Genomic DNA, 144,179 nt, shown 5'->3' on the forward strand with positions numbered 1-144,179 from the left:
TTTATTTCCTATGAATTAATATAAATAAGACACATGATTGCATTTTTGTGGGATTTTTTTCTTTTGCATTGAAATAGTAATTCTATTCGTACATATTACCTTTTTAAGGGTTAAAGATTTATCATTTGTTCGGATATAAAAGTATGACACTACTTCTTGTACTATCATATATATATATATATATTATTTTTTGTTTGTCAGATGATCCATTTCTTTAGAAAGGGCACATAGACAATGAATACCCACCATTTTTCTCAAAAAGTAAATAACTTATTTCTCAAAAGCTTTCATTTTTCTTTCTCTGTCATGTTTCTTCTTTGTACTTGTTTATGTTTGATTGGGAAAAAGGATTAAAAAAGGACAAGTGAAAATATCCCTATCAACCTGAGCACCGAAAGTTGATCCGTGGGTGATGGCTACTTTCCTCAACTTTTATCTAAACTTTCATTTTCATTTTCCTTTTCTCATGAAAAGAAGTAAGAAAAACTGTAGCATGAATGAGCCCTTACCAAAATCTTCTGCCTTCTTCTTGTTTTGTTTTGTTTTTCATATTCACACAGCTTCATGCATTTCAAACTCTTACTTCATCAGCAAAAACCTTCAAACACATGCCAAGAAAATGACACTTCCCATTTTCTTTCTTCTCCAGATTATGAGAGCTTCTAATCTTATATTGTCGCCATAGCAATCTGGTACTGCATCTACTCGCAGTACCTTCCTTGTGATTGATTTTTTTTTTATAGTAACAGTAACATCATTCCTTTTTGGATAGGTCATGAACTCAATTTGTGAAAACAGCCTTTTTATAAAAATAATTATAGAAATGTAAATAAGCACAACCCTAAACCTCTTCTGAACCTGGCAGAATAGAAAATTTCATACACAAAAAATGTTTTAGAGAAGGTGAGGGGTATCATCAAGCGGGGAATATCCCTGTTTGATTAATTAAAAGGCCCTGCCATCGTCTTTTAAGAGTAGATGCACAACTCCAACCCCACGAACAATAAAGATTTTTCACCTTTGCATCTATCTCCATAAAGATTGGTAGAATCCACATTAAAAAATAGAGCACATTCCCCACAACCCAAATTCCAACTTTTGGTGGAGTGGGAGCCCCCCCACAGCACAGGTTCCAATTCCTTCTCCTCAACCCACTAAGCAGCATCACTCCCAATGCAAGTAGAGATTTAACAACATGAAGCAGAGAAGAATGATGAAAATGAGAGAAAGAATCAAGCAAATCATCTGCAGAATATATGAATATAAGTATATGAACGTTACATCAATTCCCATAATCTCTTTCCATCTTCCTTACCCTCTACTTTTTTTGTGAGTATTAAAATACAAAGGAACAAGCCAGAACAGAACCAAATCCTGTAAGATAAGAGCTTTCGTGGCTTATTCTAATAGACCCATCAGCGTCACTTTCATGCAAGTTTAGTAATGTTGAAGATGGGGAAAAACTTAGTCCTAAATTTTAAAATACTTACTGATAGAAATTGGGATTCCTTTGTTGGGGAGGGGAAACCCATTGATTTTTTATCCTTTCTAACTTAAGCTGTAATGATAAATTACAATATTAAAAATACTATTTTTCCTCTGAATACTTGAGCTCCTGTTCTTCCTTGCTTTCCTCCTGCTTACTGTCAAATTCCTCCAAATCGTAACCAACAAAATCCATAAATCAAAAATAGGTGATTTTCCAGGAAAAATGTGAAAGAAGATTGCTTCTCATGCCCAAGATTTTACTGAGCCATCAGCTGATCAAGCTGCATTTGTTCCAGCCATGCACCCAAAACAGACTGATCAGTCGGTTCAATCAGGGAATTCAAATTTGAGTGTTCACTTGAGGATCCGGCGGCAACTGCAACGCCACCTAATGCGGGTGAAGCAGGCCTTTCCCTCATTTCTTGTGGAGATTCTTTGACGATGGATTGAACCCATGATAGATCAGGCTCTTCCCCACTGTTTACATGCTCAAACGACGATGATCTGCGAAGTCTACCAATACAAAATTCGTCAGCATTGATAGCCCAGTCTGGGTTTCCATTGGAGGATCCCCACTGTGACCACGAATCACCGGGGGAGCCAACAATGGCAGGAGAATTGGAGCCAAGATCACGAGAACTAAGACTGCGAAACTGTTGTGATCGATTATCACGTTGAGCATGCATGTGAATCCGAGAGCTCGCAGGTGAGATGGGCTCCACGCTACGCGGAGACATCCTCCCCGAAGATGAAACTCCAAAAGAGGCTTGCAAAAAAGGGTGATCAACAGTTTTTGGTGAGAAATTGGTATTGACTGGAAGCAACATGCTCTGCTGCTGCTGAAACTGATTGAGAACAGCTGACTTGTGCGTAGGGGAGAAACAAGCCGAAGCCGAAGCCAATGCCTGGTCGTTGGAGTACCGTGGAGAAGAGCTCTCTGCAGAAAAGAGATCTTCGAGGTTTGAATGGGTTAGGGTTTTTGAACGAGCAGATCGGTTCAAAGAATTACAACTAATGCTTGGTTGAGAGAGACGGGAGAGTTCATTTAGGAGCTGCTGTTGGTGCAAATCACAATCTGGAAACGAATCGAAGTCCCCTGCTACAATGTCTCTTGCATTAAGAGATGATCGCAAGCGACTGGACTGAAAATTACTTCCCGGTAGATGCAACGCTGGGACATTCGGTTGGGGCCAACCCATGTTTGAAATGCCATTGGCAGATAGAGACATGGGTGAAGTCAAAGGCGAGGGGGACATCACCGAGACAGAAGATGGCGAGACCGGTAGAAGGTTCATGGCTGCAGCAAAATCCATGGCATTAGCAGCACCAGCACCAGCACCATTACCTGATGAGAATGGGGATGGCATAGCAGAACCAGTCGAGACATACAAGGGACGAAGTTCGTCTTGAGTGTGGGCAAAGAAGCATACTCTTCTATTGCAATTTGTGCCGTCCTTGCAGAGCCGGGTTCTGTATTGAGCCGGATGGAGCCAGCACTCAAAGACCCCGTGAGCATATTCACACATATCTCCTCTTCGACAAGCCCCTTTACGAAACTCAGGACAAGGAACACAGCTGTAGTGATATTTCCTAGGGTCCCTTCTTCGAGCATTTTCACCCGGATGAACAAATGGGCACTCGGTCCAATCGTGAGAGTAGGCGCGAGAACAAGGCCTGACCTTAAATGAGAACATCCGGAACTCATCAGTTGAATAGATGCTATTCTTGATGTCCGGCAACGAGGGGTCAACAGGGTATTCTTTCTTCTCTGAAGCAGAAGAAACAGCAACAACATCAACCAACTTTGAACTTTTGGGAGAGGAAGCTGAGTGCCAAGATGGCGATGGGGATGGAGAATTCGAATTGCGCTCGCCAACAGAGCCATTGGCTGCTAAAAGTTCCCGAAGAGTGAATTTCAGATCTTGGAACGTTGGGGGCACTACAATAACATCAACAGGACGGCGATCATTGGCATCGACTATATCAGGATCAGCACCTGCTTCTAAGAGAAGTTTCACAACATCAACTGCGTGCTTAGAACCACCCGATGCAGCACAGTGAAGGGCAGTGCTCTTATCAAGGCCACATGCCCGATTGACATCGATACCAAGATCAGAGAATGAAAGAATCAGCCTAACGACATCGACACTACCATAGGTAGCAGAAAGCATTAGAGGAGTTCTATGCTCAAGAACCATCTGTTTCGAGCCCTTCTGCCGCCCGTACCATAACCCTACCTCATCGATAAGAGAAAGATTATGCTGAGCACACTCTTTGAACCCCTCAACGTCATTGTTAGCGGCCAGTTCAAGCAAACTGGGGAAAGTACCTTCTGTTTCAACAGTCAGATTATTCATCACTACGATGATAAATTCAGAACCAAACCGGGTTTCAATCGCGCTTTCATTTGTCAAAACTCCAGCTGGACACAATAATGAAAGACTCAACCATTAGAAATAAAGCTTCAAGCAGATGTCAATCACAATCTCAAGATATACAGATGATCAAACAATAAATAACAAAGAACAAACATGAAATGAAGATAACAAAAAACCGATGAGTTTCATCAACATCGGGGAAGCTAAAATAAATGATACAGATATGTAATACCATAAATGGGCACCAATATTCCTAAAATGGTTGGAGAGTTGGAGGTTATTAATGGAGAATATGGAAGGAAGTTAAACTCTTAAATAGATTTGGACAAAGGGCCGAGCTAAAACAGTGCCCAAATTGGACAAAGGAAATAAGCATATCTAAATCGAATCTATACAAAATCTAAGGTTTCAAGAGATCTGTATAGGATTCGAATATAAAACATAGGATAAGATTTTTTTTTTCTTTTTAATGCTAAATCAGCAACAAAGTCTAGCTGCACGGAAAAGCAAGAAAAAATGATGGAATTCTAAACTGTTTGCGGAGAAACAAAATGGGAAAGTGCTACATTTAAACCCAGAAAACATTGAACCCAACTAAGGGCTTGAGCAAAAAGCTTTGCCTTTTTCATTTTCCAGGAAATGGGAACAACATGAGGCAATCTTCAAGTTTCCCCACAATTTTTCTCGACAACCAAACAAAGGGTAGAGAAAATCTGATTTTAAAGGCAGAAAAGGAAAGCTGCCAACCCAAGGAGGAAGTAAATTTAAGTCATTAGTAGATATGCCTCTATATAGTGGAGAGAAAATCAAATTTATCAAAAACAAATAATTGTTTTACAGGGTAAGAAACAATCAAAGACCAGATTCGAAAGAGAAAAACAAAAGGATAAAAGAAGTAATCAAAATCACAGTACACTATCATAAGTAAAATGATCGTACACATAGATGAGATACAAGAGATTCATATTCATAAAAGAACATATAGCTACAATGCGAGAAAAAGTAAGAGAAAAAACAGAAGAAGTCAGAGATCAGGATCAAAGCGGGGGGGGGGGGGGGGGGGGGGGGAATGGAAGCAGAAGAGTTTTTTACTTTCTGGGTGTGAGGGACGAGAACCATACCAGACGTTTCTTTTCATAGCAAAGCAAGAAAGGCTACATCTTGAAGCAGAGAGAGAGAGAGAGAGATCTATGTAGAGCGAGGAGAGGAAGAGAAAGAGAGAAAAAGAAAGGGAAGGAAAGAAGGGAAGAAAATGATTGAGATGAATGAATGAGAGCTAGAAAGTTGAGAGCTGACGGCAAAGCATATAGCTTCTTCTTCGTTCGCCATTTCCTATGCAATCTCTCTCTCCCTCTACAAAAATAATAATATTTAGAATATGGGTTGTGGGTTGTGGTGTAATAAATATATTTTATTTTTATCATCGTCAATAATAAAGGTGTCTTGTTTTTAAATAATTTATATTTATTATATTATATTTTTAATTTTTAAATAAGCTTAGTAATTAATTAAATATCTAAAAAATAAATACAATTTATCTATAAGTGTGAAATATTTTAAGATTTTTATCAAATTATTTGTTAAATTTTTTAGAATATATTAAAAGACATACGAATTATTTTTTTTATTTATAAGATTTAAGATAAATTTATTTTAATGAAAGAGAGATAAATTTATTTAAAAAAATTTAAATAAAAATCATGTGATTTATTTTTTAGAAGTAAGATAAATTTAATAAATAGAATGAAAAATATTTTTGTGTGAAATATTTTTTATATTTTATTTTTTTTATCTATATATTAATTAATAAGTATATTTTATTTTTTAATATTATTATCATAAAATTATTTTATAATTAAAAATAAGATTCAACAAATATATAAAATAAATTAGAACCATTGCACCAATACTCCAAACAATCAAAAACTCACTCTTTTATATTTTATTTTAATTGAAAAAAAAAAGCCTATCCAATCGCAGTTAGATGAGTGAATAACTTTTTTCAAAAATTCAGAAAAGGACATTGTGAAATAAATCATAAGTTCATAAATATATAAATCTATATATATAACAACAAATTTAGTGCGAATCCACGTGGCATTCACTTTTTAGTCATAACCGCCGATTGTTTAAAGTAATCGGACGGTCTGGTGAAGGATTCCCTGCGGTGTATAGACTTTGAATCCTCTGCAACTGGTGACATGGCAAGAAACTAGTGGGGTCTCGGGTTGGTATGCATTAATAATGTATTTTATTATAGAATTATTCTACATTGCCCGACGAGCTTACTGAATGAGGTCAAAAAGACTTAAATGCCCTCGCACAGCCTTCGCCTCTCTCCCTTCTCCTATGATCGTGCGTCCAGCCCTCTCATCTCTCATCTCTCCCTTCTCCCATGACAGCGCAACCACCGATCATTGATCGTCGCGCCTCACCGCCAACATTGTCGGTGAGGCGACGAGGCGAGGCATGGCAGTCGGCAGTCACGGGACCATGGAAGAAGGGAGAGAGGAAGGAGGCGAGGGCTGGGCACACGTCCATGGGAAAAGGAAGAGAGGAGAGGCAAGGGTTGGACTGTGCAGTGACATTCTTTGCAAATTTATATTTTAGGCAATGGTATTTTGATTTTTTCAACCCTATTCTATAAGCCTCTCGGTGAGGCTTTCTGACCTTGTAGTAGAACTCTTTATTATATGAGTTTTGCTGAGTGCGATTTTGTTCAACTTTACCCCCATTTAAACGAGGTTAAAATAACTCTCGTGAAAAGTTAACGGCCTCTCCTCTCTCCTTTCTGCTTCCTTCTTCTTCTCCAAGTCTCCCTCTCTTTTCTCTTTTCTCCCCCTTTTCCTCTTCTTCCCCAGCCAGTCTCGTGTCGTCGCCTCCTCTTGAGCGTTGACCACCTCACCTTGCCAACGACGAGGCAGCGGTGCAATGGCTAAGCGAGGTGAGGCGACGAGGCAGGGCGATGCAACAATAGTGAGAGGGTCGACGATGACTAGAGCAAGGGAATGAGAGAGAGAAATGGGGTGGGTAAAAACTCCCTATAATGACCTTTTTACCTCCCAAACTAACAGGGGATAAATTTACCCCATTAAAAGGGGTGAACAAAATTGTTCCCAGTTTCACTAACCTCGCACAAAACACTTGAATGCACTTTTATTTTTAATATTTAAATATTTTTATTAATTATTAAAATATTTTAAAATATAATATATTTATTAATAATTAATAAAAATATTTAATATTAAAAATAAAGTACCATTAAATGTACTTTAACGAGTGTTAATAAAACCCTTCTATTATTTAAGATATTGGATGAATTGCAAGGAATATCCCCTAAAATTTAACAAAATTATAAAAAATTCATGTAGAAAACACTTTTCATGTTTTGATAGTAAAAACTTCTTATTCGTTAGTTTGACGTTAGGTTAGAATGCAAAATGACTGTATTTTGAAAAGTGATTTTTGATATTTTTTTACTTTAGTCATGTAATGTGTTAATAGAACAAAAAATTAAAGTAATATTACATACTAGTTTTATAAAATATACAAGATCGAGTTACCCTTTTAGTTTCATAAAATGTCCATAAGAGTATTCTTTTGATTTTAGTATTTTCATATTTGCAAAACTTAACCCATTTTCACTATTTTTCTAGATTTCTCCCACTAATTTTCATTAAGTGTTCATATAAATATTTCAAAATACAATTGTATTATGTCCTTTGCCTTTTGTCCTTAATTTTCAACAAAAATAACGATTTGAATTTTCACCACACTATAGCTCAATCCTACGTTATTTGAAATCCCAAGTTCGTCTTTCTACTTCACTAAACTTATAATCTCTTTTTATCTATTAAGATCCTACTCAAATCAACTTATAGCACTCTCATTGTTAATGGTAAGAGTTTATTAAACAACACTATCATTTTGTTAATTAAGATTTAACTTTAATCTTTGTATAGAAATATCAACACTATCATTTTTTTTGTGCCATTTATCACGAAAGTAGAATGGACAATACAAACTTGCATAGACATTTTATAAAATTTGTACATTATTGTGTTGATATCATCAGCGACTGTTAGGATTTTTTGAGGACTACTTAATGAAAAGGGGGTAATCGCAATTGCCTTATTAAAGTTGGTTCTCAAGCATAAGAGGTAGCTTCCTCAAGAATACTAGGTGTAATTTTCATTTTTTGGTATTTGATTTTGTTTTAAAATTTCTCAACATTCATTTTATATATTGTTTTGTTTAAAAAATATAACAACCAAATGAATTGAACTTATAACTTGTAAGTTAAAATAAAATAAGAACAATTTTACTATTACATCAAGACTCATTTTCATTTAAAAATTTTTAGAAAAACAAAAATTAAATCTTAATTATTGAATGACAAACCTTTAAGATAAAACCTTTACTTACTTTTCACTTACATGCCATAAGAGGAGCAATTGTTATTTAAGAAATGGTAAAACACACCAAACACTAAAGGTTATAACTTAATACTTTTGACGTTAAAATATTAAAATAATTTAGCTTTTGTTATTAAACAATAATCGTTAAAGCTTTTGAATCACACATACCTAAATTTACTCTTCTTTCTTTTCTTTTTTCTTGCAGCGACCAAACTTCTCTACCTTCTCTACCTTTTTCTGATCTTATTCTCTAGTGATAATTTTCTCCTTTTCTTCTTATTTCTCTCTCTTCTCTCTACTAAAACAACATAAAATATAAAAACACTTATTAGTGCTCCATTGCCATCCCATCACCAATATTATCTTATTATTACTTTCTTTATGATTAGGTAGAGAGATTTGAAAAAATATAAAAAAATAAGGATAAAATGATCATTTTCTCTCATTTTTAACGATAGAAGGTACTTGCTATAAATTCTAAAAACAGATCGGTAATTTCTATAGTTAGAATTATCACAAGAGTATCGAGTGTAATTTACTCAAAAATAATAAAAAAATACTTTAAAAGACAAACTCACATAGGGTGGTAGTTTAGAAGTTTAATGGTAGGAGATTTTGAAAACATTTCTTGATTTTGAGGTTGTGGATTTGATTCCTAGACTTTGAACATGATTATGTCCAAATTAAATAGTGATGGAATAACTTTAAGCATGCCAATATATCTTTCTTGGGAACTGGCAATGCAAAATCATACAAGGGCAATTTCTCTAATTAACCCTTTCTTCGTGAGCTATTTAACTTGATATATAGCAAATTCTACACTATATCTTGTGAACTCGTTAGATTGGCAAGCTTGTTTGGAATCATAGAACTTAGAATAAAGTCAATTACATATAGGATATCTTGCATAGTTGGTAGTTTAGGATAGATCTCATTATGTGGATTCATTAGATATTGGCAAGGGTGGATGATTCTCTTCAACAACAAAAATCAATCACATTATACTTAAGTCTCGATTAGTCTTATTGAAGTTGAATTTTGATCAATGTGTCATCGTTTGATGGATTTATATGACAAATTTTCAACATCATAGTAGCCAATGCAATTTTAGCCCTACATTTGTTGAAGGAATAAGTGTTCATGTAGCCATCACGGAAAGCCAATTAGTCATATTGCCAATGGTGACTTAGTAGCAAGTGGTATGCTTTTATAGGAATTGGACTGTATTGATCCATTGGGCCCGCCCGTTTCTTGGCACTTAGCTCGGTTCCCATGTTAGATCTTGGCCAAATAACTCAGATAATGTTTCCATTTAAGCTGAGATCCTTGCTCTAGTAACGGATTTTATCAACCTTGAATAACTCGCATGTTGATCCTTATCAGTTCATAATGTTCATCAAATCCAAGATCCTCAAGTATGATCCCTATCACTATCGTGCATCTTGACCCTTTATCCTCTCACGACAGCCGACAACACACAACATACCTTCATCTCTATATAAACCAGTCTGATCACAGGCCAAGATATGTTCTTTCCAAGCTTTACCAATACTCTGACATTTTGAATCGCCATTGACTTGAGTTTCAGAGTGCTTGCAAGTGCCAGCCACCCCACGACGAAGATTGTCGAATCATGACATTCCACCGTTATTGCAGCTAGTCCTACCAATCTCGTTGGGCTAGAAGGAACATGAATGATATCACACCAAACGTCACCTTGGTACCTCTTACTAATTGAGAATTGGATAAGATAATTATTGTTGACCTTCACTTTATTATTTTTCCTCAATCATTACAGTTTATAAAAATAAGGATGGTATTTAGTTCGAAGCTTCAACTTTTCTACCATATAATTAGCGAGTATGTTTTGCAACTTCTACTCTTAATGGTAACATTACAAAGCTTTCCCGTTGTTATGCATCATGCGAGAAAGATATTGTGTCAAAGCCATTTTCATCTTTAGTGAGCATGGCACTAGGGTTGTTCAATATTTACTTCCCTTTTGACAAGTGAGATGATATATCAATTTTGAAAAACAATAGTAATGTGCCCAAATCCATGATATTTGATGCACTTTTTGGCAATAATACACAGGGATGATTTGATCCCACTTTATTGTCATCTTTGAGAGTTGTCTTTGATGATTCTACTTTTGAGAACAAAACTTTGAGATTTAATTCCCTTGGTTGGTAGCATTCTCCCTACACCTCGAGGATGTAGTTAGGGTTGTAATCGAGTCGAGCCTAATTTGACCTTAGGCTAGAGCTCAAGTCGAGTCTGGAAGTTGAGCTCAAGCTCGAGCTTGGTTAACATAGTCCGAGCTCGAGGTCAGGCTCACCACCATGCTCGAGCTCGGTCGGCGGTGAGAATGGAGGATGCGATAGTTGGCAGTGAAAGGCGAGGTGGAGGCTAGAGCGGCGAGAGAGACGAAGTGACGACGAGAGATGCGAGGCGATGGGCTTTAGTGAAGGGTTTTTTTTGTCTTTGAAGCCGGCGGGAGAGGCTTCAGCATCAAGAGGCTATGGCGATGTGCTTTAGCCGTGAGGGGTGGCGATGACAGGTAGCGGCACTGTGAAAGGAATGAATTCGAACAAAGTTAGACTTAAGTTCGAATCGAGAGCTAACTCGTGAGCTAACGAGTCGAGATTTATTGAGATCAATCTCAGCTTATTTATAAATCAAGATTCAAAATTAGACTTAAGTTCGAGTCATTTACCTTAATGAATGAATTTGAACAAAAATTTTTCGAGCTGAGTCCGAACGGCTCATTTGCAACCCTAGATGTATTAAAGTTTTTTTTTTCAATTGCTTTTCAAGCTTTTAAGGCTAGATGAATGACTTCGGTTAATGTCTCGTAGGTTGAAGTTGCACGATGTTTGCAATATCAATGTGTAGCCCATCAAAGTTCCCAAATACCTTTATGAGATAGGGCATTCTCGTGAGCTTAAACTATCCTTTTCAGGAAAAGAAGGCTCTCTAAAGAAAATCTTGGGGAAGGTATGTTCAACACTTGGAAATAATTAAAATGTGAGTTTTCAACCCATCTTATGCCAACTTTTGATCTTAGTTTAATCTTTCTTTTTTTTTTTTCTCTTTATTTCTTGAGATTCTCCTACCAAATTGAAACATGCCTCTTCAATTTAATGGCCAGGATTTGTTAACTTAGCTTTGTCACCTTGAATATCTTTGAGCTCAGCACAAATGTTTTGACAATTTCGAGCCAATCAATCAAAATATCAAGTTGTAGTAATCATCTCTCGAAAATTGGGAATATCAACCTTGAACTTGATCACCAATTTCGGAGGACGACGGTTAATGGGGTGGTTGATGTTCCCAAGGTGCATCTTCATTAGTTGAATGGTCAACAAAGAGATTATCAACTTCTGTCTTACTAATTGAACTATTGTCATTAGAATTTTTATTCTAATTCGAATTCGCGACCCTTGATGCTTGCAATTGCAATTCTTCCACCTCAATTTTAAGGATTTCTTTAGCCAGCATTTTTTTTTTTTTTGGCATCTTGGAGATTTTGTGGTAAGAGTATACAATAGCTTAAAACACCACAAAAAGTACAGTGTGAGAGAAACAAAGCTCAATAATGGACTTTCCAGACCCAAAATTAATGGTACGGCATGATGTTGACTAAGCACTAATGCCATAGATGGTACAATAATTCCTTTCTTCTTGTAAAACTTTAGCCAATCTAATTCTAATATTAAGATTAAAAACATAGGCAGCATACCCAGATCATTAAAAGAATATATATATATGGGCAACATATCTAGTTAGGCCATTAAACAAAAAAAATCTAGGTGGTTGAGCTAGACCAATTATAAATAAATAATAAGAAAAATATAAAAGGTAGCTTAATCAAATCAAATAATAGTACAAAAAAGAAATAAATAAACAACTGAAAAAATAATGATAAAGATTTCAGAGTTACTCTTTGAGCATGTCAATAAAAGTTAATAACACTAATATTAATTAAATTATCGCTTTAAAATATTAGATAATGTTTGTTAAAATAAGTAAAATAAAACTCCATTGAGATAATTTATTTATAAAGTTTAAGATAAGTTATTCGAAAAGAGATAAGAGATAAATTTATCTAAAAAATTTAAGATAAAAAATCATGTGACTTTTTTTATTATAAAATTTAACAAATATAATTGAAAGTACTTTTGTCCGAAATATTTTTTATATTATACCTAAGAATACAAAACACCCGAATTCTTAGAATTCTCAATTAAAGATTAAAAGGAAGAACTTGTATTTGTATTATTAAAATGGATGGATATTACATAAGCACAAATGCCTTCTATAGATATTTTCTGAGTGACAATTTAGTATATTTTTTATACAGAATTTCTTTAGAACTACTTAATTAGTGGACTATATCATATTCATTTTCACACTTTGTTCTTACCTTTAAATAATTTATTTTTCAATGTGTCAGAGCTTTTTGCTGATCGAGTAGGGATGCAATGTGTTGTCTTCTTATGGCATATTTTCATTTTTTTTTCAAAACTAAGTAAAATGTTTCCAAAAAGAAAAAAACAAAAAACTTCTGCCAAAATCCAATTCCATAGTAAGAAATCCTAAACATATTAAATATAAAAAAAGTAACAAACGTAAAAAAAAAAAAAAAAATGACATTTCATTTTTCAAAATTTATTGTCCATTAGTTCTTTAATTATAAATTACTATACATTATTTCTCTAACACTGTCAAAGTTTAGTCCATTCGATTTCTAAACATTAATCTCAACATACTCTCTATTTTTAAATGTTAGATATACTAATATTATCTTCCACTCTACGAAACACACATGAATTAGTATTACAATTATACTTAATTTGTGTGTTGTTACCCCTATTCAAAAATTTATTTAATTACGTTTAGAAAATAATGATTACGAGTTTTTATTAATACCTCAAAAGAAGAAGAAAAAAAAAGTCAAAGAGACATGGACATAAAGGGGGCATAATTTTCCAAATTGATAAATGCATGCACCTAGCTCCTCATAGATAAGGACATTGGGAGCTCTAATTTGAGTTCCTTGGCCTTATATATGAATAGAATGTGGAAAATGGGCATAACTTGGAAGCACAAGTACTTCAAAAATGAAGCCTTCTTTGATTTGGTGGTAGGGCACTCTTATTGCGAATGTGACATTAAGATAGATAGGGGGGGGTGGTTGGGCCGCCCTCAAATGAATTGCATGATTCCTCCCTTTCATGGGATGGGTTGGCACCATGCAAAGTCAGTCTCCCATCCCCCTCATGGCCACACACACACATATCATGGAAGATGCCTTCCATTTCAATATTGGTTTTTTCATTTTTTTATTTAAAAATTTGCGAAAGGACTCTTTCTTTAAAAAAATCAATATCTAGAAAACAATTTATAAATTTCACATCATCTTTCAACTCAACTCTGAGTCGAGCATTCCTTTCATCTTTCTAGATGTATGCCTTGTTAATATTTCGAATTGTATCCCCAACCTTAGCTATGTAGCAATCAGTTCTGTTATTGGTATAATTTGCACAAACAACCATATTTTACGTTACATAGCTTAGAAAATTCTAAGTTGACACCTTATGGAGTCTTAAATTAATTAACTAGATAAATGGTTACCCCTTAAAAAGTTATTTGTGACTATTTAAGTAGTAAATGATCGTAATATATTTGATGTTAACTGAATAAATTCCAATTTTTAAAGTTATCCATCCCCAAATGAATATAAATTACTGTGAGATACTTTATGTAGAAGGATTACACCTTTTTAGTTTTTAATTTTTTTTACTATTAATTATATAGAAAACATTGGTCCAACCATGTAACATGAGGAAGCCTCGCCGAAAGGGTCTAAGTGGAACTAACATTTTAGGATGACAGTTATGAATAATGATATATTTAGAAATTTATTATTTAATGTTTACATAAAATATTAAATAATGTTTGAAAACATAAATAATTTTGAGACTAAATACAAATTTTTGAAGTAAATATTTAGCAGTTGAATCACACAGAAAAAATCAACCATCATTCTTATTATGCCACATGGCACCTTAACAACGTTGTTTTAAATACAAATTAATTTATTATTGTAAATGACTTCATTCTCAAAAAATAAAGATCATTTCACATGTTATAATAACTAACCCCAACATAATGTTTTACTTAAGAATTGCATTTTTTTTATTTCTTCACTCCCATGGCAGAACGAACAACCACCCCCCCAACACACATGTTGCATAGGTAGGTGAATACCTGATGGGCCTAAATCAGTCCGAGGGCAGAAGAGCATTGCCATATTCACAACAAGAACCAGACAAAGCTTGGAAGACCACAGTAGCATGATCTTCTGCACAAACCGAAAAAAGAACCGAGGAAAATGAAACAGGAGAAGACACGAAGCGCGAAAAGGGGCAAGTCTTGACCAATTTAACTAGCAAGAGGTTTAAGAACGCTTGAAACAACAACAACAACAACAAATACAATATAAAAATCTTAGGAAACAAACCAACCAAAACATCTATATATATATTATAACAAAACAGCCGTCAAAATTTTTCCCGCCCATTTTCAGTTACTATTTTAATATTTTATTATATTTTTTAATTTTTTTTGTTTACCCGAAATAGAATTTTTATAGGTCATTAATTAAGTCTAGATTGGTGAAAAACATGTAGTTCTTGGAACACGTAAATAATTTTTTTATGATTGAATAGAGTTTGGAAAATGTGTAAGCATGCTGGTAGATGAAGAGACAAGATCTAATCTATATTATTAATTTTTAAATATTAATATAAAATATTAATTGAAATAAATTACAAAAAAATGAAACTTTCTTAAATCGGGAGAAATCTTGAGATATCAGGTAATACCGTCGAATACCAACTGCCAAGTAAATTTTTTATTTTATTTTTATTTTATATATAGTTTAATTAATTTAAATTTATTTTTTTATAATTTTAAATGTTATAATTTTATATATAACTTAAATGTTATAATTTTATTTTTTAACTTTATTTTTTTTATTACTTCCTTAAAAATGTGACATGTCTTAAATGTGATAATTAATTGCTAGAGGGAATATGTAAAATCATGTATGGATAATCAATTTTAAAATTTTGATTATTATTATTTATATAATTAATTGATTATTTAAATTATCTTTATTTTATATATAGTTTAACTATTTTAAATTTATTTTTTTATAATTTTAAATGTTATAATTTTATATATAACTTAAATGTTATAATTTTACTTTTTAATTTTATTTTTTTATAGTTTAATTTGTTGTTTTCTTAAAAATGTGACATGTCTTAAATGTGGTAATTGATTGCTAGGAAAAATATGTAAAGTCATGTATGTATAATTAATTTTGAAAATTTGATTATTATCATTTATATAATTAATTAATTATTTAAATTATATTTATTTTATGTAGTTTAATTAATTTAAATTTATTTTCTTATAATTTTAAATGTTATAATTTTATATATAACTTAAATATTATAATTTTATTTTTTAACTTTATTTTTTTGTTGCTTTCTTAAAAATTTGATTTGTCTTAAATGTGGTAATTGATTGTCAGGAGAAATATGTAAAGTCATATATGGATAATTAATTTTGAAAATTTGATTATTATCATTTATATAATTAATTGATTATTTAAATTATTCTTATTTTATATATAGTTTAATTATTTTAAATTTATTTTTTTATATTTTTAAATGTTATAATTTTATATATAACTTAAATGTTATAATTTTATTTTTTAACTTTATTTTTATTTGTTGTTTTCTTAAAAATGTGACATGTCTTAAATGTGGTAATTAATTGCTAGGAAAAATATGTAAAGTCATGTATGTATATTTAATTTTGAAAATTTGATTACTATCATTTATATAATTAATTATTTATTTAAATTATCTTTATTTTATGTAGTTTAATTAATTTAAATTTATTTTCTTATAATTTTAAATGTTATATTTTATATATAACTTAAATATTATAATTTTATTTTTTAACTTTATTTTTTTGTTACTTTCTTAAAAATTTGATCTGTCTTAAATGTGATAATTGATTGTCAGGAAAAATATGTAAAGTCATATATGGATAATCAATTTTAAAAATTTAATTATTATTATTTTTATAATTAATTGATTATTTAAATTTATTTTTTATATTTTAAAATATTATAATTTTATATATAATTTAAATATTATAATTTTACTTTTTAACTTTTTTTTATTATTTTCTTAAAATTTGACCTGTCTTAAATGTGGTAATTGATTGTTAAACATGTAAAATCATGGATAATCAATTTTGAAAATTTGATTATTACCGTTTATATAATTAATTGATTATTTAAATTATCTTTATTTTATATATAGCTTAATTAATTTAAATTTATTTTCGTATAATTTTAAATATAACTTAAATGTTATAATCTTATTTTTTAACTTTCTTTTTACTTCTTTAATAATTTGACCTATCTTCAATGTGGTAATTAATTATTAGGAGAAATATATAAAGTTGAATAATCAATTTTGAAAATTTGATTATTATTATTTATATAATTAATTGATTATTTAAATTATCTTTATTTTACATACAATTTAATTAATTTAAATTTATTTTTTATAATTTTAAATGTCATAATTTTATTTTTCAACTTAATTGATTATTGTCATTTATTTAATTCTCATTTTTTTCATTGGTCTACTCCGAAGATGTGCTATATGTTGGACTTGGAGAAATTAAATACAAATTAAATTTGTGTTTTGAAAATTATGTTAAGTAAGATTTAGATTGTGTGGCAAAGCGTGGGAAAAAAAGAGAAACTTAATGGTGATATGTGATTTGATAAATTGAGAGAAATTGAAGAATTTGAAGAAAGAAAAATTAATAGAATAAAACAAATATCTCTCTCTCTTCTTCCTCTTCATTCCCGTTCAACACTTTCATTTCCTCTCTTCTCCTTTCTCAATTCTTCTTCTTAAATTTTCTCTTCTTCTTTACTTTTATTTAGTAAATTTTAATCGTATTTTTTTATCCAATTTGGTCTTCTGGTGTAACATAGCACCACTATTCTATGAAGTGAGTGATATGAATACAACTAGAAAAAATTAAGCATTGAGGGTTCGTGTGGCACGCACATATGAGACAAATACATGTGAAAATAAAAAAAAAAATATGTCTACCATTGAATGCATATTTTAGAATAAAGAGGTTGGTTATCTTTTATTTTTTTTTCCTGTTATCGTGTAATTTTTGTATTTTTTTACGCATTGCTTATTGTATTACATGTTAATTTAGGTTTATTTTCTATATGATTTCGAGATAAAGTTATGTACTTTTTATTATTTGTCTACCCTTGAATGTATATAAGGAAATCTTTCAAAATTTATAATCATTTTGTTGTATTCTCATGATTGTAACACGATTATTTTGTTTATTTTTTACTTATTTATTGTGGTTTTCATTTATTGTAATTACTAAATTATACAACTTTCGCTTTAACGATTTGTTTTTTTTTTTTTACAATATCCATGCATCGCATGGGTAATCCACTAGTTGAAATCATATGCCCAAAAAACTGGTGGAAGCTCCGGCGAGCAATTGGATCATTGAAGACATGGGTTGGGTGGTAAGTAAACATTCCGTTTCCAGTAACCTGCACACTAACATGGTATTGTTGGGGCATAAGCAAAATACCAAGCTGCCAATGTTCTCAATCAAAATCATCACCAAACATGTTAGCAGAGCCTAAGCAAAGAAAAATTAAATTCCTGCTGTGCTCACAGATGTCAAGTATCTCCTGTTACTGAATCTTCTTAGAGTTGAGGAGCTTTCTGGCAGCATCAGATTTTAAATTGCATCCAAATGAGGAAAGTTTGGAGGCCAGATTATCTATCTCTTCTTCCTTTTTCTCGTAAACCAAGAAAGCAACAAATGCAATCGGAAGTCCTACGATAAGGAGAATACCATATTCAGGTCAAAGTTGCAAAAAAACCTGATGTCTATTTTCAAATATCATCATAGATTTCATGTGGACAAGATAAAATATACTAGATAATGTACGTGCATTTTCCCCCCAAGCAACAATACATTGCCGGGATTCTGCAAGTGCCGTGGAGAAGAAACGAAATGTCAAAATGATTCTTAATTTATAAAGGTAACCAGGACTGCTCAAAACAGTCCCTGAAAGAAGAGCAAGAGAGAACAAACCTATGATAAACAAATTCTGCAGTGATATGGCACCAAGGAAGCTGATAATCAATAGAGAGAAACCCACCTGTCCATCAGCACAGAACATAAATACACAAAAGAATTCAGTGCAATAGCTTCTAGGATTAAACCATCAGCACATTACAGAATGTATAAAAGAATTCAGTACAATAGCCTACACGACTAAAAGCAGCTACCTAGTTGTGCATATCTTACAAACCCTTGGTCAAAGGGCATTCACCTGACTGTTTGCAAAAACTTTTTCTTTTTTCTATTTTTGTTTTCACCCAGAAGAGTACAGGAAAAATTGGGAGAGGGATCTGATTCTAGAATGATTCAGTTCTTTTGCCTGTTAATGTAAGAAGCATTTGAACTTCTAAGAGGTTGTGTTCCATTCTCAACCCCAAGACTTATCCTGATTCCTCAGAACATTCTTCAGCTTGTCATAACCAATCTGTAGATATTTATTTTTTAATAACTTAAGAAATTACATTCATAAACGGCTACCATCTAAGAGAATGAGCCTTCGTAGCAATGGTAAAGGTTGCTTCTTTGCGACTAAAGATAACAAGTTTGAGTTGTGAAAATAGCTAAAAAAAAATAAGGGTAAGACCACGCACAACAAATGACTCTTCCCCAACCCTTGCAAAGTGTGGAACCTCATGCACTAGACATACCCTTTTTATCTTACAAAGTTACATTCATTTGCCAAAGGCATATCAGCTAGTCGGCAGAAAAAGCACCTAAATCATGCATTTAGTGGGATTTCTAATTTGATTTGGAAATTATATCCTTGTTTGTTTGGGCTGACAATGCATCAGTTTGATTATGAATCTTTTAATTGCTGTAAGAGATGGAGGTAACATCACGAGTAATGGTGATAATTTACACCATATGCCCCCTTATTAAATGTTCCCCAAAGTGGACTTTATACAAACCATGTCCTAGCATTTACCAAGTTCCCAATTCAATTGGTTATTCCAGCCTAGTGAGCATCTGTACGTGGATCTATCCATTGTTATCCCCAACCTGAAGTCAAGACAAACAACCATTAGATGAACACAGCTCTCTCTCTCATCGCAGCCATATCTGTGTATGTGTGTGTGTGTACATAACAGTTTGTTGAATGTAATAGATACATACATGTCAAATAACATTTCAAAGGGGCAGTCACCAGGGTGCCCAAAATTTATATCTACCAAGTGAATTGTAATATGTATACATCTAGAGTAGAAGTGGAAGATGATGAAGGGGCAATGCCAGAGTCCAAGCTAGGAGAAGACGAATGAGGCAGAGATTCTAATGAGGCAGAAATTGTATTGGGTGGAGCACATCCAATGGAAAAATGCTACACTCTAATCTTGCCCGATCAGAAAAATGGGTGCTATACCCCTGTTGTGGGGAAGATGTCATCCAAACTGGATTACGTCTCTGGTATGCTTTTTTGAACTCAAACATGGATATGCAGGCCTGACAAAATGGTGGTAGGATCCTATCCCTACACTCTCTAAACAAATATAGCTTTTGGACAAGTGTCCATACTCCATACATATGTAGTCATCATCATTCGATTCTTCATTCTTGTCGATTTGTGCAACTTCTTCAGCCAGATGCCATTTCCACAAGCAGTTGGGCAAGGTTTATAAAGCACATGCACCAACTTCAATTTTTCAAGAATAATTCCATCTCGGATAAGTCTTTCCATCAAAAGCCTTTAGGTTAGAAAGAAGAGAAGAAATACTGCAGCCACTTACAGACAAAGTCAAAGAGGAAACCATTTTCAAATTGTTAGAAAATAATGAAAATAACTCTCAAGACTTAGATGCACATAAATGCTTCTTGAAGAGGAGGAAACTATTTTCAAACTGTTGGCACTTAGGAGATAGAAAATAATGAAATTAACTCTCAAGACTTATATGCGCATAAACGCTTCTCAAAGATAATTGAAAGTTCTTCTTTAAGTGAACAAAAAAACAAAGGCAGCACTATCTCTGGGATTCAACTAGGCCATGTTGGATGTGTCCATTCAAGGGAGTTGCTCATCGCTACTTGAATAAATGTAATTGTCATGTACCGCCTAACATTTGAAATTATAATTTGGAAAGTAAGGGGGGAAAAGGGTGTAACCACGCGCACATGCTTGATGCAAGTGGCGTGAGTTAGTTAGGCTTCTCTTTGTTGGCAAGAACTCTCCCATTTGACTGTGGGGAGATCAATACAAATAAGGACTAATCTCACCAGATGAAAGGCATGAATGAAAATCATTTCCAGTTGGAATTCTCTCCCTCCAATTCTCTGCTATCTCTCCCTCAATTCTCTCGTTCCCTCTCATTTCTTCTTATCTCCCTCTCATTTATCTTCTCTAATTTTAAGAATTCTTAAGGAATTCTTGAGAATTCCATTGTCAGACCTCTAAGCTCTGACAATTTGGTATCAGAGCCAATCCTGGCCAACTCCGATCGCGGTGAATTTAGACAGATGGGGAGGGCGGATGAAGAACATGGAAATGCAGCTGCAATAATTTGGATCCACAATGACGGATCTGCAGGCAAGAGTGGATCAATTGGAGCTCGGATCCAATCGTACTCGCGAGGCAATCATCTCCATCGATCGTAAGCTGGATGGAGCCGTCACTCAGATCCAAGAGGAGGTCACTCACATTCGTGAAGAGGCAGGAGTTCAAATCAAAGAGCAACTCCAAGGATTCATAGTTATGTTTGCTTAACAACACTTGGTAAGACTATCCCTTGATTTCCCTCCTAGAGAAAGATCTGATTCGATTCTCCTAGGGCAAGGGGTGAATCATAGGAGACCGGAACCCTCTGAAATTGGGGATGATCCGATGGAAGGAGGAGAAAATGTGGTAGGGCGAAGGCAGGATGTAGTAGGAGGGCATAACCACACGGGGATTCCTATGCCAATGCTGGATATCCCCATGCTTGATGGAAACACCCCTAGATTGTGGATTAGGAGGTGTGAAAAAATGTTTGATTGGTGTGGCCTACCTCAATGATGCAGGGGATGATTGGTACCAAGGATGGTCCAAAGTGAAGGAGGAATGTTAGTGGTCTGAATTTGCTGAAGAATTGTGTGAAAGATTCAGAGATAAGGGAATGACTGATGTGGTGGAGTTATTCAACAAGATCCAACAAGGGTGATCAATGTTGGAATATCAACGTAGGTTTGAAGAGTTAAAAGGCGTTGATGCTCAACCATAACCCCTATCTAGTGGAGGTTTACTTTGTCTCTAGTTTTATAAGTGGATTGAATGAGGAATTAAGACCTATGGTGAAAGTTTTGCAGCCTAAAACTCTCGAGCATGTCGCGGAGAGTGCGATGTTACATGAGCTGACAGTGGAAGCATTAATGAAGAAGCAAAGGTCAATGAACAAGAGTGGGACACACAATGTGTTAACTCCTGTGGGGAACCAAGGAAGGGGAGCTATCAAAGGGATGCAGGGAGTGAGGAGCTTACCTCCACCGACTCCTAAAACACATGGGGACTGGTTAATGGAGCAGAGGAAGGAAGCTGGACTCTACTTCAAGTTTGGGGATAGATATTTCCTTGGGCACCAGTGCAAGAAGCAATTGCTTCTATTAGAAGGGGAGGAAGAAAACGTAGAAGAAGAGGAAATGTTTGATGTGCTTGAAGAATGAGAGAAAGACAATGGTGAAATTTCTTTGCATGCGGGTTGGCCAACAATAAAATCATAAAAGTGGAAGAGAGTAAACTGATGATCCTCATAGACGAAGGGACTGTACAATTGTTGAAGTGTTCCCTGATCAACACTCAGCCCCTCACAGTAACCGTGGCCAATGGGAACAAAGTGGTGAGCAGATCAACCTGTGTAGGCTTCTGTTGGGAGATGCAGGGGGAGACCTTTGAGACAGATCTCAGGTTGTTGAAATTGGGGGGGTTGTGATGTGGCTTTGAGGGTAGATTGGAAGAAGCATGTGAGTCCTATATGCTTCGATTTTAATAGGATGGAGGTGACATTTGAGAAGGAAGGGAAGAGGATGACACTTGTAGGGAGCAAGGAAGTGGGAATGTGTAAGATGATTACTGGGAAACGACTGCAAAAGATCCTCAAGCAAAAGATGACTCGGGTGCCCAGCTCTTTTCAATCCGAGCATTGGAAGAAGAAGAGTAGAAGGAAAGGAGTGAATTGATGCTGGTTGTTAGCAGTCCACCTCAGAATAAGTTGGAGGTAAATCAACTTGACCTACTCAATATACTCTTACTTGAATATGAGGATCTCTTTAAGGAGCCCACAGCCTTACCCCTCCCAGAACTCACAATCACTCTTATCACCCTTAAACCTCTGTATGAACCCTTCAATGCTCGAGCCTACACATACCCTCCAACCCAAAAAACAGAGATAGAGAGTGTTATATATTTGCATCAAGTAAGCCTAAAGGGATTAGTGAAGTCAAGTCATAAGACTCCAAGCGGCAGTTAGTTAGTTAGGTTTTCTAACGGTAACTAATGGCGTGAACTAACGGTAATGTTTGTTATTGTCTTGTAATGTCCGCCCCTATTGTTTATAACTAGAGGCTGGGGTAGTCACTTAGGGGTATGATGAACGAGTGCAATTGTGAGAGAAAAGTCAAGTCTTTGATAGCCTCTGTAATCTTGGTGGTTTTTCGTACTCATGAGAGACTGTTGTTGTATTGATTCATTCAAGATAGTAAAGAAGATTGCTCTCAGGTGTTTTAAGGCTAGATGTAGGATCATCAATCATTTGATGATCTAAACCAAGATAATTCTTTGTGTTATGTGGGTATTGTTTTTTTGTTTTTTGTATTTTAATTCTGTCTTATTACTTTCTTATTCTTTATCAATCATCCACGTGTGTGTGTGTGTGTGTGTTCTATTAAGGCCAATTGAGTGCTTTCCAAGTGCTCCATAAGCCCAAAAAACCCCCTCAATTCCTTTACTGTTGTTGGAGGCCAATCTATCATCGCTTGCACCTTGTTGCTATTAGCTGAAACCCCCAAATAAGAAATAACATAGCCCAAATACTCAATTTCCAGCTACCCAAACACAAACTTCTTGTTGTTGGCCACCAGTTGGTTGTCCGCTAACACCTTAACACACATCTTAGGTGTTGTTCATGCTGTTCCAAACTGCTGCTATACACCAAGATATCATCGAAAAACACCAACACAAAACGCCTCAAATAATCTCTAAAAATTTCATTAATCAATGCTTGGAATGTAGACAGAGCGTTCATCAATCCAAAAGGTATCACTAGGAACTCGTAATGCCCTTCATGAGTCCTGAATGCTATCTTCGGAACATCCTTGGGCCTAGCCCGAATTTGGTGGTAACCATATTTTAATTCAAGTTTGGAAAAGACCCTAGCACCATGCAACTCATCTATTACTAGAATGGAAAATTTGTTTGGAACCGTTACCTTGTTCAAGGCCCTATAATCGACACAAAAACACCACGCCCCATCCTTCTTCTTAACCAATAATACTGGGCTAGAACTGGGTTGAATGATTTTCGCGGCCAACATTTCACCCACTAACTTCTCAATCTCATTCTTTTGCAAATAAGGATAATGATAGGGTCTTACACTCATCGATGAGGATCTCGGAATTAAGTTTATGGCAAGGTCCCTTTCCCTGCTAGGTGACAGCCCCTCCACAACAATAAATTGTTAGATATAAGCCCTTAAAACCAGTTCTAGTGAGACAATAGGGCTTGATCTTGTAATTCTTTAAACCCTAATTAATGACAAGTTTTATGTTTAATTTAAATTGCAATATGGTTTGAATTGAACATACAAAATATCCTTTAGTATAATAAGGAGTGGATACCATTCTTAATTGTTAAGAATAATCAAGACGGATAATCCACAATACGTTATACTATAAATATGTTCTTAGCCATAGAGTTCATAACCTGGATAATTAGTAACTCGCAAAGGCCAGCACATCGTCTTCCTCCTTGTTCGGTATAAGATACCGAAAGACAAGATTGGTGGATCTCGTACCACTCTGTATAAGATACAAAAGGAAGACGAGTGGGTGCTCGTTATAGGAACGAGTTCACTGAACGAGACTGTTAATATTGAATCACATGGATTTTATTTCACGGGTCAATGATTCAATATTAACTATGAATTTGCATTAGTCCTTAGACCTGAGATGACATGGTTATCTGTGTGTTAGTGGATTACGATATCAGCGATATTATATGGTTGTCCTAATCAGGGATAGTCGTACGTATCTATGTGCCTACTTCAGTGACACACGGGATATGTGTGCATCTATCACCTCGAGATATACCAGGAGGATATCCTATGCGATCCAGTGGTCACTTGACAATAAATCCTTGGTCGAGGTAATATGACGACGGAATTTGGATTCCGTAGAGATTGTGTCATATTAATCAAGTGTGATTGTTGGATTTGGTCATATGACGAGATCGAGAGATTTGACCTACTAACCGTGATCTCATATCTCGTCGGGATATAGAATGATAGAGAGACTGTATTGCAGGGCACTGCAGTGTAAGGTTCACATTCCCACTTCACATTAAATTGGGTAATCATGACATATTGCTAGATATCACTCATGATTTACGAGAATTAATAATTGATTAATTCTCGTTGTCAATTTAATTGTGAACCCAAAAAGTCCCACCTAATAGAAATCGTTTTAAAAGAAAAATGGGCAAATTTAGTAATTATGGAATTACTAAAATTATAAGTGCAATTATTTATTAAAGAAATAAGAATAATTAAATAAGTAATATGATTATTTATTTAATTATTAAGTTGGATTGGGCTTTTTGGTAGCACCTAAAGTGCAGTCCAATAGCACTTAGGGTTTTAGGGTTTTTTTTTGTCTATAAATATAACATTAAACCCAGAATCCATATAATCAATTAGTTGAATCAAAACGGAAATTTTAGAGAAAATTTTCGTGTCCCTTTTTCTCTCAAGTCTATTGAAGTCTTGACAGTTTCGGGTGGACTGACTCGGCATCTCACGCGTGGGAGATATCAGGCGGGTTATGGACTACGAAATCAGATTTCGTTTCAAGGTAACTTTTCGTTGTGTCTTCGATTTAAACCGTAAGATTTGAAAAACGTGATACCAATAAAATCAGATTTTATTTTTCCGCTGCGTATGATCAGATCATATTTTCTAACATAAACACCCTTCCAAATTCGGCTAATGCCTCTTTCAACAATTCCGGAACTACGAATCTTCTTCAAATTCAGCTGCCATTGTCCCCAATTCCAGCAACATCCCTTCCCCCTTCTCCTCGAATGCTTTCACCATAGCTTTTAAAGATACCAATGTCTTGCTCAAGCTAGGATCCCCTTGCAGAGTTACAACCATGCCTCCAACTTGAAACTTCATGGTGAGAGTTTTCCAATCCACATTCATCTTGCCCACCGCTGCTAGCCACTTCATTCCCAGAATAACATCCGAGCTTCCCAACTCCAAGGGCAAGAAATCTTCCACAATCTGCAAATTTTGGAGCTAAAGCTTCACTCCCTTGCAAATTCCAGCCCCTTGAACCACCACTCCCGTCCCCATAATCACATCATACCCTGTTGTTTCCTCCCTGATTAGGCCCAACAGCTACACCAACTCAACAGAAATAAAGTTATGGGTTGCTCCTCCATCAATAAGGACCACAACCGGCTGCTGCTCTATCTCCCCTTTTATCTTCATTGTTTGGGGTGCTGTCAATCCTACCACAGAATTTATGGACAGCTCAATGGCCTCACCCCCTTGTGCTGGTTCCCCTACTGCCTCCCTCTTTCAGCTAATGCACTGGTTGTCTTCTTCTGCCTCTACCCATTGTTCCTCCTCCTTTACTTCTTCATCATATATCATCATCACCTGCAACTCTTTATTCTTACACTTGTGACCTATTGTATACTTCTCGTCACACCTAAAACACCCTTATCTCGCTTGGACTTCCATTTGGCCTCGCTAAGCCTTTTCCAAGGATGATTACTCACCCTCTCACTGTTTTGGGGCCGAACTGGATAGGGGGAGTTCGCTGCCAAAGATTTAGAAGTTGGTTGCGCATAGGGCTAAGGACCCCCACGCTGGTAATTTGGAATAGCGAGTGAAACGGACTGACCTTTATTCGAAGTCGATCCAGCTGCATTTCCCCGAAGCACAAGGTTCCTCTCTTCTATTCGTTGCGCTAGGTCCATCATTTGCTCCAAACTCCTTGGCCTCAACACCCTCATCTCGGCCTTGATCTTCGGACTGAGACCGTTGATAAAGTGCCCTTCTAGCACAGCTTCTGGAAAATTTTCCAGAGGCGATGCCAACGCCTCAAAGCTTTGACGGTAATTCGAGATAGACCCTCTCTGCCGAAGAGCTAAAAAACACTCTTCTACTGACCCTTCTTGTGTGGGTCGGAATCAGCTTTGCAACAACAGCTTGAAATCCTCCCAAGTCCTCATTCTTCGCCGCTTTTCTTCCCACTGGAACCACGAGAGGGCAGGTCCCTCCAAACATACAGTTGTTGTATCTACCTTCTCCATATCCGTCAACCCATTTACCGAAAAATACCTCTCGACCCTGAAGATCCAGCCATTTGGATCACCCCCATCGAAAAGTGGCATCTCCAGCCGGCGATCGCGAGGTTCAGGTCACCAACCTCCCTCGAAGCCCTCTGCTTCAGCTCGCCTCACCCCAACCTCCGGTGTCGCTTCAAAATCCTGAGCGAATTCCGGCAGCTAGCCTCCCAGTTTCTCCTTGTTCTTCCTCTCCCTCTCCTGCTCTTCCAATCTTATTCTCATCCAAGCAAACTTTTCCAGCAAGCCCGCTACATTTTTCTCCACCGATTGAACCTCTCCTCTCATAACATCAACACCCCGTTGCATGCCTTCCATCCTCCCTTCCAATTCACCCACTTGGTCGGTCAGGTTCACCATTAGGATCGATGATGCTCTGATACCAAATTGATAGGAACCCAAGAAAATTACACTGAAAACTGAATTCAATTCCCACTTCAATGCGATTACAAGTAAAATCTGGGCATTCGAGAGGCCCTTCACTCTCCCTAAGACTCAATACAAGCATAACCTCTCTCTCTCTACCCCCCCCCCCCCCCCCCCCCCCTTCCTTTACATATTCCCCACTCTACACCTTAACCGAATTCTGTTATGCAATAGCTGGGTTGTTACACCAACAATTCCCCACTCTACCCCTTGTGCACATGGCTGGCTGTTATGCCAACCAGCTTATTTACACCTCTGCCCTTGATCACTGCCCCTTGGACCTTCTTTGATAAGTTAAGTGAACCGGGGGCCTAACAACCTATAGCTTTCCTTAATTAGGCATTGGCTCCTAGATATGCAGGGTTGAGTATGTATGAGAAGGAATTTGTGGTTGTGCTCATGGCAGTGGACAAGTGGAGACATTACATTTAAGGGGGCCAATTTGTAATCAAGACTGATCACCAAAGTTTGAAGTTTCTATTGCAACAAAAACTTCACACCCAACTACAGAAGAAATGTATGGCTAAATTGATGGGCCTTGATTTATACCATACAATATAAGAAGGGGAAGGAAAATATTATGGCAGATGCCTTATCCAGATGTCAAGAACAAGGGGAGACAACAACCATTACCGCATTGATACCGAATCGATACCAAGAGGTGGCTAACAACTATGAATCAGATAAGTAGATCAAGGGACTTTTGGAGCAGTTGGTTTTGGATCCTAACAACAAAAGAGGATATACACTACAGAATGGGGTACTCAAGTACAAGGGGAGGATAGTAATTGGGGATTGCCCCACTGTTAAGGAGAAGATCCTCTAAACACTGCATGGATCTCTATTGGGAGGACATTCAGGGATTCAAAACACATACCACAAGGTGAGACAACTTTTCTTTTGACCTAAGTTGAAAGAAGCAATGGTTAGGTTTATAATGGCTTGTGACACTTGCAAAAGGTGCAAGCATGAGAGAGTGGCCCCTCCTAGGTTGTTGCAACCCCTAGAAATTTCGGGACAAGTATGGTAAAGTGTGTCCATGGATTTTATTAAGGCCCGCCCAAATCAAAAGGAAAGGACTGTATACTTGTGGTGGTCGATAGGTTTACGAAGTTTGCCCACTTCCTAAGCCTATCTCATCCTTACACCACCCAAGAGGTTGCTAGAGTGTTCCTTGATCAAGTCATCAAGTTGCATGGGGTTCCTAGAACTATCATTTCTGATCGGGATAAGGTGTTCACTAGCCTTTTTTGGCAAACACTATTGAAGTCTCTGGGGGCAAGGCTTCGCATGTCCTTCGCTTACCATCCAAATGGATGGGCAAACGGTGAGAGTCAATCAATACTTGGAGAATTACCTAAGGTGCCTGAGTTTCCAATAGCCTAAGGTTGGGCATAAGTGGTTGGCTTTTGCCCAGCGGTGGTACAATTCTAGCCATCACAGCTCCATCTGGATGTCACCTCTTGAAACCTTATTCGGGTACAAGCCCCCTTTACTACCTGTGACCCAGGAGTTCACCAATGTGGAAGCAATAGATGCCCACCTCTAGCAAAGACAGGAGGTTCTCCAGCAGCTCAAACGAGATTTGGCCATGGCCCATAATAGAATGAAGCAACAGGTAGACAAGGGTAGAAGTGAGAATTTGCAATGGGAGAGGTGTTGGTGCATGCAGAAGTATAGTGGTTTTAGAAAATAAAACTTTTGAGAGAGCCATAAATGCTGGATGATATTGGAGAGTTGCAGCCTTTTTTTTTTTAAATCTCATATAGGCTTCTCATTTATTTTCTCTTTATATAGAGCCAAACAACCATAAAGGCTAATCAAAGCATTTACAACAGCTTTGGAATACAAAAAGATTCCTAGAGAATTAATGCTATAAATGCTATATTGGAAAACAAAAAGACTACTATAAAGCCTTTCTTAATACTTTAAATGTTGTTTATTTAAATGCTTCTAAAAACCACTTTAGATGCTCCTTGATATGGTAAAAATCATAAATTATCTCACAAATTCCCCTCTTAATTTGTGACTTTCAATTGAGCATTGAACTTCTCGAACTTTTCTGAACTAATCGCCTTGGTGAGCATGTCTGCTGGTTGCTCATTTGTACTCACAAACTTCAGTTGAATTTCACCCTTCTATACTAAATCTCGAATGTAGTGTCTGAGTTCAATATGCTTAGTCCTGGCATGAAAAACAAGATTTTTTGTCATAGCAATAGCAGACATATTATCACAACAAATTACTGTAGGCACCTCTTGCTTCTGGCCTAGGTCAGCAAGCAACTTTCTCAACCAAACAGCTTCACAAGCTGCTTCTGTAGCTGCAGTATACTCAGCCTCTGCTGATGAAAATGCAACAGTTTGTTGCTTCCTTGAACTCCACGAAATAATGTTACTTCCCAAGAGAAAACAAAAGCTGAAGTGCTCTTTCTATCTTCCAAGGATCCTGCCCAGTCACTGTCTGTGAATTCATTCAAAAAATACTCTAATTCTTTATTATACTTGAATCCAAGTTTCCTGGTTCCATTAAGATATCTTAGCACCCTTTTCGCTGTAGAATAATGCAATGTGCTTGGGCTACTCATGAATCTGGATAGCATACTTACGGCCTGCATAATATCTGGCCTAGTGTGGGTCAAATATAACAAGGAACCAATCAGACTTCTATACAACCCTTCATGTACCTTCTTGGACCCATCATCAACCTTCAGCTTCTCATTCAATGCCATAGGAGCGGATATAGATTTTGAATTCAACTTCTGAAACTTTCTCAGAATATCAAGGGTGTATTTTTCTTGGGAAATGAAAATTTCCCCTTTTTCTTGCTTCACCTGTATGCCAAGAAAATACTTCATAACACCCAAGTCAATCGTTTCGAATTCATGCATCATTGACTGCTTAAAATCAGCAAGTAACTTCAGGTTATTTCCCATGTAGATCAGATCATCTACATATAAACATATCACCATAAAATTTTGTCCACTCCATTTCACATAAAGTGATGGCTCATTTGGACTTCTATGAAAACCACTTTGCTGAAAATAGGAATCTATCCTGCTGTTCCAAGCTCTAGGAGCTTGTTTAAGGCTACATAAAGCCTTCCTCAACCTGTAAACTTTTTCTTCTTTACCCTTCAGCTCATAGCCTGGAGGCTGCTCCACATAGACTTCCTCTTCAAAGCTCTCCATTAAGGAAAGCTGACTTCACATCCAGCTGATAAACCTGCAACTCTAATTGGGCTGCTATGGCCAGTACCATTCTGATAGTTTCAATGCGTGCCACTGGTGCAAAAGTTTCATTAAAATCCACACCAGGCAGCTGGACATACCCTTTTGCAACAAGACTTGCTTTATTTTTCTGCATGCTTCCATCTTCATTATACTTGGTCTTAAAGACCCATTTCAAGCCAATCACTTCCTTACCTTTAGGAAGGTCAACCAGCTCCTATGTTCTATTATTTTCTATTATTGCAATCTCTTCATCCATTGCCTTCAACCACTTGTCTTCTTTTACTGCTTCTTCGAATTTCTGTGGCTCACAAGAAAAAAGAGCAAATTCTGCATTTTCATTGTCTGAATAACTCCTTAAATCACCATACCTTTCAGGAGGTCTTCTAATTCTACCTAATCTTCTTAAATTAGGGGCTGGAGATGAAGATTCTACAGAACTTGTGGCTCCAGAACCTGAAACCTGTCTTCCAGAAGTACTTCCAGCTTCTGTATTTGCTGGATTTTGTGTCTGATCTGCCTCTTCAGCCTCTGTGCTTTCTGCAGGACCAGAGTCAGTCACTTTAATTGAGTTTTGAGAGCTGAAACTCCATTGCCACACTGCCATTTCATCAAATATAACATCTCTTGCAACAGTCAACTTGTTAGTTTGGGGATTTAACAATCTATATCCCTTGGATTCATCAATTATATCCAACAACTTTTTTTCTCCTTTTTCATCAAACTTATCCTTGTTAGGAGATTTATTCAGAGAATAAGCAGGGCAACCAAATACTTTCAAATTACTTACATTTGGTTTTCTCCCACTCCATGCTTCATAGGGAGTTTTATTCCGGACTGATTTTGTAGGGGAATGATTCAAGATATAAGCTGTTGTGTGCACAGCTTCAGCCCATAAGCTGTTAGGCAGTCCTTTCCTTTTAGCATGCTTCTAGCCATCTCCACGATCATTCTATTCCTTCTTTCAGCCACTCCATTCTGTTGTGGGCTTTGACCTACTGTAAGCTGCCTTCGTATCCCCTCTTTCCCGCAATACTCCATGAATGGGAGGTATATGAACTCACCCCTCTGATTAGTCCTCAAAGTCTTTATTTTATATCCACTTTGCCTTTCTACAAGAGCCTTAAACTCAAGAAATACAAAAAGGCATCTGATTTTGACTCAAGAAATACAAAAAGGCATCTGATTTTGCATGGATAAAATAAACCCAAATCATCTGAGTATAATCATCAACAAATAAGAGGAATATACCTTTTCTCTCCCAATTTAGTATGGACAGCAATGACTCATTTGCCCTTAATTCTTTCCGCCTTGCCATCTCCAAGGATGACAGAATTTAAGACGCTCTCATTAATCTCCACAAACAGCTTCTTGTTCCCTGTCATGTGATTACTGCACCAGCTATCTAGGAACCATACTTTGTGCTCCTTGCTTTCTGTACTTAAACAGGTGCAAAAAACCTGTTCTTTATTATTCTCCTTAGAGAAATTGGCCTCAGATTTCTCAACGTTTTGATGCCAGCAATCCCTTTGAGAGTGGTTAGGGATTCAGCACTTTTTGCATTTGTGGTAACAATCAGCAGCTACATGATTGGTCTTCTTGCAAATGATGCAATAAGGGCCTTGGTTATTCTGTTTTTGAGGTTGAAAGCCTCTTCCACGTCCATGGCCTCTACCTCGACTTTCTAGGACTCTTCCCTGCTGAAATAGGGCCTCCCTTCTTCTCTTAATCCTTCCTTTTTAGATTCACCTTGGATTGAAAAGCCTGCTCTAAGGACTGATTTAAAGACTTCTTGATCCTTTCTTCATGTGCTTCCAAAGAACCGCTAAGATCAAACATAGTGATCTTCGATGGCAGCTGCTGCATGATCAAATTTAGGAGGTAAACTCCTAAGAATCTTCTCCACAAACTTCTTTTCGTCTATCTAATCTACATAGCCTCTTATTTGATTCACAATCTCAGAAACCCTTGAAAAGAACTCCTTTATTGGTTCGGAATCCTTCATGGATAAAGTGTCAAAACTTTTCCAAAGTGACTGCAGTCTTATGGAAACAACCTTGTTGTTACCTTGGAACTCCTTCAATGTTTCCCAAGCAACTTTGACCTTTGTGATTCCGTAGATGCGAGCGTAGATGGACTTGCTTATGCCTTGATGTAGATATCTCAAGGCTAGGGCGTTCTTCTTTGTATTCTTCTTGTATTGGGTTTGATTCTCTGTAGTTCACGCTGTATTTGAGCCTGCAGTTGGTGGTTCTTCATAATCCACTTCAATCAATTCCCACAAATCTTGAGAGATGAAGAAGAACAGCATTTGATCACTCCAATATCTATAGTTTTCACCCTCAAAGATGGAAACTTGGCTTTGAGAGTAGGAGAACATAGTGCTTGATGTAAATGGGGGATTTGAGGCCATTTTGAAACTGGAATTGGGATGTTGGCTCTGATACCAAAATTTGTTGGTGCATGCGGAAGTATAGATGTTTTAGAAAATAAAACTTTTGAGAGAGCCACAAATGCTGGATGATATTGGAGAGCTGCAACCTTTTTTTTTTTTTTAAATCTCATATAGGCTTCTCATTTATTTTCTCTTTATATAGAGCCAAACAACCATAAATGCTAATCAAGGCATTTATAGCAGTTTTGGAATACAAAAAGATTCCTAGAGAATTAATGCTATATTGGAAAACAAAAAGACTCTACTTTAAAACCTTTCTTAATACTTTAAATGTTGTATATTTAAATACTTCTAGAAACCACTTTAGATGCTCCTTGATATGCTGAAAATCATAAATTATCTCACAAGAGGAAGTTTACCTAAAGCTAAGACCTTCACAGATTAAGACAATGACAACTGAGCAAGTGACAAAGCTAAGCCCGAGATACCACGGGTCGTTTCCCATCACAGCCAAATTGGGTCAGGTGGCCTATAAGCTTCAATTATTGGAGGATTCTCAAATTCATCCGGTGTTTCACATGTCTCTACTAAAGAAATACGTGGTGGGTCAGCCTGTAAGTGTCCTAGCCTACCTAAGGGTAACCGGAGCATGGAGCTTGAGGCAGAGCTAGCAGCAATTCTGGACAAGAGGGTCATCTACCAACAAGGAGCTCCCATAACCCAGGTGCCAATGAAATGGACCCATCTTAACATAGATGACAACACTTGGGAGTATCTTCCAAATTTGCTCAGACACTTCCCTAGGGCAGCTAGTTTACTTTGTATTTCTTGAGGACAAGAAATTCCTCAAGGGGAGGGTAATTGTCATGTACTGCCTAACAATTGAAATTGTAATTCGAAAAATAAGGGGGGGAAAGGGTGTAACCACACGCACATGCTTGATGCAAGTGGCGTGAATTTGTTAGGCTGCTTTGTTTTGGCGGGAACTCTCCCATTTGATTGTGGAGAGATCAGTATAAATAAGGACTGATCTCACCCGATGAAAGGCATGAATGAAAATCATTTCCAATTGGAATTCTCTCCCTTCAATTCTTTGCTCTCTCTCTCTCCCTCAATTCTCTCATTCCCTCTCATTTCTCTTCTCTAATTCTAAGAATTCTCAAGGAATTCTTGAGAATTCCATTTTCAGACCTCTAAACTCTGACAGTAATCACCTCATATTGATGCCTCAAAGTTGAAAACAAGATATAGTAAAGTAGGAGGCTTACTTCTCTCAGTACAATGTCATTTGAGAGACAACTCAAATACCCTTTTATGGAGATCCAAAAGCAAGCCAAAAGACAAACATTTTCTTGGAATTCATACAAGATAGATGAATTTAAAGTGTGCAAAATATATCTACATAAGTATAGCAAAATACATATACCAAAAAAAAAAAAAAATAGAAAGCAAAGAAAATGAATTCATTTATTGGAAATTGAAAATCCATTTGAAGGAACATTAGAAATGGGTGCTTCACAAATAAAATTTTAGTAAAAAATTAGAGAGATATCTTTAGCTCATCTTTCCAAACTTTTTCACTTAAAGAATTTTAAACCAAAAATTCTTATTTGTTCACTATAATGCTATTGAAATGGAAATTAGTGTCTTTTTTTCACTCTTCTTTTTCAATATGTATGTAGAATGTGGAAATGAATCTCTTTTTTAGTATAAGACTAAGACAAGTGACATAAAAGATGAAGAAGGCCACTTATAAAACCATATGCTTTGTTGTCATATTCCCAATGCGTTTGTATCCGATATTGATATCATAGGTGTGCCACATGTCCATACCCATGCTTCTTAGTTTTCAGTCATCATTTTGGTTTTAGTAGTAGGACTCATTAAAATAAAACAACAGAACAATTGAGGAACCATGGTGTTGATTGCTTGGCCCTATTCATTAAGCTTGGTCCTAGTAATCCTTTTATACTCCATTAATATCAATACCGATATAGATGAAAGAGAAGATTAATCCAGAAAATTCTATTTTCTTCTTATAAAGTCCTCCAATCCATAGGCCTCAAGTTGAAAATAAATGGTCGGGGTAAGGTAATCATTGTCAACTGTTTATATGAAAAGAACAAGCAACCAAAGGTGAAAGAAAAGACCAAGGTTTTCCATCAAAAAAGTATGGGAAGACTGCATACAAAAATGACCCTCGCCTGACCCTTGCAAAGTGAAGACTCACATGCAATGGAGACGTCTTTTGCATGATGTCCTTTAAACTAGTATTGTTGCAATGCCATTAAAACCATTAGCACACATACGCTGGTTGAGAGGAAACTTCAGTCTTCTGGCTAGCTGGTCAACACTATTGATGTTTTCCTCCACTGCTCCACATATATTTAAGGGGGCATCTCTAGTTTCCATCTAAAACCTGACATGTTCAGAATGAGATTGAATTGTAGGGAACAGGGATTATGGCATATGAATCAATAAGATAGAATTTAACAATTCCATGGTTCCAACTCTAACAGCACTTCTCTTGCCTCAATTGCAAGCTGTCTCTACTCTTTTTCAAATTGATGAGAGCTATATGATCCATTTCTTGTCCACCCCATATTCGAAAAAACAGGCATCTGAAATCCCATTTTCATCCCTTAAACATCAGCTACACTCGTCACCCCTGGGTTGCCATGTGATGGCTCATCTGTGTCAACTTTTATCCATTCATGTGGAGTATAAGAAAGTCAATGAATTTGCACCCCTCCTCCCAGATGTTATTTGTACTAAAATCTCATTGATGCACTGCTGCTTACATTAGTCAACAACTGAATTCCCCATGAGGGGGAGAGCTACCACTTCAAAGCATCTCCTTAATTTCCTTCTCCTTTGACCAATTATCCAATAGACTTCTACACATCCATGATAAATTAGTCAAGGCATATTTTCTTCTCCTTCCTCTTTTTCTTGTCTAAAGTTTAAAACTCCACTCACACTCATTTTGCCTAACAGTGGTGATAATTCTTCTGAAACTTTTCTAGCTCTGATCATATGATACAGATGAAGATGGATTTCATGAGAACAAAGCTTCAAAGAAATGTTTTCATTTGAATGGACCCACTAGGTGTATCAACTGACTTGCAGTGCACGGTTTGATATGATGTTTACGAACTTCTATCATGCTTCAACAAAACTACAGTGGCTAAACCAAGGCACAAGACTAAATTGTGTTCTATTCAAAGGTAAATTGGTATTTATCTCACAACAGTAATATTGACTTTGCAAGGTTAGCTCATCTACTCCTTCCTCTTGATCCTGCATTCAACAGCATCAAAGAATTCCAGTTCTTTCATTTGAAAAAGCTTGCCTCTTCAGATGCTTTATTTGAACCCCAAAGTAAGGTAACACTAAGCTTCTTAATGTCAGACATTAGATCAACAAGTAATGAAGTAGTAAAAAGATGGGTGATAAGTAATCAGTCACTATTAACTTGATTGTCAACAGTGACAATTGAATGTGGTTTACCGGTCATATAATTAGCACTTGCAACAGAATTATGCCAACAATCGCTATAAATCACATGTCAACATTGAAAGAAGAAACACAGAGATCAGATATTTTCCAATACTTTGTGATTGTAAATCATATTTTACTAATGAATAAAACATAAAAAGGAAAAGATTAAGATATGCTACAATGATAAATACCTTCATGAATAGCAGCCAGTCATTCCCTTTGCAAAGAGATTTTAAACAATGTACCGAAGAATTCCATGAGGAGGCCACTGACAGAGCAACTTGGTGTGACATCTCTTCTGTCAAGTGGAAATATGATCCTGGAATTTTCTCGATTGTATATCCAAATCTGCAATAGTACAAATTTCATTTATTTATGAAAATTGGCTTTCTCCAAAATTATTCCTTTAAATCTCTACTAAAAAAGTCTCAAGAATTTTCATCTAGGAATTTTCTCAATTTTATATCCAAATACGCAATAGAAAATTCAATTATCTATGACAGTTAGCTTTCTTGTAAATTATTTCTGTAAATCTCTACTGAAAAGTTTTGCACTGTTTTGGTACTGGAAAATCATTTTTTGATTGGATATTCCATTCAATATGATACTTTGTGACCAGATACATCATTGGGGCCATACAAACAAACAAACAATAATATGCCTCCCAATAAAACCTAGAAAAACAATCAGGTGTGATTGCTTAAGGGTTTACTCTATTTAGCTTGAGAAAAATGAGCAGCATTGATACATTAGTTTCAAAAAGAATAGCATGCATACATCTTCTTAGGTAATATTCCATGTATGAACAGAAAAACACAAGCCACCAGGAGGAGCTTGGAAACTGCAGTGATGATGGTGCATCCAGATGCCACAAAGTTGAAGTAAATTGAAATGAGAATGATAATGGTGGCGAGCGTCTGCTTTTTATCCTTCCAGAGAAGTATGTCAGCAACTGCAACATGAAGCAGTAGCAAACAGATTACTAATAGAACATATAGATCGAAAAGTTGTGAGTCAAAGTAATTTCATCACACTATAGACGTTGAAGCAATAATCACATTGTTCATATGGTTATAAGTAATCGTGTTCAAATTAGCATCCAAGTTTGGCATGTATGTGCATGAGATGTCACCAACTGCAATAAGAAGCAGCAGTAAACAAGATGTTAATGGTACACAGATTGAGAAGTATTTTTACTGTACTTTCATACCACTCAAGTTGCACAGTTGGTCACATTATGCAATTCATAAGAATAATAAGTGATCGTTTAAAAAAAAATTAACATCCAAGTTTGATATGCATGCTCACGTGTCAACCAATTTAATCCTTATATCAGTCCAATGCCAAAGAAGTTAAGAAGGACAGAAACAAGGTTCTCAATTCAACTAGTCTGCAACAGCTTTACAGAATATATCATAATCAATCAGGATTCAGTTTATTTCATGGCATGATTTCATATTGATATTTACTCTCTCAATAAAGCTACTTGTACATGGAGTTCATACACTCCTTTGTACACTCAATAACTTAGTAGTACATTTACTAGGAACCAGTGACATTTCTTCGCAAAATTATCACTAATTTTCAAAACCTATAAACACTTCTACCATGTAAAAGTGTATAATTTTCAAAAAATTAGTTGATAATTTTGTGAAAAAGTGTTTATAATTTCTTGAGTGTACAAACTCCGTGTACAAATAGCATTACCGTTATTCTCCATTGCCTGATATCATAAACTTTTAAAGGTCAGATGGAGCCATCATAATCATTGGCCAAGCTCATTTAGGGGGTTAGGAACACCTACTCTAAAGGCCATCCAATTTCAAGATATAAAATTGATTGATGGCCAGTCTTTAAACAAAGGAGATTGATGGAGCTCTAGAATTCATGCAGCTGAGAACCTATCTGGTGGAATTAAAGCTTGTGACTGTTGTTGTAGTCTTTAAACAAAGGAGGCAGAATGACAATTCGTGCAACAACGAACACAAACATTTTCACATATGTGAGGTGCTTGACACGTGTTGGCACCTTGAAGGAAGTGAACTATTAACATTGAGACAGGTACCATTGTTCCATATGCTGCAGAAAGCATATAGAACGACAATGAAAGTCAAAGCTTCCCAATTCGCTTAGTTCAACATCCCTGACATAAGCAGCTGCATGCCCCCCCAACCACCAGTTTTGTTGCACACAACATGGGAAACAGGATGATGACCTGGAGTTATCTGAAGGTTCTGGAACTCTCTAGTTTCTTGTGGAGTATTCTAAGGTTATCCAAGATGATCTGGAGGGCTCTAGGGTTCTTGAACGTTCTAGGGTCTCCGAAGTTCTAGATGTGTCTTGTAATTTATTGAATATTTTACAGCTAGAGAATTTGATGTATCTGAAGAGTGACTCAATCTTAATCATCAGTCTGGAGACCTCTCATTTATACTCATTCATACAATTCCCTACAAGCAATCAGCGAGTGTCAGTTGCACCGTAAATCTCCCTCTATGTGCCTAAATGTGGGTTGAAAGGCTGAGTTAGCCATCACCAAGAGCTAAGAAAGTGACTTTGTGCTAAGTGCCTGCACAGTTGTCTTGGAAGAGCCAAGCCGTGACATGCAACTCTGCACCACTCACCCACAACTATATACTGCAGCCTTTTAACTACATGAACTACTATTTCCAGCCTTAAAACTAGAACAATCAGTGGTAATTGTGCAATAATTTTGGGTTCACTTCTTCCAATAGAGACAGAGAGAGTTTTTTACGCTCATTCATCTATATCTAGTTCTTCAAAATCTGGAAAATTTACAGTTATTTAAGATATTCAAAGTAGAACAGTTCGTCCAAAAGCATTATCAATGCTGTGATTTGCATCACAACCACCATATGGATTGTTAACAACTTATCTAAACTAACGGATACACAGGAGTACAATATGCAATAAATTGGAAAATGCATCTATGTACCAACTTCATTTAACACACAGAAAAGGAACCAGAAATCTGTCAGTGCTGAGAAAGAAAGGAAATAACAATCTACCCATTCCTCCTCCAAGACGCAAGAAAGCTTTTGATGGTCCATCCTTCTTAGGTTGAGATACAGCCCTCAAGTGTGAATTTGAGTCAATTGTCCTCTTGAGACCCTCCTGCAGAATGTGAAACATTTTCACAGACAAGCAACATAAAAACTAGAATGTTCACTAAAGGATCTAAATGTTATTTTCCCCCCTTTTTTGATAAGTAATGCTTTCACATTACTGTTGCCTATTTAAAACTACATCATGGGGAGAGATGTCTAGAATAAGTAATGAACAAATCAAAATTAATATACAACAACAACAACATATCCAGCATTTATTCCACTATGTGGAGTCAGCCACATGAATTCTAGACTTCCATATATTTCTATCTTTTGTCCATAGTTGTTAAAGGCGTGCCTAGGTGCAAGGCGCCTGTTCGGCACCTCGCCTGAGCCAAGGCTAGGCGATTTCAGAGAGGTCCTCGCCTTGCATGGTGAGGCGCCAAGGTGCGCCTAGGCGCGCCTCATGAAACCTAGGTAAATTTAATTAAAACTTGGGCAGCCCAATTCGCTCCTCACTCCATCTTCCTCCAGACTCCAGCTGTGCCTACATCCTCTCTTCCTCTCCTCTCCAACCTCCCATCTTCTCAGTTCTAGCATGTACACATTATAACATATTTAACATATTTATCTTTAGTTTAAATAAATGTCCACATTTTCTTTAATTTATATTTTAACTTCCATTTATTTTAATACATAAATGTAAATAACAAAGTACCCCCATTTGGATTCAATAAAAATATCTAAAAAATCAAAATACATAACATTAAGAAAATAGAATTTTGGTTTTAGTACAAACTCGGGTTTTAACGATTTTAATACCCCCAAAATACATACCTACTATTTTGAAAAATTCATTAAAAATCATTTTAACAACAATGAATATTAGCTATCAAAATACCGAAAGATAGTTTTTCAAATGAAAACATTTTCTTATATGTCTTCTTATAATGCGCTAATCTTTCAGACTTAGAAAAATAGCATTTTTTAAAATGAAAACATTTTCTTGATTGTGCACTTGTAGTGTTTATTGATTGTGGAGAATACTAAAGTTTGTCCAAAATGTCCCCCATCAGTAAAACAAGAGATTGGAGAGTACGTGCAAAAGAAGAAGAATAACAAGGATAAGCGAAATATGGCACCGTTAGATGATGATTTTCAATTTGATAAAGGGTATGATGATGAGGAGGAGGAGTTGCCTCAAAGTAGAAAAAGACTCAATGTATTAAACAAACTCGATCACAATCGGGTTCAACTTCAACTTTGACTTCAAAGCGGCGAGTAACTCAGGTGATTGAAGAGGAGGAGGAAAGTGAGACAGAGACTGAAGATGATGAAGACTTGGAAGAGGGAGAAGAATTGGGACAGGGAGAAGAAGATGAAGGGGTGATTGAAGGGGATGATGAAGATATTGACCTTGATGTTGATGATCTCTTTGATGATGATTGATTGAAACTTCTTTTTTAATTGTGGACTTGTAGTATTTATATGTTTGTTTAGAACTTTGCATGATGATTGGTACTTGTTTGAGTTTGAGACTTTAATTTTGAACTTTGATGATGTTTCTAGTTTAGAATTTGCATGATGAATGAATCAATTTTGATATTGTTAGTTTAGAATTTGAAGATAATGAATCATCAATGATATGCATGTGTTATTATTGATAATTTGATAATTTTTTATGATTTTACAAGATTTTGAGTTTTTTTTCTAAAAGGTGAGTCTCGCTCCAGGACCCTTTGCGCCTCCCGCCTTTCAGAACTATGCTTTTGTCATATCTTCATTTAGGCCCATACACTTTATATCAAACTTTAATGTCTCTCCAAAAGTCTTTTTGGATCTACCTCTACCTCTTTTTTTGACTAATTATTTCATTTCATCAACTCTCCTCACAGGAGCGTCTCTTGATGTTCTTCTCACATGACCAAACCATCTTAGTCTAGTCTCTCTCATCTTCTCCTCGATTGGCATTACTCCTACCTTATTACGAATAATCTCATTTCTAATTTTATCTTTTCTTGTATGACCACACATCCATCTTAACATCCTCATCTTTGCTACGCTCGTCTGTTGCTCATGCTGGTATTTGACTGCCCAACATTCTGAGCCATATAACAAAACTAATCTTATAGCTGTCCTATAGAATTTTCCTTTCAGTTTTGATGGAATTTTATCATCACATAACACCCCTGATACATTTCTCCATTTTAGCCAACTTGCCTTAATTCTATACGTGACATCCTCGTGAATTTCTCCATCTTTTTGAATCATTGATCCCAAATATCGAAAATGGTCTTTTCTTTGTATGATTTGGTCTTCAAATTTTATTATAACATTCTCCACTCTTGCATTCTTACTAAATTTACATTCCATATATTCTGTTTTTCTTCTACTTAATTTAAATCCTTAGATTCTAAATTGTTTCACCACAACTCAAGCTCAGTGTTCACTCCCTCTTTTGTTTCATCCACCAACACTATATTATCTGCAAATAGCATACACCATGACACCTATGTCTGAATGTGTTTAGTGAGTTCATCCATTACTAAAGCAAATAAGTATGGACTTAGTGCAAAACTTTGATGCAGTCCTATTGTAATTTTAAACGGTTCAATATCCCTTTCGCATGTTCTGACAAGTCTCTGCACCGTGATACATGTCTTTAAGGGCTTGTATATAGGCTATTCGGACTCCTTTCTTCTCTAAAGTCCTCCATAATACTTCTCTAGGGACCCTATCATAGGTCTTTTCTAGATATATAAACACCATATGCAGATCCTTCTGATGATCCTGATACCTTTCCATTAGGCGCCTTAGTAGGTATATAGCTTTCATTGTTGATCTACTAGGCATGAAACCAAACTAATTTTCCGAGACGTGTGTTTCTTTTTTGAGCCTTTGCTCTATTACTCTATCTCAGAGTTTCATGGTATGGCTCATTAACTTAATTCCCCATTAACTTAATCAAAGTTAATATACATAAGGGAAAAACTCTTGCATGTACGAATTGAACTAGACAATATTGGCTATCCACCAGTACAATATCTTATGATGTAACAGCTGATCCAAGAGTTCATCATTACTTGGGAATTCTAGGAATCTGAAGCAACTAAGTACTAAAATAGCACACCCTATATGGATAACTATGTATCTGTTGAAGACCCCTAAAAGCAACAATAATAGAGTTAAACCATTCAGTCAACCAATTATATATTCCATTGTTTGATATTAAGAAAATCAAAAGTAAATGTCCTTGTTGATTAGATATGGAGAGACCTGAAGTGGCACAAGAGGAGTGTAGCCGAGTCGGTCATTGGCTTTTGAACAGTTGAATGTTCTGCTGCAAGAGAGAAGTCTGACTCTTGATGGTGTAAACTGTGGAACCTTCATGCCATATGGGGCTAACAGCCTATATGTCCACTCCACCAGACGTGCAATTGGCATTATCAAGAAAACTGGAACCTTAATTCTTGGCCTGCAAACTGAAAGGAATCAGCAACATAAAGAATATGCACCACAAGTTAATATATAATGTCTTCCCTCCCTCTTAAAAAAGAAAGAAATGCGAAGAAATGGAAATAACCAGAATAATACTGATGTATATGTCAAAAAGTCTTTATTGAAAATATGAATTCTTGATTAATTCTCCCTTGTAGGAGTAATATATATATACAAAACTTCCTCTATTGATTAGGATGTTTCTAAATGCTAGCAAGATTCTAATCCTAGAATAAGGAAAGAATACAAATCTGTAAGATACAACAACTATGGAAAGAATGACAATAAAAGATATATAACAGGAATAAGAAATAAATCAAGAAATCATTGATTGATTTAGGAATCAATCATTGGCACCAGATCTGGAACATATCGGTTGACACACCCCTCAAACTTGAGAGTGGATATCATCCATTCCAAATTTGCTGATAGTTCTTTGGCATACGATTGCAAGTAGTCCTTTGGTGAGAATACCTGCTAGCTGATCACAAGAAGATATATACGGAATACAAATTAAGCCGCTATCCAATTTTTCCTTGATGAAGTGTCTGTCTACTTCAACATGTTTAGTTATGTCATGTTGAACTGCATTGTGAGCAATATTTATGGCAGATTTATTGTCACAATAGAGTCTCATATGACCTGTCACTTCAATTCTCAAATCATCTAGAAGAATTTTCAACCAAAGTAGTTCACAAACACCTAGAGCCATTGATCTAAACTCCGCATCTGCACTAGATCGAGCTATAACATGTTTTTTGCTCCTCCAGGTCACAAGGTTGCCTCCTAGGAAAGTACAATAACCTGAAGTAGACCTCCGATCCACTATTGAGCAAGCATAATCTGCATCTGTATAGGCCTCAATACTCATACCCTGACCTCTTTTAAACATAATTCCATTCCCCGATGTTCCTTTCAAATAATGTAATATTCTGTAAACAGCTCTTAGATGGGTCTCTTTAGGCTCATGCATGAATTGGCTTACTACTCCTACTGCATAAGCAATATCTGGCCGGGTATGAGCTAAATAAATCAACTTGCCTACCAACTGTTGGTAGGACCCCTTGTCATCTACCTTCTCCTCTAGGAACTCACCCAACTTGTGATTAGACTCGATTGGAGTTGCAGTTGCCTTGCAAGCTAACAACCATGTCTCCTTTAGAAGATCTACAATATACTTTTGTTGACAAATGAAGATACTTTCCCTAGAATGGGCAACTTCTATACCTAAAAAGTATTTAACCACCCCAACTCTTTGATGTCAAATTCATGAATCAAGCAGTCTCTGAGTTTTCTCCTTCCTTCCTCATCATTGCATGTGACTACAATGTCATCAACAAAAACAATTAGCATCGTCACTCCTCATGTGGCTGAGTGATGGATAAAAAGAGTATGGTCCCCTTGACTTGGTTTATATCCAGAGTTTTAACATAACATGTGCAAATCGGCCAAACCAAGCCCTAGGGAGACTGTTTAAGGCCATACAAAGCTTTGTTTAACTTGCATACCATATTCCCCCAAGTGTTTGGGCTATACCCTGGTGGCAAATCCATGTACACCTTTTCTTCTAGATCCCCATGCAAAAATGCAGTTTTAACATTAAATTGGTGAAGTGACCAGCCTAAATTTGCAGCTAGGGACAGAAGCACTCTTACAGTATTAAGCTTAGCAACAAGAGCAAATGTATTTAAATAATCCACCCCATATACCTGAGTATAGCCCTTGGCCACAAGGCGTGCTTTGTACCGAGACCCATCTGATTTGTACTTTAAGGTGTAAACCCACTTCCATCCAACTGGGTGTTTACCCTTGGGCAATGGAACTAAGTCCCAAGTATTGTTCTTTTCTAGGGCTGCTATCTCAACGTCCATAGCATTTCTCCAATTCTTATCCTTCAAAGCTTCAGAAAAATGTTTAGGAATGGGAATGTTGTGAAGGCCGGTTAAAAAGGCTTTATGTGAAAAAGATAACTTGGAATAGGACAAAAACAAGTGTAAATGGTGTTTGGTACATGCTCTTGTGCCTTTCCTAAGGGCAATGGGCCAATCAAGGTCATTTGGAGGTTCACAAACAGAATCCATAAGCTCAGGAATATAAGAGTTACCTGACGTGGGGTTAGAAGGGCTGGCAATGTCATCATTTGTAATAGATTGAGGGCTAATAGCAAGTGCAGGAGATGGATTAGATGTAGGAACCTGCATTGGGCAAGGAGCTAATGGCTACCGTCTTGAGTAGACCTACAATGGGTGAGGTGTCTTAGGGTCAAGCACCTCCTAAGGCATGTTAGGAACATCTTTAGGATCAATGGGAGAAAAATTAGAAGAATTGGGCTGAAGGTCGAGAAGAAAAAGAAGCTGATCTTCATTTGTAGTGGACTGATTTTGGATACCCTGATCATTGCTGAAATAGGATAAATTTTCAGCAAAAGTCACATCAGCAGAAACAAAGAATCGTTTAGTAGAAGGATGATAACATCTATACCCTTTTTGAGTAGAAGAAGACCCAACAAAGATGCATTTTAGAGCTCGAGGATCTAACTTACTCCGATGTGGACCATGAATATGAACAAATGCAACACAACCAAAGATTTTAGGTTTCCAGCCACTAAGAATAAGAAGATCAAGAAAAAATCTTGTCAAGAGTTGAATTGGACTATGGAAATCAAGAATTTTAGAAGGCAACCGATTTATAAGAAATGTAGCAGTTAGGGTAGCTTCTCCCCAATAATACTTAGGGGGACATTGTGATGGAAGAGAAGTGCTCTTATGACAGCTAGTAAGTGCCCATTTTTCCTTTCCACCACCCCATTTTGTTGGGGGTGTGTAGGGACAAGAGGACTCATGAATGATTCTCTTTTGCTGAAAGAAACTTGTAAATGATTGATTGAAGTAATCTTTAGCATTATCAGACCTTAATCTCTTGATTTCTACTCCAAATTGAGTACTAATCATGTTGTAAAAGGAAGGAAAAATTGTACTCACTTCAGATTTATTTTTCATGAGAAAAAGCCAAACAACTCGAGTACAATCATCCACAAACACAATAAACCACCGTGCCCCAGAAATATTGGGGATGATTGCAGGGCCCCAAACATCACTATGGATTAGAGAAAATGGAAGGCAAGTCCTCTTATTTGATGAAGGATAAGGTACCCTTTTATGTTTGGCTAATTCACAAACAGAACATTGGAAATCTTTAATATCAAGATCCCTAAATAAAGCTGGAAACATGACTCGAATAGTAGAAAAAGAAGGATGACCAAATCGAGAGTGGTATAACAAAATCTGATCTTTATTGGACTGAACTAAACATGACATAGGGTGAACCTCCTCCTTTGTCTCGTGCCCATTTGGTCCATCTAGATAGTATAAACCAGTCTTTGCCCTAGCAAGCCCAATCATCCTCCTCGGCTCCTGTTCCTAAATTTTACAGATATTAGAAGAAAAGTTAATGCTGCAATTGCTATCTAGAATTAACTTTTGGATAGAAATGAGGTTAGTGAACAGTTTTGGAACATGGAGAACATCTTTAAGAATAAGATGTTCATTGAGAATGATATGTCCTTAACCGGCAACAGTGGTCAAGGATCCATTTGCCATGGCTATCTTTTTTGAGCTATATGGGCTATAGGTGATGAACAGATTGGATATGATCAGTTGCCCCGGAATCTAGGATCCATTTATTAGGTTAAGTAATTCCTAAAGCATGTAAGGAGAGAAATTGAGATGAAATACCTGAAAGTGCAAGGGAACAGGTACCTTTTTTAGTCCTTTTGTCAAGAGATTCCAACAAACCTCTTAGCCTTTCAATTTCAGCCTTATTAAGTTCATCTTCTGGTTCTGGTTTCTTTTGCTCACTTTCCTAACAAATGCTGGCCATATAGGCTTGACCATGTCATTGGCCCCTCGGTTGTCCTCCTTTGGTAGTTGGTTTTCCATGCAATCTCCAACACTTGTCTATGGTGTGCCTTGGTTTTTTTGCAAAAGGTACACCATGTCATGATCCTAGGGACTTGTCCCACATCGAAAGTTCAGGCTTCTGGTGTGGGGTTTATAACCTCTTGGGCACCCTCCCCTTAATAACTAGCTTTTGAGGGTGAGTTCTACCCGAGAGTTGTAACAATAGTATCAGAGCCGACCCCATGGCTCCCAGTGCAAGCGAGGGGCAACGAAGGTGATATCGGCATTGCAGTGTTCGCCCGAGACTAGCAGTGGCTAGTGCACAGCCTGCCGTCGTGGGCGTCGGGCTACGGAGCGTGGTGGTATGTTATGGTCCACTATAAAGTATGGGATTCCCCACATTGGAAGTTCAAGCTTCTGGTGTGGGGTTTATAACCTCTTGGGCACCCTCCCCTTAACAACTAGCTTTTGAGGGTGAGTTCTACCCGAGGGTTGGAACACACCATAGAGTATTTATGTCCACCACCTTCCTGTCATCTCTAGGCCTTTTACTGGGAGTCTTTAGATAGATTAGGGCAGAATTTTCAAGTTAAGGAGTGTCTAACATTACTACTCTCCTTCCTTCTTTAGCACGAATTAGAGAAATTACCTCATTAAAGGAAGGTAAATCATCTTTTCCTAGTATTTGAACTCTTACCAGGTCAAATTCCATGTTAAGGCTAGCCAAAAAATCATATATCCTCTCTTTTTTTACAAATCTTCTTTGTAAAGCAATATCTTCGCTGCATTTCATCTTGAGACTTTGATAATGATCTAACTCTTGCCATAAGGTTTGCATGATGTTAGCATACTCAGTAATGGATTTCCCCCCTTGCTTGGTTGTTGCCACCTTGGTCCTTATTTCGTATATCTGGGCAACATCTTTAACCTTCGAATAAGTGAGGTTAACAGCTTCTCAAATATCATTGGTTGTGGGTACAAACATCATGGTATCACTTATTTTGGGTACTATGGAGTTCCACAACCATGACATAACCAAGGAGTCTTCTTCATCCCAAGTTGAGAACATAGAATCTCCCTCCTTCGGACTAATTCCCAGCAAGTGGCTAAGTTTCGCTTTCCCCTTGAGAAACGTGTGGATGAGTTGGGACCATTTTAGGTAATTTTTTCCATTCAACCTATAGGCTGCTTGGAGATTTTGCAATTCTTCTCCTGATCCTATACTTCCATAACCAACTGTTAGGATTAGGAGCTCTTAGAAACTCAATTCAATACTCTTTTGTTTGCCAACCTCTCAATACTCCTCACCCAGAAATCACCCACACCAGATTATATAAATTGTAAATGAAAAATAGCAAAGAAATTAAAGTAAAGAACAATCAAACCAAACAGTAGGCGCTGATTTATCCTGGTTCAGATTGCAATATGCAATCCTACATCCAGCCTTGATCCCGAGAGCAAATTCCACTAGAAAACCATTGAACAAGATTACAAGAACTCTCTTTTCCCTCTCTCACACAAGTTCACTGCCCTCACACGAGAATACAAAGACAAACTTTCTCTCTAAGCCTTTCTCTCTGTCAGCAGTCTCATTTGTATCCAGAGAAACAATTTGAAGAGTGAATGATGTTATATCCAACTGCCTAGGCCTCGCCTCCTATTTATAGAACATAGGGGGCGATAATTACAATCGGTTTATTTAGCCTACACAAAGACTATAATATCCCTCATAATATAACATCTAAGTTAATTAATCTAACTTAGAAAAAATCCAGCCGCACTCATTCTTCAAACAGGTTCTATTATCTTCATCTTCTAGACTCCATGCAAAAACCCAACACCAACAAATGGAGTATCTGTTGTGCTGCTAGTAGCAATCAATTCTGGGGTGGCTGACAGATTAGGAGTGGTTGAGATATCGGAAAGAAAGGTTATGAATGAAACAACAACTTTCCAGAGATAGTGAAAAGGAAAAACTCAGCTACGAAGAGAACAAAAGGTAGCTGGAGATAGCAAGAGGAAAGAACACGTCAATGAAGACAGAAAAATGGAAGGAACGCACAAAAAACTGAAGCACTAGGTCGATGGCTTTGATACCATGTCAAAAAGTCTTTACTGAAAATGTGAATTCCTTGATTAATTCTCCCTTGTGGGAGTAATATATATATAGAACTTCCTCTATTGATTATGAAGTTTCTAAATGCTAGCAAGATTCTAATCCTAAAATAAGGAAAGAATATAAATCTGTAAGATACAACAACTATGGAAAGAATGACAACAAAAGATATACAACAGCAATAGGAAATAAATCAAGAAATCATTGATTGATTTAGGAATCAATCATTGGCACCAGATCTGGATCATATCCGTTGACAGTATATACAAGAGCACATATATAACATAAAAAGTTTAGATTCTTTCTTAGCAGCAACAATTCAATAGATTATGTTTTTATCTTTCACCTGAAGAAATTTCCAGGCTAAACTTATACAAGGAAGCTTATTACTTAAGATCTTCCATGTTGGACCCACCCAAAATCCCAATAAATAGCAATCTAAACAACCTGACCATAGGGACAATTAAAGGGAGTGAAATAACAGAACATAGAGACCTGCTAACTACAGAAAGTTCCTCTGACATGCCAAGAAAACTTTCATTTAAACAAGTTAATCTTGAATTATCAAGTTCATTGCTGTGATATGGCACACACCATCCCTGTCCCCTGGTACAGCATCCCAATGCTTTACCCTGGCATGTGTAACCTCATGCATGCAGATCCTCCATCAAAGTGCATGTTTAATCTCATTTCAGTCCCTGAAAGTCATGTGGTGCTGCAGGTTAACCTGTGGAGATGCTTGTTGAGTGGCCTATGGAATGATCCATGGAACAACCTGACGCAGCGTAGGAAGTGATTTAAACCAGTTTCACGTTGAAATTGAAGATGAAATCGAATTTAAGAGAAGAAATATGATATTATTCTAAAGCTGCTTTCTAAAACTTAGAACAAGAATATTTATAGGCTAATCTTAAACCTTAATTCACCAGGAAAAGGAATTCCTAGTTGAATCAGGATGAGAAAAACAAAAGTCAAATCCTAATTAAAGTAGAAAACTGAAATTCTAATTGAAGTAGAAAACTAAAACTGAAATCCTAAATTGCAATAGGAAATCCTAATTGCAGTAGAAAACTGAAAGGCTCACCTGGCTTCTTTCGGACTCTTCTAGGCTGGATGTTCCATGTCACAACCAAAGTCATGTGTGAAAATCAAATTCAAAGGTGACGATTGATAAGGTGCTCAAAGAAGAACTCACACAAACAAGCGAAGGGTTTTGACAAATATCCTTATGGCAAGGGGCAGAGCTGGTTGGGAAGTTTTGCAACTGAGCCTAGTGCTGCCAGTGATTAAACTTGATCCAATTAGTAAGGCATAACATAATGTATTCAGTCATTCAGCCATGGCACGACCAACCCAATTCCATCATCAACCAGTTATTGGGTTCAAAAGACCAATACATCAAGCACAAACACTTATCAGTCTTGGTCATGTGGACCCTAACACATTGGAATGGCCCCATACAGTTCTCTCTCTCTCTCTCTCTCTCTCTCTCTCTCCCCCCGCTAAAACCCCATTTGTTTTGGCTTTTTCTTTGCACCTCAAAGTCCCTAAAAGGCTTTTTCTTTCCACATGCATTTGTTTCTAGAATTAAAGGCTTGCTAAAGTCAGGTAGCCCTAGATTCGGCACCCTACTCATAGCCCCCTTCAACTTCTCAAAAGCCTCCTCTACTAAAGGCCCCCAATTGAACCCCCTTCTTCAAAAGGTCTGTCAAGGGCTTGCTAATGGCTCTGTAGTCCTTCACAAATCGGCAATAATACTCGGTTAATCCCAAAAATCCTCTTAGGGCCCTCGTCGAAGTAGGTCTTGGCCAAGACACCATAGCCTCTACTTTTCTTGGATCTGTGCTAACCCCCTGCCTGGATATAATATGCCCCAAATACTCAATCTGCCCTTAACCACAGGAGCATTTAGATTTCTTAATAAAGAGCTAGTTAGATCTGAAGATCTCAAAAGTGGTCTTTAGGTGAGATAGGTGTTGATCAAAAGTAAGGCTATAGATGAGTATATCATCAAAGAATACCAATGTAAATTTTCGAAGATAAGGTTCAAAAATTATGTATTGTTCATGAGGGATTTGAGTGGCTGGAGCATTAGTGAGGCCAAAGGGCATCACCAAGAATTAAAAATGCCCATGGTGGGTTCTAAAGGTTGTTTTGCGTATGTCCTCGAGTTTCATTCTAATTTGGTGATAACCCGAGCGTAGGTCAAGCTTAGAAAAGAATTGGGCATTGTGTAGTTCATCCAAAAGGTCCTCAACAAGGGATATAGGAAACTTATCCTTGATGGTCATGGCATTAAGTTGGCAGTAATCCACACAAAATCGCCATGATCCATCTTTCTTCTTAACTAATAAAACTAGGGAAGCAAAAGGGCTTTGGCTAGGGCAGATGATAGATTGTTGAAACATATCCCTAACCATTTTCTCAATCTCATTCTTTTGGATTGGGGGGTATCGATAAGATCTAATGATAACAAGTTCCATATTTGGCTTTAGGTTAATAGTGTGGTCATAAATTCTAGTAAGGGGAAGGGATGTGGGCTCAACAAATAGATCCTCATACTCTTCCAACAATGTATTAAGGAGATCTAAGTGATGTACATGGTCGGACATACCTTGGGGTGTGCTGATTGTCAAGAATATTTCTCCTCGCATCTTCTAATCGACATGGATCTCCTCAATGGCCACAATTGAGAATAGCTGTGCCAACTGATTCCACTTTCCTTTGATCACCTTCTGCAGCCTTCTTCCAAAAATCATTTTACAAGCCCCTGTTTCTTTTCCCCCTATCAATGTCATCTTCCTTCCTTCCTTCTCAAAAGAGACCTCCATCTGGTTGAAATCAGAGCTAATGGGGCTCACCCCCTTCATCCAATCCACGCCAAGGACTACATCACAACCCCCTAGCTACAGTAGCCTTAGGTCTACCTCAAATCTCAACCCTTGCATTTCCCAGCAAAAGCCATTACAGGCTAATTTACTCATCACTCAATTCCCATTAGCCACTGTCACACTCAAAGGTGGGGTACTTGAGTCTTTTAGTCGTGCTGACACTTGAGTCTTTTAGTCGTGCTTCCATCAAGAAAGTTGTGGGTACTCCCACTATCAATTAGGATCATCAAGTTACAACCTTTAGCTTGACCCTCCACCTTGATAATTTTATTATTAGCTACCTCCTTCAGAGCATGAATTGAGATCTCGCCATTATCCTCCTCTGCATCCTCCCCAATGTCCTCTCCCTCTATTTCCCCTTGAACCTCCCCTTCATCTCCTTCCAGTAGAAGAATATGCCTTTTACATTGATGCCCGAGGTGGTACTTGTCACCACATCGAAAACAAAGGCCAGCCAATCTCCTTTGCTCCCTTAATTGCTCTCCATATGGAGCTGAACTCGATCCCACTATATTTTTTACTCCTTGATTTCCCCTCACCATATCCCGGTTATAATTCTTTCCCCTAATAGTGGATGTCCCTAGAACTACTCCTTTCTGTTGTTGCCTTTGCTTTTCATTAATGCCTCTACCAACATTTCTTGTAATCGGACACTCTCAGAGGCTTGCTCCACTTTCCTTAGCCTCATCATTTTCACCATTGGCCGTAACTCTTCACTAAGGCCACTCATGAAGCTTGACACGAAGTAAGCTTCTGAGAGGTGAGGGATGTGACAGATCATGAACGATCTTAACTTCTCAAACCTTTGCAAATAAGCCCCAACACTCCCTGTTTGTTTAAGCTTATAAAATTCTTCTATAGTATCCACCATACTCCATTCCCCAAAACGCTCACATAATTTTTCAGAAAACTCCTCCCACGTATAGTCTTCCCTCACACTAAGGCACCCCTAAAACCAAGCATCAACTGCTTCATTGAAATAAGTTGTAGCTAATGATACCCTCTGCCCCTTTGGTATGTTGTACCAATTGAATAACCTCTCACACTTGCTCAACCACCACCGGGGGTTAGCTCCTTCAAATACTAGCATCTCCATCCGAGGCATAGGGAACCTCAGAGGATGGGTATGAGGCTACTTGTTCCTTCCCCTGCCCATTTCTCCCGCTAATCCTTCCTCGAGATCTACCTCAATCTCTGAGGTTCCTTCCACCCTATTCATTTTATTCCCAGGTAGGATTGGATCATCCTTTTCTCTAGGGGGAAAGTCAAGGGCTACTCTTACCATATTTTGGCGAGTAAACATAATCATAAATTGTTGCATATGAGCTCCCATGTCCTCTCGCAGCCTCGCCATTGACCCTTCCAACCTCTGTTCCATTCCTTCCAAAGAACTCTCCAGCTTGCGATCCATTGCCATGATCGCCTCATGGTTTCGGACACCCTTGATCTCCAGTTGGTCAATCCTATTCTGGAATTTTGACATAGTTGAGCTGACTTGCTACAACTGTGTCTCGAAATTTTTCATGCGAGTTCCTTCCGCCATCACGTCAATCTAGCAACCTCGGCCGAGAACCGATGCTCTAATACCAAATATTGCCACGGTTGTGAAGTGACAATAGGATCGCACCCCTAATTCAAATTGAATTAGGAAGATACAATCGGTTTAGCAGAGAAAACAGAGAGAAAGAGAGAAGAAGAAGAGATTTAGAAAGAGAGAAAGATAGAAGAGAGAAGGAATATTAGAAATTCTGTTGATCTTCGTTGCCCTTCCAAGAGAGACTTGGAAGGTGATATACTCAAGTAGGATGGTCGCTGCCACATATGATCAATTCTCCCCCAATGGCTATAAGAACATCTTTTGTCCTATTCTAGCCCTTTACACGTGGGCAATCATTGGCTAACAAACTATTCTAGAAGTTACAGCAATAAATAAGAAATACAAGCAATAAAAGTAATACTACGAATTACAGCATAATGCAAAAATTAAAATTCATGCTACTAAGAAGTATTGTCGTGACAGCTTTTTAAGAATGTTCAGTGCATTAGTGTAATGGCGCAAGGAGTTACACTGATTTGTACGGTGTGTGTTTGTGTGTCTTCTTTTATTTGATCTTTTTATATGTTCAATTAAATAAAACACCCAATGATTAAACCCTAGGATTTTCTCAAGAAATTTTTTTTATGTGCGCGAGGGAGGGGGGGGGGAGGGCTTGGAAAGAGCATAGGGAAAAGAGAAAGGGATTTTTTATCTCTTCGAGGGGATTGACCTCCAAATGAACCAAAGCATTGAATTGTATTTGATTGCTCAAAAAATGAGACAAAGGCAATTACATATATATATAGAGTTCCCTTAGTCAATTAGGATTTGTATTCCTTAATTAAATAGGATCTCTAATAAAAAAAGGGAAGAAATTAAGTACCTAATTTATTCTAATCCCTAATTTATGGAATCGTAATCAAAGATGATCAAGTAATAAAGATAACTAATCTAATCTAATATCTAAAATTAAGGAACTTTATCATGCTTAGCTTGCAATCTAAACCCTTTTGTTGCATTGAAAGGTGTTTAATTGAATTTCATGTCAAATTCTTTAGCACGCAAGATATTTAGAACTGTATAGCTTATCCCGAAATTGTTATTTTCTTGTATAAAACTAAATATATGTAGATGTACCAGGTTCATCAAATTGCAAGGGAAGCTCAAGGAGTAAGAGGGGCCAGCTACAAGGATGTAAATCAACTTGGATTGAGTTATATTTTTGGTTGAGTGATGATATATTGTTTGTAAATAATGCATATCCAAGTTTTATATGAGAATTGATATATGTAAGTGATGGTTTATGTTGTAATTAGGTTCAATTCTGTTGCGTAGATTCACCCTTAGTTGTCATTGAAGTTAAATACGACTAAATAGGTAACGCTGAAGCCCGCTAGAGGTTAACTACTGACTAATTAAGTAAATGTGATGTCAAGTGACCTCTAGCTGGGAATGTGAGAAAATTAAAATTTTATACCAAGCATTTGGGGTTTTGTGTGGAGTGACTTTCCTCAGCTTCGGTTTTTTTCTAACAGCCCCGGGGGCAGGGCATTACAACAACTATTGAAACAACCAGTTGATTGATGTTAGACCAATGATCCTTATGCTCATGAGATATTCCCAGAAAAGAAATAGAATGCCAATTTGATAAACTGACCAGTCAATTGATCTTCAATTGATGGTTTCCATAAACCAACTTGCACCACCTATTTTATCCAATAGCCAACTGACGATCAGTTGTTAGACACGAGTTTCTCCGATCGTCGACTTTCAATAGGACAGTCAACGATCATCAACTGGTATGTCCAAACTTGTCCTAAAACAGTTCCACTCATTTTAGACTTATGAAAATATATGGGCTTATTCTATTAAAATGTAGGCCTATCAATGGACTGGATCTGCACTAGATCCATTAGATCTAGATCCAATGACTAATGATCTGCCCAGATCCATTTATAATTGGACTGAATCTCATGGATCTGGACCAAATCCATGAGATCCATTTTTTTAACTTTCCTTTGTATTTTTATATGTGAACACTTATATACATACATGTACTTATTTATACATGAATACAAAAACATATATATACACATTTATATGTACACAAATATACATACATATATAAACATAAGTACATATACATATATAATACATACATGTACATACACTGTTACAATTAGAAGCATTAGGATCACTCTAATCAGAGCCAAATACACAACACATCCCCCACCCGATTCAATCACAATCAACAGAAAAAAAAAAAAAAAAAACAGAATTGAAAGCAGTAATGAAATAGGAAAGAAACAACCAAACCACACAAGAAGACAAGAATTTATCCTGGTTCAGATTGCTGTAAGCAATCCTACATCCAACCTCTTCGATCCAAGAGCAATCCACTAGAAATCCAACAAATCAGTACAAGAAACCCTCTTCTCTATAATACAAGTACACTGCTCAAACGAGATTACAAAGAACTCTCTCTATCCAGCCTTTCCTCTCAGTTTTTCTGAACTATACTCATATACGGAATGAATGATCATGCCCCCAAGCGACTGCCCCAGCTCTATATTTATAGACTTTTGGGGTGGAAACATCTAGGAACATACAAGACATAACAAACCTAATATACCCCTAGGTTACAAGATACCGTTAGATTAAACCTAACTAACTCTACTGTCGCTTGAGACTGATCAGGGCTTCACTGATATCTTCTAGATCTTCTATACTCAATGCAAAACTCAACATACACATATATTAATAATATCCAAATTATATATCATTGTGCGTGTGTATATATGTATACAATATATATATACATATATATACACATTTATTCATATGTAAGTATACATTCATATACATATATGCATATAAGTATACAAGCATACGTGTTATATATGCACACACACACACACATACATATATATGTATTGTACGTGTATACATGCATATATACGAATAAGCACATGTATGTATGCGCATGCATATGTATAATACATATATATGTGTGTACACGTATATACATGAATATGTAAATATATGTATGCATCTATATGGACATATATATGTGCGTGTAAATACATGAATATTATACATACGTATATGTATATACACGCATTATCATAGGTATACATGCTGTACATGGGTATATATGTCTGTATATACCTATATGTGTGTATGTATGCCCGCATACATATTTATACATAAGTACATATGTATACAAACGTGCATCTATACATACAATGTGCTTACGCACATGTATTATACATGTATGCATGCTTATGTATAAATAAATGTATATACATATGTATAAATATTTTAACAAATGTACATGCATGTATACATTCATGTTATTAATAAATGTGGAATAAAATATTTTTAACAAATGTATAATTAATTATTAGAATTTAGAAGTATGAAATTTTATTTTGCAGTAAATATTTATGTAATGGATGTGGTCTAGATCCGTCAGGGTCCAGATCTACCAGATCCATGATTAATGGATCTAGAGATCCATGATTAATGGATCTAGATTGATCTGGACTTGATCTTAATGGATCTGGACCAAATCCAGTCCATTTACAGGCCTATTAAAATGTTTGTCATCAACCAAAACCAAAATTAAGGGAGGCCATTGCAAGTAGGCTCAATAGTTTAGGGATGTCTTTGAGAGTATAATTTCAGGACAAAACAAGATATCCATCTCTCATCGTCCTGAAAGGCAAGAATATTTTTGTTGCTATAAAACAACAATAAAAGAATTAAAGGATTCAAGGATCCAATTAGAGTTGTTTTTACCCATATCATGTGCAGTACGCACACATACACATGGACAATAGAAGAGTCGATGTAATCTTAGATATGATGCTTGTTCTTCATCAATACATCCATGTTAAATAGACCGGATAAGTTTACATAAGAAAACCAAATTTTTAGATATGGATCAATAGTTATGATGCATTACTTTATACAGCATCAAGATGGATATGGGTTAAACTATAGCACTTATATGTATGAGAAACTCATCATTTATGGTTTCAGAGCCAAATTATCTTCCACTTTTTCAATGTATGGCAGAACATTTTATGAACCATCATTCTTTTTTCTTGATTTCATCTAGATCTCAAAGTTTGGTTGCACAATAGTGTTAACAATTACTAACTGATTTCCCCTACAAGTTCCTTAGTTAACGCATTAGTCACAGTTGCCAAGTTCCCCAATTAAAAAGGTTTAAGATGTTAACTTCAATCAAAGGTTAAATGCCCAACAAGGTACATAGTAGTCATTGAATTGGTGTGAAATGGTGAAATGTTGAGTTTGGAGATGAAACAACCAAGAGTAAAAGGCCACCTGTAGACAACTGATTCACACAGTGACAATCAAGGGATGAAGGAAAAAAGAACAGGGGTACCTATCATAGCCAAGGCCTTCAAGAACAAGTGACACAAACTCCCAAAACTTGATCGGCTCCCTATTAGTTATAAAAAATGCCTGCAAAACAACATGATACTAAAAATGTCAACAAAAGTACTTTAGAAACAGAAAACCACTGTGTAACTTATAATTGCATAAATAAAGCCTGAATGCCATTTTTCAGGGTAGAATCTGTAGAGCTGCTAGATTCAAATAAACAAAATGTCCAAAGGATGCAAAATAGGGGATAAGTCCATAAAAGTGAGAAATAATGTTATGATAAGAATTGAAAATCAAGTTGTTGCAAGAAAAGATCAATTTAGACATCTCAAATCAATTGATCAAAAAAAATAAAGGAGAAGATTATTGAGAATATTACTCACTGAATTAAGGAATGATAATTAAAGTAGAGAAGTGATTCCAATATTTTATGCTATTGTAACATTCCTTTAAAGCTACAAGAAAAGTTCTATCAGAATATTATAAGACCATATTTGTTGAATGACACTGAATATTACGTAGTTAAATACAAACATATGCAAAATATAAGCGTAAACAGGTAAGAATGTCATAGTGAATGTGTACCATACAAGAAAAGACAGAATTATAAACTAGATTACCTATAATAAAATAAGAATAGCACCTATTGAAAATAAGATCAACGAGATGTGATTAAATAGTTTAAATGTGTGAGAAGAAGACCAATAGACATACCCTTGAGGAAAGTGGATAAAATGAAAAGCATTTGTAGCAAAAGAGCTAGAGGAAGACCAAAAAAACTAATAGAGAACTGTCAGCAGCTGATATGGAATGATTCAATCATTGATTGGTGATTGATTAATTGATGATTGATTGATTGATGATTCAATGATTGATTGGTGATTGATTGATTGATAATTCAATCATTGATTGGTGATTGATTAATTGATGATTGATTGATTGGTGATTGATTATATATGTTTCCTAGATTGATTGACTGTATATATTATTTCCTAAAAGAAAAATTGTATCCTCTAGATTAGATTATGTTTCCTATCTTAGTTGTATCCTAAATTGTATAGATTCTAGGATTCTTTCCTAAAGTTAGTTGTTTCCTATTTTTGTAAAGAAGCTTGTATAAATCAAGCTTTTCTAGTGAATGAAAGGTGAGACAGTAAGGTTATTTTTTTTTTGCAAAACTTAACATGGTATCAGAGCCCTAGGGATTGTTTTTGTTCTACAATTCTCTGGGATCTACAAAGCCTATCCTTACCAGTCTTCCCATCTTTCGTTTTTTCATCTGAATCTTGGCCAAGAGATGTCTTCCATCCAAGAACCTACATCAGATACAGCCAATTCCTGCCATACCTCAGAAGTTCCAATTGCTGGAACTCAAAATGGGACCTTGGGAGGAGAATTGCAGTCTCTCCAGGCAGCCTATCGTTTGAACGGGAAAAACTACCTAAAGTGGTCACAGCTGATCCGGACCTTTCTTAAAGGGAAGGGGAAGCTTAGCCACTTATTAGGAATGGACCCAAAAGAAGGTGATCCAGCGTTCGCAGCATGGGACGAGGAAGATTCCTTGGTAATGTCCTGGCTTTGGAATTCCATGGTTCCAGAGGTTAGTGACACTGTCATGTTTTTTACCACAGCCAAGGATATTTGGGAGGCCATAAACTTGACCTATTCCAAGGTGAAAGATGCAGCCCAAATCTATGAAATACGAGCAAGGGTGGCAGCAACCAAACAAGGCTCGAAGACCATCACGGAGTATGCAAATATGTTGCAAACTCTATGGTAAGAGCTAGATCACTACCAATGTTTGAAGATGAAATGTAGTGAGGATGCTGCACTCCATAAGAGATTTGTTGAAAAGGAGCGGATATATGACTTCTTGGCCAGCCTCAACAGTGAATTTGATGCGGTCAGAGTGCAGATTCTTGGCAAAGAGGATTTACCTTCCTTGAATGAGGTAATCTCCTTAATAAGGGCAGAAGAAGGGAGAAGGGGTGCAATGCTAGAAGCTATCTCCGGTGAGAGTTCTGCCCTAGTGTCTTTAAAAACTCATAATCAAAACAGAGGCCCTAGGGATGAAAGAAACCAGTGGATAGGGATTCTTTATGGTGTACCTTTTGTAAGAAACCTAGGCACACCATAGAGAAGTGCTGGAAGCTCCATGGAAAGCCATCTAGAGGGGGACCAGCAAGGAGTCAAGTACATATAGCAGCAGCCAACAGTTAGCAATTGGAACCGAGAGGATTGGAGCATGGGGGACAGTCTCTTGAACTCAACAAGGCAGAAATTGAAAGACTAAAAAAATTTTTTGGGATCTCTAGACAAAAAGACAGAAAAAGGTAGCTCTCTTGCTCTCACAGGTATTGCTTCCTACACTTTTTCCCTACATGCTTCAGAAACTTTACACCAACATTGTTGGATCCTAGACTCGGGTGCTTCAGACCACATGACATCCCATCCACAATTGTTTACTTCCTATCATCCTTGTCCTAGCTCTAGAAAAATTACAATGGCAGATGGCTCACTCATTACTGTTGCTGGTCAAGGAGATATTCTTCTCAATGATCACCTAACACTCAAGAATGTCCTTCATGTCCCCAAATTATTTGCTAATCTTATATCTGTTCAAAAACTTATTGAGGATACTAATTGCAGTGTATCTTTTTATTCCAATGTCTGTGAGATACAGGAACAGGGCAAGAAGAGGATGATTGGGCTTGCTAGGGCTAAAGAAGGGCTTTATTACCTCGAGGAATCAGTAGGGCCAGACAAGAAGGAGTCTCTTCCTCTTATGTCATGCCTAGCTCAATCCAACGAGGATGAGATGTGGTTACAGCATTATAGAATGGGTCATCCCTCCTTTCTTACTCTCAAATTAATGTTTCCGAATTTAGCTAAAGGTCTGGATTTTAGTCACTTTCATTGTGTTGATTGTGAACTTGCCAAACATAAAAGAGTTTCTTTCCCTCTTTTTAATAAAAGGACTGATTTCCCCTTCTCTTTAATCCATAGTGACATTTGGGGTCCATCAAGTGTTCCCAATATTTCTGAGACAAAATGGTTTGTCTTATTTGTTGATGATTGTACTAGAGTGGTGTGGTTATATTTGTTGAAAGCCAAGTCAGAAGTAAGCCATGTTTTCCCCAATTTTTACAACATGGTTAAGACTCAGTTTGGAGTAAATATAAAGCGGTTTAGATCTGATAATGCTAGAGATTTCTTCAATCACACTCTATCCGCTTTCTTTCAACAAAAAGGTATTATTCACGAGTCTTCTTGTCCTTACACCCCTCAACAAAATGGGGTAGCCGAGAGGAAAAATGGTCATCTTCTAGCTGTTATTCGAGCACTTCTTTTTCACCATAATGTCCCTCAACATTATTGGGGAGAAGCAGCCCTAACTGCCACCACTCTTATCAACAGATTGCCATCTAAAACCCTAGAATCTCAAAGTCTTATTCAACTATTGATGAGTCATTTTCCTGACTTCCATGTGACTGGTAATTGGCAGCCCAAGATATTCGGGTGCACGGCCTATGTTCATATTCCAACAGTCAATAGAGGGAAACTAGATCCTCGTGCCTTAAAATGTGTATTTATTGGATATTCATCTACATAAAAAGGCTATCGTTGCTATCATCCTCCCTCAAAGAAATATTTTGTATCTGCTGATGTTACCTTTGCTGAAAATGAGTCGTACTTCAGATCATCAACTATTTTAGAACAAAATCAAACCTTGATTAATAGGGATTCCTCCTTTCTTCCTGACCCTAATCTGCTATCCTTGAACCCATCTCCTAAACAGAAAGACTCAAAAAACATGACACCTAAGAAAGCTTCACCTTCTACTCCTCAGCCTATGCAAGTATACTCAAGGAGGAATAAAACCGAATCTAGTCCTATGCAAGCTCCTACATCCTCTACAAGTCCTAGTCCTACGGTCTCTACAAGCAGGGATAACACTAACAATCCTGCCATTTCAGAGTCATCACCAGGTATTCCTGCAACCAATTCTCTTGATATGACTCATATGAGCTCTACAAAATCTGCTGAAGCTATTGTCCAACCAGATACCTATGACCTTGATTGGCCCATTGCTCTAAGAAAAGGGAAAAGAACTTGTACCAAGCATCCATTACACCTATTTCTTTCCTTTTCTAAGTTGTCTCCTACCCATAAAGCCTTTCTTACCAGCCTACATACCATCCCTATTCCAAAAAGTTTTTCTGAAGTTATAGGGAATAAGAATTGGAAGGATGCCATGGAAGCTGAGATGACAGCCTTGGAAAAAAATCAGACCTGGGAAGTGGTAAAATTGCCTAAAGGAAAACATCCAGTGGGTTGTAAATGGGTCTATACTGTGAAATATAGGTCTGATGGATCTCTAGATTGGTACAAAACAAGATTGGTTGCCAAGGGATATACACAAGTGTATGGGGTAGACTATTTGGACACTTTTGCACCAGTGGCTAAACTAAATACAGTTAGAGTCCTCCTTTCGTTAGCTGCTAATCTAGGTTGGCCATTGCATCAGTTTGACGTGAAAAATGCATTTTTACATGGAAACCTAGAGGAGGAGGTATATATGGAAATACCACCAGGTTATGAAATAGCCACACAAGGGCCGGTTGTATGCAAACTAAAAAAAGCCCTGCATGGACTGAAATAGTCCCCACGGGCTTGGTTTGGGAGATTCACGAGTGTTATGCTTGGCATGGGGTATAGACAAAGCCAAGGAGACCATACTCTTTTTATTCAACATTCGGCCACAGGGGGAGTAACTGTGTTAATTGTGTATGTAGATGATATTGTTGTTACCGGCAATGACAAAGAAGGGATGACTCAATTAAAGGAGTGCTTGTTAAAGGAGTTTGAAATCAAAGATTTGGGGAGATTAAAATATTTCTTGGGAATAGAGGTGGCTCATTCTAAAGATGGCATATTCATATCTCAGCAAAAATATGTGGTAGACCTTTTAAAGGAGACCAGATTGCTAGGCTGCAAAGCAAGTGACACACCCATTGACCCAAATCATAAGTTGGGAGAAGCTCTAGAAGAAGATAAGGTTGACAAGAGAGTTTACCAAAGGCTAGTTGGAAAGCTGATATATTTGGCCCATACTCGGCCAGATATAGCCTATGCTGTGGGGGTGGTTAGTCAATTCATGCATAACCCAAGGGAAGTCCATCTTAAAGCTGTGTATCGAATACTCCACTATCTAAAAGGAGCACTTAGAAGAGGCATTTTGTTCAAAAAGGGAGAAGCTATGACCCTTGAGGCCTACATAGATGCAGACTATGCAGGCTCTATTGTAGATAGAAGATCTACTTCTGGATATTGTACTATGTTGGGAGGCAATTTGGTAACGTGGAGGAGCAAAAAACAAAATGTGGTGGCTAGGTCAAGTGCTGAGGCAGAATTTCGTTCCATGGCTCTAGGTATGTGTGAATTATTGTGGCTAAAAATTCTTCTAAATGATCTCAAGATTGAGTGGACTACGCCTATGAAGCTCTACTGTGACAACAAATCGGCAATCAGTATCGCACATAATCATGTTCAACATGACAGGACAAAGCACATTGAAGTAGATAGGCACTTTATCAAGGAGAAATTGGATAGTGGGCTGATATGCACACCATACATCTCATCCCAAGATCAGTTAGCAGACATGCTAACTAAGGGCCTGCCTGCACCAGTATTTAACAGGATGATAAGCAAGATTGGGATGCAAGATATACACGCTCAATCTTGAGGGGGAGTGTCAGTAGCTGATATGGAATGATTCAATCATTGATTGGTGATTGATTGATTGATGATTGATTGGTGATTGATTATATATGTTTCCTAGATTGATTAACTGTATATATTATTTCCTAAAAGAAAAATTGTATCCTCTAGATTAGATTATGTTTCCTATCTTGTTTGTATCCTAAATTGTATAGATTCTAGGATTCTTTCCTAAAGTTAGTTGTTTCCTATTTTTGTAAAGAAGCTTGTATAAATCAAACTTTTCTAGTGAATGAAAGGTGAGACAGTAAGGTTATTTTTTTTTTCAAAACTTAACAAGAACTCTTAGACATGACATGAGATATAATGCCCTTGCAGAAGTGGTCATGGATAGTGATGATTGGAAAAGCAAAATCCATATAGCCAACCCCATCTAGTGGGATTAAGGTTTGTGATAATGATGATGACCCAATTTGAAAACCACTCAAAGAACTTTTATTTATTAAATATGAACTTGTTCTTTCATTGTTTAAATTTTTCTCACAACTTGTGAAATAGGTCAAATACAAACTATGTTGCATGAATCTTCTGGACTAGTATGTCATACCAGGGTATGACCTGCAAGACAATGTTCCTTTTCATATATAGAGTATTAAGCCCTCAATATTTCAAAAAAATGACAAGTGAAACCATATGAAACAAACTTTAGGCACTCTGAACAAAATTGTCACTCATAGCATATCTGATATCTTAGATGGTATAGATTTTGATATCTTGAACAAAATTGTTAATATCTGTACTCTCACTCACACCACATCTGAGAAAGGAAATGGTCTTCCTATCCAAATGCCTTTATTGTTCATGGAAAACTCAAATTTGAAGTATTACCGCTGTGAAGCTTAGATGACAATATATATCGGCAGTATAGGTTTTCTTTTTCCTTTTTTTATGGGTAAAGTAACTGCCACTTGGTAGTGGGAGGATAATTCCTATGGTAAAGCAAGCATACTGATAGTGAAAAGTTTACTGCTTCAAAGAGAAATATGGTGTGGAAACAGAAATGTGCATTGGAACCATCATCTACTACAAAGCAACTGTTGCAAGAGCTCAGCCTGCTGGCAAGTTTGTACCAGTAGTAGAATGTATAGAACAAAAATAACCAAATTTTCATGTGCATTACCGAGAATGAGCTGAGAGAATTACCCGCAAATGATAAAATATTCATGTCTACACTAAAATTCCCTGCCATGGGTTCATTTTTGCTGTTGAAAATGGCATCACATTTACACAAGACGCATTGATAAAGATTTGTCTTTATTTTTAATGGATTGCCTTAGTTATCACAGAACAAACAAAAATAAAACTAAAAAGAAAAAAAGGGAGAAAATTAGCACAGATATTACCTCCCCCGCAGCTCTCTCTGCAACTGTGCCTCCTGATGCAAGAGCTCGTTCCGCACATATATGAGCATGTGCCACATTTTCAACATAAGTAAAATCGTACATGTTATTCCCATCACCAATTAGAAACTGCACAATGTAAAAAGAAAAACAAAGGAAATGTTAAACTCTTGTCCACTCTCTCTCCCTCTCCATTTTCTTAATCTCAGTACTCATGTCCCAATTAGGAGTATCTTATTTTACAAAGGTTCAAACTCAAGCGCACAACTAACACCAAATGAGAAATAAGATGTCATGTACTAACAGATTGTAGCACTTTACAAGTGAGGGTAGTTATAGCTGATGCGACTTGTACTTAGAGGAGGCTATATTCAGTTGTATTTTTTCTCAGTTTTGGTGGGATTGAGGCACGGGGAATCAGTATATAATGAACTGATCCTACCTGCCTAGAGGATCAGGAAATTCAATTGAAGTATTCTGAATCTCTCTCTCTCTCTCAATCCTTCTCCATTTCCCTCTCTATTTCTCTTAATTCTTCCCTGAAACCTCTCGGATCATCATCCGATTGGTGAGAATTCAATGTCAAATCGGAGATCTAATAGTTTTGATATCAGAGCTCAACCTTGGTTGATGCAATCCCTGCAGAGTTCCTCAATGGCGGAAGGATCTCAAATGAAGAATTTAGAGTCGCAACTACAACAATTCAATTCAATTCAACGGTCTTAGATTTGCAAGCTCAAGTCGAATTGTTGGAGATTGGATCTACCAGGAATCACGAGGCGATCATGGCAATTGATAGGAAGATGGACAGTTCTATGGACGGATTGGAAAGGAGGCTGGATGGAGCTATCTCACAGATTTGAGATGAGGTGGGAAACCAGAATCAGGATGAGCTCCAAAATTTCATGGTGATGTTCACCCGACAAAATCAGGTAAGGATTTAACCCGACTTCCCTCCCAGGGAAAGGACGGATCCTATCTTACCTAGGCATGGGTGAATAATAGGATTGTCGACACCTCTGAAATTGAGGTGGATCCGGCAGAAACATAGGAGAATGTTGTAGAACGAAGGCAGGAGGGACCGACTTTCCCTAATCAGCCAAGGTTTCTGATGCCTAAATTGGAGATCCCAATGTTTGCTAGGATCAATCCAAGATGGTGGGTGAGGAGGTGCAAAAGGATGTTCAATTGGTATAATGTGCCAGAGAGACACAAGGTGGCTCTAGCAACTGCCTATTTCAATGATACTGGAGATGCATGGTACCAAGGTTGGTTGAAGGTAAGGAGGAGTGTCCGTGGGATGAATTTGTAGAGAAGTTGTGTGAAAGATTTGGTGATTGAAACAGGATGGATGTAGTAGAAGAATTCAACAAGCTTAAGCAAGAGGGGGGAAGGGGTGTACAGTCCTATCAACTCCGATTTGAGGAGTTAAAATCACTCATGCTCAATTTCAATCCTCATCTTTCTAAAGCGTACTTCGTCTCTAGCTTTGTGAGTAAGATAACTGAGGAGTTAAGGCTCATGGTGAAGATGCTACAACCTGGTACGGTAGAACAAGCAGTCAAGAGTGCCAGGCTGCAAGAGTTAACGGTGGAGGCAATAATAAAGAAACAAAGACAGTAGTCTAAGGGGATGATCATTAGTACCACATCACAAGGAAGTAAAGGGTATGACAAGGAGATAGTTAAAGTGAATCATGGAGCTAAGGGTTTGACGATTCCCACCTCTACCAATCCTACATCAGCATAGGGAGGAAGGGTTATAGAACAAAGGAGACAAATAGGGATATGCTTCAAGTGTGGGGACAAATATTTCCCTGGACACCAATGCAAGAGCCAATTGCTCTTGCTTGAAAAGGAGGATAGGATAGTAGTAGAGGAAGAGGAAGCAATTGAGTCAGTGGAATTGGAAGGGGAGGACAATGGGGAGATCTCCCTACATGCTCTAAGGGGGTTAACCAACAACAAGATAATCAAAGTTGAAGGGAAAGTACAGGGTTGCAGCCTCATGATTTTGATTGACATAGGGAGTACCCACAATTTCTTAGATGAAGAGATAGCCAAGAAATTGAACTATTGACTCACAGGCACCCAACCCTTCACTCAAGACTGTAGCTAATGGCAACAAGGTCCTGAGTAAGTCGACCTATGCAAGCTTTTGCTGAGAGATGCAAAGGGAGGCATTCAAGTTGATCTAAGGCTTCTAAAATTGGGGGGTTATGATATGGTATTGGGTGTGGATTGGATGAAACATGTAAGTCCTATAAGCTTCGATTTCAATAAGATGGAGGTAACATTTGAGAAAGAAGGTAAGAAACTGACACTCACTGGCAATAAGGAGATAGGGGCTTGTAAGATGATTGCGGGAAAGAAACTCCAAAAGATCTTCAAAAGCAAATGGGCCTAAGTTGCCCAACTATTCTCAATTCAAGCCACGGATGGTTCAGAAGAGAGTTTGGGACAAGAAGGAGAATTCATGTTGGCTGTAAGCACTCAAAGTCAAAACAGTTTGGAGGTACACCAACTAAACCTACTTCATATACTATTGGTAGAATTTGAGGATCTCTTTGTAAAGCCTAAGTCCCTTCCACCTAACCGATCATTTGACCACTCTATCAACCTCAAACCCAATTCTGAACCTATTAATATATTCTGAACCTATTAATATAAGATCCTACCGCTATCCACCAACCCAAAAGACCGAGATTGAAAAGATGGTTGAGGAAATGCTACACAAATCTATAATTAGACCCAGCCAAAACCGTTATGCATCCCCTATATTACTTGTCAAGAAGAAAGACGGATCGTGGCACTTTTGCGTTGACTACTGTTAACTAAACGCCCTAACCATTAAAGATAAATTCTCAATACCCATCATTGAAGACTTGCTAGATGAATTAAAAGATGCCATCGTCTTCTCCAAGCTAGACCTACATTCTAGTTATCACCAAATCTGAATGAAACTCGAAGACATACCCACGACAACATCCAGAACACACCATGGCCACTATGAGTTCTTGGGGATGCCATTTGGGCTCACCAATGCCCCCACCACATTTCAATCCTTAATGAACCAAGTCTTTGAACCATTCCTACAAAATTTTATCTTGGTTTTCTTTGATGATATACTTGTTTATAGCCAAACTTTCAACCAACACCTAAAAGCCATCTAAGGACTACATTTGAGATTCTCTGGTTTAACCGACTGTATATCAAGAGGTCGAAGTTTGCTTTCGACCAAGGGCAAGTGGAGTACCTGGGACACATTATTTCTGGTGCAAGGGTGAGCACGAATCCAAGGAAGGTAGCAACAATGGCTACATGGTCGAGACCCACTAACATTAAGGCATTAAGAGGATTCCCGGGGCTAACAAGATATTACAGGAGATTTGTGAAACACTATGGGATAAGAAGCAGGCCCTTAATCGAGTTGTTAAAGAAGGATGGGTTTAAGTGGGGTCTGAAAGTTGAGACAGCCTTTGTGTAGTTGAAGAAGGCTATGAGTGAGGCACCAGTTATGGGGTTACCGAACTTCAGTAAGCCCTTCACTTTGGAGACCAATGCTTGTAGCATGGGAATTGGGGCAGTCCTAATGCAGAAGGGAAGGCCTTTGTCATACCTTAGCCAAGCATTAGCCCCCAGGCACCTTGGGTTGAGTATTTACAAGAAGGAACTACTAGTTGTCCTAATGATCGTGGAGAAATGGAGGCATTACATAGGAGGCCAATTCATAATTAAAATGGACCATGAGAGTTCAAAATTTCTACTGTAACAGAGAATCCACACGCATTTACAGAAGAAAGGTATGACTAAACTAATGGGCTTGGATTATGGTATACAGTACAAGAAGAGAAGGGAGAATATGGCAGTCAATGCCTTATCAAGATTCCATGAAGAGGGATCATCGGCAGCTATCACAACCATAACCCCTTATTGGTATCAAGAAGTGGTGGCAAGTTATGAAGGAGATGTGAAGGCTAAGGAATTGTTGGAACAATTGGTATTGGATCTTGATGGAAGGCTAGGGTCACTAACAAAAAGGGTAATCAAATATCATGGGAGGCTAATGATTGGTGATAGTGAGCCACTTAAGAAGAAAATATTGCAGTCCTTCCATGAATCCCCCTTGGGAGGACACTCGGGAATTCAAAACAACTATCATAAGGTTAAATAGCTTTTCTATTGGCCTCAACTCAAGAAGTTTGTGATGAAATTTTTCGTGGCATGTGACAGTGTAAGAGGTGCGAACATGAGACTATAGCCTATTTAGGGTTGTTATAGCCCCTAGTTACACCTGCATTAGTGTATCCATGGATTTCATAGAAGGGTTACCTAAATCTGAGAGCAAGGATTGCATCATGGTAGTGGTTGACCGACTCATGAAGTTTGCACACTTCTTGAGCCTCACACACCCCTACACAGCCCAAGAAGTGGCAAGGATGTTTTCAAATCAAGTGGTGAAGTTACATAGGACCCCCCCAATCCATAATATCTAATCAAGACAAGATATTTACCAGCTTGCTATGGCAGGAATTGATGAAGTCATTGGTAGTTAAACTAAACATGTCTACATCCTATCAGCCACAAACAAACGAGCAAACAGAGAGGGTGAATTAGTGTTTGGAAACTTACTTGCGGTGCCTTTGTTTCCTTTATCCTAAGGGTTGGCACAAGTGGATATCACTCGCACAATGATGGTACAATTCCAGCCACCACAGCTCCATCAAAATGTAACCATTTGAAGCCTTATTTGGATACAAACCCCCACTGCTACCTGTCTTGGGGGAGCATACCACAATGGCTACAGTTAAATCATACCTCGAGCAGAGGCATCAGGTTATACAACAACTAAAAAGGGAGTTGGTGATGGCTCAGAATCACATGAAGCAATTCGCAGACCAAAGGAGGAGCGAAAAAGAATTCACAGTGGGGGACGAAGTCTACCTAAGGCTAAGGCACTCACACAAGGGCAGGTGTCTAAGTTGAGCCCGTGGTACTATGGGCCCTTCCCAATCCTAGCCAGAGTAGGAGAGGTGGCTTACAAGCTTCAATTACCCGAGGATTCACAAATTCAACGGTCTTTCATGTGTCTCTACTAATAAAGAGATCAGTGGGGGTGCAACAAGTGAATCCGACTTTGCCCAACTCACTAAGGAAGCTGCCTCTACTATGGAGACGAGAGCTATAGTGGACAGAAGGGTCTTATACAAGCATGGGGCACCTATCATGCAAGTGCTAGTGAAGTGGTCCAACCTTCATCCAGAGAATAACACATGAGAGTATTTGCCCAACTTATTCAAACAATTCCCGCAAGCTGCCAGCCTCCTTAGCATTTCTTGAGGACAGGAAATTTTTCAAGGAGAAGGGAATTTGTCATGTATTAACAGATTGTAGCACTTTACACGTGAGGGTAGTTATAGCTGATGTGACTTGTACTTAGAGGAGGCTACATTCAGTTGTACTTTTTCTCGATTTTGGCGGGATTGAGGCACAGGGAATCAGTATATAATGAATTGATCCTCCCCGCCTAAAGGATTAGGAAATTCAATTAAAGTATTCTGAATTTCTCCCTCACAAATTCTCTCTCTCTCTCTCTCTCTCTCTCTCTCTCTCTCTCCCCTTCTCCATTTCCCTCTCTATTTCTCTTAATTCTTCCCCGAAACCCCTCGGATCATCATCCGATTGGTGAGAATTCAGTGTCAAATCGAAGATCTGACATAAGATCATTAAAACAAATAAATTATAAATATTTTTTTCTAATATATACCCCGAATAGAAAATGGTCAATAAATGTTTCACAAACAAGTAAAAGATCAACAAAAAGATATTTCCAAGAAAAGGAAACCAATATGTATTCTATAGTTAATCATTTATTCAGCTAAAAAAATATTACTAATGAACCAATCCACTAAAAGATTAAATGTGAGATTCACTTTTGCCTAATGAAAGATAATTCATTTAATAACAAAAACTAATTTGGGTAATTAACAGATGCACATTATGGTACAAAAACCTTTAAACTCTCCATTAGAAAAAACTACATCATCCACGTCATGGTAACACATGGGTATTGAAAATCTAGAATATCTTGGATTAAGATAATTAAAAGGAATGGCATGTTGAGGTTTAGTCAAGATTATGGCTCTTTACTGAGTGGAATGGAGAAAAAAGATACAAGTAGCTGACTCCAATACTTGCTGAAGGCAGAAATCATATGACAACTGCAAAGAATTAGCAGGTGAACCATGGTATCCACAATGAGAAAAGGATGAAGGAACGAAGAAGAATGTTGCTAAGAAAATATTAAGACAAACAAGAAATTTCTAGGAGAAATGCTAGTCTACAAAGAGAATTTCATTGTCACATGACAACATATAAGAAAGCAAGAAAAAAGATAATAAAATGCACCATGACAAAAAGAAGAATGTAAAAAAAAAAAAAAAAGGAAAAAGAGTAGGTCATGAGAATAAGATAGAGGAGCACGCTAAAATTAGAAATCACAAGAAACAAAGAACATAGTCACCAGAGAAATAAGCAAATTGGTCAGAGACTCTGGCCAAACATGACACAGATTGACAACTAGGCATAAATTTATATCCCAATGTAATGAGAGATTCCACATAGCAGACACACAAACAGTTGCCACACCTTCAATCTAGGATATGATCACAGCAGGGGCATGGCCAACTATCAAATAATATTAGGCATTCTGAATGAGAAATACAACAAGCTAAGTTAAATATCTATATCTTGAAATGAAAAGTTAAAAATGATGAATCTCCAAAAACGTATAACAAATGCACTAGCAACTTAATTTCTTGCTACATTATTTAGTGATCTTTATTGCTAAATAATTTTATTACGTTAGAAGTAGCCAATTCCAAATTGATGATCGTCAGGCAAACAACATTTTTTGTCCAGAAATGTTTCTACATTTCAGAGTGTGACAGCATGCCTAAGAGGATAAGAATGTAAGATGAAAATTGTTCATATTAAAAGACTTACCACATGCTTCAAATTGGAGAGTTTGTGAAATGGCCATGCAGCTGAAGCAACCAAAATTATGCAATTTGAATTACAATTAGAAAATTTTTAGGATATAGCTTCAAGTGACTGAAGAAACATCAGTGTCTAATGCATATCAACATGGCTCCTACCTAAAAGTGTCCATCACTGCTAAGCATGAGTAGCTGAAACAGAACCATTCTTGTGTTTTCAGGATCTATTTTTTAAATTCAAAGACGTACTACATATTCCTGATTATTATATACCTCCATATGCATATAGAGACAGTTAAAGGGGGTTGGAACTGAAAATTTAGGTCATAAAAGTTAATTGCAACACCTCTTTCCATGCAGACCACTCTGGTCTTTTCCTTTTTCTTTTCTTGCTCTCTATTTTTTCTTTTCTAAAGAAGCTTATGGGAAATCTGGGCAAAAGAATTAGTTGGTTCATGTTGTTGACATCCTAAGAATGGTGTAACACCAATAATTCCCAAAAACAACAAATGTGTTTCTTTTTCGGACTTTGGCTTGTAAAATAGGTACATTTTTACTTGCCAAAAAAAAATAAATAAATTGTGTTCACAGAAAGAACTAATTTATGCAGGACAAATACATGATAAAACTTGAACTCATAATATCGTTACACTATTACTTGACAGAAAAGACAAGAGCTAGTTGATTGTGCTGTTCACATAAAAGAGCTAATTTATGCAGGACAAATACACTATATTTCACATGCCCTGAGTGCAAGAAATATGTATACATCAAGCCATATATTTATGTACAAAGGTCTGTATTATGTTTTGCCTAGTTATCCACCAAATGGTCCTAGAACATTGTAATAGAATACAAAGGGCAGTGATTACAATTTACCTTCAATTTGCCTGCCCTAGCAGCAGACACCAAAGATGGAACAAGTAATTTGTCACCAGGACCAAAAATGCTGCTGGGGCGGATGCAACAAGTTAAAAGCCCATTCCTACCATTTGATTTGATGACCAGTGCTTCTCCTTCAGCTTTGGTAGCAGAATATGAATCGTTGTGCTGGAATAATGCAGATAGTTATTTTTTAATAAACATTAAGTGATAATGGATATGCAAAATAGGAGCTGGAAAAGAAAAAAAAAAGTAGTTTTAAAGGATACGAAGATGGAAATAAAGGAGCTTTTGAGAATGAACTAGCTTTTTTCTTCTGTTTTGCATATATAACAAATACAAGCTCTGGATGAGCAGATGGGAGTGTTGAAAATGGAGAGAAAAACATATCATGAAGAGGGTGAGCAACAGTTGACTAGCAACTTCCCTATAAGCAGAAAATGAGATGACCAACTGGTGAGAAACTAGAGCACCTTTTATTCTGAGGAAAAAAAAATTTCATGGAAGCAAGTAATAAAGCATGCTGTCTCAAAAAGTAAGAATTGTCCGAATCTTGAATTGATTGGCTGAAGATGGAAAAAAAATTCAAGTCCCAAAAAACCAATAATGCTTTTTGATTTACAATATTAAAAGAAATGAAGTTATAGAAGGGAGAGAAAAAAAAAAAAAAAAAAAGATAAGTTTGTATAACTAATTATCACATTCAACTTTTCATAAAGTTGACTTCCATATATGAAAAAGAGAATTTTGTAGAGATATTCTGATTCAGGCAATACCTTAGCTGGATATGCCAATGATTCATCGCCATTAAAAATTCCGTGAACTCCATCAAAAACCACACTAGCAGAGCTGGTATATATAAGTCTCTTAATTTTGAGTTCTATACAAGCATCAATTATATTCCTTGTTCCTGCAGGTCAGAATTAGCAAAACCTTTATCCATGTTCACCCATGGACACATGTAATGCAGAGATCCTAGACTATAAAGTTTAGGTCTTCTGGTACACTCCCCTTGGGTGACATTTTACCTTTCACATTAACTGAATGATGGAGCTCATGGTTGTTGATGGATGAATCAGGAGCAGCCATGTGGAAAACAACATCAGCTCCGTCGCAAGCTGCAGAACACAAATAACAAGTGAGATATAGTCAACTGCAAATATATGAAACTATTAGTGGATAGTTCGTTTTAATTTGAAAACTTATGGAACTTAAAAAATATGTTTGAACTTGACTTGGCCATCTTTGGAGTTAACATCAAACAAATTTTAATCACTGAGTTAGGTGAAAAACTTAAACAAGTTCCAAGAGAAGTTGAAGTTTAGCTATATTGCATTCAGAGCTAAATCCTGAGAGAGCTTTCTTAACAAGGCAAATCTAGTTCGAGTTCAAATGGCTTGTTTCTTGATTTGATAGTCATAGTCATTTATCAAACAACTACTTTCCAGATCTCTAAAACTTTAGTCATCCACAATGGACAGAATTGAACTTGCGAAGGTAGTGGGGAAAATGAATCAAAGTAGATGACCTTTAAGCACTTGGGACTTGTCACGGAGATCGGCGGACACGTACTGAGCCCGGCCGGACCTCAAAGCTTCGCCAAGGATTCCCTTCTCTTCGGCGGGATCAAGTTTGATTGAAGGACCTAAATCAACAATACGAACCGAGTACATGTCGTACCGGATGAGCATTTCCACCAAATGCCTCGCAGAAAAGCCTCTGCCCCCAGTCACCACGCACCATAACTCTTCTTCTCCCATCTCTCTTCACACACAAAACCCTAAACAATCCTGCACAGATAATACATTGCCATTGACATTAAGAACTTAAACGTAGAGAAATTGAATTGAAATCTAGAGCAATGCGGACAGATTATTGAAGATATCAAGCCGCTTTTTGTTCTTATAAATATGAGTTCCTTGTTTGCCTTGTGCCTTGGAGAGCTGTCTTCTACTTCGGCGCACTATAGATGATGATCCGAACGGAGAGATGGAGCTGTCGCCTGAAGCAGTATAAGTTGTACTGGCACGGGCGAGCACTTGGAAGAATTTGGACCGTTGGACGAGCGAAGCAACTTGATTAAAGGTTCGGCCTATCTGTAGAACCTCGGAGCCGGAGAGGCGGCGACCGGAAAAGTGATGGTAGGTTCTTTCTCTTTCTCCCTTGGTGGCGTCCAATTCCCTGCTCCCGGCCCTAACCCACGCAATATCCAATTCTTAGACCTTCCACTTCAACCATATGATTCAGGAGGAAATTATGATTTTTTTTTTTACATAATTTGTATATACAAAATTATATTTTACAAACTTTGAATGATATTAATGTTTATAAAAAATGCCATTTATTAAAATAAAATTACTGATAGATATAATTAAATTAATTTGGTCTATGAAACAAAATGTTCATTGTCCACAAATGTGAGATAAGGAAAGGTGAAGAAAATAAATATTAAAAAGTGTAATTTAATGTTATTTTATCAAATTTTATCTTTTTATACTCTAATTACGGTGAGATTAATGATTGTTAAAAGACCTTATACGATAAATAATATAATTTAAATTTATATATACCTTAATTAAAAACAATTTAAATATTCAATATACTCTTTCCTCTATTGAATCGTGTATATAATATTTAAATCACATTAATTATTTATGAATTATATTGGCTATATTATTAGCAAATGGCATAACAATGTGTTGATCTAAATATATAAATTAATTTATAATTTTAAAATAAAATTTAAATATGTTATGATCAGTAAATTCATTTTTTTAAATTATAGTCAATATTTTAAAATAATAATAATAATAGGTATTGAGTGTTATCTTTTATATCTATGGCAATCTATTAATAATTATTTGGTTTGAATGCTTATAAAATAATAATAATAAAATAAAAAATAATTATTTTTACATTAATAAAACTTTAAATTTATTTTAACGCAACAAATTAATTTGAATAACAAAAATGAGAAAATAGACAAAGTGTTCAACTAAATGAACTTAATGTAATTTATTGAAGCTAATCACCTAAATTAATTTTAAGTTTATTCAAACAATATTAAAATTCATAAATTTTTTGAAGCGTATTTTACTTATTTATTTAAAGTTCTTAAAATAATTTTTAAATTTATGAAACTGTAAAAGTTCCATTAAAATTTTTCAAACCTTACGAATTTCTCTCTATTATTTAATAAATATTTACTTTAATAATGGAGCTAAAAGGTAAAAGAGCATTAGTTCAAATAATTTTAGTGTAATTTAAAGATAAACTTAAGATGAATATTAATTTTAATAAAAAAAACCCAATTGGGCTTAATTTAGGGGCCCATCTTTTATTTAGGCTACAACTAGGTCATTACCCCGTTTTATTTATTTGGGCTCCCCTAAAGCCCACTTTTAAGTTAATTTCCCACTCAATCAATTTATGATCAAATTGAGCGCAAAGTTTTCTCACCCAAAATAACTCATCTTGGGTACTAAATAGAGGTTAAAACCACCTATTAGAAGGCTAATCAATTTTGCTCATTTTGTGGTTAAATTTAACCCAATTTCTAATAATTATGGTCCATACTCTTAAATGTATTTCAAGCTAGTGATCGTATCATGTGAGTGATCTATTGGCCATTGTCTAAGTTTTAAAAGGCCTCAAATGTCTTCAAATAATTGAAAACAAAAATTGAAGTGTAATTTGTCATATACCATACTCATTTTTATATCATTTTCATCCTTAAAAACATGCTTACGGTCAAGGTCGTTAAATTTAGGTTTTTAAGTGGGATCCAAAAAAGATCCATAAAATCGAATCGTAAAATCATAATATTTTAGAGATAATTAAAAATCTCCTTTAATTTTTGTAAATATATGTTTATAATAACATAATTTTTTAGAAAATAAATTAATATTATTTAATAACTTGATTATTCCTTATTATAGCTCAAAATATGATGTTTCTAAAATATAGTTCAAAAATTAATAGGTTGGTGTAGGCAACTTGTAGGCAAAATATAGGTAATTTATAAGTAAAATATAACTTAAAATTTTTTGAAGGAGACTTCTAACGTCTTCCATCATATTTAAGTTATAATTTTTACTTGATTTAACATTAATTAAATCAAGTAAAATCTCGATTTGGCATTGGGTGGTCCATTAATTTATTACTTATTTGTCTTGATTTAATTTTGTAATTAATGTCAAATCAAGTAAAAATTGTAATTTAAATAAAGTACATTAGAACTTATGTAATCAATGTTAAATCAAGTTCTAATTTAAAGGTAAAATATAGTAATTTGTAACATAAGTTGCAGTGTCAAATGTTATGTGACATTCAAATATTATAAACATCCTCTAAATTGTAACCTAAATAAATAGAGGTATTTGAATTATAAAATCGTTTTGAGATATCTGAAGCATAAAATCGTGCACGTAAAATCGAGATTTTATAAAAGTTTACCTCAAATTAAATTTTACATGGGATTTGAATCATTTGAGGGATTTTTGAAGCATAAAATCATACACATAAAATTAAAATTTTAATTATAATACTTACCATTACTAATATTTAAACCACGTCATAAAACTTAATTAATCACCCATTATAACCAATTTAGCCACTATCTTTCCCTTCATATTTGCCTCTTCGGTCCATAATCCCTCCTGGCCAAATTCCCCAGGAGCAACTTAGCTATTTGTTTGATCTCAAAGCATAAATTCATAGTGGCAATATGTATATATCTTTGGATTATCGTGGTCAAAAAATAATTGGTTTCCTAATTGAAAAACCCTTTCTCATTCAAATTAAACATAAAAATTTCTAAAGTAAAATATGTATGACGTGATTGGAACTTTGATTTAAATCTAATTTTGAGGGTTAAGGTTAATTTAGGGTAAACTTAATTCCATTAACTGAATACAAAAGTTGTGGGGGTGATGTTTAGGGGTATCACTACAACAAAAATGATTTATTGAAGCGTATTTTTTAGGATATTTTTTAGAAAATGTCATCTAAAATACCAATTTAAGGTACAATCTAAAAAAGTGTCCCAATACAATAACTTTATTGAGACACAACAATTAAGTACCTTATAAAATACTATTTTAAGACATAATTTAAAGAAGTATCCCAATAAAACAATTCTAATGATGCAAGATAATGAAATGCCCTAATAGACACAAATCTGTAAATCCAATAGGGAAGAACTTTTTAAATGACCCATTAAAATAATTATAACAAGACACTCCGATGAAGTGATCTAATAGACAAATCTTAAGTGCCCCAATAGAATAATTCTAATGAAACTTAAATATACTATAAAATAAAAATATGCACATATATTAATAAGATGATGTGTAGATTAAGTAGTCATGCGTGTGTAAGAAGAATGAAAGGTTCAACGTTCGAGTCGAGAGAGAAGTAAGTTAGAGTTAAGAAAAGACCTTGTGGGGATATGAAAAATAAATTTATAGTAATTTTTAAAATATTTTTAAGTGTCGTAACAAATTTAAATTTATAGTTATTTTTGAGACATTTGTAAGTGTCTCGATACGTTTTTGAAACATAATTACACGCGACATTATTATTAGTGCCTTAATAGTTAAAATGTCCAATAAACTATCTATTAAAATATTTTTAAATACCTATTAATCCAATATTTATTGTAATGGATTTACAAATTGCCTAGACTGGATCAAGACTATAAATATTCCAGAATTAAGATTGAAGATTGGACTATTTACATAGCAGACTAAATCGAACTGACTTGGTGTGTAATATCCCAACATTAATAAAAGTGTAAATTAAGTTTAATTAAATAATTAATATGATATAATTTTGTGTGGTTGTGTGCAGGTGCGTGGAAGCTGTGGAATGGCCAGTGGCCATATTTTTCAAAGTGAGCAGAGAAGAGACAGGGGGAGGGGCAGAGAGTGAGCAGAGAGTGAGAGAATGAGATCGGGTGAGGGAGAGAGTTTAGCAGTGAGAGAGAGAAAGAGAGGGAGAAAGGGGGGGTGGCTGCCATGGGAGCTGGCTGAGAGCTCGGCCATGGCAGCCGAGCAAGCAACCAGCAGCGACGGTGGTCGCTGGTGCAGGCGAGGAAGAAGGCGCAGGGAAGAGGAAGAAAGGAAGAAGAAGGAGAAGAAGAAGAAGAAGAAGAAGAAGAGGAAGAAAGAAGGAAGGAAGAAGAAGAAGAAGGAGAGAGAGAAGAAGAAGAAGGCGCGCAGGAGCAGTGCGCGGGAGAAAGAAGAAGAAGAAGAAGAAGAGGAAAAGAAAAGAAGAAATGGAAGAAAAGGAAAATGAGGAAAAATAATAGGATTTTGGGATTTTTCGGCATGGGAAGTGATCAGGTACGTGGGTAAAAATTAATAGAAGCATGTTATATTTTAATTATAATTTTTCGCGATTAAAATTAATTAATTTGGGTCCCGATTGTGTTATTTGCTAGAAAATGATTTAATTTGCATCGGGAGCTCGAAAGAGACAGGAATCAGCCGATTTCAGGCAAGTTCCTAATCCTTTCCTCGTATTCTTTAATTCCCGTGAGAAACCCTGTGATTTCTCGTATTTTATACCCTCCCTTCGTCTGTTTCGACTCGTTTATTAATTATGGAATTTTGAGTCGTTGATTTAAATTTAATTTATTAAGCTGGCTTCGAGGATTTTATTAGCGTGATTTAATTTAAAATAAATATGAGACTCGTTGAGATATTAATTGTGGTGCGCTTACGTGGGATTTTAGACGGCTAAATTAATTATATTACACGGTAGATTTATTTAATTAAAGCTGCGATTTTATTTATTATCAGGAAACGTTTTACTTAACAGCGGGTGCGCAAGAAAAGCAAGGAGCGGCCGTGTAAAGGCAAGTTCTTAACCCTCTCTTCCTGATCTTTAATTCCCGTGGAAGACCCCGTAATTTCCTGTATTTTATCACCTCCCTTACTTTAATTCGGCACCTTGCCTTATTGGTTGAACTATTATTCATTTGTTTTAATTTAAATTAAATCCGAGGCTTCTATAATTTTATTCGTTGTGAGCCTACGGGGGTTTGTACCACCCCTATTCCTTTCGGGAATGATGCTGAACCAGTTTGGGGACTAGGTTCCTAGACGTGAGGGTTTATTTACGATTTTATTGGGTTGACTTACAGTTTTTCTCAGATTTATTTATGGTTCGGTTAGAGCTATCGAGCAGTAGGGCAGGGGTCGATTGTTGGTGACGCTGGGGTAGACTATTGTACGGCCTTGATGTGGACCGTCGGGTGGACACCCCTAGTCACTGGCCGTTGACCGGTGCCGGGCACTGCTGACTAGCTCTACCGGTATGTGATTTACTGCGTGATTAGATACATTGTATTACTGTTCATGATTTGATATGCACATGGGTACGGGATGCATATTGGGATATCCATTTATTGAGAATGCTTGGACACGGACATTCTAGTTTGGTTAGGTTGCATCCACCGCGAGCATATGCATGGCGTGTGGTTTACTATGTGGGCGGAGCATGGCCTGATGCCTGGATGTATGGGCGCCTTGTATCACGTTGATGCTCACTACGCCATTGCATTTTTATGTGCATTGCATGGATACTAGTAGTATTTAGTTCTCGGACGGGAGTACCGTTCCGAGGGAGCCTATGGCTTGGTTGTCGGGAGTACCGACGGATACAGGTGACGGGAGTACCGGCCTGGGACAGCGCGCGCAGGTTTGTGGAGACATTTGTTGCCTTTCAGGGCAGCGGCAGGTTGGTATGGGACTTGGGTGCCAAGTGTCTTATGTGGGCCCCAAGGACCGGTATGTGCTTTTATTTTATGATGCTATTGAGCTGTTGTGTTGTAGCGTCTCATGGCTTGTGTGTGCCTGGGGGTTTATTCTCGGGTGAGATTTCTGATTTTGTGTAGCCTTCAGCCTTTTCTTCCTTATGCTTGCTGAGTCTCTCGACTCACCTTGCTTTCCATCATTCCAGGTAGTGGCGGCGTGGGCCATAGCAAGGGAGTCAGCTTTAACGGCAGAGTCGGTGTGGTGTACAGGCAGTCTCGTCAATCCCTATCCACTCTGATGTCTAAGTAGAATTTGCTCTATTATTTCGTACTGTGCCAGGTGTTTTCTCGAGTCTTGTGTATGTCGGCACAGGAGTTTGTGTTTATTTATTTATCTTGTGACCGCTGTGTTAGCGGGGTACCCATAGTGCATGTATGTCTTGAGCTTTGCTTCCGCTGTTCTTATTTTTTTTGTGTATGCATGCCGGGGTGGTCTTTGTCTGGTGTCTCATTCTTTTCTCCTCCCGTAGGCGCTCCCGTTCGGGTAGTCCGGGTGCTTGGGATATCCGGGCGGGGGTGCTTACATGGTGTGAATCAGTCCAACCTTGTAAATTTGTTGTCTTTTCTTAGATATGAATTTGATATAGACACACAAGGCCCAAGCAATGACAAGGAGCCAGCTCAAGCATGCAGGCAATAGCAATCAAGGGGAACACAAGTCAAGTGAGGTGATCGATAGGCAATGAAGACAATACAGCAGGTGAGCGTGGTGCAACTATGTAGGGCACAACTGACAGTGGTGGGCTAGTAGCCATTTTTTTTATTATTATTGCCTACTAGCATAAGTTGACAGAAAACACAAAAACGATCGGACCATCTCATTGGTATCTTTTAAATTATATTTTTAAATATATTATAAATAAAAAAATATCTCGTACCTTTCATCATTTTGAGTAAGAGATATTTTAATTATGTGTCTCACCATTTCACGTCGTCTCATCATCTTAAGTGAAGAGGTTTTAGGTAAGAGGTATTTTAGATATTTTAATTATATTATATAGCCTAAAGTATAAGACATGATATACTAATAATATTTTTTAACACAATGTTAGTCCATGACAGTAATTCGAGGTGTTAGATGAGCGAGACGAATAATGAGAAAAAAATATTAAAGCACTAAATAAATTAAATGATTATTAATTTTAAGGTTTATCTTATTAGGATTACCGACTTGTATGGTTCTACCGCTCGTGTCTTTAATTTCGACAGAAAAAGTAAGTTACAGGTAAAAATTTTATCTCATTATGTAGGATAAGAAATCGAACTCACGTTCTATTAGTATGAATTTTAATTTATCGTGTTTCAATCATTTAATTTATATTGTTTATCTAATTGTTGTAGAGTCGATTTGAGTAGGTCATTTTATTCTTTTTTTTATATTATCCTAGATCAAAAATCACAAATGCCTATTTCTGGAACCCAAGTCCAACCAGTTATTTTAGTATAATTTTTCAGTCTAGATCCAAATTTGCACACCTATAATGGTGCCTAGACAAAGTCTACCATAAAGGGTAAGTTTGAAAGTATGATGACTTAAATGTAGGGTAGTCCAATTACAGTAGTTAATCTGATACTTTGACAAAATAGTAATTTAGTAGGGTAAATTACATAGACACACGTCACACACCATGTGGTTTGACCTATTAGCTAAACAATCATTGTACTTCAAAATTGAACATGGCCTCCAGATCCGAAATTGATGAGTTAAAATATAGGATAGCAAAATTATAATAGTTAATTTGACATTTCACAAAAATAGTAATTTAATAGGTAAATTACATGGACACATCCCTGTGGTTTGATCTATTTGCACAAGCACCCTCTATACTTCAAAATTAACCCTAGAAATCCCTATGGTTTGTATTTTCTATATGCATACCCCTTCTATTGTTGCATCATTGATCAGAATCTTAATTGAACAAAACTAAGTTAGTTAAGGGCTAACTAAGTTAAATTAAAGGTAATTTAATCATAATTAAATATAAACAAAAAATAAAATATAAGTCAATGAAAATAAATTCATTGACAATCAACGAACTTAGAGACTATAAGAGTAATGGTCGGATAACAAATTTTCTCTTATGATTGATTGAATGTTCATATTCTTCAACTAGTTAATTGTTCATCTCATTTTGCTACATGACCATTCAACTATTTTTTGCAAGCAAGATTCGTTCAAACACTCTACATAACTCATAAGTAATGTGTTTTAACAAAGAAAAATCGAATGAACAAAGAATAAGGAATAATCAATTAGATTTTGATGATGTGTTTCAATCGAAACCCATCAAGTTTCATTTCAGGGCCATTGAATAACTAAATTCATCCACATTTGCTCCATATATAAAAAGTTTCATCAAAAAATAATAAACCATCATATTTGAAATAAATCCATACGAGTTTAAGAAGATAGTTCCAAATTCAAAATAAACCCATATAGGTTCAATTAAATAAGATCAATCGAAAAATAAATTAAGAAGATATATTGAAAAAGGTCAAACCCATATAGATTAGTTTCAAAATTGGAATGAACTTATATGAGTTAAATCATATAAAGACAAAAAATAATTGGCAATTGATTTTCTATTTTCATCTTTCTTTCTCGAATTTCAAAAAATATATTCCTAGTGGGTTATTCATTGGCAATGCATTTTTTATCAGTTAGAACTCATGGATTCCATCAAATAATTATTTTTTTAATTTTGTTTAAATGTAATTTTTTATTTAAATAATTTAATTAGTGTTGTAGAATCAAAATTACATTATTTTGGCTGTAATAGACAACGTAACCTATTAAAATTGACCAAGGGGTGTGTTTGTCAAAAATCAAAAGTACAAGGACTTTTAAATCTAATTTTGAAGTACAAGGGGTGTTTGTGATCAAATCACAATCGGTGTCTATGCAATTTACCCAATTTAGTAAATTATTGTGCAAATTTTGTTAGCTGTTATTTTTTTCTTAAGTTTATATAGTCATAAATAAGCTCCCTAACCAACTAACTTGATTTTTATTTGGTTGAATTAGATTGGTTCGATTTTGCTTCATTCAATTATGAATATAATTTTGTGAATTCAATTAGAATCAATTTGATTTTAAATTATTATAAAATTTGAAAAGATAACAGTATGAATTATAATTCTCGAACTTCTAAACTTATTCCTAAACTCGAACAATGAGAAAAAAACCGACCTCAAACCTATTCTCATGAAGTTTAGGGATCTCATAGGAAACTTGTTCGTTGAATCATCTACCCAAACTAAGTCCAATTAGTTATAAATTCACTTCAAATTCATTCAAAACTTTACTTAAACATGTAATTAAAATTAAAATAATATTAAAACGAGAATGACTTACAACATCAATTTAAGAGATATATATATATAATTAAGATTGAAACATTAAAAAATAATTCATATTATAAAATTAAAATTTATAATGAAAATATTTTTTAATTTATAAACTTAGTAGTTTATTTATCAGTTAAAATATAGATAATATTTTAAAATATTAATTTTGTACCATGTAGTAGAGTTCAGAAATCCATCTAATTGAGATTAGTAAAATTTAGATGAATTTTAATAAGTTAATCTTTATTTTTTGTGAATCTAAATAAAAATAATACGTAAATTAATTAATTAATTAATATAAAAGCTATTTTAACCAAAATGAGTTGGAGAAGGTAAAGATCAGCACTCCTAAGGTTAACTCTAATGCACCGTGAAGTCACTCATCAAGCTAAATCAATAATGAGCCAACTGGCTTTGAAGGCCTCCAACGCTGCTCTGTCGTCACCTAATTCACTCACTAAAATTTTGGGAAAGCCCAAAACTCTCCCCAGATTTGGCAATCAATTTTGGCCAAGCCTATTTCGCTATCATTCCTTCATGACGTCTGAAAGGTTCCAATAAACACAACATAAAAGAAAATCGATTTGAGAAGATAAGTTGTAGATGTGATGGTGATAAGTAGTAGATTAGGCAGGGCGACGACCACCAGATCCAACGATTATGGTGACTAATAAAAGTGGCGGCGACATTGAGTAGTAAATCTATTGCGGGACAAAGAGCATGTTGTTTGACAATAGACACATATATGAGTTTGTGATTTTGAAAAATTATTTATTTATTTATGTATTATATAAATGATATTGTGTATTTAATTATTAATTTTGTATTTGATTATTAATTTTATGTATTTAATTATTAATTATATATATAATTAAAATTTATTAATAAATACATAAAAATAGAAGATTAGTGAATATAGTTAGCGTAAATATAATTTTTAAAATAAAATTAAAATAAAAAATAAATTATTCATAATATAATAAAAAACAAAATAGAAAGCTAATGTCAGGCTAAGTCACGCCCGCTCAATTGCCATTTATGCGAGCCGCAACAACGGTCAATTCACGTTACCTCGTGGCCCATTCTCCGAGATTAATTAATAGCGAACACCACTAAATCCCGGCCACCTGGGGGGACGCGTGCACGGATAACGGTCGCCGTCACACGTCGTTTCAGGTTGTCGCGTTGCTCCCTGCGAGGAGTCCTGCTCCTCTGCCACCTACGTCCTTGACAGCTAACAACTACTCACTACCGTCGTCATCTCGCCGTTAACTCTCCCTCCTCAACACCACGTGTCCTGTAACCGACGACGTGGGCCCCGTCCACTTGTCATTTCGGGGACACGTTATGGCGTATAATCAAAGTGTCAGCGTTTCTAGAAAATCATAATCAATTCAATTTATAAAACATTTGGTCAACTTTGTGGACACCTAATGTATATATTATGAGGCGCAATGAGATAAAGATGAGAGATATTTTGATTATATTTTTTTATATAATTTAAAATGTATAAAAATAATATACATTTAATATGATTCTGGTCATATTTTTCTCATCATATTTGTCACTATTTTATCCCCCAAAAATAAAACTAAATTCATTTACCCATTTAATAGTTTTTTTTAATAACTTTGTGGTGTGGGGAACTATTAAGTTGATTTAGATTTTATATAAATTTAAATTAAAAAATTATAATTGAATATAAAATTTTAAATTCAAAATTAATCTAACTGTAAATTAAAATAAAATTAATCAAACTCAACCCAACTAACTCCCGGTCAAATTGAGTTGGATCTCAATTTTACATTTTATAATTTAAAATTTGTAACACATTAAAATATTAAAGTCTATAATTTATTTTAGTAATTGATATTTTGAAAAATTTAAACTTTAGCCCTTGAAAGTATAGGAAAAGAATTCAATTACTAATTTATTGTTGTTTGCTCTAACAACAAACATTAACCAATTATTTACTCAGACAATTTGCTAAACAAATCATTATTTGAGATAGATTAAAGTTGGAAAAAAAGAGAGATAATTTTAGAAATAATATTTTATATTAGTTGGGTTGACTTTGTATAATTGATTATTTAATTTAAAAATAAATAATATTAAGAGTCATAAATAGTGTCACCAATCATGTGATATCTTCTCATTAGATAAGAAAATTATATATTATTGTCTCATTTATTTATTTTTTATTTCAATAAGAATGTGATACATCCTTCTAATATAATTTTTTAAAATAAAATAAAATTATAAAAAAATCAAACTAATCCAATCATATTGATTGATTGCATCATCAAAACTGTCTGGTCTAAGAGCACTTCCAAGTGGTACCATGATTTCAACGAATAAAACTAAGTCATTTTACAATACTATTTCTAATATTGCCTTGACTTCAAAAAACTGAAAAATAAAAGATTCTGACTCAGATAATAATAGAAAAAACAAAAAGTGGAGGGTGTTGAGCATACCTTGGATTTAGGAAAAAAAGTTGAGGATGTTTTAGTCAATTAGTGACAACAGAGGGGTATTGATTGTAATTTCACAACACAACAAAAACATTTTAAAGCGGGAGAGTGAGAGAGAGCCACGTTAGCGTGACTTTCACATTTGAATATTCCCAGGTCTCTCTCTCTCTCTATCTCACACACACAGTGACACACACATCTTCTACTGTTACTGCTGAGTGCTATTACACAGCGCGCGCTCTCTCTCTCTCTCTCTGTCTCTCTCTCGCTCGCTCTGGCTTTCAAATTCCAGAGCAATGAAATTACAGAGAATTGTAGGGTTCCATTTCGACCCCCTGAACCCCAAACTATAAAGTAAGTCCTCTTCACGGCCAAGAAATCGCTTTTTTTTTTTCGTTTTATTATCCTTTTCGAGTTCCTTCAGTTTTTACACTCTGGATTCTCACGACCACGATCATCATAACTCGTTGAATTGCTCGAATATTCCTCGCTTTAGTGTTGCAAGAAAATGCATAAAGAAGGACGAATTTTGGATTCTTCTTGGGCTAATGCATAAATAGGGACTCGGATCACCACTCGGCTAGCTGAGCTCAACTTGATTCCTCTGCTCTTTTCTTTGGCAACCAAACGTGGGTTAATTAGCTAGCTAGCTGGCTAGGTTTTCCTTTCCTTCTCAGTTGTATGGTAATCTAAATCATATAGTGAATACTTGTAGGATCTCTCTATTCACCGGAGTCATGTGTTAGGGACATTTTATTTGCGTGGAGGATAGAAATTAGGGTAACGAGCAATCGAGCATGCTGTGTCTGTTTCTGGAGTTGGTAGTTGATCTGTTACAGGTACTACGTACAGTTTTGATTATTTTTAATGATTTTGTTGTTTTTCGTATTTGAACTCAGAATTGGAAACATATGGCTTAGCGGGGTACAGATTTATCTGTATACATAGGGTTATTTAGAGAAATAGTGAGGGTTTCGTTACAGATTATAGATATGGTATTTGAACTGAAATTTCATCACCCGATCCATCATGCGACATATATACAGTACTGCACATCCTCCGTGACATGCATTTGTTTCCACTTATAATTTACATAATCCACTGGCATTTGATGAACATATCCATATATATGCATATATTGTGGAATCTCAACTGAAGAAGAGACCTTCATCTAGCAACCTTGGGAGACTTGTGTTTGTGAGGCATGCTCGCAGCTCATTAAAGTCTTCATATTCCCGTGTAGGTGGTAGGTGTCTTAACAGTCTTTAGAGAGACGACAAGATTCGAACTATTGGTGGTGTTGGTGAGATAAGAGTGCTTTTTGTAGAATGATTCCTTTTGGACTCTTTACAGTTTCTGGGTGGGATCGATGTGGATCCCTCCAATTCCCATACCGGGACAGTGGGATACTAAAAAGAATAATGGCTAGAATCATATGCCTTGTATACATATATATATATATATGTGCGTGTGCGTGTTTGTTTATATTTGAAATATATTGGGGTGTGAAATGATGTTTACAAACTCCAAGGGCATTCATGCATAAATGAAGTCTTGTGCATTTAGTTAATAAACTCATTACTTGTACATAATTATTGGATGCCTACCTACCGCTAATTATATCTGACACGTATCTTATGCCCTTGAAAATTATTTGGTGTCCAACACATGTGACTGAAGAATTTAGAACTCATTTAGAGTTTTATTTTTTATTTTTTATTCGTGCTAGGTAAAATACTAAATGGAACGAAAACAACCTAGCTAGCCGCTGGCTTTACAGTAAAGATCCTTAAAGCTGCAATCCAAAGGATTGAATACAAAGTAACAAGAACCACCCACGTCCGACAGCAAACAACAATTCATAACATGAGAAAATATAAACATAGGAAGCAAAATGGAGTTCCAGCATTCAACAACTAACAAAGCATCATTAGCCCAACCAGATATATCATGCTACTCCATGCCACTGAACCAAATGTGATCCGGGGAACATGGACTATAGTCCATGAGGGGAAGCTATGAAGACTAGCTTTTAAATCTCAACCGTGGGACGAAAATGACCATGGTAGGTGAGTAACCCATTTAAAGTTTTCACTATAGCATCTTCTTGTTTAGCGACGTGAAGTTTTCTTTTTACAGCTTTGTTGAGATAATAATGTCGTGTTTTTCCCCCATTGTTTAGAGCATTGGCGGATACAGGGTGGGTGTTGGGGGCTTGTGCTCTCACAATGCATCCTTTTTTTTTTTAATATGGGGTTTGGGTTAATCAAGCTCATGAATGATGGGATACAAAGTAATTTTTTTTATCGAGTTTAAGGATTGGAAGTGCCCCCATAATGCGCTGGCAAGGCTCTTTCTAGAAATTTCTCTTTTTGTGTAAGTTGTTTGACATAAAAAAAATATTTATGATGTGCCTTACATCACTAGATTGAATTATGTGGAGCCCAAGAAAAATTGTAAAAATCTCTCACAAACACAGCAGAATGTGAAACTAAAAACCTTAAAAGAAGAATGGGAAAAATCACTTGCAATATTCATAAGTGGATAATTACACAGGAATCTACCTGAGGTTTGGCATGATATTCACTTTCTATTAAACTGTTGTTAACTTTACAGAAACTTAATTATTTTTAACCTAATAAAGACCTACCTAAGCTCTAGATTTTCATGTACAAGGCCTACATTATTTTTTCCCTGGTACAAGCGCTAGAGTGATTTTGGAGCATATTGTTTTTAGCTTCCCAATTTCACTTAAATAGTTTTCATGCACTTAATAATGGGAACTAGAAGTTGAGCCTCAAGTTTCAATATTGTTGTCTTCATTTAGAAAGCTTTGCTTGAAGAGGCATTTTATTTATCAATTACTTCCTTTGGTTGTCTCCGTGATCAAAAAGGTGTTAATATGGTACTAGGAATGCCTTTCATTCCTTTTGCTAAATCATGAAATTAAATTTTAACAAATGATTTTTATGTTCATCAGAACTCTTTGAGTTAGCTAAGTTAGTAAGGCGAGCGTAACTTTTTATCACATAACAGAGTAGCACAAATTTAGTTCTTGTCTCTATGGTTTGCCTCCTTATATACAAATGCATTGTTTCCTTACAGGTGCATCTATTGGCGTGCATGATTCATCTCGTTACATATACTGACTCAGAATATCTTTGTTTGTAAAGCTAGGTGGTGGACATTAAATACTTTTGTCTCTGAAGAAAGTTCAAAAAAATGCACAAAAGGTCAGCGAACACGAATTTAATAGACCACAATGCAAAAAACAATGGACTATATGCAGTGGGTTCTCAAGTTCGGTGGGGCATTGCCAACAACACTACCTCGCAGGATATTTTGGGGGAGAGCAGATTGAATTTATCTTCACCAATTCAACCAAGTGGTTCTTTAGGGATCAAATCTATTAACTCACGAGTGAATGACGGACAGGATAGAGGAAATGAAACAAATAAAGAAATACAAACTGCTGTCTTGTCTCAATCAGGTGCTTAAATTTTGCCTTCAAAATTTGGCCATTGGATATGCTTTGCTAGTGCTCGCTCTGTGGATGGATCTAAAAACAGAGCATGAATTTATATGATTCTGCACATTTTATTAAGGTTTCCTTTCTCAGCTTTAAAATTAAATTATAGTGGATAAGATGCACGCACTGAACTTACTTCTGCGGAACACTTTCTGAAAATTGGTTTGCATACTTAATAAATGTAAACTATTAGTTGCATCAAGTACTCTGACATATGAGTTTGGCAATAGACTGATAGCCATACTGATATTGACTTATTGTAATAAAAACTTTCATGGAAAGGTATGAATATATACCTCCAAAAATTTGCTATTCTGCATCAAGAGCAATTTCATTTGGTTCACGCTACGCAATTGCCCTTCACAGCATATATATTTATACGAGGACAGAAGCACTGCTAATTCATTTGAAATGGTTTAATCCCTATTCCAGTTTTGAACTTTTTATGAAACCGGTGTGTTACTCCCCCTCTCCCCCTCCTGCTTTTTCTTGGTCAGCTAAGAAAACATTTCATCATGGGTGATTTAGGTCAGTAGTAATGCCATACTTGCATTTGGAATTTACATTTAAAAAAATGGATACACAAGAGAGATTTTGACACCTTCTCCTGATTACCTTGAGAAGCCGGGTTGTTTGTAGGTGGAAAACATGCACACCTATATACATATCACATTAAAAGATATGCAGTTATGCACAGCTGGGCACAGCCATAGTCAAGTGATTGAATTCTTACATCTCATGTCTACAGATTATTCTGGTTCTTTTTCAGCCATCTATTTTCTTTATTTACCATGAATTTCACATGTTTTTTGTCCTCAGTTGGATCTATCTCTAATGACTTGTAATGCGTTAAGAGGGTCTTTTTTCTTTTTTATCCTTTTACACTTCTTTTCTTATGATTTACTCATTCTCAGACAGATATGATATTAGTTAGCTGTGTGTGAACTTGGAAGGTTCTTGTATATGATCTGATAGTTATAATCATTGCATTTCTTGTAGGTTAAGATGTGTGTAGGGATGTGTAAGAGAGAGAGGAATTGTTTGAAATATATTATTATTATTATTTTGCTTAAATACAGTAACATTTACTGATGAAATGTTACTCTTATGGCCAGATGGAAAAAGCAAACATGATCAGAAGTATGCCTATGCCCCATCCATAAAGTCCTCAACAGTTGGTGATTATCTCATAGCATCTCATCCAGGCCTCATCTGCCGTTCACTTGTACTCCATTCTCTCTCTCTCTCCCTCTCTTCGCACCTAAAGCACAAAGCTTTTATGTTTATGTTGTAATTTAAAATACACTAAATTAATTTATTGGTTCAGTTCATAAAATAGCTTCATATGCCCTATAATTAACATGTTCAAATTCTTAATTTTCATTGCAACTCCTATTTATGCAGACTCACTCTTCTAATCCATATCCAGATCCACATTATGGGGGCATAATGCCTACTTACAACCCTCGGACTTTGGTATGCCGTCTTAGCCTTCTATATATGAGAGTTTTAGTAATGATATGTGCATGTTAGGAACGCTAGGCATTTGGTTAACCGTGCTAAAATATTCTAATTATTTAAACTAGAGAACAAGATGAACCATTTGGATTGGAAATTATTGAATCATTTTATTTAATGTTTTACGAGTTAATTGCAACTAACCCTTTTTCTTTTTGTGTGGGACTTGAATGGGGTTAGAGGTTTCAACTTTCAATTCACTATTCTTGCCCTATTATTAAGTCAATAAGAAATTGTGCTTTTTGTTGAAGTGAGACTCATATTTTCGGATTGTCATATAGTCCCAAGTTGGACAAAATTATACTTAAAAGAAAAGGCATGCACTTTAATCTCTCATACTGTAAAGTATGCATGTCAGGCATGATGCGCATGCTCTTAAAATTTGCAATTGTTGGCCAATATTGTTCTAGTTAAAAAATATGGAGACCTGCAAAGGTGGGTTCCTGATCTAGACATAACATCCTATGTGGAAGGAATTGAAAATTGTAGAGGATTAGATAAACTAAGTTGCATATAAGTAATGTTTCATACCCTCGAATTCCAGGTTCCCATTCTGCCTCATGATGTGTTCATGGCCCTTAAAAAGGTTGTTTGCTGTTACTTTTGAATGTACTAGCTCCATAAGATGTGGGAATCCTGAATATTGATCTACAAAAATTTGACTGGGGAAATGACAGAACAAAGAACTGAGAGCGTCCCAGAGAACTGGTTATATTAGGCTGCTAAGTATATCATTCGACAAGTAGCATATAAAGGAGAAATGATGTTAACGCTTATTAGGATTTTATCTTTGCCTTCCAGTATTTTATTAATGCTAAAGGGCATCCCTAGTGCTCGAGGCTCCTTGCTTTTGCGAGGGTTGGGGCTGGCCATATTTGTACGCCCCCAACAACCCCCCCCCCCCCCCCCCCCCCCCCAAAAAAAAAAAAAAAGGAGAAAAAAAGAAAAAAATCACTGCACTTTTAATTTTTAATTGCATAAGTAATAATGCTTTGCTCTGTAACTGTATGAAGGAAACTGTTGTATTAATGGCCATAAACTGTTAAGATCCCTTCTTGTGGCTTTAGATGAATCTTATGCTGTTTATGCATCTCTTCTCATGCAGTCAACCAGTGGGATCAAGGCTTAGTGTTAGTTGTTGTTGTATTAGCTTTGGGTTCTGTGCTGTCTATAAAAAAGAAAAAAGAAAAAAAAAAAGGGCATGTGTTGTCTAACCTCTTTGGAAATTTGTTAGGCACATTCTAATATACATGGAGTACACCATGAAAGAGTGGAATTGCCTGCTTGGCCCTCTGAAGTGAAGGAGGAACCTGTCTATGTGAATCCTAAACAGTACCATGGAATTTTAAGGCGAAGACAATCACGTGCAAAGGCTGAGTTGGAAAAGAAACTCATAAAAGTTCGAAAGGTTAGTTGTTTGAGCAAACATTTTTGCTTTTTGGTTGCATGTCCTGAGTTTATTGTTTCATGATGCTTGGTCATTTATATTCTAATTATTTGGCATTTATCATAAGCTTGTAACCACGTAATATTTATTCTAAGAATAGTGTTGTTGTAACTCAGTTTCATCCCTTAAAAATACAGAGATAATGGTTGAATAAACCACAAAATTGGTTACTAAAATGTGCCAGGATGCCAGCATCTAAACATTTTTGATTCCCTTTTTGTGTGGGGTGATCATCTGACTTCACCTTGTGACACTAGTTTGAGGTTGAGGATAATTAGAAAGGGAGTTTTGGCTGGATTTTCAGTAATTGTCATTCCGGCATGACCTTAAGTAGAAGATAAAAAATTTGGTTAAACAAGGTTTGAATGTGTGCTCTGGAAAATTAATGAGCCATTGCTTGTATGAATCAAAAGGGGGGAAAAAGATATAGTGGTGAGGCAAACATCTGAACCATTTTGGGACTTGATAATTAATGTGAGAAATATCCAATCTGTATGAATGATATTAATATCACACTTCCAATCATTTCAAGCTCGAGTCATTTAAATGAGAAATGTGTAAGCATGCATTAGGAGTATGAGGATCACAATTGCTTTAGTGAATATGGGTTAAAGCCTTGACAATAAGATTTTATCTCGGATTCCATGAAGCTAGTTTGGAATCGACACTGTTTCATGACATTACAATTGGTTGATGTTTTATTGGTTTTAACTTCTTTTTTTTTAATCTGGAAGAACGTTGAAAACATAGAAAAAAAACCTATTTTTTTCAAGTAGATTTCATGTTCATATCATGTTAATTTTTTCAAAGGAAGAAAACACGTTTTGGTTGTTCCCTAACACTAAGAATTTTGAGACCCGTTTTTCGGAAGCGGTTCACAAATGCAGTTCACTTTAAGTTCTTCTGGTTCCAGAAATAGGATACAGCTTTCAAAGCCATAACCAAGCTAAACTCATTTAATCAAACAGAGAGCTAAGTTATGATGCTACACAATATCTAAGAGCCTGTTTGGTCGTGATGTGGTGAAGGGTTAAAGCGTTTTTTTTTTTTTATAATAATTAAAGCGTTTTCGTTTTTTTTTTTTACTGTTTGGCCAAAATTTGAAAGTGCTTTTAATGACAAGAACAAAAAAACAGTTTTCCTGCTGTACGGCAGAAGCAAGAATTTGGAGCTTTTGCTGTACAGCAAAAGCAAAGCAGAAAATTGAATTATTTAATAGACAAAATAATCTCCATAAACATTTAAATTTACCATTGTCCTTATATATATTGAACATATATATTCAATATATATTCTAAAACAGAACATATTTTATATGTATGTATGTGCATATATATATATTTAGAAAAATGTAGTGTGGCAGCAGGGACCGGCCGCCACAGCGAAACCCCCATGGCTGGGAGATTCCCAACTATGAGTGTTTTGCCACCCCCAGCCATGGGGTTTCACGGCAGCAGCGGCTGGCTTCGTTCACCAGCTGCTGCTGCCCTTTTTATCATTATGATAACATGAAATATATTTTTGACACTTATATGTCTATAACATGAAATATATTTTTGAGTGTAAAAAAGTATAGTAATTTTTTAAAAATATTAAAAGCATTTTTATTTCAAAATAGTATTAACTATAAAAGCTTTTGTGTCATTATCCTTTTTGGTAATTTCATTGTTAAAAAGTACTTTTTTTTTTTTATTAACTAGCCAAATCGTTAAGAAAAAAGTACCTCAATAAATAAGAGAATAAGATCTTTCTTTGAATAATCTGTTGTATTATCTAGAAAATTTGAGCTCTCTACAATAAAGAAAGCTAAAAACAACCATTCTTATTTATAGACTAAAATAATCTAAAATTAAATCTAACTAAAATTCTACAATTATCTATAATCACAATCCAATGCTAACTTGGAATCATTATCACATATCAAGTAGTTATATCCCTTAACTTATCACAAAAATAACTTCATAAATTCAACATTCCTCTTTTTAAGTGATTTTCTGAAGATTAGGTTTAGTCAGGATATCTTTCCATACCAACACTTGATGTCTGCTTTGGCCTCTTTCACAATTTGCACCCATAATCAAGACACACTTATTCAAGATACATCTAGGTGGTTGGTCCATGTAGATACCCTTGCCAAGTTTTTTGCCTCAACCAACCCTTAAAAATCGCTATTGTCAGCGCCGCACAAATAGAACTCACCTTGGGTACTAGACTACGAACAACCAGCCTTGCTTTAAATCTATCAGCCTTTTCGTACGCTTTTCTTTTGATTTTGTACACCTACTTACATGAGACTAGTAGATGCAGAACCGAACCAAAAAAACTAGGAGTAATCCTAATTACTAAAAATCAATATCAACATTTAATATTATTCATCGAAATATGTCTTTCAATACTCTATTAAAAGATTTTTTATAGACAATTAATAGATATAAATCTATTCTTACAAGAATTCCTTTCTAACTAGGATTCCTTGGTATTTAAACTAATAAAGGTAATCCTAATTTAATTAGGATTCTAAGATATAAAAGAAATTAAAAGAAACTAGAAAACAAATTAAAATAAAGAAATTAATAAAATAATATTAATTTCTTTTCTTACACCTAAAATATTATTTTTCGAAATATTTGTCTCTATGATCTTCATCATTCTACCCCAATTGAAAAGAACTCAACTATAATGAGTTAGATTATAAATACCACTCTAAAAGCTCAGGATCCAAGACTTGAAAATCCCCTTTAATAATCCAAGTGTTATTAGAATCTTGTCGATCTTTCCATTTGACAAGAAAACAACAATAACCACCACCACAAAAAGAAGTCACAATCTCATTGTCAAGCACAACATCCATCACATCCTTTTGGTGCTATATGCATCGTATACAAAGAGCCTAGTGATTTGCAAGAACACTGCCTCGGTAAAGAGTTAACTCTTCCATATTGAAAATATGACTAATATTCATATTATTAAATAAGTCGAATAAATAAACATTTAAGTCCAAGATTTTGAATGATAGGAAAGAGGCCACTAGCTTGAGCATGTAGTTTCTTGAAGGAATGTTTAGGGAAGTGCTCAGCGCAAATATGAATCATGAGATAGTCACATTCGTTAAATTCTCGAGCCCTATGATGTATTGGCTGCAAGTTTATAGTCAACATTACTCATTGCAATTTTTCTTCTAATTATAGCACGTAGGTCATAGATGTGTGGGGAAAAATTTTCAGCAAGCTCAAAAATTTGGGCATCTAGGGGTAAGGGGTACAAGATCAATTAATAAGGGTGCGAGGGGAGTAACTGTGGAAGATTAGGGTAAGAATTTTTATATATTCTTCATTGAATCAATGGAAATATATATACAATAGATGATTTACAAATATGGAAACAATCAGATTTCCTAATCACCTAATTAAGGTAAACTTCTTTATACAAAAGACCAATTACATCCTTAATGCTAGCCTTAACTCTCTATACTTAATTCTAGAATTCTTTTTACTTAATTCCAACCTTGATTCTCAACACTCCCTCTCAAGCTAGTGAGTAAACATTGGCCATTCCCAGCTTGGCTACAACTTTATGAAAGAATGGACTATTGAGTCTCTTGGTTGGGACATCTGCTAGTTGTGATTCATTTGGTACATAAGGTGTACAAATGAGACTACTCTCAAGTTTCTCCTTAATCAACTTTAATGTGTTTTGTTTAATCATGTTGCACAAGATTGTGTGCAATGCTAATTGAAGACTTGTTGTCGCAGTAGAGCTTCATAGGATCATCCCATTTGAGTCTTAGATCTTCCAAAATGATCTCCAACCATAGTAGTTCACATACTCCCTGCGCCCTTGCCTAAAATTCTGGTTTTGCACTTGATCTTGCCACTATATTCTGCTTGCTCCTCTAAGTGACTAGGTTTCCTTCCAAGAAAGTGCAATATCCCATGGTGGATCTTCTATCAACCATTGAGCTTGCATAATCTGCATCTATGTAGGCCTATAGAGTCAGTTTGTCTCATTTATTGAAAAAAATCCCCTTTCCTAGGGTTCCCTTAAGGTAGTGTAGTATTTTGTAGGTTGTTTGTTAGTGAAGCTCCTTGGGGTTGTGCGTGAATCGACTCACTACACTAACTGCATAAGTGATGTCAGATCGTGTGTGGGATAGATAAATTAATCAGTCAACTACTCTTTGATATGCTTCTCTATTCGTATCTCTGTCTCTCTCTACTTCACTAAGTTTATGATTGGGATCAACCGAGATATTGGATGGTTTGCAAGCTAATTTTTCTGTGTCTTTCTAGAGATCGAGGACATACTTATGTTGGGATATAAAGATCCATTCTCTTGATAGTGCCACTTCAATACCTAGGAAATATTTCAAATTTCCTAGTTCCTTAATCTCAAATTCCTTAACTAAGCACCTTCCCAAATTCTTCCTTTCCATTTCATCATTTTTCGTCACTGTGATGTAATCAACATAAACTACAAGGGCAGTAACTCCCTTTGAACCCGAGTGTTTAATGAATAGAGTGTGATCACCTTAGCTCTGCTTATACCCTATGGAATACATTACCTTGGAAAATCTCCCAAACTAGGCTCTTGGTGACTATTTCAAGCCATATAGTGCTTCCTTGAGTTTGCAAACCTTAATTGTAGCTATGTTTCTGTTGAATCTTGGGGGTATTTCCATGCAGATTTCCTCAATATCTCTATATAAGAATGCATTTTTTACATCAAACTATTGCAAAGACTAGTCAAAATTAACTACTAGAGACAGAAGGATTCTCATTGTGTTCATTTTGGCAACTGGGTCAAAGGTTTCTTGATGATCTATCCCCATATATTTGAGTGTATCCTTTAGCCACTAGCGCCTAGCTTTGTATCTCTTAAGTGTCTCATATGCTCTATACTTGACTGTGAAAACCCACTTACATCCCACTAGTTTCTTTCATATTGGCAAATTCACAATCTCCCAAGTATTGTTTTTCTCCAAGGCCTGCATTTCATAGCATTCTTCCAATTCCCACAGTTTAAAGCCTCTAATAATGTTATGGGAATGGATATTGTGGTTATGTTTGTAAGGAAACTTCTATGGGATGGAAAGCATATTTTAAGGAATCAAGGTCAGATAAGAAATCAAAAGATGGGCTAAAGGATATTACCTCATTTCCAAAAGTTGGGTTTGATGACTAGTCTAGCCTTGGTTCGGGCTTTGAGAACCAATTGTCAGTAGTGATCTTTCCCTTTTTTAGTTGCGAGGATAACTCATTTTGGGTATGTGAGAGAGGTTCAAGTGCAGGTGTTGGAGTAACAGAGTCAGGTGAAAGCTTAGGAAGATTATGATGGTAAGTTAAGGAGGAAAAAATCACGATGCTTATCTTCCACAAATGATATCTCTCTCTGAAGATAAGGTTATGTGGAATATGGTTCAGATTCAACAAAGGTAATATTTGCGAAGGTAAGGAGTTTTTTAGTAGGTGGATGATAGCATTTGTGCCCTTTTTGTGTTTGAGAGTATCTCACAAAGACACACTTGGTAGCTCTAGGGTCCAATTTCCCTCTATTTTCACTATGGACATGAACAAATGAAACACACCCAAGGACTCTAGGAGTTAAGAGAGTGTGATATTAAGATCGGGATAGAATTAAGATAATACTTCCATGGGACTTTGGAAGTTTAACACTTGGGATGGTAACCAATTTATAACATGAGTGGCTATAAGGACTACTTCTACTTCCCCCTAAAAGTGTTTGGGCACATTATTTTAAAACAACAAGGCTTGAGTAGTGTTTAGGAGATGGCTATTTTTCCTCTCTACAACACAATTTTGTTGTGGAGTGTGGACACATGATGACTCATGAATAACTCCATGTTGGTAGAAATGTGTGGAAAGGGTTTGATTGAAATAATCTTTGGCATTATACAACCTAAACTTTTTGATGTGTACCCTAAATTGGTTTTGGATCATGAAAAAGAAGTTGGGAAAGATATCACTCAAATTAGATTTGGATTTAAGCAAAAATAGCTGGGTAACTCTTATACAATCATCAATAAATGAAACAAACTAATGTGCTCGTAGAAATATTTGGAATGGTTAAAGGACCCCATATATCACTATGAATCAATTCAAAGGGAAAATGACATCTTGTGATATTGTTGAGAAAAGTAGCACATCTGTGCTTTTTTGCAAGTTCACATATCTCACAATAAAACTGCTTATTATCTAACTCTTTAAGGAAAAAAAGGGAACGTAAGGTCAAAAGTTGAAAAAGAAGGTGTCCTAGCCTGTAATGGTAAAGCCAAATTTTCTCTTTATCTATTAGATGTTGTTCAAAAAGGTAGGTTAGGGGTTGATTTCACTTACCAACTTTTGGTTTCTCAAATTCCTCAAGATAGTATGGTTTCTCAAATTCCTCAAGATAGTATAGTCCATCCCTTTCCTTAGCACGTACAATCATCATTCCTAAATCATGGTCCTGAAATAAACATTAGGATGGGGAAAATGTCACTTTGTAGTTCATATCATGGGAAAGTTTGGATATTGATAAATGATTAGTGGACAATTTAGGAACATAAAGGACATTTTTTAAATAAGGTTTGGACTGACTTTTCTCTCTCCAATCCCAGCTACTACGGTTAAGAAACTATTAGCAGTGGCAATTTTTCTACTACTAGAACAAGGTGAATATGACTGAAATTTTGTGAGGAATGGGACACATGATCAGTGGTTCTTGAATCAATATGAATCTTTAAAGGGACTATCTGAGGCATTTAAAGCATGAGAGATTGGAAGTTTACTTGAATGTACCAATGAACAGTTACCAGAAGGTTTTTCAAGGGTACTTAGGAGGTTTCTCAGCTTCTCAATCTCTTCCCTGTTGAACTCCTTTGGTTCTTGGGTTTTTTTCTCGCCTTGCGGTGTTGCCTTATTGGCTTCCCCTTGGCTTTTTTGCAACTGTCTGCTTTTGTTTCCCCATTCCTTGCTTAATGGCTTTCCATTCAACCTCTAGCACATCTCTTGAGTGTCTCGGTTTCTTGTAGTAATTGCACCTCCTATTGTCACGGTTATCACTACTCGTAGGTTTGGGGTCTTTTTTTTCCAGTTTCTCCATTTGGTTGCTCCTTTTTTGATCTGTGACCTCTTCCATTAGCCACCATTGCTGATGCTTTGACTGGTTTGGGCTCAATCATTACACTTCGCCTACCCTCTTTGGATGGGATAATTGAAATGACTTCATTTAATGATTCTTTGCCCAGAATTTGAACCCTTACTTGATCATACGCCACATTGAAACCTGCCAGGAAGTTGTAGGTTCTATCTTTCACTATGAAGGCCTTTAACATTACTGCATCATCACTGTTTTTCATATCTATAACCCTATAATGATCCATCTCCTGCCACAATCCCTTCAGGAGATTAACATATTCTGTAATTGTCTTATTTCCTTGTTTAGTTGAAGTCATTTTGATATTCAACTCATAGATTTGTGCAGCATCTTTAACCTTCAAGTAGGTTTGTCAGATAGATTCCCAAACTTCTTTTATTGTCGGTAGGAACATGCAGGTGTCATGATTTCAGGTGCCATTGAATTCCAGAGCCATGACATTATCATGGAGTCTTCCTTGTCCCATGCTACATGGGTTGGATCCCTTTCTCTCGATCCGGTCCCTAGGATATGGTTGATATTTCCATTCCCTTTTAAAATAGTCCTGACCAATTGGGACTATTTCAGGTGATTTTTTTCATTCAAATGGTAGGCATCATTGATTTGTTGTAGTTCTCTTGATGGTAGAATCCTTGAGACTACCAGTACTTCATCTATATTGTGGGAATTGAATTCACTGGAAATAATAGACATCTTTATTAGTTGGCAGAAGATAGGTTATAATGGAAAGCGGTGTGTGGTAACAAGGCAAGTTGTTGCCAGTAGCAAAGGTTTATTATCGCAAGTTTCTGGTGATGGAGGGATTGTCGGCAACAATAGTAAAGGTTGTTAGTAGCACTGGCTTTGTCGGTAATGAATGCCTGAACAAATTCCTAGATTTTTAATCTAGGGATGACGGAAGAACTAGAGAACTACAATGAAGGCAGAGCTGCAGGTATGTGATGGCGGTGATGAAGATTGGAGAAGCGATGAAGGTCGAAAGAAAATGTGCCCTAAAAAGGTGGCTCTGATACCATGTGGAAGATTAGGGTAAGAATTTCTGTATATTCTTCATTGAATCAATGGAAATATATATATACAGTACATGATTTACAAATATGGAAATAGAGGCAGATTTCCTAATCACCTAATTAAGGTAAACTTCTATATACAAAAGACTAATTACATCCTCAATTCTAGCCTTAATTCTCTATACTTAATTCCAACCTTAATTCTCGACAATAACCATGAACAATCTCAAAAGGACTTTTTCCAGTGGACCTATTAACAGAGTTGTTATAGGCAACCTCCAAACTCTTAAGAAGAACTTAAAGCAGACTTCTTAGCTATAATGGCTAACCCGTATCCATTTTCTTGGCAATCATTTTCAAATGCCTTAGGAGCTATCAAATGAATGTGTTTTTTTTTACTAGTGACTGGTGGTACTTGCTTCAACTTGGTCCTAGTGCCTTTACTAAAAGGTTTAACAGGGATGAATATGAGTTTCTTACCCTTATAGTTGAAGACATAGGTATTTTCTTGACCATAATGGACTACATTCATGTTATAAAGTCAAGGGCGACCTAAAAAGACATGGGCAACATTAATAGGTAAAACATCACAGAAAATCTCATCTTTGTAATCACCCAGTTGAATAGGAACAAGGCATCTCTTCGTGACTGGCAAGGTTGTGTTATTTACTCAATACAACTTTAAATTGTTTTGGATGTGGTTCTACCTTAAGATTGACTCGAGGAAGTGCAAACTTAGACACCACTTTCATAGTACTACCCCCCATCAATAACTAGTGTGCAAATTCTCTCATCAGTCCCAATGCATGTCTAGAAAAGACCAATGCGCTTCCATTCATTATCATGGGAACTCTTAGTCAATACACATCTCACAATGTTAACCTATTCTACTAAAGCAAATCATCATCACCCTCTTCTTTTCCTCAAAAAAAAATCTAATGGATTAAACAATCCATCTACATCCTCAAGCTGATTAGTAAGTTCTTGCTCGTGATATAAAGTCAAGGCACGCTCAGGACAACGAGCAGCTATGTGTCTTTTCTTATGACAAGGGTGGCATTGAATGGAAGGGTTATGAGGATAGGAAGTACTGGGTTGGGAATCACTATAAGGAAAATTTATATTCCTAGCAAAGCTATCCCTAGAGGCTGAGTAAAGGAGTACGCAATTGACATTGGTATCTCTAGGGGAAGGTGGAGGAAATGACCTTAATGGATGGGAGTCAGATAATTGTGTGGACACTCGATGAATAAGAGGGGCTTTAAGGTATTTTTCTATCTGCAAGGCTTTATGATAAGCTTCCTCTACAGTCTCAGGGGAGTGCAACAAAATCTTTTTCTGGATCTCCATCCTAATCCATTTATAAAAGAATCCTCATTTAAGTCACATCGAATGAGAAGATTTTCAAATTAGGTCAAGTATTCAGTTACACTTAAATTGGATTGTCTTAGTTTTAGTAGTAGTTGTAACTGAGTCTTATGGAAAGAGGGTAGGTATTTCTTTTTAACTTTTGCTTCAAGACAGCCCCATAGGGTGATGGGAGGTTCACCTAATCTCTCAAAATTACTTCGAACATTCTACCAATATTTCTTTGCATAACTAGTTAATTTCATTTTGTCGAAATGAACTCTCTCAATATTAGTTTTACCAAGAGAAGTAATCTTCCATGTCATCTACCCAATCTAAAAACACATTAGGGTCTAGCCTATTGCCATACTCCTGAACATCCACTTTCACATTCCTATTATTTTCTCTATTGTATTTTTGTCTATTATTATGGGGTGGAGGTGATTGTCTATATTCTATTTCTAGATTCCTTTCATGGTATGTGTCGATTTATAGGTTCTTCAAAGTTTAGACTCCGGTAGTCATACCTAGGTGCTTTAGGACGTGTATTCCTATCATGGGATTGTCTAGGTTCAAAAGGAGCTAATGCTTCATGTGAATGAGCAATCTTATTGGAAACAATGTGTATCCTTGGGGTATAGAGTGCACCATGTATAGATTCATTAAAATGAGGGAACTCTACAAAGTCATCTCCTATTTTTTACTTACCTAGTATTTTGAGGACTTGTGTTATCTACTCAATAAGGGTTCCCACCGTATTAGAAAGGGTTCCCACCGTATTTGAAAGGTTTCCCATAGTATTTGAAAGGCTCTTGAGTTCTAGTTTCAATGGATTTTACTAAGTTTTGTAACGACTGAAGATCAATCGGCGTAGTGGAGGAAGGTTGTTCATGTTTGTTGGGGGCCATGGAAAGGAAACAAATAGTAAGGAGAAGGCGGCCAAAGAGTGATGTAATAAATTACGTGAGTGTTGAGAACATTCAAATTGCAACTTAAATGTAGACAAGAAGCCTATTAAGATACGCAAATAGGATTAACAAATTTAAATTAAATGACAATATCAATAACAAAAAAATAATGCTCAAGAAGCAACAAATGGAATTTTTTTTGGGCGATAAAAGAATATTAAATGGACCTAAAACAATTTACCAAAGATATCTAATAAATAAATATTAATCAGATTTTCAAAGGAAAGAATGTACCTTTAACCAAAGCAAAGTGGAGGTTAGGTTGACGGAGTAAAAAGGAATGAAGCCTACAAGTTTGTGTATTGGGTTGGATAAGGCTTGTGGGTTGATGGGTTTGGGAATAGTAGGGTCCAAATTAGGAAACTGGTGAATGGGTAATTGGGTTGTGCGTTTTAGAGATTTTGCGGTTAAATGGGTTAGGTTAATGGGTAAGGGATCTTCAAATCAAGTTAAGGTTTGGGTTGAGAAATTGGGTAGGGTTATAGTTACAATGCGAGGAAGTAGTGAAGGTGCGGTGATTTCTGGTAAAGATCACAGCTTGACTCACGATGCCGATTGAGGCGCATTGATGGTAGCGACTGGTGACTAGGGCATCGTGGGCGCAAGTGTATCGTGTGTGCGAGGAGAATGGACAGGGCCGATTCAACATTGTTTACCATTGTTACGAGGCTGGTCTTGGCGAATCCTTTGTCGTCAAGTCGATCCCGTCGCGTTCGCTGGCTTGCTGCAAACAGGTCAGAGAAGGGTTCCGATGGTCCCAACAGGGTATTTGGCTTACCAGTTTGACCGCTTATAAGCTATTCATTTAGCTTATAAGCTGTCAAGCTTATTTTGTTAAATGTTGGGCAAACCCTCAAGAGCTTAAAGGTTTTTAAGCTTAAAAGTTTCTCCACAAGCATTTTAGAAAAGCTCTTATCCCCTAGCTTTTCTAAAAACGTTGTGAAGAGCTTATTATATTGACCAACAAAATGTTTATTTTACCCTTAAACAAAATACATAATTTCAATCATACCCTCATCTTCATCCTCTACCTTCACTATTGTCGCTACCGCTAGACCTATCTCTGGTCGTCATTGTTGCCGTCGTCCATTGCCATCACCATCGTTGTCATCGCCTCTCATCGTCGCCCTAGCCATCGTCGTCACCCCGTCACCTCCTCCTTTTACTGTGGCCTCCTTCTCCATTCTGTATATATATTTTAATGTATATTAAATTAATATATTTAATATTTTTGTTAAAAAATAATATTTCTATAAATTTTATTTACATCATTCAATACCATATTTATTTTGGTCTTTTTGTCAAGTTTTGATAGCTTATCAACTCTTTCAAATCAAATACATAATTATTAACTGATACCTTAAAAATATATTTATGCAAACATATTATCAGCTTAAATGCTACTTAAGTTTTAAGTTTTATACAACTTAAAAGCTATGGAAAAAAACAGTAAGCCAAACACCCTCTTCATCGAATATAGCTTCCAATGAGACTGTCATCTAGGGGGTTTTAAAGGGTGTTTAGCTTACTGGTTTGACTGCTTATAAGCTATAGCAATAACTTATAAGCTATTAAGCAAAAGCTAGTGAGGTGTTTGGTGCACCTCACTAGCATTTAAACTAGATAGCTTAAACGTTACTACCACAGCGTTTTGCAAAAGCTAGTGGGGAGGGAACTTTTGCAAAACACTGTTAATTTATAAATTGCATTGATCGATTATTTTATTATTTTACCTTCATCCTTTTTGTTAATTTTTAGCCATGCCCTTCTTTTTCAACCTCTGCCTCCTGTTAGCTCTTTCAATCGCCACCTTCGGCCATTATTGTTGCCCCTACTAGCCGTTGTCCGTCAACTGTTGCCACCTTCGACAACATCGGCCGCTACCCCTATCGTCTCCTTCATTGGTTATCGCCCCTATCTGCTTCAACTTTTTCTCCATCACTGACCATCTGGCGCCCCATCAGCCGTTACTCGTCGTCGTTCCCACCCTCATCTCCTTTGTTTCTGCTTCTCTTCCCCGCCTGTGTATGCATGTACATATATATATATATATATGTAACAACAATAAATATATATAAATATATAACAATAAATTATGTGTATATATATAACACACAATAATATATATTGTTGTTACATATAATAATATTGTATTAATATATTTTTAATAATTATGTATAATTTATCAATATTTAATGGTAAAATACCATGTTTATTTTAGTCTTTTTGTCAAGTTTTGATAACTTATTAGTTTTCAAACTAAACACATAAGTAATAATTGATAGCTTAGAAGGATATTTATCCAAATATATTCTCAGCTTAAAAGTTATGAAAAAAAAGGGTAAGCCAAACACCCCCTTAAAACTCTCCAGCAAGGGTAGACAAAGGATCCCAATGGTGATGGCTTCTGTGGCCAAGGTTTGCATCGATTCCTCAATGGCATGTAAGGGCTTAGAAGGACTAGTGAGTTTTCTTTAGAAGGACTAGTGAGTTTTCTAAAATTTTTCAAAAATCTTAGAAAGTCCCCAAAAATAATTTAAGAATTTCAGCTCTATATCAATTGATGTAGAATCCAAACCAAGAGTAATCCTGATTAGGCAAAATCAATATCAATATTCAATATTATTCATTAAAATATATTTTTTAATACTTTATAGACAATTAATAAATATAAACTTATTCTAACAAGAATTCCTTTCTAAGTAGAATTCTTTAGTATTTAAGCTAATAAAAGTAATCCTAATTTAATTAGAATTCTAGAACTAAAAAATTAAAAGAAACTAGAAAACAAATTAAAATAAAGAAATTAACATTATTATATTAATTTCTACTTTTATGCTTAAAATATTATTTTTTGAAATACTTGTCCCTATGATCTTCATCACTAGAGTGTCCTTGGGTTTTGAAACAAGATCTCAAGTTCTATTTTGTATGAGACCATTCATATTCCCATCTATAGCAACATTTCATTCCATCACACATTTTGCTTTCATAAAAGAGCAAAACAATATGCATAAGTACTTACAAAATTCTCATCTCGGTGTCGTGTCCTCTTTAGATGTTGATTTCCTGCCTCATCTGGTGTGCCATGATGTTTTTTCTCAATCTTTTGGCTATCAATACTACTCATTTTTTCTTGCTCATTTCCTAAAGTAGCATGTGAAATTGATGGTGTACTTGACTTATCTAGCTATACTTTATATAATTTCACCACAATCAAGTGGAATTCTGTCAGAATTGTAAGAGGAGGATATCTTATCAAAGATGACACTGAAATTGTCAAGTCTCTGGACACTTTCACTCTTTCTTCCTTTTATCATACTCTACAAATATTTATTTCTTGCCTTTGCATCCAATTTAGTCCTTCGTGAGTCTAGCATTTGGACATAGCAGATAGATTTGAAGATTTTAAAATGTTTCATAAATGGCTTCTCTCAAAATTGTCACGGCCTCAACCTCACAAGTTCTTCTTTCTAATCCGATGTAAATTAGAAAGTCTTTCACAAGAATAGAGAGTAGAAAACAACAGAGTAGGATAAGAGAGAAAGTGAGTAGGAATGAGGGAGAAAAGAGAGAAGAAGTATGGAAGAAAGTAAAAAATTTTGTAGTTTTATTCGATAATCCATTCGCGAAGGAGTTGGAAAATTTATACAAGGCACTTGGAGGAGTAGATTCTTCTTCCAAGGTGGGCCCTACATCCTTCACGATTGTAACAACCTGCTTCTACCCCTAACCTCTTGCGTATGGCAATCCATGGCCAGTAACTAAGTAACTAACTACTATAACAATAATTATTGCAGTAAAAAAATAAAATTGCTATAAACTTTGGTTGCTCTTGTGACATTTTCCCCCTTTTTTACCAGTTTCTTATCCTCAAGAAATGCTAAGGAGGCTAGCAGTCCTAGGGATTTGCTTGAGCAGGTTAGAGAGGTACTCCCAAGTATTGCTATTCATCGAGCTGTTTTGCCATTTAACTAATACCTGAATAAGAGGAGCCCCGTGCTTGTATACCACCTTCCTCTCCAGTATAGCCTTAGGTTCCACCATTTTGTTAACCTCTTTAGGTAGGATAGGCAATGCATAGCTCTCTGGTTGTGTGCCCACTGACCTTTTTAAGAAGGAAACATGAAACACATGGTGGATTTGCAATCATTCTAGGAGTTGTACACAGTATGCACCTTTCCCCACCTTAGCCTCAATGGAAATGGTCCATAATACTTGGGGTTGAGTTTGGACACCTTCCGTTGAGTAATGGACCTTAGATGTGGATACCTCAGTCTCAAATACACCTTTTCCCTTACTGCAAACTCCTTGGCACTCCTCTTGTCAGCGAATTGTTTCATTTGATTTTGAGTTGATGTCAACTCCTGCTTTAGTTACCATAACACCTTCCTTCTTTGCTATAGGTAATCTTCCACAGTTGCCACATTAGTTTCTCCCCCCCTCCCCACAACAGGCAAAAACAAGTGGCTTGTACCCAAATAGGGCTTCAAATGGAGACATTTTGAGTGAGGAATGGTGGTTAGTGTTGTACCACCATTGAGCCAAAGACAACCATCTATGCCACTCTTTTGGTTGTAGGAAACAAATACACCTTAGGTAGGTTTTTAGGCTTTTCTTCACCCTTTCACTCCGCCTATCAAATTGGGGATGATAAGCTGTTGACATACTCAATTTGGTTCCCAAAGCCTTCATAAGCTCATGCCACATCAAACTGGTGAAGATCCTATCTCGGTCTGAAATGATGAACTTACGAGTCCTATGTAGTTTCACCACCCAATACAAGAAGGCCTTAGCCACCTCTTGAGCTGTATAGGGATGAATCAACCCTATGAAATGGGAAAACTTGGTTAGCTGGTCTACCACCACCAATATATTATCTTCACCTCCTGACTTTAGCAACGTCTCCACAAAATCCATGGACACACTAGATCATGCTTGGTTGGGAATAGGCAAGGGTTACAGTAACCCAGATAAGCTACTATTTTTAACTAACACATCTTGCAGGTGTCACAAGCCAACACAAATCCTTTAACTTTTGTCTTCATCCTCGGCCAATGAAATAGCTGTCTAACCAGCAGATAAGTGTTTTGAACTCTTGAGTCCCCTCCCTCCCAAAGGGAGATTCTTGCAGGGTTTGCGTTATCTTTCTCTTAAGTTCTACATAGTCCCCAATCACCATTTTACCCTGGTATCTCAACATAACCCTCCACCAAGGTGTATCCATCTATCTCATTTGCCCCCACAACAACCAATCTTTCCAACAATTCTTTTATCTTCTCATCCCCTCCATAGTTGTTTATCACCTTTTAGTACCACTCAAGAATCACCATGGTTATTGTTGCTGAACTACCTTCTTCATGGCACTTAGAGAGAGCATCAGCTACTTTATTTTCCTTCCCTTTTTTATATTGTAAACACAATCTAAACCCATCAGCTTAGCCATGCCTTTCCTTTGCAGCTAAGTTTGTAGTTTTTGTTGCAATAGAAACTTCCAACTTTCATAATCCGTTTTAATTATAAATCTACCCCTTTCCAAATAATGCATCCACTTGTGAACAACCATCAACACAACTATAAATTCCTTCTCATATATGCTGAGCCCCAAGTGTTTAGGGCTTAAGACCTAGCTTAGGAATGTCAATGGTCTTCCCTCCTGCACCAACATTGCCCCAATACCTGTCCCACATGCATTTGTTTCTAAAACAAAGGGCTTGATAAAATCAGGTAGCCTTAGCATCGGAACCTTGCTCATAGCCCCTTTTAACTTCTCAAAAGTTTCATCTGCTTTTGGCCCCCAGCTAAAACCCATTTTCTTTAAAAGAAGGGTTTGTTAATTGCTTCATAGTTCTTCACAAACTGGCGATAGTATCTGATTAATCCCAAAAATCCCCTCAGGTTCTCACCGAAGTAGGCTTTGGCCAAGACACCATGGCCTCTACCTTTCTTGGATCTTTACTAACCCCATCCCTTGATGTGATGTGCCCCAAATATTCCACTTGCCCTTGACCAAAAACATACTTAGATTTCTTAATAAAAAGCTAGTTAGATCTAAGGATCTCAAAAGTGGTTCTTAGGTGAGTCAAATGTTGGTTAAAAGTAGGGCTATAGATAAGTATATCATCAAAGAACACAAAGTATAAATTTTTAAAGATAGGGCTTAAAAATTCTGTTTATGAGGGACTGAAAAGTGGATGGGGCATTGGGGTGTGTGCCCAAATGGCATCACCAAAAATTCAAAATGCCCATGGTGAGTCCTAAAGGTTGTCTTGTGTATATCCTCAGGTTTTATTCTAATTTGATGTTAGTCCAAGTGTAGGTCAAGCTTAGAAAAGAATTGGTCATGATGTAGTTCATCCAAAAGGTGTCATAGCCTAAGCTTGACAATGTTTATCGATAAATAGGCAATGGAAGGACGGGTGATTTTTTCTAAAAATTTCTAGAAAATTTTAGAAAATCTCCAAAAGCAATTCAGGAAGTTTAGCTCTAAAACCAATTGATGCAGAATCCAAACCAAAAGAAACAAAAGTAATCCTGTTACTCAAAACCAATATAAATATTCAGTATTATTTATCAAAATATGTCATTTGTCATCTCACTAAAGGATTATTTATAGACAATTAATAGATAGAAATCTATTCTAACTATGATTCATTTATATAAAGATAATCCTAATTTAATTATGATTCAATGTCATAAAGGAAACTAAAAAAAACTATGAAACAAATTAAAATAAAAAATTGATAAAATAATATTAATTTATACTGTTAGGTAAAGTATTATTTTCCGAAATATTTATCTCTATGATTTTCAATTTTTCCTCACATTCCTTGTGAAAGGGTTTCTTATGACATCAGAAATTTCATAGGAATACCAAAATGGAGAGTTTGCTTCCATTCATTGTGGAACCATGATTAGAATTGTTCTTTTGTAACCTGAATTTCTCTTTGGTTTCCTAGAAGTTTGTTAACTTTACCTCTTGATAGCAGCTTCTTCTTCTTCTACTTTCTTTTTTTCTTTGGGGAAGTAACAGGTGTTCTTCAATTGCTATGAAAGTAATGTGTCAAATCTGACATTTCATGGTTTAATAGGTTCTTCTTCAGAATCTCATATTCATCTCTTACTCTTGTAGCTTTCTTTTCACTGTGTTTGGTTCTCTCTTGAATGTTAACAGCCTTATCTTCATGAATCTCGTCATCTACATGCCATGAGAAGAGCCAGGGGATCTGGGGGCCGTTTCCTCAACAAAAAGACGCCTGAGTGTGTTGCTCTTAATGTCGAGCACATTGGATCTGAGCCGGTAAACTCTGAAACAGGACCCTGGAATTCTCTTAGAACACCAGGTTCCTCTGTTGCCCACAATGAACCGAAAGAGCCCTCACTGCAGGATTTAGAGGGAACCTCAGGATTGAACAAAGAAAGCACAGGGAGATATTCCAGTAGCAATGTGAATGTCAATGGTTACTACTCATATCAGCAGGACTTCCAAATGTCGAGTTATTCCTTGTTTCCACATCAAATGGCAGATGCAGGAAACTGTTCTGCCAACGGCACCAGCATGATGGGCTTGTCGAGAACCAGACTCGACACCAGGTTGTAACCATCAAAAGAATTATCTGGGCAAAAGGCTGAAACTTGTCACCAGCACTAGTTCTGGAACCCTATAAATAGGGCTAGGATCTGCATGACATTCTGGCAATGTAAGGGGGTAGCTATGATCTTTTGCTTTATAGTATCCATTGGCTCGGCAAATTATGCAAACTTGGCTGGTGCTGCTGACTCTGTTAAAGGACTACTCAGCTCAGACCACCACTCCACGAGGAAGGCCAAGCGAAGCCAGATGTACAGCTCCAACCTACTGCAGGAAAATAAACGACCCCCAGTTTGTCCACGATTTTCAGGCAATTCATTCTTGGCTTGTTTATTGGTTCAGTTTTTTTTTTTTTTTTTTAAGTTTTTCTGGGTGGAGACAATGGTGATAACACAGCTGGAAACCCCTCTTTTGCTTTTTCAGCGTGCTCTTATTTTGTATGGATAAGAACTAGCTGTCACTCACCGTCTCTTCGGGTGTTCACTTATCGAGCGTTCTTTTAACATTTTCCATGTACTGACTTATTTGCGAACCTTGTAAATCAACTATGATAACGCAAGAGACTCTCAAATCTATCTATCTTTTATTTCCTCGTTTCTTTCATTTTTCTATACTTGGTAATTTACATTTCACCATTTTAAAGGAATCTCCTCTTTTGCAGCAGCAGGAGAAAGTATTTATGTTTCTAAGATACCACCTAAGTGGCAAAACCTGTCTATTGAACTGACCCAACATCCTATAGGCTAGTGATTGCTTGGTTGAACTGCCAATCTTTATAGTTTATATGCATCCATGGAAGTTGTGATGGGCGTGTTTGTTTGTCCATATCACCAGAAAGAATCTTGCCTTGTGTAATCACGTTCACATTATGCATGCATGGTTTAATGTAAAAACACTAACCAAAGTTCAAGATTAGTGGATTTATAATCTGGGGGATATTATTATTTATTAATGAAAGCATTTTGGCTATAAAAAAAAATATACAATGAAGATTCCCAAAATATACAGTAGACATATAACAATGTGAGTATTATTAGGGTGGTCTAAAGGGCAAGGCCACTAAAGTCTATACATAGGGTCCCAAGAAAGAGAGGTCCCAAAATATTTTTAAAAGCTAGACTTGTTTGTTAAAAAAAAATTAAAAAAAACTTTTTTTTAATTATATTTTAAAGAATCCCTAAATTAATAATGACCCAGCCTCCTCAACCCCTTGAGCTGACATGGGTATTATTACATTGAGAGTATTTTGGGTTAACATATATATGTATATATATGTGGTAATGTTATTGAGTAATGGTTAAAACAGATTCATTTATTGTATTTGGATTTTAATATATAAACACTTGTATTAGTTGATTAACTGTCTAAAAAATAAAATGTATTTTCTCTAAATAGAGCATTTAAACATTAAAAATGAAATACAATAAATATATTTATTTAAAATATGATATATTTATTATCCCTTAATTATTTGGTACTTTTCTAAAGAGTATGGCATTCAATCTTAGCAAACACAATTTGTATTTTAGGCATCAAATTCTGAGTAAACATGATAATAATTCTGTAATGACCGAAAAAAATCTAATATATTTTTTTGAAAAGTGGAACAAATCAAATAATTTTATAAAAATATTATCAACTTTTAAACCAAACCTAAGGGGCTATCAATATATTTGGCCCTAAGATTTACAGGGGTATATTAAAATGCATGCACGAGATTAACTTTATTTGGTCCTTTTGATTTTAAAAAACGAACTAGAAGACTATAAGAGGAAGCAGAGGAGAAGATAAGGGAGAGGAGTCGTCAACCCACCTAAGCATGAATATGATCCCCCAGCCGAACAAGTACATTGAATTTTCCTGCCCAGTGGTTGCCTTGCCGTTTTCAACTCATGTTTATTTAAGACTTGACTCGTTTGATTTGTCCTTGGCTGTTGAAAAGCCAGGCAAAGGCCAAGTGGGCATATGCAGCAGGGGATTGCTTTTGGTCCAAACAAAGAACAGAAAAGAAAAAGCATCCATCCTATTGTGCAAGATTTTCTGCCACGGCTGGAACTGGAAGGAAATCGATTTATACATTATCTTTCTCTTACCTTTTGCAAAAGGAAAAAAGATTGTTTTTATATTATCTCGAAAATATAACATTCTATTCCCAAAAGAAAAACTTTACTGTTGCTATTAATTTAATTTATCTTCCAGCCCAAAAGCCAAAACTGCAAGAAGAAAAACAGCACTCCTATAAATACTCTCTCATTTCATTTCTCAAGCCATCTCAAAATCCTCATTACCCTTGGAAAAACAAAATAAAGAATTTGGCAATGGGGAACAAGCATTCCACTTGAAGGTGTTGTTACAATACTAGATGTGTTATAGTTGTGTTGGCTAAATTAGAGTATATTTCTTCCGGCCCAACGAGGTTGGCAAGATTGGTTACAATGGTGACAGAATGTCATAATTCAACGATCTTCGTGATGAGGGGTGGTTGGCACCTACAAACACTTTGACGCTCAAGTCAGTAAGAATTCAAAATGTCAAAGTGTTAGTAAGATTTGAAAAGAACATACATTGGCCTGTGATCAAACTGGTTTATATAGAGATGTAGGTGTCTTGCGTGTCGCCGGTCGTCGTGGCAAGATAGAAGGCCAAGATACACAATAGTGATATGGATCATTCTCGAGAATCTTGGGTTTGATGAAAATTACGAGTTGATAAGGATTAGCATGTGAATTATTCGAGATTGATAGAATCCGTTACTAGTGTAAGGACCTCAGCTTAGATGGAAACATTATCCAAGCTTTTGGGCCAATATCTAGCATGGGGGCCGAGCTAAGTGCCAAGCAACGGGCCGACCCAATGGATCAGTATGGTCAAGAGCCCCTCAGATTGCATGTTTACAGGGGCAAGCATCTGAGCTTACTAACACCCCAATGTCACCGTGTTGAGGTCACGGATCCTTTTGTTAGGGTTTGAAGACGAGGATTTGTTTGAGTGTCGACCTTGTAGGGAAGAGGAGCGGGTCTTCACGACTACAGACTCAGGGTTGATTTTTGTGTACAAGACATTTTTTACACGTCTTTGTCTTTGTCTTCGACTCCCGTTCACCGAGTTCTAATGCTCGGTGTTAGCAATGCTGAATGCCACCCCGACCCAGTTGCACCCAAATAGTTAGGCCTTTATAAGGATCTTTGAAGTGTTATTGAGCTTTTTAGGTCGGGAAGTGAGCACAGGGGTCTTCTTTTCCTTTTTTCAGTCGAATGAAGTCAATAAAGGTAGTTGGGTTTCTTTGAGTGAGCTGCCGAGGAGGAAATTGCTGAAGGCCTTCAATAGCTCTTATAAGAATTTCAAGGCTGACTACTTCAAAGTGGCCTTTCGGTAGGCCATGATGGTTTTCTTCTTAGACAATAAAGCAACCGCAAAATTCCCTTTGTATTGGAGCAAGGAACCGAACTCCATCACAAGGGTGGAATACCGACATTTAGCACACTATTATTAAGCTTGTCAAGCATTGTATGGTATTAAGCAAGTTCCTCGTGCTTGGTTTTCCAAATTTAGCACTATCATTTCCCAATTTGGCTTTCGTCAAAGCTCATATAATTCAGGTCTTTTCATTCCCAAAACTAACAATGGTATTACTCTTTTGTTGCTTTATGTTAATGAAATGATTATTACTGGAGATGATATTCTAGGTATTGCAGATATCAAGAAATATCTTAGTCAATCTTTCGAAATAAAAGATTTGGGATCTCTTAATTATTTTTTGGAATTGGAGGTTACATCTTTATTTGATGGTTATTGTGTCTCTTAAGTTAAGTATGCATCCAATCTTATCTCTCAAGCTGGGTTGATAGACAGTAAGATCACCTCTACACTACTTGAGCCTAATGTTTGCCTTACTCTAATAGATGATATTGTTCTTCCTTATGGTACTCGTTACAGACAGTTGGTTGGCAGTTTAGTCTATCTTACTGTCACTCATCCTGACATTGCTTATGCCATTCATATAATCAGTCAATTTATGTCTGCCCCTCACTATTCTCATTATGTAGCCATTTTTCACATCCTTCACTATGTCAAAGGAACTATCTTTAATGGTTTATATTTTTCAGCCCATTCTCCTTACAATTATGTGCTTATTTAGATGTTGATTGATCTAGGGATCCCACTCATAAGCGCTCTACTATTGGATTTTGCTGTCTTTTGGGCGATTCTCTAATTTCTTGGTGAAGCAAGAAATAAATAGTAGATTATCGCGTTAGCACTGAAGCAAAGTATAGAACTATTGCTAATGCTATTGATGAGCTTCTTTGGCTTAGATGGTTGTTAGAAGATATGGGTATTGTTCATGTTGCTTATACTATTCTTTATTATGACAACTAGAATGCCATTAAAATTGCACACAATTATATTTTTCATGAGCACACTAAACACATCAAGATTGATTGTCATCTCATTCAACACCATATTCGACCAGATATTGTGACACTATAGTTTGTTCCCTCCACTAATAAAGTTGCAGACATTTTCACCAAACCTCATCCACCTAGTCATTTTCGAGAATTGGTATCCAAACTCAAGCTTGTTTTAGTACACCCCTCTTGAGTTTTAGGAGTGATATTACAATATTATTTGTGCTATAGTTGTGTTAGTTAAATTAGAGTATATTAGCTATAGTTTAAGCTAAATCATATATGTCAATTGATTTTGTTTCCTCTTTTTGTATATTTCTTTAGACTATAAAAATTAGATAGTATATTGATATGTAGTAATACACAAAGATACAATTTTCTTTCATATTCAATCTCTATCAAAATCATCAGGTGTAATGCAAAATCTCATAAGCTCTCATAAGTGAGCTAGAAGTAAGTTGAATGAGGCTGTAGGATTGCCATCTTGGCTGCTGCTGTAGTTCAGCTATCCACGCCATTTTGCAAGCGGGTAGTCAATCGCGTACACGTCTAGTCCTCTGGTTCGTCCCGGCGCCCCTCCTCCAAGCGATGATGCCTCGATCAAAACCCTGCTCAAACCAACAAAAATTATGTTTGTAATTAGAAAGTCAGTGAGAAAATTACTGTGATGGATCTTACAACTTTTTGTTCGGTCCTGCAGTAGCACAATTTATAAGGATTCTGTGATCAATCTTTGACACTAAATGGTCTGAAACCATAGGTAGATCTACGAGTCTTGGCACTGCATTGCAACATTTTTGAGTTAAATCAGTTTCAATGACAAATATTCGAGAAACAAATGAAGAGAGCCTTCTTACATGATTTAGAGGCAGGGGCAGGGGCAGCGCCTATTCTTCCATCTAAACCCAAGAGTTTCTACATTCGAAAGAAAATAATAGGCACTCTAATGTTAAATGATCTTTTTTTGACAGACTAACAACAACAATATATTAAGCTTTTATCCCACTATGTGGGGGTCAGCTGCATGAATTTTAACTCGTTGGTCACTTTTATATAGGCCTTATTTTCTGTAAGGTAAGGCCTTACAACTCATCTAAGGATTTGTGTTAAGAGTGAAGAAGCAACAATCACCTTAAGGTTCTCATAACAAGTCTCAAGGTCATCGTTTATCAAGATATGATCAAAGAGTCCAGGCGATTGTCCTTGCTCAAGCTCTGTTCTTGCATTCTGGAGACGCTTTTGTATCTGTTCTTCTGTCTCGGTCCCCCTGCAAAATGGATGATAGAACACGAAAACCACAAGGAAAATGCAAATGTTGTGTGGTTCTCAACTCAATAACCAGGTTTCCATTACCTTTTGCAAAGGCGCTTCTCAAGCTCCTCAAAAGATGGCGGGGAGATGAAGATAAAAATGGCTTCAAGAGAAGTCGACCTCACGGACCGTGCTCCTTGGACATCAATGTCAAGGATGCAAATCTGCATTGAGACAAACCAGGCCACCTTTGAGGTTACAGATATCACATCTATCCGAATATGGCCATAAAAATTGGTCTCTTAAAGGTTCATGTACTCTACACAAATCATGCAGTACAGTTGAAGAACTAGCCCTAAACAATCATAGTAGTTTGACAACTGCTAACGGAAAGCATTTGGGTTTTTGAAAATTTTAATTCCTAAAACTACAGGAAGGTGTCTTTATGAGTAACTCAATTCACTAGCTCGTGTTTTCTTGCAGAAATTCAACAAGACATGAGACACAACACTACAATCTGCAACTGTTATTTTCTTCAAAGAATTGTAATATTTAGGTGTCATCTAACTGACACACAGCTCTAGTTAGCTATCTTCAAGGGGATCCATTTCAACAGTTTGAACCATGAACAATTATAAATTCAACATCACCACCTAATTTGACTATCATTTCATTTGATAAGAAGCTAACAAAATAAAAATATGTACAATTCAACATGTGATGTGTGTGTGTGTGTGTGTATACCTTTCCTGCATCTGCAACCGCTTCCACAGCTTCAACACTTGTTCCATAGAGGTTTCCATGAACTGAAGCAAACTCAAGGAACTTGCCATCTTTAATATCTTTTTCCATGACACTTAGATCGGTGAAATGGTAATGAACCCCATCCTCCTCCTTGTTCCTTGGCGCACGCGTCGTGTGGCTAACAGAAAATCCAAACATTTCCGGGAACTCCTTCATGAGTTTGGATATCAATGTACCCTTGCCCACTCCAGAAGGACCACTGATAACGATGGGCTTCTCAACATCACCTCTTACTCCCTTACTCCAAGCAACCACCTCCGTGTCAGAATTGTTTCTCTGCTGTCTAATGAATTTAGTGTCCACCTAACATTAAAAGAAAATCTTACATTATGACGTACCGAAGCAATAAGGATACACGATTGAGGTTTTAAAATAGCATAAACAATGGCATATCAAGGAGGAGGATTGCATTAGCTAGCCGATAGTCAATGTAAAACTCGCCTGATCCAACAACGTGAATTCTAGACAAAGAATTCAATTAGTGTGCTAAAAGAAAATTTTAATTACAGCTTGCACTAAAAACAAGCTTACTTAACCTCCATTTGGCTTCATCATTAGAAGCCCTAATCTGACTAGAGAGAGATCTTTCCTTGATAATGAAATACCGAAAAAACCAACCTCAAGAAACCACGCGCAATCATCCAGGGTGGAATCGCCTCTAACAACTAATATCCTCTCCTCATCTAAAGGCACAGCCGCATGACCCTTGCATTGATTCGGCTTTGTTCCCAGCACTTTGGGTACAGCCCTGCAAAATTGACCTGAAATTAAGAATCCCAGTTCTACATCAAGGCCCTATTGCAGGTAGTCGATAATTCAAGTCGAAAGCTTTACCATTCACCAGTTGATTTAGTGAAAACTCGAACTCCAAACGTCGATGTCGATTCTCCATCATTCCCACTGATCACATACTGATTACAGAACAATTATAGACATGAATTTTCAGTGGGAATAAAGACTGTCTAGATTACTTAGGAAATAACAAATTTATCAGCGAATCGGGATATTAACATACAGTTTTATCACCAATTACAGTTGCTGTCTGTGATCCTTCGGATTTTAATTCAAACCCATTTGAAAATCCACCCTTTAGATCATCTACCGAGAGAACTGGAGCTCCTCCCTGTAACAAAAACTCAAAACAGATTAAAGCACAGAGTAAGGCAAATCCACATTCATAAATCCCTTTCAACTACATAATGAAAAATCTCAGAAAATACTACTTTCATTCAGATGGAAAACGAACAGAAAACTCACCATGGAAAGATATGTTCGTCCAATTCAAGCTTAAATCAGGTTGCTGCACATAATAAGTGAAGAAATTAGAGCATGACCACCAATTTAAACCGGCAGAGATTGAAAACAAGCAATGGAACCAATTTCTGGTTTTCCAGGCGAACAAACAATGGAACTCACAGAAAGCTAGAAAATCAAGAGGAAACAAAGAAGAAGAGAAAACCAAGCTGGATCAAGTTAAAGTAGAGGGATCAAAAGAACGATTTATATCCCGGAGAGACGGAAAAACAACCAGATTAATTTTTCTATTACTTCTTCTTCAAGCCTCAGATTCGCAGTTGCTTGCTTGCAGAGCTTAAAACAGTTTTGGGTTTGCATAAAAACAAGAAGTCTCAGCAAAAGCAGAGAAGCATTGAGTTTTGAAGAGAAAAACAGTGGCTTTGGCGGCGGTGGCGGTGGCGGTGGCGGGTGCCTTTTAATTTAAGGAAAAGCAAGGATGCAATGTCCATTGTCCGGGTTATGAACTTGTTTGTACTAGGAACACAATTTCCAGATATGTATAAATATATATATATATATAATATATTAAAGAACATATAAAGTGAGTGAGTAGTTTGGGTTTTTTGTTCTTAAATATTTAAAAGTTCTAAAACCTTAACCCAACCAAATTTGTTAACGCCCAATTTAGAATCAGAATCACAATTTTTAATTATTTCTTTCGAGGAGACCATTCAAAGTTAATACCATATTAAATAATTAATTTTAATTTTTAAATGTTACCCATAAAATAAGTAACGCTGAATTTACATATGATTCTATGGTAGAAAAAAAATCAATTCAAAAGGTAACTAACGAACACAACATAATGCTAAAAATATGGTTTTAGGAAGAATGTGCTAGGATGGTACTCTTTGGACCCCTAAGTTTCATGTTCGAGACCTGCCCAAGAGATATAGTTCAATAGACAAAAAATGACTCTAAAAAATAAAAAATGATTGTCCCCCTCACGTTTGCGATTGTGTTTGGGGTCGAAATCTGTATGTTAGATTCTCTGATTTACTTCTCTTGCTAAAATCGTGGGACCGAACAACGAGGGCGCTCGTGATGATGCATTAATAAAAAAAAATAATTTTAGATTTCAACAAATATTTAATAAGATGAGATATATTATCAATTGAATAGGGAAAGGTATTTATGAAAATAAAATAAATAAATAAATAAGTGAGTTGATAATTTCAATTCTAGCCAACTTTGATTGGAATCCTATTTCAACAAATTAAGTTGACTATCATAGTTCACGGAACGCACGTGCAGATCATCCAACTTGCACATTTTAAAAATTAGGGCCAATTGCCAACTTGCAAATTCGAATTGACCCTTTACGAATTGCTCATCATCTAATCCATTATAAATATATAAGATGAATCACCAAACTTATATTTTTATACTTATATTTATTTATTTTTTTTGTTATTTCTATTACATTTTTAAATTTATATTTTCAAATTAATTTAATCACTATACTTTGATTATTTTTTCGTGTACTAATCTAAATTTTTTATTATTTTAATTACACTCTGTATTTGTATTTTTGAGTTAATTTAATATATTTATTTTTATACGTAAAAAAAATATAAAATAAGATGAAAAAATACATGTCACACTCTATTAGATAAAATGAGATTATAAAGTACGTCACATTTTTTTTATATCAAAATATAAAGATTAAATGAACTAAAAAATATAAGTCCATAGCTGTTTTCGAAACAATAAAAACTTTGAATTGACACACAAAAAACAAAATCAAAGTACAAGTATAAAATTGAATCAAAAATTAAGTTTAACGGTGTTATCAAAATAACGAAAAATTTAAATAATTATAAAAAAATATAAAAATATAAGGGTAAAAATATAAATTTGACCCTAAGATAATTAATATTAATTGGTATAAATAAATCATTTGAAGCATGGTGGATGTTATAATTCTTAGGCGTTACAAGGAATCTGAATCTTTTCTCATATTTCTTTAGCGCCATTTCAATCTTATTATTACACGAAATTTCTTTATATATAAAGAGTTTTGACCAAATTGAGAGAGAGCTGAAAGCTGAAAGTGGAGGGAGGGAGGGAGGCAGGCCGGCCCAACTCCCACGTTGACATCTATCTAATTAACTAAGGCCTGTGCCACGAACTAACTAGGCATGCCACTTTAGAATCAGCCGAATTGGACCATTTTATTTCATACAATTCTTATGACTTGTTTGGTTCTTCTTCTAAAAACCAAAACCAACACCCGCTCTTCCCATATTTCAATTATTATTTTTTTTTAACATCCTGACAGAAATTAGATAAAAAGTCGGCACCAAGCCAAATAGAAATTAGATAAAAGTAAACCTGATCTTGAGAACTCACAAGAAGAGAAAAAAATAATTACTTAGAAATAATGGCTTGTTTTTATATTTTATTTTTTAACTACTTATATGCCTTGCAAAAATAAATAGAAAAAGTGGATTAGTGATAATAAATGAAAAATTTGAAAAAATGAGACAACTTCGCGTGCATGGCTGCAACCCACCACATAGTTACTATAGCACATTCGCGCACCTCAGCACACGCCCAAGCTTGCGCGACCAAGCACGGCCATGCAACCTTTCACGCCCGCATACCAAGGTGACCCTCACCCAGGACACCCCTACGGCCCTGCATGGCTCCACATAGCCCCACATGATCCCATGCAACATGTGCCCACACCCCTAAGTGACCCTCACCCGGAGTTTCCCATACCTGCACCCCCAGTAACCTCACCCGGGGGTGCTATAAGCACGCCTATGATCCGTATGCCATTACCCCCACGAACCCCGGTCAAAATTACATCCGAGTTGCTCGTTAAGAAAATCAAGTTACTCGACACCTAGTAATCTTTTTCATCACTATAAATAGAAGGGTTCTCTCCCTCATTCGATATGCGATATCTCACACTCGTTTTTCTTTCTTATATTCAATTACTTGATACTTTCGAGATGCTAACTTAGACATCAGAAAACTTGCACAATGATCATCACATGCGCCCATAACTGATCTTCTTTTTAGACAGGTCATTCATTGCTCTCAATCTACCCAGAAGAGAAGAGTCTCCATCGTTGTCGCTCTATCCCAAAAGATCCATACATCGTTGTTGCTCCCGTCGAGAGAGTCATCTATCGCTTTCGGTAGTCATCCTAAGACAAATTTTCATCTATAAATTTATTATTGTAATTAAGCAACAACTACTACTGTTAAGTATGATGTCCATAAAACTTAAAATTTATATATACATATAAATATATGATGACCGGAAACTCAATATATATTTGAGTCATTATTCGTGTAACTTATCTCTATGGTTCAAATTAATCACTTAAAATTAGCTAAATCAACATTGCAGGCTATTAATCTAACAACACAATAAATTCTATTTTTATTTTTTTTTAGAGATTCACAGAGACTATCGAGTTAAAAGCCTAACTACAACCAATAAAGAAAAATTGTGAAAAAAGATATTACACACAAAAAAACAAGTACAAAGCCCCAGTAGATCACCAAGATCCCAATTGAAAAAGACAAGCTTCTTAGCCTAAAGAATGAAGGCTTCAAAAATATATAGCCTTATAAAATTATTTTTCAAATGGAGTCATTAGTTTTTCTTTTATATTTATTTATTTTTTATCTTAATTTATTTACTCTATGCTAGTATCGAGTCTTGAATTCTCTCTAACTTTGACTTAAGTATCAAAATATTGATTTGATTTTTAAAGTTTAAATTAAGATGACAAAAAATTAAGCCTTATTTGTGACAACATGAAACCTGTATTTATTTTAATATTCTTCCTAACTTAATGTTGATTCTCACTTGATCACACAAATATAAACAATCTTATTTCTTATTCTTTTAGGTAAAAGAGTTCTTAATCCAAACATGAAACATGGAGTTAGGCTTAACCTGAGGAATTTAATTAAATGCAAAAGTCTAAGAAGTTTGGTAGAGTTTGAAAGTGCAATTATTCCATTTAGTAGGACTTGGCATTGCAAGTCAAAATTAGAGAGCGTCAACTTTGACCTACCAAGCAGCCATGCCAGTCAAGGCAGAAGCCGTCCGTCGCTAGTTGATCAAGTGAAAGGACATAACTACCCCTCTGCGGGCGTTACGTTAGGAACTAGGATGGATGGATGGGAGAAGACGTACAGCAACGCCTTTTTTCTCTTAAATATCTGGTTAGTGGACGCAAATGCCCCTGCCTCAGTCTCCAATCCTCGCCATCTCAGGACCTTCTAAAATCACAACTCCGGTATAAAAAGGTAAATTAACTAAAAAAAAGGGAACTTTTATTGCATTTTAAAATTTAGATTCAATTGAATATAGTGAATCATTGACCTAAAGCTTACAGATTAAATTCAGAACTCTGTATTATAAGCCTCGGTTTTAAGGTTTATAAAATAATTTTGTGGGAATCTAATCGTTAAATAATATTAGAATGAATTTTGTCGGCTACTTAAAAAGACGTTGTCTTCGTTAAGGTTCATTAAACAAATATAAACCCATCTTATTTATTAACTTAAAATTAATTAATTTTTCTTATTATTTATATTTGCCATTAAATATAAAGATCTTTATATTTAATGTTGTTGTTACACGATTACAACAATAAATTTATAAAATGAGAAACCACCGATGGATAACCCTCGTATGGCATATCTGAGCGATGGGTGAGTCTCCCGGGATAATGTGACAACGATGGGTGAGTCTCGTAAGGCGTTTCCGAGCGATGGATGAGTCTCCGGAGGTGTTTCCGAGCAACGGGTGAGTCTCCGGAGGTGTTTCCGAGCGATGGATGACCTATTAGAGAAAGAATCGGTTAGGAGCGCGGGCGAAAGTCCCCGCGCGGACCCTCCGATGCTTAAGTTAGATCACCGTAGAAATTGGGTATTCGAAAGTAAGAGAGTAAATGCGAGAGTCAGAGATTGCATACCGAATGAGGGAAAGTGACCTCCTATTTATAGCAACAAGAGGGGCATCCATGTGTCGTGTGTTCCGAGTTTTGTGGCAAGAATCTCGGAGAGGCTTTGACCGAGTCTCGCGGGAATAGCCTTAGGTCGACTTTCTTGGAGGCGGTGGCGCAAAAATAGGAGGCCCGCGGAGGCGAGTGTGGATCCCTGGGTGACCCTCACTCGGGGGTATCTGTGAGCATGGGAAAAAGAGCACGAGGGGCCGTGCGCGTGGGTGCACGGGGCCAGGTGCGAAGTGATTGCGTGTGCAGGGGGTCGCGCACAAGGGTGTGCACGGGCGGCCGCGTGCTGGCAGCCGTGCGCGCGGTCGCGACCTTACTCGGGCAGCCATGGGGTCACTCGGGAGAGGGGGGCGCCCCCCCAGCTGGCAAGGGCGCAGCCCCCACCAGGCAGCCGCGTGCTGCCTGGCAGCGCACGTGGCTGCCCATGGGGGGCTGCGCCTGCCACCCCCGAGTGACCTCACTCGGGGGTAAACATGGCCACGGTTCATGAACCGCCGGTTCCGGTTCAAGAAATCTTTGAACCTGAACCAAACCGCCCAAGGGCGGTTTGGGACGGTTCAGTTCCGGTTCCGGTTCGTGCCGGTTCGGTCAACGGTTTGGACCGGTTCGGTCAACGGTTCCGATTCCGGTTCAAACCGAATTTTTTTAAATATTGTTGTATTCAATTTTGGTCCTTGTTCCGTTGTTCGGTTCGGTTTGGTTTCGATTTTTAATTGTTAAATGTAATTGTAAATATAAATATTCTCAACCATATTTTTAATAAAAAAACACTACTAAAAATTGAAGAAATATAAGTAATAATTTCATTAAAAATAATTAAAACAACTAAACAAGTATGTAATACAAGTAATTAATTTTTACAAATGTGAAAAATAAAAAATAAAAAATAGAATTAGACTTAATTTCATTAAAAAATAATTACAACAAAAATGTAATACAAGTAATTAATTTTTACAAATGTGAAAAAAAATAAAATATGGACTTGGATCCTACGCATCTTCATTGGAGTCGGAAGTCGCCGTTGTTGAACCATCATTAACCCATTCGTCAGATGATGATGAATGGATAAGTTCTTCTTGACGTCGCATGTTAGCTCTTTCCCAATCATCGAGGCAAACTTGAGCTTCCAATGATTCTGGAGCCAATCTTGATCTTCTTTCGTCCAAAATGTTGCCTCCACTACTGAATGTTTGTTCAACGGCTACAGTTGAAGCTGGAACTGCAAGAAGTTGACTTGCAATAATTGCAAGAGTTGGAAATGTCTCCTTGTGCCTTTTCCACCACTCCAAAATTTCAAAATTTAAACCTGTATCATCACCAAACTCAAAAACTGTGGTTAGATAAGTTTCGAGCTCCGAATGTGAGCTCGATCTAGGTTTTTTCCTCCTTTGATCTAAAAATTTATGACCCTATTTCATTGGTTGGGAGGAAGAGGAATGTGAAGCCATGGATGGAAATGATTCTTCACTACTAGGAGCAATAACATATGCTTCATATAATTGATTGCATAAAGTTCTAACCTTAGAAATTATAATATTCACATCAATTTCTTCATTATTTTCTAATCCTAACAACGAATAATAGTTAGACAAACACTCAATTAAACCATCAAATTTACACCTAGGATCAAATACCATAGTAACAAGAAAAATTTCAGGAATAAATTGATAATAACGTAACCATTTTTCTCTCATTTCTAAAACAACATGACAAATTTCTTCAACATTAATTCCTTCCATTAATACATCGGCCACATTCATTGCTTCTATTAAAAATTGATGTGAAGTTGGTTTATAAACACTACTAAGTGTATGAGTAGCATCATTAAAAATTCGTAAAATATTCAAAATTGAACTACAAACATTCCACATAGTTGGAAAAATAGGATATTGTGGAATATAATTTGCTGCAAAAGAACACAATAAATCTTTATATTCAAAAGATTGATTAAGTAATTTAAAAGTTGAGTTCCAACGAGTAGGGACATCTTTTGAAAAACGTTTTGGGGTTTGACCATTGGAGGTGCAAAAATGTGCCCATGCTTTTGCAGTTCGAGGGTGTACCCAAATATAAGAAATAACATTTCTAATTGAATCTAAATAAGAATTAAGTGACTTAATACCATATTGAACACATAAATTTAAAACATGGCATGCACATATAACATGAAAAAATCTTCCATCAAAATTTGGTTGGCAAATTCTTTTCAATTCATTAATAGAAGCAGTATTAGCCGATGCATTATCAAAAGAAATTGAAAAAATTCTATTAACTAATCTATATTCTTGTAAAATTTGTTGAATTAATCTACAAATATTTTCAGCATTATGACTTTCATCAAAACATCGATACGCAAGAATTCTTTTTTGTAAAACATAATTTTCATCAACCCAATGACAAGTAATACCCATATATGAATGAGTTTGCCAATGATCACTCCAAATATCACTACAAATAGAAACATTAATATTATTGTTTTGAAAATATGTTATCAATTCAATTTTTGAGTTTTTAAACAATTTTAACAAATTCATTTTCAAAGTATTTCTAGGAATTGATTTAAAACTAGGATTAACAAAGTTTTGGCAAAATCGAGTAAAACCTAATTTTTCACCAAAACTAAAAGATAAATGATCAATTGCTACCATTTCAGTTAAACCAGACCTACAATTAGCTTCATTATAATGAAATAATTGAGGAGAGTTTGAAGAGGTAGCAAACCCGGATATTTGTGTTTGATCGCGGCTCAATCCAACCTTGAGCGGGTGCTTTGTTTGCAAATGTTAGGCGAAAGTACCATATCCACCTCCTTGCTTGAATTTGTATACCTGATTACAATAATTACAAGATACATCAAATTTACCATCTCCTTTTGGTGTTTTTTTGAAATGAATATTAAAAATATCAGAAGTAGAAATTTTTCCACCTCCCTTTTGTTGAGTTTCACTCTCTTGTGTTTGAAAATTTTGAGTTTCAAACTCAACATTTTCAACATTTTCAAAATTTCTACCTTCACTTGCCATTTTTTTGAAAAAAGTATGATAATAAAAAAATATAATAATGATAAAATAATATAGTAACAAGTAATAAATAATTAACAATATAATTGAATAAATTGATAAATAACAAAATGAGAAGATTGAAGAAATTGAAATTGAAATATTAAATGAGAGACAAAATTGAGAGAATAATAGCTTGAGACTTGAGAGAGAGAGAGAGAGAGAGTGAAAAATAAGTGGGGGAGGGAGGGGTATATATAGATAGGAATTATAAAATTAAAAAAAAAATTAATAAAATTGGAATTGGACCGTTGGGGGGAGGGGTGCTGCACGGGGGGAGGGGGGGTTGTTCCTGTTCCGCGGAACCAGAACCGGCGGTTCCGGTTCGGCCGGTTCCGGGTCCGATTCCGGCCGGTCCGGTTCAATTTTGGCCATGTCTACTCGGGGGTGGCACCCCCCTGGGTGGCCTCCTTTGGCCACCCAGGGGCTGCCACGTGGCGCTCCCTCAGGGTGCCATGTGGCGCTCTCTTGACCTGATTTTTTTAACATTTACTTTGCTTTTATTTATTTTATACATAACAAATGTTAAATATAAATAATAAGAAATTTTAATTAATTTTCATTTAATAAATTTTAATAGAATTTGAATCTATAATTATTGCGACCCTTTATTTATGTTTTACTCATGTTAAGTTATTTATAACTTTCAAAATATAGGTCGAGTGATCAGATAACTAATACATTAGGTTTGTATTGGTGAATTATGAATTCAATATTTATCTTGTTTAGTGAGATAAAATTTCATATTTGTGATATATTTATTTTATTAAAATTAATGACAAGATCAATGAAAATTGTACAAAGATGATGATTTCAAATTATATATATATATATATATATATTTTAGAAAAGGCCCTTTGTTAAATTGGGGCCAAGAGGTAATTATAGGAAGCAATGATCCGATGGTCCGGCAGCATACGTCATGAGAGAAGCGACTTTTCTGAAAAGACATAATTGCCCCTGGTGAGTTAAGAACGCCACTGCGTCGGATGGGAAATAAAGGTTCCAACAAAGAGTATTTGACTAGCCTCCTCGGGGTCTTCGTGGATGCCTTCTAGAAGGTCGCCAACGAAGACAGGCAAATGAAGAAGATGCACACGCCACGTGGACCCCGAGGATTTGGTGAGAAAGCGGGTCGCTTTCTCAACGGTAATATCCACGTGTCGCCCTGGGCTTTGACATTTACCCTGGTTTTTTGTCTTAATTACGATCATGACCCACCTCCCTCGTAAATCATTTTCTTCACCAAGGCAGCGTTTGCCAAAATCATCAAAATAAAATAATATTAAAATATTTTTTGTATTAAAATATAAGATGGTAAAAAAAATACTGAGAAATATTTTAAGATTTTTATCAAATTATCTATTAAATATTTTAAAATACACTAAAAAGTATATACGTCATTTTTTCTTATATATAAGGTTCAAAATATACTTATTCGAATGAGGGAGAAATAAGCATATTTAGAAAATATCAAATAAGAAATTACGCGATTTTTTTTAATTGTGATAAGATAAATTTAACAAATATATTAAAAATGATAAAAATATATAATATATATATATTTTATTTATATTTTAATTGACAAATACTATCTAAATAAAAAGACAATCTACAAATATTATATTTTATATTATATAAATAATATTTTATTTAACATTAAAAGTATTTTATATCACGACAAATTTCTATATAATTATATGTCATTCACGTGACATCGAACACCCTTAGGCATCATAAAGCATAATGCAATTTAAAAAGTATTTTATTAGAAAAAAAAGAAACTTTATAATATTTATAGGTACCGATATTTTGTATAATATAAAAAATATGATGTATACAACAAAAAAACACCTTATACCAAAAGATGCATTATGTAACTATTGCGTAGAAATTCTTAAATATTAACGAATAAATAATGTTTTGAAACTCGAATGAAGGGTAAAAAGTAAAAAGGAATGAGTAGATAAGGTTGAGATTTGGGTTAAAATGAGATTAATTTTTAGCAAATGATAATTAAAACTTAGATATAAAAATAAGAATCAATATTATATCTCACAATACCATAACTCTTAAGAGACTTAAAAAATTCAGTAATGCCATGTTACAATTAGAAAAAGCCATACAAGTTTAAGATGAAAATTAAATTAAAATCAAATATATAAATTACGAATCAAAAATTGCAAAAAATTGTTGATATATTAATAATGTACAAATTACATATGGTTATTAATATTTTCATTTCATTTGTATTGTTCTTCTTTATTTTGAATGGAGATTGAGCCACTAAATATATAGATACTTGTGAGGAGTTGACCTCAATTCACTTTAAATATTAATTCAAATTGTTGATACCTTCTAATGTAATAATTAGGAAAAAAAAATGAAAAACTAAGAATAAATTGACTGATTGAATTGGAGCAGTTGAATGAGTGTATTTGTTGCAACCAAAATGATTCATCAACCAATCTGGATTTTTCTTATTAAACTAACTGGTCTGACCCAACTCCAAGGTACTTATTTTTGTTTGTTTTCAAACTATAAATTGTAAGAGGTTTTGTTTATTTTTATGTTCTTGCTTCTATTATTACATCATATGTAATAGAGTGTAATTTTGTGCATCTATTTTCTCGGAAGTATTTGTAATATTTGTCAATTTTGAGGGCTCTTGTCTATGTTCTTGCACTCTTCTCTCTCCTCTTCTCTTTTTTCTCCAACAGATCTCGCTGCCATTGTCGTCGATTTGCCTCATGTTGTTGCCTCTCACATCTTGACCATTGCTATATTCTCATTGATTGTTGCAAAGGGAGAGGATGCCATTTGGTGAGACGAGATGATAAGAATGCAACAACAATGCGAGATAACGATGATAAAGTGGCAAGGTGGTAAAGATGTAATAATGAAACAAGATGATAAGAATGCAATGGTGAGGCGAGGCAACAACGGAGAGGCAATGACAAGAGGGTCAACAACAAGATAAAGGTGGTGAGAGTAAAAGAAGAAAAAATAAAAAATAGGATAAATTTCTTGAGAAAAGAAAAAACCCTCAAAATAATTTTTTTTATCCCCCCAACTAACGGAGGTTAGTTCACCTGGTTAAAGGAGGGGGACAAAATTGCCCTCTATGTAACGTGCATATACACAAGTAAAAATCCTCACAATAAGACTCGACTTGTTATAAATGGCGGCAGGCAATGGCATCCCAGTTAATTATATCCGCAGAGTAGGGGTCAGCTGGTAAACTCACAGCTTCACATATTATTAATATCTGTGGAAAGTTTGAAGTTTAATTTGGAAGTGGTGGGGGAGAGAGCCAAATCAGAATAAAAAATTAAAAAAAAAAAAAAAAAAGAAAGAAGAAGAAGAAGGAGAGAGGGCTATCCTCTTGTTGGAGGAGAGAGAAAACATTGAGATGGGTAGAAGAGAAGAACTATCCAAGAAAATGGCCTCCAGCCTTTGACCTTTCTCTCTTCCTCCATGCTCCATGAAAGGATTTTCAGCTCACCCTAAAATCCTTTCATTCAACCTGTGCTTTCCCAAATCTTTTTCTTCTCCCCTTCAAATCCCAAGCCTTACAATCCTAGTTTTCTATTCGAATCCCAGGTTCGTCTCTCGTCTCTCAGCAATTCAAATAGGGTTTTGAGATCATTAATCTTTTCCGAGATTGAAGGAAGCTGAAGAAAACCCAGGTTCTGTTTTCTTGATTTCTTTGTATTTTGGATCTTAGACCGATCTCCCCCTAGATATAATTCGTTTTGGGAGTCGCATTTTGCCAACCGATCGAAAACGCCTGGGAATTGATTCTTTGATTTGTGAAGAATTTGGAGCTTGTTTTTTTTTTTTGTGTTTTCCTGGGTTTGACCCATAGTTTGGCCAAATCTTGGAACCCATTTCATTAAACAATAGAAAGGAGTTGGGAATTTGATTAATGGGAAATTGTTGTGTGACACCATCTACTGGATCAGGGAAGAAAAAGGGCAAGGATAAACCAAACCCGTTTTCTATTGACTATGGTGGGAAGGGCACAACTGGAAATGGTGGATACAAGTCCTATGTGTTGGACAACCCTACAGGCCACGAAATTGAGGACAAGTACGAGCTGGGTGGCGAGCTGGGTCGGGGTGAATTTGGGGTCACATACTTGTGTACAGATAAATCCTCAGGGGAAGTGTTTGCTTGTAAGTCCATATTGAAGAAGAAGCTAAGGACTCGGGTGGATATCGAGGATGTGAGAAGGGAGGTTCAGATCATGAAGCATTTGCCTCAGCATCCCAATATTGTGAGCTTGAAGGAGACTTATGAGGATGACAACGCTGTTCACTTGGTGATGGAGCTATGTGAGGGTGGGGAATTGTTCGACCGGATTGTGGCAAGGGGGCATTACACTGAAAGGGCGGCTGCAGCAGTGACTCGCACAATTGTCGAGGTTATTCAGGTGAAGATCTGTCTTCCCTCCAAACTTTAGTGCTATTGCTCTGATCTGAATACCATTTTCCTTTCGTAATTAGAGAGTACCACAATTAATTCAATATAATTAGTACCATGAATATGACTAATTACCTGTATGCCTCTGTGCATATCATCTATAGTGTACATGCACATTTTTGTTGTTTTCAAAAGATTCTAACTTGATTTGTCAGTAATCTATATTTTTCTGAATATGAAAGCATAATCACATAAGTCGGAGACAGGTGAGTCAGCTGATGGCGGCTGGAATAGCCATGCACCCGCAGCTTGCCGTTGTGTGAGCTCACACGCTGGCAAGCTTCATAAGTCCTATCTATGTGCGCCTTACACACATCCTATGAAAATAACAATCAGAAGACGATTACTCAAATTATCAACACTGATGCTTGGGTCCTAGACTCAAATCGGGAAAGGTTTCATGTTTTACAAGAAGGGAATATGAAACTGACTTCTCAATATCCTGTCTTGGGAGAGTGCTACTAAGAATACAACAAAGTCACAATGTCAATGTATTCTCCTAGGATAGCTGTACACCCTTTGCATAGGGTGAGTCTTTAGTCCCTTACCAGCAATAGAACCATTTGTGGAAATGTTAAAAACACAAGACTGAGCTCCAATAGCTCAGTGAATAAAAGATCATCTGCACACATGAGCCAAAGGAATGCAACAAAACCAATTTTCATATTAATTGGTGGCAAGTGGCAACCCTATGGCCACAGGGCGAGCTTTATGTTTATTCCATCCAGGGCCAGACCTTTAATGAGGCCCATGAGGCGGTTGCCTCAGGGCCCATAAATCTTTGATTTTTTGGGGGCCCATAAATTTGGAAACCCTCCCTCTCTCGCTCAAGTGCCCAGCCACCCCCCCCCTCCTGTTAGATGAGGAGTGAAATGCTGCACTGTTGAAGTAGTGGAAAGTAAGGATTTTCTGTGGCTTATCTGAGGCAATGCTGAAGTACTTGAATATAATTTAGTTTGATGATTAATAAGTGGATGAAAATATTTTTTTAATCTGTTTTAATTAGTAGAATATATATATATATATATATATATTTTGAAGAATCACTTGTGAGCCCAGTGAATGAAAAATGAAATGGAGGATATTTGCAGTAAAAGGGTAGAAAAAAATGCTATGTTGTCTATTGAGAAAAAAAATGCTTGAACAACTTGATTGATATTTTTGCCTCCAAAATTGCAAGGAGAGTAGTGTTAATGAAGGGGGTAATCTTACCACGTATACAAATGAGTCAAAATAAGCTGGAATATGTCAACCCCCACAGCACAAGTGGAGACAACCTTGCTCTTAGTGGCTTGCAGCTAGTAGACTACAACACACACTACCCAATGCACAAGCACTTGATAGCATAGCATTCCAGTAACATTGCTCTCAACACAACCAATGTAAAGTCACAACACAACACAATACCATCACCCACACAACTGTAAGTGTTCACACATGCCAGAGAGGAATAAACTCCTCCCCTTAGCTTTGGCCTTCATTTAATTGCATTAATTTTCTCCTTTTTCAGTAAACACAAAAGTTCTGTTTTATTGGTTATCTATTTTATTGACCTTTATGTTTTTGGCTCATTAAGCACACATACATACACGTGTCTTTCAACCTAAGATTAGACTCAATGTTTCCTTGCCTTCAACTGTTGCTTAAACGTTTAATAAAGCAAAGATTAATGTTTCTAAACATGCTTCTAGATATGAATTTATTGTTCTTTGCAAAGCAGACGTGTCACAAGCATGGGGTCATGCATCGGGATCTCAAACCTGAGAACTTTTTGTTTGCAAACAAGAAGGAAACAGCAGCCTTGAAGGCAATTGATTTTGGGCTGTCAGTGTTCTTCAAACCTGGTAATTCCTTTTGATGAACATTGTACACAAATGATTGCTTGATTTCATGGTTCCTTCATTTACACTAGCTAAATTTCTTTTCAATTTTGACAGGTGAGAGATTTGATGAGATTGTCGGGAGTCCTTACTACATGGCTCCTGAGGTGCTGAGACGGAACTATGGTCCAGAAGTTGATGTTTGGAGTGCTGGAGTAATCCTTTACATCTTACTTTGTGGTGTACCACCATTTTGGGCAGGTTAGTCTTTGTTTTCCTATAATTGCGTGCAACTTGAAAATGCTATTGGCTTTTCCCCATTTTGTGCCAGGGTCACACAGATGCCTTTTAGTTCAAAGCATTTGAGTGAAGGCTTTTTGGTTATTACATTTTCATGTTTTCCTACCCAATAATCTAAGAGAAGTATTGCCAAATTAAAAATGCTTCAGGATTCAAAATTCCTTTTGCAGAGTAAGACAGGGAAATAGAGAAACAAGAACACTAGCTTACGCATGCGTAAACACGTCTGTCTGCATTTGTGTGTCGAGTGACAAGTCATGCTCATGCTAGGTGTCACCTACTAAAAGATGAGCAGCAAATCAAAAGAGAAATTTCTTTTATTTACGTATGTTAATTTCCAACCTATTAGTCTTGCAAGCCCCTATCACTGGCTGCCTTATGCATCTTCACGGGGCTTCTGAAATGAAGAACCAGCAAATCAGCTATGGAACATCTGAGCTGAGGTGGGGATCAACCACATACATATTAAACCATATAACAAATGTATTACCAATCAAGTGTCAGAAACATTTGTGGAAGTTATTTTGTTAGAAACTAGAATTTCTAGTGGTAGTTTCTAATTGTATTAGTGAAATAGATAAGACTTATCTTCAGAGTAGTCCTACATGAACCAACTTTTTGGATCAATAGAAGGGGCTAGAACTTGCACAGATGGAGTTATCTTTCTGTGCCCAATTTGTATCATCCTTGATTTCTGAAATTGTTCTCATCTGACATTGGTTTTGCTGCTATGTAGAGACTGAACAAGGTGTTGCCCAAGCAATTATTCGATCCGTTGTAGATTTCAAGAGAGACCCTTGGCCCAAAGTTTCTGACAATGCAAAAGACCTTGTAAAGAAGATGCTCAACCCTGATTCTAAACAGCGGCTTACTGCACAGCAGGTGCTAGGTATAGTTCTTTTGACATGGAAGTAATTTGCACATAATTTTGTATGCTGAACAATGTGTGTAACCATTACTTTCATTTTCCTAGAATGTTTTAAGGAATCACAACCAAGTTTTTTGTTTCCCAAATTGCAGATCATCCTTGGTTACAGAATGCCAAGAAGGCTCCTAATGTTTCCTTGGGTGAAACCGTGAAATCAAGACTGAAGCAATTTTCTGTAATGAACAAGCTTAAGAAAAGAGCTCTGCGGGTAATGTTTCAATGTTCAAATAGGAAAAAAAAAAAATCAACGAGTTATTTTTGTGTCCTTTCCTCTAAACATGAATTTTATTGCTGAAGTTCTTAACGAATTGACAGGTTATTGCTGAGCATTTATCAGTGGAGGAAGCTGCTGGCCTTAAGCAGGGATTCCAATTGATGGATACAAGCAATAGAGGGAAGATCAACATTGATGAGCTGAGAGCTGGGTTGCAAAAGCTTGGCCATCAGATTCCTGATTCAGATATCCAGATTCTTATGGAAGCTGTGAGTACCATCCTCTAAACTTATTAATATTTATACAGAAGGAAACTTAAATGATCGTTGAATCACAAGTGGTTCTTTTGTCAGTCCCATGTTTTCACTAGTCCTAGTACCACAAGATCATACCGACATTGTTCACTGAGTAAGCCCGCAAGCTATCATCAGTCCACTGTGAACTATGCTAAATGTACTCTTTTTTGGCAGCATAAAGTAATGTTCTATTAACATTGATGTGCATTGGTAAAATTTAATTAGATTCACGATTTTGTTCTCATTGTAACTTCTTCTTGACTTGTTGAATTGTAATTAATCTGGGTCTGTGCTTTTTCAGGGTGATGTAGATAAGGATGGACACCTGAACTATGGAGAGTTCGTAGCCATTTCCGTTCACCTCAGGAAGATGGGCAATGATGAGCACCTTCACAAAGCCTTTGAATTATTTGATCAAAACCAAAGCGGGTACATCGAGATGGAAGAACTAAGGGATGCCTTAGCTGACGAAGACGAGACAAATAACGAGGAAGTCATCAATGCCATCATGCAGGATGTCGACACAGACAAGGTCTGCACCAATTTCATTGTAGTTTTTGACGTAGGAAGAGTTTACCCGACTGCTTGTTTGGATATAGATCCCTCAAACTTTATTTACCGTGTTGGCAGGATGGACGTATAAGCTACGAGGAGTTTGCCTCCATGATGAAGGCTGGGACAGATTGGAGAAAAGCGTCGAGGCAGTATTCTCGAGAGCGGTACAATAGTCTGAGCTTGAAGCTAATGAAGGATGGATCCTTGCAGTGCAGTGAGGGTAGATAGCTGAAGAAGACGAAGAAGAAGAAGAAGAAGAAGGCATTGCTTGCAAAAAATGGGAAGAAGATAAGCTATTTTGTGGGCTTAAGAATTTTTTTTTTCTTTGTCTCTTTTGATTAAAAATTTGTTTTTGTTGTGTGTCGTCTCTTGTGAATCTGTTGAGACCCCTTTTCCAGCAAATTTAGAAGAAGTTGGGGCAAATGGGTTGGCTCTACGGAGTTTGAGGGGCAAAAGTGTGAGTGAATGTGTGATTGTGGTGAGGCTGTGGATTGAACTATCCATCTGTTCTGTGAATGTAAATTATGTGCCCCCACCAAAACCCCCGCGGCGGGGTTGAGTAGTGCAAAGATGCTGCAGCCTTTGTGGATTGGCTCTGAGAAATGGCTATGAAGAAAACCTTCTTCATGGATCTTCATTTTCTGCTTAACTTTATTTACAACTTCTTCATTCAATTATTTTATTTATCATATATATTTTTGGAGCATACATGAAGAAAAGAGGTTTTTAGGAAGGGTTTTGCCGTACAATTTTTTTTTTTTTTTTTTTAAATATCGTTATATCTTGATAAGAAAACCTTATTAATCCGGTGTAAAAAGAGACATATTTGCTCTTATAAGAACACTGTATCAATGTGTCTCGATCTATCATTTTAAGTTATATCTATACCTTTTTTACTCTCTTTATATAATTGTTCTACTTTAAAGTTGTATGTTAATTAACAAAAGATTTATTTACTTTATTTTATCTAATATCTCCAATAGAAAGGATTGGTGAAGCACAAGTTAGTAGTTGAGTGAGCTTTCAAGAAAAAGCAACAATAATTACCAGAATTAATTGCCCCTCTATTTCTAATTAATTTCCTCGTTAGACATTTGAAAAATGTTGGATGCAAATAATAGATTATACCCAAAAATATTACATTATACAAAAAAACACAATAATTAATTCATGGTTCTTCATTTTTTGCTTGACTTTATTTACAACTTCTTTATAAAGTGAGCCATAATCCATTGTTTTTTTAACATATTTCTACATAAGAATCCCAACACATAAACATGGACGATGAAGGTGATGAGCAGCAAGAACAATCTACAAAAAAAAAAAAAAAATATATTGAAATACAACATTTTCAAGATACATTTTAAGAAAACTTATTTGATAAATGGGACTATACAAGTTACTTGGCACCATTGATAGTGGTGGATATAAGTTGCTTAACAAGCACTTGAATAGCAAGCATCCAATTCAAGTGCATATTGACGAGACACAATCTCAAATAGTCGAGTTTGTAACTTTTAGTCTCTCTTCTCTTTTGTTTATTCCAATGAAAAAAATAGAGATGAATTAATTAAAATAATTTATATTGAACATTTATCTTTTGATTTTGATGAAAAAAATAAGATTTATTAATTATTGTCAAAATACTTTAAATCCTTCGGCTAAAAATATGCCTAAAACTACTCTTACACATACACTTCATTTACTTTACAAAAAATGAAAAAAGAGTTACAAATTTTTGTTAGAAATTTAAATGGTAAAGTTTCTATTTGTAGTGATATTTGGAGTATCATTGGCAAATGCATTCATGTATGGGTATTACATGTCATTGGATTGATGATAGTTTGAACATTCAAAAACGTATTATTGCATTTAGAATTTTTGATGAAAGATATATTGTTGAAAATATTTACAAAATTATTAGTTCTATTTTGCAAGAATATTATTTAGTGAATAAATTTTTTTTCTATTGGTTTAGACAATGCTTTTGTTAATACTGCTTTTATTAGAGAATTGAAAAATATTTGTAAACCAAGTTTTTGCGATATTTTTTTTTCCATATAAGATGTTCATGTCATGTATTAAATTTATGCGTTCAAGATGGATTAAGATCTCTTGAAATTTATCTTACCCCTATTAAAAAAGTTATTTCGTATTTGTGGGTTCACTCACAAGTAATGAAAGAATGTGTTAGATTTTGTAAGGAAAGTGGAATGAGATCTAAAAGATTTCATAGAGATGTTATAACACGATGGAATTCAACTTATGAATTATTAAATAAATAATTTTCTCATAGACAATTATTATGTGTTTTTATTGCAAATAATCTTGGTTCTATTGTTTTATATGCTCAACAATGGAATATTTGTGAAAAAATTTTAAGTTTATTAAAAGTGTTTAATGATGCTACATATACATTGTCTAGTATTTATTATTGTAATGACCCGATCAAGCGATAGGAAGAACCAGAACAACTTACTCTGATGGGATTACGCGAACTTCCCAGGGGTGTCACCCATCACTGGATTACCCCAGATTAAGCACGTTTAATTTGAGAGTTCTTTGCCAATATTCAGCCCAAAAGGTATCCAGCTAGTGTTGTTTCCTTTCTTACACTATCCTCGATATATACTAACTTCTCTGGGCTCTCGGGGTATTACATTTTTCCCCCCTTAAGCACATGACGTTCCCGTCATGCGACCTTACAACCGGTCCCAGATCTCTCCCCCCTTGCATGGCTGATGTGGGATTCGCCTAAGGTGCCTACACGCACCCCCATAGGGGCCTCACGCCCTCCTCGGGACTCAGCCTTCTCGCTGGTCGATGTGGGATTCGCCTAAGGTGCCTACACGCACCTCCATAGGGGTCTCACGCCCCCCTCGAGACTCGGCCTCCTCGCTGAGGTTTGCCCCACCACCGCTCTCAGAGGCTCGGGGGTAGGCTCTGATACCACCTGTAACATTCCGTTCGAGCGATAGGAAGGACCGGAACAACTTACCCTGATAGGCTTACGCGAACTTCCCAGGGGAATCACCCATCATTGGATTACCCCAGGTTAAGCACGCTTAACTTGGGAGTTCTTTGCCAACATTCAGCCCAAAAGGTATCCAGCTGGTGTTGTTTCATTTCTTATACTATTCTCGATATATACTAACTTCTCTGGGCTCTCGGGGTATTACAATTATGCTATATCTTTATTATTTTAATGGTATGTTGTAAGTGTTATGCAAGAGTATGAAAATGATAAAGAGCTAAAAGAAATAATTATTTATTTATTTTTTAATGTAAGAATCGAGGAGCTTCACCTAGCGACGTATTTGATGCAAGCGTTGCCTCTCTATAATCTACGGGCCGACTCGAAACGGACCATCGGGCCAGTCCAAGGTAAGTTCAGGTCCAAGACTCGTGTCTGTGACTTTTCGTGTAGTTGAGCGATATCTACCACATTGCCCAAGATTCAAACACACAACCTTAGTATATCCAACGCTCGAAACCCATGTTATTGATCACTTGAGCTACCCCAAGGGGTTTAAAAGAATCCCACAACCTTGAAATATATATATATATATATATATATATATATCAAGTGACAAAGGCAAGAGTAAGATTGGGGAATCTACCTAAAGTGAGCCATACATATTTCTACATAAGAATCCAACACATAAACATTGACAATGAAGGTGATGATCAACAAGAACAATCTACTGAAAAAGAAAAATGTTGAAATCCAACATTTTCAAGATATATTTCAAGAAAATTTATTTGGTAAATTGGACTATACAAGTTACTTGCAACTATTGTGGGCAACAATTCAAGTACAAAGATAGTGGTGGATATATGAATAGCTAGGTTACACAGAAACGAAAATGAGAACGCTTTTGATACGAAACGAAAATGCGAAAACGAACATTCTTCTAAAAAAAAAGTATAAATAAGATGGGAAACGGGAATGAGAAATGTTTCGAAAACAACTCATCTAAGTCGTTTTTGTGCAACATAATTGAATAGCAAACATCCAACTCAAGTGCATCTTGACAAGACACAATCTCAAATAGTTGGGTTTGTAACTTCTAATCCCTCTTCTCTTTTTGTTTATTTTGATGAAAAAAATAAGGATGAATTAGTTAAAATGATTTATATTAAACATTTATCTTTTAGTTTTGATGGAAAAAGTAAGATTTATTAATTATTGTCAAAATACTTTAAATCCTTCGGCTAAACATATGTCTGGAACTACTGTTACACGTATACTTCATTTACTTTATAAAAAATGAAAAAAGAGTTATAATTTTTTTTAAAAAAATTTAAATGATAAAATTTCTATTTGTAGTAATATTTGGAGTGATAATTGGCAAATGCATTTATACATAGGTATTACATGTCATTGGAATGATGATACTTTGAACATTCAAAAACGTATTATTGCATTTAGAGTTTTTGATGAAAGACATATTATCGAAAATATTTACAAAATTATTAGTTCTATTTTGCAATAATATTATTTAGTAAATAAAATTTTATCTATTGGTTTTGACAATGCTACTGCTAATACTGCTTCTATTAGAGAATTGAAAAATATTTATAAACAAATTTTGGTGGTAATTTTTTTTCATATAAGATGTTCATATCATGTATTAAGTTTATGCATTCACGATGGATTGAGATCTCTTGAAATTTATCTTACCCCTGTTAGAAAAGTTATTTCGTATTTGTGGGCTCACCCACTAGTAATGAAATAATGGGCTAGATTTTGTAAGAAAAATGGAACAAGATCTAAAAGATTTTATACAGATATTCTAATATGTTGGAACTCAACTTATGAATTATTAAAAAAATAATTTTCTCATAGACAATTGTTATGTGTTTTTATTGCAAATAATGTTGGCTCTATTGTTTTATATCCCCAACAATGGAATATTTGTGAAATTTTTTTAAATTTATTAAAAGTGTTTAATGATGCTACATATACATTGTCTGGTATTTATTATGCTACATCTTTGTTATTTTTAATGGTATGTTGTAAGTGTCATGAAAGAGTATGAAAATGATAAAGATCTAAAAGAAACAATTACTTTGATGAAAACAAAATGGTGCAATTATTTTGATGAAATTCCTCAAATTTGTCTTGTCGCTATTGGTTTTTTGTCTTAGATGTAAATTTGATGGTTTGATTGACTATTTGAATTTGTATGTTGAATGTTTAAGAAAAATTGATTATGATGTCGTGAAAAAAATAAATTACATTCAAAAATTAATTTTTGATATATATATATATATATTGAGTTTAGTGTTAATTTTAATAATGTTGTTCAACAATCTTCTCAATCTTTAAATATGGAAGAATTTTCTAAAATGAATAAGACAAAACAATTATTATTTCAAAAGCAAAATAAACCAATAAATTTATCAGGTTCTATCTATGGAATTGATTTATATTTAACAACTCATTTTGAGTTTAATATCTGTCCATATTTGAAAGATTTTTTAATTTTAGAATGGTGAAAATAATATTCGAATAATTTTTTTATTTTGTCATACATTATTAAATAAATTTTGAAACTTTTCTCTCAATGATAACAATTGATCAAACATTCAGGGTGTGTTTGATTGCAATGGTGGAAAGAAAATGAATTATAAGAAAATTGAATTCCTGAAAATTAGAAATTTAAGTTGTTTGATTGGTATAATTTTTCACTTGAAAAATAATGTTATTTTCTATCTTTTGGTGTTTTCATTGATAGTATTTTTTATAGAATTTGGTCATTTTCCTGGCATTTCGTGTTTAATAAGCATTATTTTTCATAAAAAATGACACATTTTCTATAGAATTCAATGATAAAAATTTATTAAAAAATACTTAATTTTATATAGAAAAATCAAAATAATAATGTATTTTAAGTTAACTAAATTATTTTCTTAAAGAAATGAAACCACAAAATTAAATTTTTTTTATTTCCAAACTTATTAATTTATACGTAATTTTTATTTTTTTTCTATACATTGTTTTTTCCATTGGTTCTTTTGTTCAGCTCCAGCAATAAGCTTAAGCAGTAGAAGCAATTTTGAGAACTTTTCGAAAACAAGATTATGAGTGCCTAAGCCAAAGCAGTGGAAGAATGGCACACAACGTGTTTCAATTGCCTGAAAAATTAGAGCTCCTCCCTCCTTCGGAATTTCATTTCCTTGATTTGGGAAAAAACCATCACATGAGTAGAAGTGGGAAAATGAGTTCATTGGAAAAAATTAGTTACCAAACAACGCAAGGGTGGAAAATTAGGTGAAAAAAATGGCTACCAAACAAAGCCTTAGATGTGATCAAGTATGACTCTCGAATCGATTAAGACACAAGTTTACGTGAATGATTGAATTGAAGAGGAACTTAAACAATAAGAGATTATCAATAATAATAGTAAAGATTTATTTGAGATTACAATTGAAAATATAATAATTGATATTTTAATAAATGTTTTTGACTAAAATAAGGGAATTACAAATTCAAATAATAAGTAAATTATGTAGATTTTGATTCTTTTAAATCTAAAAAAATATTTAAATAAATAAATTTATATAAATTAGATTCAAACTTTTTTTTAAATCAATTTGAAACGAAACCAAAACTATTATTTAAAATTAAAAATTAAAATCAAATATGACTCTCAAATTGGTTGAGGCACAAATTTACATGAATGATTGAACTAAAGAAGAACTCAAACAATAAGAAATCAATAGTAATGAAGATGTATTGGAGATTATAATTGAAAATAATAAGTGATATTTTAAAAAATATTTTTGAGTAAAGTAAGGGGATTACAAATTCAAATAATAAGTAAATTAAGTAAATTTTGATTCTTTTAAATCTAAAAAAAATATTTAAATAAATTAAGTTCAAATTTTTTTTTTAAAATTACTTTGAAGCGAAACCGAAACTATTAATTAAAATTAAAAATCAAAACCAAATCGTCAGTTAACTGGAATCGGAAGCGTCTCTTCCCCTCGTCCACGCGTCACTTGGCATTACTCTCTGCATTCCCAATCGCCCGGGAGGGGGGTGCATGATTGACGCAAGTGGGCCCCACAGAAACTTTATGTTGCCCCATAGTGACCAACCACGTACGTATCCTCCCTCCCCATAATAAATAAATGCAGATCTTTATACCCCCCCCCCCCCCCCCCCCAATGGGTAGGGGTAGGCTTTGTCTTTCAATCATGAAGATTTAATAATTATTATTATTTTTTTAAATAACAGAGCAAAAGTAGATGCATGATTGGGTAACTTTTAAGAGGCAGAGAGTGTCTGTTATGTTAAAAATATTTATTTTATTTATTTATTTATCAAAACTCACCACCAACACTAATCCGTTGCTTGCGTGTCCGACGCAGACATGAGGGGACCGGGAGGAGGCGGAGTCTATGTCTGAGCCCACGCCTTTTTCTTTCTTTAATTTAATTTTATCCGCGTCGTACAAATCTTATATATTGTCTCTGGCACTGGCAGAATGACCTGTCGGTTACTTTCACTTAGCAGCAGGAGTCAGTCACAGTCAACAATCAACCTAAATAATTTGAAGATACACTTTATATTAACATATTATTTTATATATCTTAAAATTAAGCATTAAAATAACATTTACATAAACAATTTCTAATTACTTTATTGTTGTTGTGGATATGATATATGATGGGTTAATAATTAATGAGAAAATCAGTGCTCTGATGATGCGATGGTACGCCTGCGCCAGCTGAGCTCCACCTCAGAATTGGCCTGGCCTGTGACTATTGAATTGACGCATCACATGCAGCCTGGCATCGCATCATTTTCAAAATTTAATATTTGGTGAGGTTAGTATTTAATTAATTGTTGATTGATATATACACAAAGGAAAATTCTATTCACGAGTGTTTTCTCTTCCCAGTTATATTTTAATATATTTAAAATATTTTATTTTAAAAACTTATTTTTACCATTATATTCACTTTCTTCCTCAATCAATTACCCGTTATCTATTCCTTTCAAAACCGCCATCCACCTCTTCCAAAACGAAAATAATATAACAAAAAAAATATCATATCCAATGTATATAATACAACAAAAAATACATACACATATATATATATACCTATATACATTAACAATTGCACCTATATATACATATATACATTAACACAGCAAACATATATATATATATATAGGAAAGAAGCTCGGTGGCCATGGCCACCGAACTTCATCAATCACTCCCTCGAACCTTGGAGTTCAAGGAGAAGCTCCCCGAACTCCAAGGTTCGGGGAAGCTCTTTCCTCTCTCTCTATATATATCTATATGTATGTGTGCATATATATATATATTTGTGTCTCTCTGTGTGCGTGTATATATATATGTGTGTATTTGTATATATATATATATATATGAGATTTTGGGCATGATTGATGAAGCTCGATAACTATGGCCGCCGAGCTTCCTTCTTATATATATATATCCTATATGTATGTGTAAGTATATATAAATATATGTAT

At 35.9% G+C, this 144,179-nt stretch overlaps 5 protein-coding genes and 1 long non-coding RNA gene across 22 annotated transcripts; 2 read left to right on the top strand and 4 right to left on the bottom strand.

Annotated features, from left to right (window-relative positions):
• Positions 1–1,232: 1,232 nt before the first annotated feature.
• On the bottom strand, positions 1,233–5,220 carry LOC127789578 (zinc finger CCCH domain-containing protein 30-like). 2 transcript variants are annotated; one of them, XM_052318509.1, is made up of 2 exons: positions 4,988–5,220; positions 1,233–3,910 (listed from the first exon to the last, which is right to left on the bottom strand). In XM_052318509.1, exon 2 carries the CDS (start codon positions 3,843–3,845, stop codon positions 1,746–1,748), a length of 2,100 nt encoding a protein of 699 aa, XP_052174469.1. In that variant the 5' UTR covers positions 3,846–3,910; positions 4,988–5,220; the 3' UTR covers positions 1,233–1,745. The 2 variants fall into 2 exon arrangements, with proteins under 2 accessions (XP_052174469.1, XP_052174470.1); XM_052318510.1 differs by lacking the exon at positions 4,988–5,220 and adding an exon at positions 4,099–4,949.
• A 9,115-nt stretch (positions 5,221–14,335) lies between these two features.
• LOC127790265 (3beta-hydroxysteroid-dehydrogenase/decarboxylase) lies at positions 14,336–75,275 on the bottom strand. Of its 4 annotated transcripts, XR_008020744.1 has the most exons (15): positions 74,990–75,275; positions 74,591–74,852; positions 74,091–74,180; positions 73,839–73,972; positions 73,060–73,230; positions 65,187–65,312; positions 58,061–58,140; positions 42,982–43,180; positions 39,667–39,772; positions 37,415–37,589; positions 36,829–36,985; positions 18,527–18,593; positions 18,101–18,265; positions 17,873–17,979; positions 14,336–14,821 (listed from the first exon to the last, which is right to left on the bottom strand). XR_008020744.1 is itself a non-coding variant. In XM_052319646.1 (13 exons), the coding sequence occupies exons 2-13, from the start codon at positions 74,820–74,822 to the stop codon at positions 18,120–18,122; spliced, it is 1,683 nt and encodes a 560-aa protein (XP_052175606.1). In that variant the 5' UTR covers positions 74,823–74,852; positions 74,997–75,275; the 3' UTR covers positions 17,879–18,119. The 4 variants fall into 4 exon arrangements, 3 of the variants coding, with proteins under 3 accessions (XP_052175606.1, XP_052175604.1, XP_052175605.1); XM_052319646.1 differs by lacking the exon at positions 14,336–14,821 and having other exon boundaries at positions 17,879–18,265; positions 74,997–75,275; XM_052319644.1 differs by lacking the exon at positions 14,336–14,821 and having other exon boundaries at positions 17,879–18,265.
• An 11,570-nt stretch (positions 75,276–86,845) lies between these two features.
• LOC127790034 (nuclear transcription factor Y subunit A-1-like) lies at positions 86,846–111,871 on the top strand. Of its 10 annotated transcripts, XM_052319271.1 has the most exons (9): positions 86,846–87,057; positions 87,200–87,332; positions 87,419–87,542; positions 88,433–88,772; positions 89,881–90,193; positions 91,348–91,457; positions 91,637–91,708; positions 92,985–93,158; positions 110,852–111,871. In XM_052319271.1, the coding sequence occupies exons 5-9, from the start codon at positions 89,926–89,928 to the stop codon at positions 111,275–111,277; spliced, it is 1,050 nt and encodes a 349-aa protein (XP_052175231.1). In that variant the 5' UTR covers positions 86,846–87,057; positions 87,200–87,332; positions 87,419–87,542; positions 88,433–88,772; positions 89,881–89,925; the 3' UTR covers positions 111,278–111,871. The 10 variants fall into 10 exon arrangements, with proteins under 10 accessions (XP_052175231.1, XP_052175233.1, XP_052175235.1 ...); XM_052319268.1 differs by lacking the exon at positions 86,846–87,057 and having other exon boundaries at positions 87,110–87,332; positions 89,877–90,193; XM_052319273.1 differs by lacking the exons at positions 87,200–87,332; positions 87,419–87,542.
• Positions 93,152–110,856, bottom strand: LOC127790036 (uncharacterized). Its single transcript, XR_008020716.1, has 3 exons — positions 110,654–110,856; positions 105,411–105,698; positions 93,152–104,862 (listed from the first exon to the last, which is right to left on the bottom strand). It is a non-coding gene; the product is annotated as an uncharacterized LOC127790036 (long non-coding RNA).
• Positions 111,872–115,963: 4,092 nt separating the features above from the next.
• Positions 115,964–119,487, bottom strand: LOC127789584 (guanylate kinase 2-like). 4 transcript variants are annotated; one of them, XM_052318519.1, is made up of 11 exons: positions 119,278–119,487; positions 118,987–119,029; positions 118,745–118,852; positions 118,564–118,640; positions 118,348–118,477; positions 117,670–118,032; positions 117,028–117,149; positions 116,806–116,941; positions 116,532–116,589; positions 116,353–116,455; positions 115,964–116,282 (listed from the first exon to the last, which is right to left on the bottom strand). In XM_052318519.1, the coding sequence occupies exons 2-11, from the start codon at positions 118,987–118,989 to the stop codon at positions 116,180–116,182; spliced, it is 1,203 nt and encodes a 400-aa protein (XP_052174479.1). In that variant the 5' UTR covers positions 118,990–119,029; positions 119,278–119,487; the 3' UTR covers positions 115,964–116,179. The 4 variants fall into 4 exon arrangements, with proteins under 4 accessions (XP_052174479.1, XP_052174477.1, XP_052174480.1 ...); XM_052318517.1 differs by having other exon boundaries at positions 119,258–119,487; XM_052318520.1 differs by having other exon boundaries at positions 118,348–118,490; positions 119,258–119,487.
• Positions 119,488–130,437: 10,950 nt separating this feature from the next.
• On the top strand, positions 130,438–136,298 carry LOC127790361 (calcium-dependent protein kinase 32). Its single transcript, XM_052319836.1, has 8 exons — positions 130,438–131,504; positions 133,275–133,398; positions 133,492–133,635; positions 134,411–134,563; positions 134,695–134,810; positions 134,918–135,085; positions 135,414–135,644; positions 135,743–136,298. The coding sequence occupies exons 1-8, from the start codon at positions 130,998–131,000 to the stop codon at positions 135,893–135,895; spliced, it is 1,596 nt and encodes a 531-aa protein (XP_052175796.1). The 5' UTR covers positions 130,438–130,997; the 3' UTR covers positions 135,896–136,298.
• The last annotated feature ends 7,881 nt before the right edge of the window (positions 136,299–144,179 follow it).

The sequence above is a fragment of the Diospyros lotus genome, chromosome 14 (assembly GCF_014633365.1).
Source record: "Diospyros lotus cultivar Yz01 chromosome 14, ASM1463336v1, whole genome shotgun sequence".
Lineage (NCBI taxonomy): Eukaryota > Viridiplantae > Streptophyta > Magnoliopsida > Ericales > Ebenaceae > Diospyros > Diospyros lotus.

Excerpts from the sequence above, each read along its gene's own strand:
- LOC127790361 (XM_052319836.1), top strand. The coding sequence starts at position 130,998 with ATGGGAAATTGTTGTGTGACACCATCTACTGGATCAGGGAAGAAAAAG. Across the intron at positions 133,636-134,410 it reads TGTACCACCATTTTGGGCAG|AGACTGAACAAGGTGTTGCC; the intron begins GTTAGTCTTTGT and ends GCTGCTATGTAG. Across the intron at positions 134,564-134,694 it reads TACTGCACAGCAGGTGCTAG|ATCATCCTTGGTTACAGAAT; the intron begins GTATAGTTCTTT and ends CCCAAATTGCAG.
- LOC127789578 (XM_052318509.1), bottom strand. The coding sequence starts at position 3,845 with ATGAATAATCTGACTGTTGAAACAGAAGGTACTTTCCCCAGTTTGCTT.
- LOC127790265 (XM_052319646.1), bottom strand. The coding sequence starts at position 74,822 with ATGGGAGAAGAAGAGTTATGGTGCGTGGTGACTGGGGGCAGAGGCTTT. Across the intron at positions 58,141-65,186 it reads CAGAGAGAGCTGCGGGGGAG|GCATTTTTTATAACTAATAG; the intron begins GTAATATCTGTG and ends GTTGTTTTGCAG. Across the intron at positions 18,594-36,828 it reads ACTGGCTGCTATTCATGAAG|GTGGGTTTCTCTCTATTGAT; the intron begins GTATTTATCATT and ends GCTGATGGACAG.
- LOC127790034 (XM_052319271.1), top strand. The coding sequence starts at position 89,926 with ATGCACAAAAGGTCAGCGAACACGAATTTAATAGACCACAATGCAAAA. Across the intron at positions 90,194-91,347 it reads TGCTGTCTTGTCTCAATCAG|ATGGAAAAAGCAAACATGAT; the intron begins GTGCTTAAATTT and ends TCTTATGGCCAG. Across the intron at positions 91,709-92,984 it reads CTTACAACCCTCGGACTTTG|GCACATTCTAATATACATGG; the intron begins GTATGCCGTCTT and ends GAAATTTGTTAG.
- LOC127789584 (XM_052318519.1), bottom strand. Across the intron at positions 118,033-118,347 it reads ATTGCGCGTGGTTTCTTGAG|GTGGACACTAAATTCATTAG; the intron begins GTTGGTTTTTTC and ends TTTTAATGTTAG. Across the intron at positions 116,590-116,805 it reads CTTGTTATGAGAACCTTAAG|AAACTCTTGGGTTTAGATGG; the intron begins GTGATTGTTGCT and ends TTTCGAATGTAG.